A 129,118-nucleotide genomic window follows, 5' to 3' on the forward strand; every position below is an offset into this window, starting at 1 on the left:
GATTTGAATTTGGTTTTTAGAACGGAAGTTTAAGATTTCTTTGTAAAAAAAATAATGGTAATTTAAACTCCTTGGCATTCTATAAAGGCGCAATAGAAATTAAGGCAATAGAAGCATTTTTGGACTATATCAAGATAGGAAATGCTTCTCCTTCAGACAGGAGAAACTATATAACAGCATATAAGAGTATAACGTATGCATCTATAGGCATATATAATGGAAAAATTACTGTAACTATATTTCCAATACATTTCAAAATAGAGGGAAACCTGCAAGACTGTGTTTCTTAGTGGATGGCATCCAGAATGCTCCCAAAAAAATTGGCAACCTGGAATATCACAAAATAACTGACATACATGATGTTCTTGTAATTTAATACATGATGTTCTTGTAATGTGTAATTTTCACACAATAAATTTTAAAGTGCCTTATTAATCCTTCCAGCCATTAAAAATAGCTTTATTATATTCCTCCAATGTACACATGCCCCCCCTCCATTCTAGGTTAGGCTGAGAGACAGTGATTGCCCTAAGATCACAGAATTAACTTTGTGGTTGAGCTGGGAAATGGAAGACTTAAAGCCTTACCAGCATACTGGTTAATCTGACCCTGGTCGCAAAGCATGTGCAAGTGTACAGAATGCAAACATTTCTGGCCATAGTAAGTGATCTGAGATGCTCATTACTTTCCAAATAGCCAAGAACACTAATAATATATTGCCTGCAAATATATCTTTCCTAGTATATACGTAGATTACTTGAGATACAATACATTCCCAAAGGAATAGGACTATTAATTTGTTGTTCACAGAGTGGCAGATACAAGACTCTTCTTTCCCTTTGTGAATGAAAACAACAGCATTTGCTTTATGTTGGTTTTTCTGAAGGTAATTTCACAGGGGCAAGGCCAACCATCTTGAAGTAGGACACCAGCTGCTTAGGAACTTCAGCCAAGACTGTCTGGGAAAGAGCCTCACGAGGAGCCTGCAGAGAACAAAGAGCAAGTATAAAGAAATCACATGCTCAGAAACTCCTGTATCTTATGTCCCACAAATACAAGGAAAAATGGAAGACAAGTAAGCCCTTCTGAAAACAAAAATTAGACTCACTGTGGAACATTCTTCGTTTTCATTTAAAAAGTGATACAATAATAATTTTAAAAGAAGAAAGCAGAAGATGCTGCTTTAAGGAAGTTTCAGTACCAAGCAATAAGTGTTAGTAATGCAAAATGAAAGAGCTAAGCTATCCATATATTGTAGTCCTGCCCAATGATTTCACCCTTTTGGAAAGCATAATATTCAGGTCTTTCATCATAGGCATTAGAGGGTCAAGAAAAACCAACAGGTACAGAGGAATGGCTTTAACCAGAAAATAGCTGGTTTTGATGTCATGAAAGGACTGGACTCCATTCATATTCCTTACTGAACGATGCAGCTAGTGACATCAATAAGCATAAAATGTTTCAGAAACGATCTGGACACTTTCCCAAAAGTTCTTTGATTTGAACCTGGAGAATGCTGTACTGAGCAGCTATACTGATAAAATGTGACAATACACTGGGAGGAACCACTGTTTTCCAAAGCTGTGTTTGGAAGTTATTTTTATCAACTGTTCACAATGTTATTTAAAACATTTATCTCCTAAACTCTTAAGCATTGCTCCCAAGACAAATCTCAATCAGATCTCAAACAATCAAAATATAAAAGCATATAAGAAAGTATAAAGAAACCTGAGACCAGCAGTAATCCCAATAGTTAAAAGTACTTTTAGTAATTTAAAATGCAAGCAGCAGCAGCATTCCTTTTCAAGCCTACCATAATTACACCCAAAAACAAAATAAAATTACCAGACTCAGCAAACATGTTTAGAGAACAAGAAGTGTTTTTGCCTTATGCCCAAAGTTCAACAAGCTTGGCGCCAGGTGAACTGCTGTGGAGAGGGAGTAACCTGATCAACAGGCTCTGATTCTCACTCAACTGTCTTCCACACAGAGAAAAAGGCTTCAAAGGCAGATCTCAGTGGATAGGAAGGCTAAAGTGGTAGTGGGTGGTTCTGCAAGTGCCCTATTCACAAGCTGGTGAGGACTTTGAAGTTTACAACCAGCACTTTGTATTCTGCCCAGAAACAAATTGGCAGTGAGTATAAATCGCTTGAAATTGACAAGGGGCATTTCCTATTAAGTAAGGTATTTAAAATATAAGACTTCCTGTATACAGCAAAATACTAGAACCTGAAGTAGATTTACCACCCCTAGGGATGCCAGCCTCCAGGTGGGGCCTGGGGATCCCCTGGAATTACAGCTCATCTCCAGACTGCAGAGATCAACTCTCCTGGAGAAAATGGATGCTTTGGAGGGTGGACTCTATGGCATCGTATCCCACTGAGGTCTTTGTCCTCCCCATTTCCAAAGCTCCAGGTGTTTTCCAGCCTGGATCTGGCAACCCTGCCTCCCTGTCCCTTGTTGGTGGCTAGGGGGGACCTGGCAACCGTAATCACCCCCCAATTTTTAAAGCATGGTTAAGAGAACCGGAGGGGGGGATAAGCTGCAAGCTGCTTCCCCTTCTTCTTGTGTCATCCATGGTGTAATGTTACACCTACACTGACACTAATCATGGATAGCCATAGCAATCTTTTCATCTAGACTTTGCAATCAAGGTTCAAACTCTGGTCAAAAATTAATCCTAATTAGCATTAGCCACACCTAATGTCTGTGCTGAGGCAGTGTTTCCACTACCTGTGCACCAATACTAACGCCAATTAATTATGCTTAATGTGAGCAAGAGAATTCCCACAGGACAGCGTTTACCCCCTCCCCCCCATCAGGTAACCATGGTCAGACTGGCCACATTTTGTCTGCTACTGTCAGAAGCCAGATGCAATAACTGACTGAGTTTCAAGAGCCTTCTGGTTATTATCTTGAGATACAGCCACTGTCTCACCAAGTGCAACCAGAGCTTTCCAGCAACCTGGTGTTTTTAAAATCTTGACTACCAATTACAATATACCCTAATCTATTACAACTCTGGAACCAAATTTATGAAGCCCTGCAAACACAAAGGTTTCATTTACAGTAGATACAGTAAATCTATGCCCTCTGATTACTACTGAATCAACAAGTATTTCACTAACATCTAGCTAAAGGACAGAAAGAATATTAAGTGAAGCACTAGAGAGGATCTGCAGAGTCCTGTACACAAACATTTCTTACATCAATTTCTTTCTAAACACAAAATCGAATCTTAAGAGCTCCTTACCCCCAACTCTTTCTTGTTCTCTTAATACATTTTTCTTCTCCCATCCTTCATCCAAATAGTTCATCTAAACATAAAAGGTTCTCCCATTCTCCATCCAATCCTCAGAACAAACTTGTCTGGTACACTGGACTGAGAGCCTGCAACTAACCCAAAGCCACCCAGGTACCTTCATAGCTCAGTGGGGATTTGAACCTAGATTTCTTCAGCTCTAGTCCAACACTCACATGAAGCTGCCTTATACTGCATCAGAACCTTGGTCCATCAAAGTCAGTATTGTCTACTCAGACCAGCAGCAGCTCTCCAGGGTCTCATGCTGAGGTCTTTCACATGACCTCCTTGCCTAGTCCCTTTGAGATGCCGGGGATTGAACCTGGGATCTTCTGCATGCCAAGCAGATGCTCTACCACTGAGCCACACCCCCTCAACTGGCCAACTCTTGACCCTATATAACAACTATAAAATTATATATTTTAAACGATTAAGGAAATTCTCTGCTACTAAAGCATCATCATTTGGCAGTAGGATTAGGAAGTCCCCAACTTACATTCTGGAATTTTCTGAAAGGCACAAACTGAACAATATCACGTGCAGCCGGTTCCCCTGTCAAGGACTTTAGGACACCGTCATCTCCATCCAGGAATTCCATGGCCTTAAACTCAGCACTGCCAACTCCAATTATAATAATAGACATGGGCAGCTTGGAGGCATTCACAATGGCTTGCCGGGTTTGGTCCAGATCGGTGATCTCTCCATCTGTGATTATCAGCAAGACGTAGTATTGCTGCAAGGAATCAGATCTGTCAGTGAAAGCTCAACTTCAAAACATAGGCAAAAACAATTGTAATAAAAGCTCAAAAAGGAGGAGGAGGAGAAGAAGAGTTGGTTTTTATATGCTGACTTTCTCTACCACTTAAGGGAGAATCAAACCAGCTTACAATCACCTTCCCCTCCCCACAACAGACACCTTGTGAGGTAGGTGGGGCTGAGCGTATGACTAGCCCAAGGTCACCCAGCTAGCTTCATGTGTAGGAGTGGGGAAACCAACCCAGTTCACCAGATTAGCATCTGCCGCTCATGTGGAGGAGTGGGGAATCAAACCTGGTTCTCCAGATTAAAGTCCACCCCTCCAAACCACCACTCTTTACCACTACACCCTGCTGTGTTGGAAGAGTCTGGAGGATGAAACAGAGTCCCTGTTTTTTATTTTTCTATTTGCTCACAGACAGCTTTCTTACAAAATCTTTCCCATCAGTCTTCACTACATAAAAGTAAAATCCTCCATTATATAAAAGTAAAAGCATCAAAAAGGATTCAAGTGAAAAGACTCACAGAAGCAGTAGTTTGCTGAGCGGAATGAGCAGCAAAACTAGCAACATGGTTTATGATAGGAGAAAAGTTTGTTGGCCCATAGAGACGAACTTGTGGCAGTGCCTGGCGATAGGCATCTACAATTCCTTGGATTCCTGAAATGTGAAACAGCAAGAATTACTGCATAAGTCTGGATATTTGTGCACATAAATACTGCTTACAAATGGCATTGCTGCAGAAGAATCAAGATGTTTGCCATCAAGTCACAGCTGACTTATGGAGACCCAGTAGGGCTCTCAAGATAAGAGACATTCAGAGGTGGTTTCCCATTACCTGTCGCTGCCTCACATAGGGCCAGATCTTAGGGGGGTCTGGTGGGGGCACTTGCCTTGGGAGCAAGGAGAGAGAGGGCACCAGCGGCCTGGATGGTGCGCACACCACCCGCAACTCAGGTCGGCTGCTGCTCTCCCTAGCTTTTTTTCTGTGGGCACCACGCACTCCATCCAGCACATTTCTCTTCGCCCTGGGGCCACCAGCACCTTCCCCCAGCTCTGTGTCTGGCTTCACAACCCTGGAGTTCCTTGGTGGTCTCCCATCCAAATACTAACCAGGACCAACCCTGTTTGTCCTCCGATATCTGATGAGATCAGGCTAGCCTGGACTATCCAGGTCAGAACTCAAGATGTTTATCCATCAAGAAAGGTGTTTGTACCTGAATCTTGTATAATGTTTTAAAGAGTTGCTAGAATTAAAACAGGAGCATTTATACTAAATACAGTGTGTATTTATATTAAATATAGATTGTCAAGCAATTACTCATCTCCATCCAGATTCCAACGTATTGGGAAATAATGCAGATCTACTAAAAGGCAAGACCCATTTCAGTGGTGCTTACTCCCAGAAAAGTGTACTTAGGACTGCACAGCCTTTGTGTCTCAAAAACCACTACTCATGAATGCTAATAGCAATGCCACTATAAACAGCAATACTGCTCAAAGCCCCATCTACTTTATTTAAAAAGGTAAGACCACAAAGCTTTCCCCCAAATTTCATCATTAACAATTTTAACCCATGTGTTTTGTATAATTAGCGCATGCTTTACATGCACTACACATCAGGCACAGACTGATTAATCCTGAAAATTTTAAAGCTTCATTTTTAAGAAAGCGAAGGTTTTTGGGGAGAGGGAAGATAGGACAGGTCCCTTGGTGCAGAAGCAGAAGGATGCCTGGAAGTCTATTATGTCTTGGCTATGTCAGGAAGTCCATGTTAGTGCCTTTCTTCGTGTCAGCTAATCTTTTTTCCTCCACCTTCTCTCATGCTCTATCTCTTTTTGGTACCTGTAAGGCAGTTGTGCCTAATAACAGTGCAACAGTTTTGATTTTTAGTGTACTCTGTTTTAAAATATCTAACCAGGTTTTCGGCTGATGAAAAATGGAGAAGGGGGATCTCCCTTTGACCCCTGTAAAGGCTGTGCTGGGAATTATGGGACCTGTATGGATAAATGCCATAAGGAGAAGAGAAATGGGCAAGACTGGCCAAAAAAGATGGCTGGATCCAACCCTTAGACTTTGTTCCACCCCCTACCCGCCCCCCGGCAATCTTGACAGAATCTCTAAAAAGAACCATGGCTCCATTTGTATATTAAGATGATACCACAAGCCTCACTATTTACCAAACTGTTACTGGAGAAATCATTACTGAACTGACCTTGACAGTAGGGATTTGCAGAATTAAAGTTCAGTGCAAATTCATGTGACACCTGAGGAAATCAACAAATCAGTTGCAGTCAAATATAACCAGAGTGCTTAAAAACAAATAGCATAAAAAGAAGCAACAGGTGTCTTGTAAACACCTTCAGCTCTCAGTGGGAGGTAAACCATTTACAGCATACAAATAACCCCTTAACTTAGAGACTGAGATAACAGTGTAATCGCATCAAGACACGAGCTCAGGCATCAAAACAAGGTGCCAATTAGGCCCACTGATCAACAACAGCTACACTGTCCAGATGACCCAGTGTCGGTTTTCACTGCACGTGGAGCATTCACACATGTGACAGCATTGTTTAATCTTACAGGCAATGTCCACAAGCAGTCTGTGTTCCTCAGACAGGGTTGGTTTCAGAGAAAAAGTAAATGGCTGTAAGTTGGACAAAGCTCAAAGAAGCCTGTTGAAGGTGAAAGTTTTAGCCACCCTCATTGTTCTATCAGAAGCCTCAGAGTAGCCATCTTCAAACAGATGTATTCAGATAGTCATATGAAATAAGTGGCAGAGGAACAGGAATTTACCCAGAAATCTGATTCCATTAATTAAGAGCTATCAGGGATTGTAGTTTTTTCTTACACTATTAGAGCTGATAGTAACTTTGTTTTTGTGTCCTTGACACATCATCTTTATTGATCAATGTTCCTTTCAAAGTTTGTTCTTGTGTAAATGTTCCATCAGCTGATTTTCCTAGCTTGCAGCTAACAGCCCCACTAGTCTCTGATGAGGTATCATGCTCTTTAATTTTAAAAAATTAGACCAGTCTTAAAGCTGCAATGGGAGTCTTACTATTGCTCTCTATAAAGGCTAAGATGGCCACTCCTGAATAACAATAAAATATGTGAATTAAGAAACTCACCTTCCAGTCTGGAGGAACCTGAGCGCCAAACCCAAAGGCAGGGAACAATTTATCTCTGAAAGGAAAAAAAGGAGAGGGGGGAGTAGATCAGATATGTTATCTTCATTTGTCTTCAGTACAGATTCAGTAAAATGAACACAATTTAAATTCTGTTCCCGTATTTTTGGCTCTTCCTGCAGGAAGAAGCTGCATTCCTGAGCCACAACCAATCCACAGGAAAGGTTAGCAACTATTAAAATAGGAATTCCTGCAGCTTCTGCACAGTGATTCAGAATGAGAAACAGTCCTTTACTCTCACAAGAATTACAGTCTATTGCATGTACCACTCAATCACAGTCCAAAAATTAAATAGTCAGCTATAAGATGTTTAGGTCAATAGGATGAAGAAATATGTAACACAACTCATAGCCTACAACTCTGTTAGAAGTTTGCAGCTAGATCAACTAAATGTGGCTTAACATACGTATCATAATCCTGGACCACGTTCCCCACAGCCCAGATGGCGGTAAGATATTCATTTATCCCATTTGGACTGATGTAGTGAAGAGAATCAGGAGACTTTGGATCACCGTTGGAACCAGTGAAATCTATACCCACCTGAACAAATAAAAAGAATAAAATACAGAATACAAGTAAGTAAACGACTGTTTTTTTCCAGAAAAGGATGACCAAAGGCAGCCCATTATTAAAGCAATTTGCATTCAAGCATGATGAGCACCAATGCAAAATGCAACCAAGATTATGTGAGGTTTTGAGTTCTTAAGTCAAGCATCAGCAGCCTCAAAGTTGAAGAAGGTACCAGGACGGGATCCAAAATTCTCTTTTTCTAATGATGGAGTGTTTCTCTGATTCTGGGAGCCTTCTGCCAGTTGAAGGAATTCTGTTCCAGTGGAAGGCTCCACCATTAGTGGAACAGAACCTTTGGATCCAGTCCACATGCCTCCTTTGGCTGCAATCCTAAAGAGGGGAACCAAAGCTCCTTAGAAGCCGGTGTGACCTAGCGGCGGTGTAAGTGCCAATTTAACCCGGGATAAGAGGCACTTAACGGCATCACAGGTGGCATCCACATTGGCACTGGGACACAATGCAGCGGTGCAGGGCTCAGGCGCCAGTGCTGCCTCCTGTCAGTGTTCCAGCAGTGCAAGTCCCTGCACCGGCGCCTTGGAAGGCATTCCCAGGGCGTTCCTGGGGGCAGATCTGCTCTTAGCAGCTGCTTCCTAACCCCTTCCACTCTGGGAACGTCTCTTCACGCAGTGGCGTGGCTACACCATCTTTTTTGATGGCATAGCTCAGTTGATTTCAATGGGCTGATTATGGGTTGTGTGTGTGTGTTTTTTAGTTTATTTTCCTTTTTTTGAGGCTGGGAAGACTGAGGAGGTAGATCTAACCCCCCACCCAGGATTGGACTGTTTGTATAAAATGTGTGACTACACAGAAATAATTAGCAACATTCAATGACAGCTATGAACATCTTGGCCAAGCATCAGGTTGCCATTCTAACAAACCAGCTTTGGTCCATTACAAATAACTGTGGCCTTATCACTGGGTCAGATAAATGCTTCAACTGTGGTCTTAAATTAGAAACGAAAGTCATTTAAATAGATGACCAACTCACAGTGAAATTAATCTGGCAGCCTCCCATGATGTAATCCAAGAAAGAGTATTCTGTTTCGATCTAAAAAAGAAAGAAAGAAAAGAAACAAATACCCAAACAGTAACTATTACAACTTCTTCCCCACAGTGATAGAGTAGCCAGTCCCTTTGCAAGAAATGTTCTTACCTTGCAGGATTTCACTCTAACAATGCCAGAATTCTTATAGCTCTTTTTCTTTCTCTTCTTTTCAGGGTGAATACACTCAAATTCTACCTGTAGGGCAGCAAAACATGTAACAGAAAAATTGCTGAGGAAATCAAAGAATTTATACTGTCAACAGAAGCCAAAGTATTACTTTTGCAAAGCATCAACATTTTGGGCCAAGGGGGGGGGGTAACCTTTTTTCAGGGACAAAAGTGGAGCGATTTTAACATCTTTACCACTTCCTCCTTACTAAATGTATATGCAAACAGACTGTGATTTGTCACAGAAAACAGATCTATGAATATTTGTCTAGTCTTTTAGGATATAAATCTCAATAAAAAAAACACACTCATTAATTAGATCTAACACTAATGGCTGTCAAATAAATTGCAGCAGTTTTCAGGTGTCTGTCAGACCTGTACAAAACCTAGTTATGTCTTTTTAATTATGAGATTAGCACTGCTCTGAGGCTCAATTAAACGTGAAGTACTCACCTACAGAGTGCTAGCCTCTCAAACTGATAAATGAGTCTCTGATGAAGAGCAGAGCTTGATAAGGGATAACACAAGTAAAGAACAGAGACTCTCTATTTATGCTGTTTTCCACATGGGGACAGGCTTGTTTGGTTTCCCTGGTACAGTGTAGTAACAACAGTGTTCTGAAATACTGTTCTATTAAATTTTATTAGGTTCTCTATGCTCCTAGCTTTCATTAAAAAGGTAAGTCTCTAGCTCAGGGGTGTTGAACTGAATTGTTACGAGGGCTGGATATTACAGAAACATTACTTGGTCAGGCCGGGCCATGCCTCACCAGCCCAGATCGAGACTGGGAGGGGTGGCTGCCTCGGCTGCCCAGATAAGAGCTCTTAAGGGGCCGGATCCATCCCACAGACCTTATGTTTGACACCCCTGCTCTAGCTCATTTCTTTGTGGGGATATGCTTTTTCCCCATTTATCTCTGCAAGGAAAGGGGCTAGAGATTTTTTTTTCCAATGAAAATTGGGAACTTGGAGAACCCGGTGCATATTTTGGTATAATGGTTTATCGATATAACACTATTAAATCACCGATTAAAAAAGAAAAATTCTCTGCAGTATGGAGAAAAAATGGATACAGTGGGGGAAAATAGTTGCTATGTGGGCAGAACCAGGAAAACCCGAACTTTTCCACCCTACATGATTTTGCTGTGATCTTTCCCAAAACTTTGGAGCAAATCAGGTTTGCAAAAGATACAGAGAAAATCTGGGGAAACTCCAGGAGGTGATCGAATACAGCACAATGCTGTGGGGAAGCAGAAAAAAACCATTTCCCAACAGCATTAAAATTGGGGCAAAAACCTTGTGAGGAATCACACTAGGTCAAAAGAGTGACAGGATAAAAATCAAGAGTCTTGCTCTGTGGACACAGCAGAATCTGTCTTAAAGTCTACTGGACAGCCAGGCCACCCACCACCACACATACAGAAAATCTACACCAATGCACAGAAATTGGATCTACAATAGTGAGCACTAAATCTGCCATACAACTCAAACACCTGCTAATTCTTTTTGCATATTACGCTCTTATTCCATTTTAGCCCTTCTATGATTGCTGGTACATAGAATAGGAATTAAGACATGTTAAATGTTTTTAGAAGGAACAACTAAACTCAAATCCTGTGGGGAACTATACCATATTGAATGCTATTTACTGACTTGTGTGCCTCAATAGACAAATGAACGTGAATGGAATTCACTACCAAATCTCTACAATAAGCACTGGGTACCTCTAATGCAGAGGTCTCCAAGTTTTTTTAGTTTGAGGGTGTCTTTGTAACTCTGACACAGGGTGGTGGGCACAACTACACAATGGCTGCCCCAGAAGGTGGAGTCAACTACTAAATGGCTGCCACAGGAGGCGGAGCCAACCATACACCCAGGGGAAGTCTACATGCAGGGAATATGAGGGGTAACTTAAAAAAATACACTGGGAAAGAGGAGTGAGAGAAAACCACTGCTGTGGTTTCAGCTGCCACTAAAGCAATTTATTCTGCACTACCTATCAAGAGCTCTGTTAGGCAAGAGCCCCACCTGAACCCACCCACTTTCTAAAAAACACTTGGTTGGCACCAAGAAAGGTGTCAGCAGGCAGTATGGCACCCACAGGCACCACATTGGGACCCACCCACCCACACTAATGAGTAAAAGAAGGTAAAAGTAAAAGCTCACCGGAGAGCTGCCACCTGCCTTCTGTAGTTGGGACAGGCTAGTTTCAAAACTGCCTATCAAATCATGTGACCCATCGCTATCATAATCTGCACAATTCACCTGCAAGGAAAGAAACAGTAGGAAATGGACAAAGAGAATTTTACAATAAGAAATACTGCTGCTCACCACGTGGTCTCTTGCTTCCAACAGCTTTGCAGTGACGCATGTGAATTCCCCTATCAAATCTGAACTGCTGCTGTCATCCATATCACTAACTGATACCTGATAGCAAGAGAGATAACCCAAATGTGAGTCCTTGAGGAAAGATTGAGGTACGCACCTGTTTAGTTTGCAATGAAACAGCAGTTCATATGCAAAGCAAGATAAAAAACAGAGAGAGGGCTACTCCAAGGCTAAAGTGAGAGATAATTCAGTTATAGAAAATAAAGCACCCAACTGAAACAGGGAAGCAAAAACTAAGCCTTGAGCGTGCCCTTTGTAAGAAGAACTTTTAAGAAAAAGTTGTAGGAACTATAAGATAGCACACACACACACGAAAACCCAAAAGGCAAAAAGGAGCCTTAACATGTAAATATGTTAAGACTGAACTATATAAGCCAAAGTTCTTATTTGTTTTAAGAACTTTGCATGAATAGGCTTTCCTGAAAATATCATGCATAAACCTGCAAAGCTCATTCTCAAAAGTCAAATGAAATGTGACCAGAGTGTCCATATTAAGTCACTGAATTAGTATGCAGTGTTAGGAATAGAAGGAATATAAGACCCAACACTGCTATGCATCTGGGACTCTAGACATCTGAATGAAGGTTGTACTTTTAAGTAAAGGTGTTTTTCACTATTCTCTTGTACTTGCTCATCTGCAACACAATGAAAATACAACACACTGGATTTAACCCCCTCCATGAACAGAGTGACTGAGAAGAAGAGATCTGCCAGCTGCTTCTGCCCAGTGCAGAGCAAGCCATTTCTCAGGGTCAGGAGACTCTCAAGAACACACAGGATGCCAATTGGGCACTCCAGCAGCAAGAAAAAATTGGCAGGTATTACCGCACACAAGCAAGCTTTTGCTTCTTTCATGCAAGAGGGGTTGACTTCCTTCTTCTAAATACATTTTCTTGAATGCTGTGCAAGTCCTATTGCTATCTATGCAGCCAACATTCAATGAAGCATGCTTAAGACTGCAATCCTCTGGGAAAAAACAGCATGAGGCAATAGTGTACATCTGACATAGTCTCCATTAATTACTACTAAAAAAAGCCACCCTTTCAGCACAACTAAGAAAAAAACCTACTGCTTCCTCACCAAATGTAAGTAAAATGCAATTCTGGCCATCCTTCGAGAATCACTGAACTGGTGACAAGAGTATCTCCAAGTTGCAGATCTGATTAACCCAGGCAGGGGGACCAGCCCATCAGTTAACAGGTAGGCCTTTCAGTTCCCGCGATCACATAACTAACCAACCAGCATCACTTATTTTGTCCTGCGCAGATTTAATTTCAGTATTCTGAGAGCCAGTGCATCCCGAAGCGAAAACAATTCCACTAGGGCTGTCGATTCGGTTCGTTCCAAACTGAAAAACAGCTGAATTTCCCCTGATTCGGTGGTTTCCGGTTCGGATAGAGCCGAATTTAAAAAAAGGCGGGAAAACGAGGAGCCGAATTTGGCGAGTTCAGGCGAACGTCGAATAAATTCAGCAAATTCGGGGGCTCCGAATCAGCAGCATAACCGTCAGTTTGTAAGCAACTAGCAGCATTCTCCCGCGGCCAATGGTGGCCAAGCTGGGTCTTCTTCTGGCCAGTTGCAGTTGAGTGCGTGAGCCCAGCTGCTGCATGGCCTGGGGAGAGAGAGTGTCTGTTTGTGTGAGAGAGAGATCCCTGTGGGGGGGTTGCATGTGCACATTTGCGGCTTTCTGCGGCTCTGGGGGGGCATGTTTGGAGGTAGAGGTCCCACACTTTCAGTGTAGCTTGAGGGGACCCTTCTTGCAAGAACCCCCAAGTTTTGTGAAGATTGGGTCAGGGGGTCCCGAGTTATGGGGCCTGGAAGGCCCCCCCCATCTGCCCATTGGAATACAGCCTTTGAAAACACATTCGCGTTGGGCCGTACCATTACCCCGGCTCGGGGGTCTGGTTGCCTCGGCAGTTGGGCAGTACCATTACCTCGGCCCGGGGGTCTGGTTGCCTCAGCAGTTGGCCCGCACCATTACCCCGACCCGGGGGTCTGACTAAAAGGCAATTAATCCTGAGTTATGGGGTCCCCCCCTCCATCCACCCATTGGAATGAATGGCAGCAGGCAATCCTTAATGTGCATCTAGAGAGCGGCAAATCCAAGGCAAAGCCTCCCTTGCATAAATGGCCAGAGAGTATGTGTGTGTGAGTCTGCTAGAATCGTATTGGATTACTCCTGAGTCCTGACTCCCAGTCCCTGCTCCTGATGGAAGAGAAGAAGACATCCACAGTAAGACCCATTTGGGGGCTTTTCTCTATAATTTTTTTCCTGTGCGTGTGTATGTGAGGGGGATTCTGTGTGTGTGTGTGTGTGTGTGGGAAGCCAAAGGGGGGTGGGTTTTCCTGTTCTGCTGGGGGTGGGCTTGATTGCCTCTGTGTGGCACTGTGCTTTCTACTGTTTTCACCGGATGCCAACTTCGTGTGGAGTTAACTGTGGGTCAGTGAGTCTCTCTCTGGCTGGTTTCTATTGTTTCCAATGGGCTGTGGAGTCGCTCCTGTTGTTTATAATGGGCTAGCCTGTCATTCGTTTTAGTACATCGCCTGTAATGTATTTCAGTGGAGTCAATGCAAGTCAACCGACATTCCCCTATCCCATTATCTTCAATGGGCTGGGCAGCCTCTCCCATTGCTTCCAATGGGCTGACTTGTCATTCGTTTTAGTACATCCCTTTTAATGGCTTTATTCCAATGGGCAGATGGGGGGACCCCTTCCGGGGCCCATAACTCGAGGACCCCTGACCCAATCTTCACAAAACTTGGGGGTTCTTGCAAGAAGGGTCCCCTCAAGCTACACTGAAAGTGTGGGACCTCTACCTCCAAAAATGCCCCCCCCTGGAGCTGCGGAAAGCCGCGAATGTGTTTGTAATGGCTTTATTGAAATGGGCAGATTGGGGGGACCCCTTAAGGCCCCATATCTCGGGGGGCCCTGACCCAATCTTTACAAAAATTGGGGGTTCTTGAAGAAGGGTCCCCTCAAGCTACACTGAAAGTGTGGGACCTCTACCTCCAAAAATGCCCCCCCTGGAGCAGCGGAAAGCCGCGAATGTGTTTGTAATGGCTTTATTGCAATGGGCAGATTGGGGGGACCCCTTCCGGGCCCCATAACTCAGGGGGCCCTGACCCAATCTTCACAAAAATTGGGGGTTCTTGCAAGAAGGATCCCCTCAAGCTACACTGGGACCTCTACCTCCATACATGCCCCCCCCCGGAGCTGTGGAAAGGCGCAAATGTGCTTTAAATGGCTTTATTCGGCCGAATTTTTTCCTGAATTCCCTGGATCCGAATCAGGGGAGTTCGGACTTCGGCATTTCCCGAATCAAAACGGGCCAAATTTTGCCGAATCCAAATTTTACCGAATTTGTTTTCCCAACAGCCCTAAATTCCACTCAAAAGACTATCGTGCCTGTTATCTCCCAAAACAAGAAACAAAAGCTGGTAGTTTTCTGTTCACTAATTGATGACTGTGTTGAAACTTCAGTATCTCAACCAGCCCAGAGTTTGTGTATGAAGGAAGACAGAAAAAAAACCCGAATAACCTTCTAGGCATCTCCCAGAAAGTCATAGAATCTACCACCGTTCCTTATAGGAAGCTGCATTTTCACCTGACAGAGTTGTGCAGCAGCACCTCACAATCCCATCAAGATTACTAGGTTCATATGTCTTTTGTCAGCCCAATGCAATCATTTCCACCACATCCTAGGCACAATCTGGCCGAAGCTGGTTATCGCCTAGAGTCACATACAAAAGGGAAGGTTTGAAACTGACAAACCGCTGAAAGGATCCTCGATATTCAATTTTTTAACTGATCATGGCAAGCAATTTGCCTTAGAGGAAGCTGGGCATCTTCGATTTCCTCAAGGGAACACAACACTCTATTTCAAACATATGACCCAGATTTTCCTAAGCAACCTTAACTAATCAGGTTGTGAAGCCCATGAAGCAACTGCCACCTCTCCAAGTGCCTTTCAAAATTAAGGGAATTGATCTTCTGTTGACTAGGAGCCCAAAGCAGTGAGGGGGGCAGCTGAATTTTACATACAGGGCCAAATGACACCAACGCTACCACTTCTTTCCTTATTTTCACTGCAAGACTTTACTGAATAAAGTATCAACAGAACAGTGCACAATATGCTAGAAGACAATAGTTGTGAGCATCAACAAATTAAACTTATTAGGCAACTAAACAAGTTACTCTGGGGTACAATAAGGAAAAAGGAAGTGGAAGCAAATCACTCTACTTTGGAATTCTTTGGTACGAAAACTCTGTTTCTGTGAATTGTGTTTGTGTGTTAAGTGTCGTCAAGTTGCTTCCGACTCATGGCGACCCTATGAATGAAAGTCCTCCAAAATGTCCTCTCTTTGACAGCCTTGCTCAGATCTTGCAAATTGAAGGCTGTGGCTTCCTTTATTGAGTCAATCCATCTGTGAATTAGGCCACAAAAATCTTAACTTTTCAAAACCAAATTAGGGGCCTCCAGTTGACATTCTGGTACACTCAGGTCAGATTTTCAAGCTGCCTCTCAGAACCAATAATGCTACAAGACTTACTTTGGAAAACGCAAGTTGATATTTGGGTCTTCACGATCTTGGTCTTCAAGAAAAACACATTTCTTAAGAGTGTATGATTGCATTTTAAAAGCTAGTAAATAGTATTATTTTCAGACATGGGTGCTGCCAACAATGAATATACAGAAAAACCATGATCTAGACTAAAATCCACTATCTCTGAATTAATTCCCAGGAGCTCAAGCAACAAGAAAAAGGTTCCTGCTCGGCTTACAGAGCATTCCTGACCTTTAAGGCCGAAAGCCCTTAGGAGTCCAGGAAGGTGCTGAGCCAGCGCTGAGGCCCTCCACGCCAGTGTCCGGGCTACTTACGCCAGCGCTGGAGTGGAGGCCTGGACGCTTGTCTCTGGATGCCGCCGAGGCAGTGCCAGCAAGGCGTCCCGCCGGTGTCCCACTGGTGTAAAGGCCCACGCCAGCGTTCCAGAGGGTGTCCTGGCATCCCAGGAGGCGTTCCCAAGGCGTTTCGGAGGGCAGGGCTGCTGTTAGGCAGCCTCCTGTCCTCTTTCAGCCCCAAACGCCAGCGCCAAGAATGGCATTGCTGTGCCTGCTTTTTAGCAGGCGCAAGCCTTGCTATTCTCTATGGGGCGAAAAGCCTCATCTAAAATTTAAAAAGCCACAAAAAGGCTTTTTAAATGTTTTCGGCATGCGGGAAACTGCTTAGAAGGTGCAGCGATGGTGCCTCATCCCCGCAGTCCCTGCACACCACCAGCTCAGGAATGCGCTGTAAAAGAAGGATTTAGAGAATGCTTCATAATACTACTATTCCCAGCATTATCAGTCTACTGCAACATAAGCAACATATTTCTGGGAAACGAAGAGGTAATGGAAAAAGGGGAAACTCACACTCCTATTAGATAGCTGAGTGCAAAAATAATATCAAACCAATTTGTGCTTTAGACATTCAGCTTGGCATTATTTATTATTTGATTTAGAATCAGATCAAATTGCAGCTAAAAGGTTTTGAATTTCAATTGCCTAAACTTGTCTTAAAAGCATTTCAAAATTTAAATAATCACTGTCACCTTGATTGGTGCATTGAAGTCACCACTACAAAATGTCTGCAGAGGGACACTGAACTTTCGCCAGCAAGGATTTAAATTGTTCTTGATCACCTACAAAATAAATTAAAATTCCAACATTAGTAAAGCTTGACACAACGTAAGTCCTACAACACAGATTGCAAAAGGCATAATAGTCCTTCATTCTCCTCCTCAGTAGAGAACCTCTGTTGTTAAATCACAATTTCCATGAGTACTTTATGACAAAGGAACACTCTCAGCTTGCAACTTTCTCCCCTTCCTGCTGCAGCTAACTGGACTCCCTTAAATTCCCTGGGGACATGGAACCAAGAGAACAGAATCATAGAATCATAGAGTTGGAAGGGACCACCAGGGTCATCTAGTCCAACCCCCTCCAAAGTATGGGAGGCAAAGCAGGGGTCTGTAGGAAGAGCAGCGAAACTTGGCAAAAGTTACTCCCTTTCTGCTGGTGGGAGGGAAGTGCCTTTCACTGGCAAGAAAACCAGGTTTAGATCCAACCATGCACCATCAGTCTGTTTCAACTGATGACTGAGCCTAAGAGAAATATTGGTTGCTAGATCAACTTAACAGCTGCAGCAGTGTCAGATTTGTGAGTTCCTTCCGGATATCCCTAGTGGTTTGCTCTACTATGAGGAACTGACACATTCTTTCACCTTCTATATAACTGTAAGCCATACAGGTGTTCCCAGGTTTATTGTATTTGCTCTCTGAAGCACTGAACTGATGAGCAAACCTTGCAAGAGAAGACATTTTAAGGCCAAAAGTAAGAATGATGCTGGGATCAGACCAAGGGTTCACCTAGTCCAACATCCAGTTTCCCATAATGGTCAGCCGGATGCCTCCAAAGAGGCATACATTCAGGCCACGATGTATGCCCACAGACTCTGCTATTCAATGGAATACTTCTCAAGCAGGTTCCATTTAGTCCTCAGACCTATTACCTGTTGCTTAAATCTATCATCCATGAATTTGCCTAACCCTTTTTAAAGCCATTTTAGCTAGTAGACCACCACCTCCTATGGCAGTGAATTGCACAAGTGAGGTATTATGTGAAGTAAAAGTCTTTTACCCCTTCTGAACTTACTGCTGTATTTTCATTGAGTGACCTCCTCAAATTGTAATATGAGAGGCCACCTGCTCTTTCTATACCATTCATAATTTTATCACCCTCCATCATGTTTCTCCTCAGCTGTATATTTTTAAACTAAGCAGCCCCAAATTTGTAAGCCTTTACTCATGAATCTACTCATAATTTAGTTACTTCTTATCCCTGCCTTTTGCAGTGTGATATTTTTTTGAGATGAAGCAATCCAAACTGCAGACAGCAATCCAAATGCAGCCATATCATAATGCTGTATAGAAGTATAAATTCGAGAGATGGAGAAGTAGGAACACAGCATTGAAAAGGCAATTTCAGAAATAATGAGTGTTGTGGTTTGAAGAATAGGTGAATTTTATCCCTGTTACACAGCTGGGAAGGTTTTGCAACTGAGAAAACATGGGAAAAGAGAAAGAGGAATGAAATTTAATACTCAGTTTACGTGTTATGGGATGGAGGGGAAACTGAATTATCAACTAAAAGAGAATGACTAAGGAAGGCTGGAGAAGAAGCAGAAACTCAGATTTTAGCAGTTCAAAAATACATATTATACATCTCCCTCCCTATTTAGATATAACAGCTCCTCATAAACAGAAGGTTAAATCGCTGTAGAAATCATACCTCTGAGCGGTAGACAAGCTGCCATTTTCCACTATCACTCTGTTTATAAACCTCCAAAAATGGATCAGATTTGCCCAGAAAATCCTGTACAGAAAAAAGTGCCTCATTCTTTATTCAAACAATAGGTCAGAAGACAGACAGTTAGTGTATAATTGATATATATAATGATTTCTTGAATGCATAATTTTAATTATTCCTATAGGCAAAATCCAAACACATTTCAAGTGCTCAGTGAACAGCTCATTTCTGTCCTACACTGGTCATTTTAAATTGCAATTCTATTCAGAACGTCTTGTAGGGTTGCCAGTTCTGGGTTGGGAAATATCAGAGGATTTTGGGGGTGGAGCCTGAGGAGGGCAAATTTGGGGAGGGGAGGGACTTCAGCGGGGTATAATGCCATATAGTCCACCTTCTAAAGCGACCATTTACTCCAAGTGAACTGATCTCTGTCAGCTGGAGATCAACTGTACTCCCAGGAGCTCTTCAGCCACCACCTGGAGGTTGGCAACCCTAACTTCTTGTGTGTGGAGTAGGGACCAGCCCACGGGGGGGAAGAGGGGGAAGGACAACACAGACACTCTGTGCTGGGAGGAATCAGGCCACAACTTTATTGATTACAGGGTCCTTAGGTCTCGGCGCAGCACAGGCTGGGGACAATGGGGGTTACCGCACTTGTATTCCCAGCGATGTATTAAGAGTTTGAAAATGTTATAAAAAATACTGTTCGCACTTTCTATGTATTTCCACCGATGTATTAAGAGTTTGAAAACGTTATAAAAAATACTGTTCGCACTTTGTTTGGCCCCTTTAGCTGTGAAGACGTCTTCCAACCACTTATAAGCCGTGGTATCCAAAAACCCTTTTAAAGCAATGTTTTTTATAACATTTTCAAACTCTTAATACGTCGCTGGGAATACAAAGTGCGGTAACCCCCAATGGGTGCAGTTGACAATCCGACTGCTGTCAGCTCCTTCCCCAACCCACCTGTTGGGGTAACCAAGGACAGAGGGCTGGTATTAGGGCAGGAAGTGGTATAAACTGCTATCCATAGCCATCACCATCCTCCTGAAGGCATGGCCAATATGCCAGCCCTGAGGTTGGCTTTAACTTCTAGCACTCCTGTTTTAAGAATTCACAATAGAAGCTGTCTTGTCCTTGAACCTTTTTTTAAAATAAAAAATAAAAATAAAAACTTTCAGGTTTATTTCAGAGATGCTTTTTCTTCTGGTGGGGTATGAGATCCAGTGTAGTGTAGTGGTTAGAGTGTCAGACTAGGATCCGGGAGACCCGGGTTCAAATCCTCCTCTGCCATGGAAGCTTGCTGGGTGACCTCGGGCCAGTCACACTCACTGAGATTAACCAACCTCACAGGGTTTTTGTGAGTATAAATGAGAGGAGATGAGAAAGATGTAAGCTGCTTTGGCTCCCTCCCCATTGGGAAGAAAGGTGGTGTATAAATCAAGTAAATAAAAAAATACTTATTATGAGTTTTCTCCAAGAAGAAATCTAAGAAGTGAGAACCACACTAGTTTTCAAAATGTACCGGTTAGCCATTTTTGGACTTAACTGTACTTGGAAATTCAGAAATTTCTTTATCCTTGCTAAGACATGGATCCTAAGCACCATGAACATAGTAATACTCCCAGAGTAGGACTCTCCTCCCTGGCTTCAGCTAGCTGTGCTTCTAATTGGGGAGGGGCTGTGGCTCAGTGGTAGAGCATCTGCTTGGCATGCAGAAGGTCCCAGGTACAATCCCTGGCATCTCCAGTTAAAGGGACTAGGTAAGGAGGTGATGTGAAAGCCCTCTACTTGAGACCCTGGAGAGCTGCTGCCGGTCTGAAGAAAATACTGGCTTTGATGGACCAAGGGTCTGATTCAGTATAAGGCAGCTTCATGCGTGATGCGGTCCCAAGGATCTGTGGACCCTCAAGGATGCACGGGGTCTACAGTGGGAGGGGAGAAATCGATAGAAATCATTTTCGCCTAACATGAGCAGGATGAGACCTGCATGGATAAGAAATGTTATTTTCCCTTTCTGCTAGAAGACGGGAGAAGATTCTTCCTCTTCACTGTCCTTGCACCACAGAATTGTCAAAATTCTGCATTTACAAGAAGATGCTGTAAGAGAATTTCTGCTGGGGGGCACTGTGGTCCATGGGAACAAGGAGTCCTGTCAATTAAAAAGCTATTATGATAAAGGAATGGAAATTATCAGTCTCCCACACCTTTAAGGCTTGGATTCCTTTTCTTGATTCAACTTACAGCAATTTAAATAAGAACATACAATTGTGTTCCTTTTCAGTTAAATACTGACTGCAGGTGTAAAAAGTTACATTCTGGACATCAGTTACCTTTTTGTCCAAACTCCGAGCTTCAACTTCCAGAGACACAACCCTGGTGTCCTTAATCTCGTCTGCAGAAATCTGCAAATAAAATGTTTTCTTAGTGCTTTTCCAGAAAATATTTTAAAAAGAATGCATAATTTGCAACACAAACTATTTCTTCAAACAAACCATTTGAAAATACAATTTATCACCGAAACATATTAATGTACTTCACAATAAATTTAACCAAGGGAAGCATTTCTAAACTGGATGTGAGGAAATTAAAACAACGGTGGAAAGGGGACTGGGAACACCATTTGAGGTATTTCCTTGACAGCATTTCTGGAAGGTTGGGGCTTCCATATGTACAATGACAGAAAAGGATTTTTAAAATAAGGTTCTATCCAAATGGCTAGACCCCATAGACATTCAAGAATATGACAAGCAAATTCTGGAAAGTATGTGATGCTAAAGAAATCTACATACATGTGTAGCAGTAACAGATATTACTGGGTGCAGAGTCTACATATAATACACACTGACCTGCATCCAACCATGTTTGCACAGAATACTTAATATCCTGGGTTGCTTTCTGTTCCTGTAGCCCCTTCAGACAACAACAAAAAATCACTGTGGGACCTATGCAGTACAATAGCTGAGGTGCTGAGGGAGGAGAGGGAAGAGGGTGAAATCTCTCTATCTTCTGCAAGCGCAGTTTTGCTAACAGAAGAAAAAGTAGGATGACTGGAAAAGGATACAGAAACGGAGAGTAACACAAGAAAACTCTGCATGCCCTTATTACATGCATGATTGGATACTGGCCATTTGGTTGGATCCAAAGGCACTCTTCTGTCCGACTAATGATACTTGTGCCAGCAAAATGAAGTAGCAACAAATTTACTTCATAAATTATAAACATTAGGGTTTTTACCGAAATGGTGCCTTTTCCTGCAGGCTTTCCTTTCTTCAATTCTAAAGGTCGAATGATTGTTTTACTTGACACAATCTAAAGCCCAATGAAAAACTTGAACAAGTTAGGAAAGTCACAAAATGTTATTATAAAAAGTTATATCCTTAAGACATCTATCTTTAGTAGAATCTATTGATAGATCGATCGATCGATCGTAAAAACTCAAAGGCAGAAATTTAACCACAAAGCAGCCATCTAATATCATATACACAACATAGCAGATTAAGATCATACACTAATGTAGCATGACATCACACTGTGAACCTGATTAAGCTCCAGTTTGCACTGATGTGTGAATGCAGGTGGCTGGAGAATTGGAGCTTACTCATTTCTCACAAACTGGGATCCCAAACTTCAATTTAATCCAGTTTAGAAACCTGGTTTGCAGAGAGTAAACAATTACCACTTGGCCCAGGAGACGTCAATTGTCATGGCAAGCTGCAGGTTGATCAAACTGGAAAGTTGTTAATCAGGTTCTGCCCACATCAGAGAAGGAGGAACGGGAACAAACGAGCACAGAAAACAAGTTGCACTGATGCCTGATGCCAACAAATCTCTGTTAAATCTCTGTTTGTCATGCTACCTGAAGTTCCATTTGCATCTTGGGGCTGAGAGAATAATACCATCAGGGAAGCAGTTACATATGAGCAATCATATTGACACAGATAAGTGGTTTAAAGCTGCTAACCACTTCTGCCTGTCACTGTCCTGCATGCAAGCTAACATCCTTGCAAACAGCAAGGCCCAGGGAGTCTGCACCAAAAAAGATAAAAGTCCCAGCCCTTCTGCTCTTAACTTTCTAAAAGCTCCTGGTACTTCAGTTCTTCTTTTTCACATATAGGCCTAAAATACATATAAAATGTATACAAGCTAACTCATCGTATGAAGTGGTTTTTTCCAATACCTGTCCTAACGTGCACTCAATCCCTCCAAGATAGTCATCATCATTTAAGTCATAGGATTTGTTATCAATGTCATACACTCCAAGTTTCAGATTCTGCACTTTTTCAAAATAATAATCAATCAGCAGCTTCTTTGAAAACTGAGGGTTCTGGCAGTTCTTTATTTTCTCAGTTCGATCCAACTGTGGCAACAAGAAAGATGAGGAGAAAGCTTGGTTAATAACCACATTCTCTCATAGAATACGTCCAATCAAGTTTAAACACTTTTAAACCAAACTGATTTCAATGGAACAAATTCAAGCACATGCTTAATTCTCCAATTGAAACAATGGAACTTAGAAATATTTAGCTTTTGCTGAATTATATGCTGTCTTTTTTACTCTATGGGCTTTCATATCACATACAAATAACCTACAGGAATAATGATTTATGAGTAATTGCAAGCCAAATTAAATCTCATTAAAAATCAACGGGCATTTGAACGTGCTTGACTTTGATTCAACTGTGCTCCAGTTTACTAAATTCAATTCATGTTTTTACATGTGCTAATAATTGAGGTTACAGGCTTCATTTAACAATATGCAATAATCCACATGAAAAGAAGTATTGAGATACCAATAATGTAAAAAACAAATGTCTAATATACCCAAAAACATACATCTGCATTCTCTTCATCCCATTAATGCTTTGCACAAGTCTATAAAGAATCTTATATATAAATGAGGTTTTTAAATAAATGCATTAATTAATGGTGCACATAACGTTATTATGTTTTTCAGCGGAGATGGCAGTTCCCTCAATGCATGTCATTAGGAGTTTGCTGTTGACAACTCAGATTTAGTCTGGTCATTTCAGTGCTATCTTCTGAGCATCACTGGCATTGAAGCTGGCTCTTCATTGGAGCTGGGCCTCCAGCTTCTAACGTAATAGTTTTCAAAACACTACATCCTTTACCCTTTGTTAGGGAGACTGCATATGGCAGGGGAAGAGAAGCAATAGTGGTAAGTTTATTTTGTTTAGAGCTTTTATACCCTGCCTTTCTACCAACACTGGTATCCAAGGCAACTTATAAAGTCTATAGAGCAGCATTAAACAAGCTGTCTTTCAGGGAAGCTTGTCTGCCATTACTGATTATTCCATTCAGGAAGAAAGAAGCAAAAAAAACCCCCAAATTGTCTGGCTTTAACCAACCAAATTGACAAAGAATTCAGTGGTCAAAATGGGATTAATGCAGCAGCTGTCATTTTTCATAGACTGTATTTTGTGCAACGAGGTTGCCTTAAGATGTTTCAAGTGCTGGGTTGCCAGGTCCCTCTTTGCCACCGGTGGGAGGTTTTTGGGGCAGAGCCTGTGGACGGTGGGGTTTGGGGAGGGACTTCAATGCCATAGAGTCCAATGGCCAAAGTGGCCATTTTCTTCAGGGGAACTGATCTCTATCACCTGGAGATCAACTGTGATAGCGGGAGATCTCCAGCCACCCCCTGGAAGTTGGCAACCCTATTCAAGTGTCAGTTTAATAAAACTGTGTTTTATTTCTGTTCAACACCATTAAAATTACAGGAGTTTCATTAAATTGTAGCAATTGTTGGAAGAATAATTTTCAGGCTATAATTCATCATGCTAAAAGCAGATTTTAAAAGTAAGCATTTACACTGTAAAATTATAATTTCAGCATTTCAAATCCATACATGTGTTAAAGAACACGCTGAAAGTGCAGATGTTACAAAATTCCTGTAACTGGACAGGACCCACAGGGTTGTTTGAGAAGATTCCTCTCTGCTGCTCCCGCCCCCCAACCATTTAAGAAATTATTTAGCACAAAATACCAAATCAAATGCTTCAAGATTTAAGAAGTTACGCTGAATAAAACATTTCTGTATTAAAAAGTTAGGAAGTACAAGCAAACTCACAAGGAATTTTAATTCAGACAATTTATTAATTAAATATGTTTAAAAGTCCTGGTAATTGTCTCATGCTTGCATATTGTATAATCATTTTGTTACCAAGTATTATTCCTCTACACTGCTCTGAAAGCCACCATGCCTCCACCTAGTTCCTCAAAAGAAAACAAGGACAACTGGCACACTTTAAAAAGAATATGCTAATAATGTTACAGGAAGATATTGCACTGCCAGCCATTAAATGCCGGCAACATTTCTACATCTTCCTAATAAAACATGAAAGCAATCTTTAAACAAAAGGAGAAACACCCCCAAATCACATTCAAAAGCTCTATGCAGTAAAAGCACACATCATTCTATGCTGTAATTATAAAGCAGAACTAGATTGTGTACTGTTATGATAAAGCAGAACAAATAATTCCTTACTTCAGACCATTGGTCTCCACCAACATTTTGAAGCAAGACACAGAGAGGATCAGATTTTGAGCCAACATCTTTATCAATGAGATTATCACAGCATATGGACAGTTCCACCTTGGTCACGCAGTGAGCCATCTGTAAAACACATTGAAAGATGAAAAGGGGAATGATGAGCTCTCATTAGAACGTATTTTGCATGTTAAAGAAAATCACAACAAAAGCAAATTAAGTAGATGGAACCAGGAAGCCACCTCTGCATGAGCAGAGCCTAGCTGTTTCACTCCCCGAGTGCTTGAACCGGAGTCCCTGCCAGGGCCGCATACTTATGGGCACCAATCACCAATCTGCTCACACAATTCTTCATTCTCTAGACACTAAAAATACTATCACTGTAAGAGTTCTAGGATGAATCATTGTCTTGCACACACCCATAGAAAAAGCATCTAAGAAAATAAAGTCTTTTCCATATTTTATGGGTCAACACACAAATACAATCCAACAGAGGCTTGGAATTGTCCAAAATGAAAGCAGAAAGGCTCCGGATAGAGACCACATGGCATGGAAGCAATGAAAAACCTTCTCCACAATGATGGAAGCAACTTTACAGCTTCTATATAGAACTACCAGTTCACTGGGTTTACAATAATACTCTTGTTATTGAATAAATAGTTATTCAATGTAATACTGTGAAGATTAACAATGCTAAAGCTGTTTTTAAAACACACAATCTGCAAAAGCAAGCTGTACAAGGAAAAACATGTTGATCTTTCAAAGTTAAGAAATATATACAGTAAACTTAGTCTGAATGTACCAAAATTTTCAAAAGTAAGTATTCCTCACCATCTTTTTGAAGAAACCTAGTATGACAAATAATACTTAAATTATAGGATCACACAGGATTCTCTACTTCACTACTCAATTCAATATGAGACAACAGCACAAAATAGCTGTACAATGGCTCAAAGATCTCATTAGCAGTCCTCCAAACCAAGATCACATCTACTCCAACAATGTAACACCCAACTGAGTCAAACTTGTATCCACACAATGAAATATAGTCATGTGATCCTAACGCGAACTGTCAGATTGAACTTTAGCCAGCTTACATAAAGGAGGCTGTGCTAACATGCTGACAACATTTTGTACTATTACAATACCAGGAGGCTGCATTATAAAATGCAGAATTACTGGAAGTTCCACTATAATTTATTATATTTATTTATTTTACAAAATGTACACCCAGCCTTTTCCACCCTCACAACAGCCACCACGGCGGCTAACAAATTAAAACATATATAGTAAAACCACATCTTAAAAACCATTAAAACCAACAAAAACACAACATTGCAACAATTTTAAAAATACAAAATCATAAAAACAATTAGAGCACTGAAAAGGAAGGAGGGATAATGCAGCGACAGTAGAAGCCACAACCAGCAAAAGACCCCTATCAGAGGTCAGATTTAACCACCCAATGTTCGAGACTCCCTGGTCTACATTCTAAACATTCTAAATCTTCTCAGCTCGTGCCTTCTCGCCAATAGAGTGTAGCCCCTTCTTTCCCTAAGCCAGGGTTCGGCAAACTCATTAGTCAAAAGAGCCAAATATCAACAGTACAACGATTGAGATTTCTTTTGAGAGCCAAATTTCTTAAACTTAAACTATATAGGTAGGTACACTGTTTATTAACTTAATAAACTTTAATTAAAGTTTTAAGTCTTAATTAAACTATCAGTACACTGAATAAAACTTGATATCATACTTGTGATCTTATTTATTGATAAAAATTAAATTGTAAGTCCCTGCCATTTCCCCCTCCCCGTCCGGAGTCCTCGTCTGGAGGCCTGGTCTACCGCCATAAAAGCATGGTAGACCTGGCCTCCGGCTGAGTCCCATTGGGAGGCCAGGTCTACCCATTGGCTTTCTTGGCAGTAGACCTGGCCTCCGGAGGCCCATAGAAGCCAATTGGTAGACGTGGCCTCTGAAGGGGGACTTTTTCCTCTCCTTGGAGTCCAGGTCTACCGCCAAGAAAGCCAGTGGGTAGACATGGCCTCCCAATGGGACTCAGCCGGAGGCCAGGTCTACCAAAGGAAGCCCGCCCCGCCCAACAGCTGATAGGCAGGGAGGGCCAGGAACCACTGAGCCGCCCGCCCAGCAATCGCGTGGCTAGAGGGGAGGGGAGGCTTTAGCCTCCCAACCATTGAGGGGAAGGGAAAGGGGGACCCGGCCATTCTCCATGGTGGGGGGGGGAGAGACAGCGCACCCGCACACCCGCTCTCTCTCAGGCGCGCCGGCTCCGCAGCCCGGCTGCCTGAGCGAGCAGGCACAAGAGCAGGGGCTCCGAACCAAGTTCAGAGAGCCGCATTCAACGGGCCAAAGAGCCACATGCGGCTCAGGAGCCGCAGTTTGCAGACCCATGCCCTAAGCTGAATGAAAATTTCTTCCTAATTATGCTTATCCTTGGATCCTCCTTTCTTCAACTCCATCTCTCTGCCAACAGTTAGTTCCATCAATCGCTGATTATCAGACCATTGCCTATTTTGTCCCATCAGTCTTGACTACCCTTGGTTTGTTGAGCAGCCTCCCTAGTATTTTTATTGAACTGCCCACCTATAGCACTTTCTTTAAGAGTTATGGCATGTGCATTTTATAAAGCTACTTCTTTGATGATCCCTTCTCCAATTCCTTTTGGGTGACCTTGGGCCAGTCATAGTTCTCGCAGAACTCTATCAGTCCCACCTACCTCACAAGGTGTCTGTTGTGGGGAGGGGAAGGCAATTGTAAGCCACTTTGAGACTCCTTAAAGGTAGAGAAAAACGGGTATAAAAACAAACTCTTCTTCTTTTCTCCCCTGTCCATTTCATTAAACCTCCTTCACCCACCCTTCCCCTCAACTGCCCATTTCCCTGTCCATTCCTTATTGGGCATCCTTCATTTCATCATTCCCCGCTCGCCTCTGGGCTCCTGGCCCTTTAGCTTTACTACCTCCTGGTACCTCTACTGAGTCCTCAAGAGGACCCATGGTGGTTCTTTTACCCCTAGGGACTGAAAGGTTTAAATCTCAATCAAAACAGCATTCCTATCTCTTGCTGAAGCAGCAACGTTTTGTTGCTGACAGCTTTGTTCTTGGAGCAGCTAGAACGTTCATAAGCATTTTATGCTCTCACGCAAGCTCATCCAACAATGCCAGAGGCTTCGCCGCCACAAGCACAATGCAACATTGATTTGGCCAGAGCTAATTCATGACATAAAATCATCACCAATGTCCTCTAACAAGACTCCCAGGAATTAACGATGCATACTTGATCCACTGAGTAAACTCGAGGGTAGTCCCGTTTGTTCCTGTTCTACTATCATAACACAAATGTACCCACATTTTTGAACTGACATAGGATGACAATACCCTAAAGAAAAGGGTCTCTTTAGAAGTGTCAGCCAACAGGTGTCACGCTACAATAGTGTTGTGTGAAAGTGCATCCCGCCCCTGATCCTGTCTGGAAATGCTGACTATACCACTCAGGGGAAAGGAGGAGTTTTGAACGGTTGGAAACAGAAGAGGGCTGGTTGTAAGGGAGGGAACAGCACAAATGTGCAGTGGCCGGGCAGGAGGGTACAATTGAGGGAGACACCTAACTGCAATGAGTAGACCATGGAAGAAAGAGAGTGAAGGTAACAAAGGTTTTGGAGAAGATGGGACAATGAGGCACTTCCTTCTCACTCCCAGCTCCCTGTAACCAGAACACCTACTGCAACCCACAGAAGTTTTATTTCCTTGAAAAAGGGATCTTTGTGGCCAACCCCCCTAAGGGTGCAATCACATTCATCCCCCACTCCCACTGAGCCTTGTGTTTTTCACCATCAAAACTTTGGGTAGAAAATGTGGCTCATCCCCTAACCCCTTTCCCTTAATAGGGGGTGTCTAGTTTCTTTACAGGTATGGCAGAGCAGGACCAATGGAAGCTGATTTCAGACCCTGCTGAAACAACAACAGGCCCACGCATCCCTTTCAGAAAGCCTTTCATTTGTGCTAGCAACTGGTCACCCCGTTTCTTTGGGTGGTGCAAGGAAGGCTGGAACATTAGCTATCCAGGACCGTGGTCAATTTCCAAGCTCACTGCAGAGAATAATGGGGAAGTGTACATCATAATAGGGTAGCAGGACAAACTAAACAGCCCCAGGAAAAAGCAACATCTAATCTGGCTCCATTTTTACTAGCCTCCTCCATTTGCCTACAGATCTACCTGACCGGCAGGTCCTTTGACTATAATGCTGTGAAATCAGCCACTTTATAGACTATTTGAATGTAAGCTAGGAAAACCTCCACTGAGGAGTTTATTCTCTGTTCTAGAGAGGCAAAAAGCCTGAGACATTAGTTTGCCAATTACATGAACTATCTGGAAAACAGTTGCACAGCAAAGTTGGTTTACCATGGAGCAGTTTCTGGGGCAACTGTTACTGAATGGTATTAAGTGTGATCCTGGGTCTCAAACGACTGCCTTGCTTGCCTGATCTAGGCAATTTGCTCCCAAAAGAAAACCCAAGATGTCTCTGGACAGAAAATACAGTAGTAATAACCTGAGGGAGACGAACCACAGGCTTGACACAGGAATATACTTTCCTGTTGACTGTATTGACTCACTCTATGGAATCTGCCTTGAGTCCCAGGGAGAAAGACGAATTTCTTCTTGTATGAAGAAATACTTCCTTTTATCTGTTTTGAATCTCTCACCCTCCAGCTTCAGCAGATGACCCCGCATTCCAGTATTATGAGACAGGGAGAAAAGCTTCTCCCCGTCCACTCTCTCCATACCATACATAATTCAATAGACCTCTATCATATCTCCCCTTAACCGCCTTCTTTCCAAGCTAAACAGCCCTAAGTGTTTTAAACGCTTCTCATAGGGCAGTTGCTGAAAGAACATAAGAAAAGCCATGCTGGATCAGACCAAGGTCCATCGAGTCCAGCAGTCTGTTCACACAGAGGCCAACCAGGTGCCTCTAGGAAGCCCACAAACAAGATGACTGCAGCAGCACTATCCTGCCTGTGTTTCACAGCACCTAATATAGTCGGCATGCTCCTCGGATCATGGAGATAAAAGGTATGCATCATGACTAGTATCCATTTTAACTAGTAGCCATGAATACCCCTCTCCTCCATGAACATGTCCACTCCCCTTCCAAGTTGGCAGCCATCACCACATCCTGGGGCAGGGAGTTCCACAATTTAACTATGCGTTGTGTGAAGAAATACTTCCTATAAGAACATAATAGTACCCTGATAATTTTGGTTGCCCTTTTCTGCACCTTCTCAAGCTCTGCAATATCCTTTTTTAGGTGTGATCAGAACTGTACACAGTATTCCAAGTGTGGTCTCACCATAGATTTGTACAAGGGCAGTATGAGAGCAGCAGTTTTATTCTCTATTCCTTGTCTAATTATGGCCAGCATGGCATTTACCTTTTTTACAGCAGCCGCACACTGGGTTGACATCTTCCTCAAGCTATTCCACTACCACCCCAAGATCCCTTTCTTGGTGTGTCGCTGGCAGTACAGATCCCATCAGAGTATATGTGAAGTCGGGATTTTTGGCCCCAATATGCATCACTTTACACTTGCTCACATTGAATCTGATTTGTCATATTAATGCCCATTCCTCCAGTTTGAAGAGATCCTTTTGGAGCTCTTCACAGTCTGATTTTGATTTAACCACTCTAACTCATTTCGTGTTATCTGTGAACTTGGCCACCTCGCTGTTCACCCCCAACTCCAGGTCATTGATGAACAGGTTGAAAAGCACTGGTCTCAACCCAGATCCCTGAGGGACCCCACTGCTCACATCCCTCCATTGTGAGAACTGACCATTGATTCCTACTCTCTGCTTCCTATTTTTCAGCCAGCTTTCAATCCATAAGAGGACTTGGAATCATAGAGTTGGAAGGGACCACCAGGGTCATCTAGTCCAACCCCCTGAACAATGCAGGAAATTAACAACTACCTCCCCCCCACATCCCCAGTGACCCCAACCCTTCCCCCACCATGCAGGATCCCACAATCAAAGCACTCCCAACAGATGGCCATCCAGCCTCTGCTTAAAGACCTCCAAAGACGGGGACTCCACCACCCTCCGAGGCAGTGCATTCCACCATCGAACAGCCCTCACCGTCAGAAAGTTCTTCCTAAAGTTTAGGTGGAATAGCTTTTCTATTAGTTTAAATCCATTACTCCGTGTCCTAGTCTCTGGAGCAACAAAGAACAAGCTAGTTCCCTCATCGTGACATCCCTTCAAATATTTAAACATGGCTATCACGTCTCCCCTCAACCTTCTCTTCTCCAAACTAAACAAACCCAACTCCCTAAGTCTCTCCTCATAGGGCATGGATTCCAGACCTCTGACCATTCTGGTCACCCTCCTCTGGACACGCTCCAACTTGTCAACATCCTTCTTAAAGTGTGGAGCCCAAAACTGGGCACAGTATTCCAAGTGAGGTCTGACCAATGCAGAATACAGGGGTAGTATTACTTCCCTTGATCTAGACACAATACTCCTATTGATGCAGCCCAGAATTGCATTGGCCTTCTTAGCCACCATATCACACCATTGACTCATGTTCAGTTTGTGGTCCACTAATACTCCCAGATCTCTTTCACATGTACTGTTGTCAAGCCGACTTGTCCTCTTATCCCATGACTATGAAGTTTACTTAGCAGTCTTTGGCAGGGGACTTTGTCAAAAGCCTTTTGGAAACCCAAATACACAATGTTCACAGGCTCATTCCTGCCCATTTCTTTCATCACTGATAACTTTCCTGGGATGACGGTGGTGAGAGGGTTACTAATCCACAGAATGCAAGAACCAGTATGTGTGGTGTTAGATTGGGGTATCATGAACTCAGGATTTCATGCAGTGTGATGCAGCCCTATTATATTGGATTCCAAACGTTCTAGGTAAGCAAAGTACACAAAATAGTTCCTTAGAAGGACTTCAACTTAATCATCAATATACACAGAATCTATTCATGATACTCTACAAGGTTAGCTAGAAAGTACCATTAAAAGGTCATGAAAGGTTTTGTTAAATGAATGCAGACATATTCATTATGGCTAAATGTTGTCATCAGGTTAACTTTAGAGTTGCTACACGGGGCTTATGAGAGCCAGCATGGTGTAGTGGTTAAAAGCGGTGGACTTTAATCTGGAAAACTGTGTTCGATTCCTCACTCCTCCACATGAAGCCTGCTGGGTGACCTTGGGCCAGTCAGTTTTCTCTGAACTCTCTCAAACCACATGGAGGCAGGCAATGGCAAACCACCTCCAAATGTCTCTTGCCTTGAAAACCCTATGGGGCCGCCATAAATCAGTTGTGACTTGACAGCACTTTCCACCCACACACACAGTACTTAAATATATGCTACAAAAAAGCAATAACTTTGCATTAACCTGGGCATCATCCAGGTTCGCTCAATGACTGTCTTCTGTGCATACTTTTTTTGACAGCACAAAGCTCTAAAGGCAGAAATTATCCCGCCTACAGAAATGCTCTGATGGATCCAAACCAACATGTAGGTTGGTACTCAACCTTAAGCAGCAATCCTAAACAAACTTTGAAATAATGCTTAGGAGTAAATATGATTAGGATTGGACTATAATCTTCGTGGAGGGCCACAAGGTTTACAACCTGATGCTAATCATTCTAGTCGGACTAACACTATCTTTAAAAAAACCTTGTTACAACTTAAATCATGAGCAGTTTTACAAAACCAAATTCTCCATTCATTTTCAAGCAAGTTGCTTACAACTGCAACCTAAGAAGGTGCAAAGACTTTAAAAGATTACAGTGGGGGAGAGAATAAAGCCTAATAGCACTTACTGGCTATAAGCTATTGTCAAAAGTGCTATCTACAGGGCCATTAAAATTATTCAAAGCAAATTTTGGGAAAGCTACACTTGCAGAATGCATAGCAGAAATTTTCCTACTACATAAAATTTAGAAAAAATGCAGACTCCCTTCCTTGCTTGTATACTAAACCAAGATATACGATCAGTAGCTTCACATAAGGCATTTTTAGTACAATTTCATGAAGATTGTGGGGAGAGCTCTCAATTAGTGCCTATTTTAAAAAGCCTACTGTCTACACCGATAAAACCAGCAGGGTAGAATAAAATCTTCTCTCTGACATGCTAAGTTTCATAATTGTAGTGAGGGGAGACTGAAAGTTAAGCCGTTCATATCTGTCTTATTCTGTGCATCCTTAACTATGACTAATGCTTGAAAGTGCATGAATTATACTGTTATTTTTCATTCAAAATTTTAAATCGCTGCCTTTGGTGATTGCTACATCATTTCCTGGACCGGAGGAAATCACTCTTTGCAGTCCTCATAAATGTTTCTGATGTCATATTAAAAGGAAAACTCTGGAAGGGCAAATCTATGGTGATTTGTACAAAAAAGAAATACATCCTAGTGAACTGCACCATTGACACACTGATCAGACACCATGTAGAAGTTTCAAAGGAAGTTACTCCAATTTAAGTATGTTCTAGTTTGCAGGGCAAATCCTCTACATGAGTTTTAATATTTATAACAATAACCTGGATATAGTTAATGTTTAATCTAACACTGTGATTAATGGCCTTTTTAGAGCACATTTAATTGATTTTACCTGAAGCACAGTAAGCAAAGCTAGAAATGTAACATCTTATTCCCATGCAATTAGTTGGGTATCTGACCAAGGGAGCTTTGATTCTTGTACCTGGGAAATCTTGTTGGCCTCTAAGGTGCTACTGGACTCAAATCATGCAAAGTTGTAGTTCTTCCTCTTATTTACTCTTTTTCTTTTATTACAGATGAATGTTTCAGCATTAGGGAGCCCAGAACTAATTTTTTTTAATGGTTGACAAAATAGCAGGTGTTTGCTGGGGACAGGGAGAATAAAGTAGACAATTTTAATAAGTGTAAATCAGATTTTTATTTTTTTAAATTATTCCTTTAAAAATCTAGGTTAAAATCAAACATACGGATGACTTTGTAGTGTTTTGTGATCTGTACCCACCCAAGCTCTACAACAGATCTAATCTTAGAATTGTCATTATTTATGCCTTTACCAACCACCAAGCACAGACATTTACTTTCCACTTCGTTGAGAAATACTCTTTTTACCAGCAACGATCAACTACTGTTTAATGGGACATTTTGGATCCTTACTACCCACCTCTACTCAGAATTCCTACTTTTTTCAAGTGTTCTTAATTTCAAGCAACTATGTACAGGATTGCAGCCTTCAAATAAGTGTTTCGGCCTAGTCTTCTTGCATATCCACAGAGCAAGCAAGATATTCATCTCTTCTCTGCAACCACACATAATTCTACAATTCAAATGGGCTGCATGACCAGAGGTTTTGGATTATGTTCCTTGACTGCATGCAAAGGTTCCATTAAGGTGACAACCAGTATCTTTCCATAGTTATAGCAAATCAATCAGTATCCATGTTAATTCAGGAAATATGTTAATTTCACCAGGGGAGATCAATGGTTTCAAATTGGTATTATAACTATAAACAAGGGATATAAACAATTTAAATCAAAACCATGTACACTGGTTTAGGGGAGCGGCTTTGCTGGCAAGTGTTCACGTAGTGGAATGCGAGCACAAGGCCCCCGTTAGTTGTAAGTGAAGTGAAAACATCTCTGCTCAGAGAGATGCATTCATGGAAAGAGGGAGGGAAGTACGTCATTCATCACCAGTGATGTACAGAGATACTAAGAACATAAGAAAAGCCATGCGGGATCAGACCAAGGTCCATCAAGTCCAGCAGCCTGTTCACACAGTGGCCAACCAGGTGCCTCTAGGAAGCCCACAAACAACACAACTGCAGCAGCATCCTGCCTGAGTTCCAAAGCACTGAATATAATAGGCATGTTCCTCTGATCCTGGAGCTAAGAGATACCTGTAACACACACAACTGCATTCCTAAATACACAAATTATTCCAACAGATGCATTAGAGAGATTTTAAAGTAATGTTAGTTTTCTTTAGTGGTGGAGAAATTACATAATTTTCTTCCAAAGAATGCATGTCTGGAGAAAAGCTATTGGAATCATTCACAAAGTTTGAATAAATGTTGGAAATTTATGGAGGAATAAAACACTCATACCATAGTATTTCCCATTGCCAGGGAATGAAGAGAGCTGAAAGGAAGAAAGTCGATTCATTTGAAATGTGGTGTTGGAGGAGAGTTTTACAGATACTGTGGACCACCAAGAAGACAAATAAGTAGGTTCTAGATCAAATCAATCTTAAATACTGCTTAGAATAGGGGTCCCCACTGGGGTGCCAATGCAGCCATGGCGCCCACCAAAACCTTTTCTAGTGCCTACCAAGTATTTTTAGAAAGTAGGTGGGGCCTGGTTGGGCTTCTGCCCAGCAAAGCTTCTGAATGACCTTTGGAGATTTGACTGGCTGTGCAGATTTTTAAAAACACTGCTTTGGCAGCAGCTGCCCTCACAATACAAGGATCTTCACTGTGTGACTAAAGATAAGCTGTGGCAGCTCTTTTGTGGCATGCTTCACCACTTGTGGCAGCCATTCTGTGACTGTGCCTACCACAGTATGTCAGAATTCCAAAGGTGCCCACAGGCATACAAAAATTCTTCTTCCCTAAAAATTAACTTCTTTGTAGATACAACCTTGGTGGTGATAGACAGCAACCTCCTTTACAGCAACCTCTGTCTAGAGAAGTGGTCCCCAACGTTTTTCAGCCTGCAGCCATCTTTGGAATTCTGACACAAAATGGCTGCCACAGGAGGTAGAGCCAACCACAAAATATCAGGGACTTGAGGTTATCTATCGCTCTGATAGCCGGTCTTCAACATTTCGGGCAGAAGCTCTGTTTAACAGAATGCCTTTTAAAATTAACATATTGTTTAAAAATACACTCTTGCATCCACACAAAATAAGTATACTTAGTCCTGCGGTGAGGAGAAAAACTACAAACCTACTCAAAGTATTTTTAGCTCCTCCCAAGACGCAAGATGTAAAGATTTTTAAGGGAAAGGGAGACAATTTAAAAGATTTTATAAACCAAGAGTAGCAAACCTGCAGCTTAAGCATCACATGGGACAGAGGTACTTGCATACCTGAATAGGAGCCACCCTGAATGTGGCCTTTGGGCTGGGGAGTGCGGGGTAAAAATGTAATAAAATAAAAAGGAGCTGTCTTCAGCACAGCCACAACTAGTTGTGCTTGCTACTTCAATGCTAAGTTGGCATCTGCTCCTCTCACTGGGCAGACATAAAACCATCTCAAGGTACACACACTCTAGTGCTTACTTGAGTAGCACACTCATTCTTTAAGCTCTGCTTTACAGCATTTACCACGAATCTACATGTCTTTGATGAACTCTACTTGCACCTATATTATTCATCACCAATTTCCACACACATATAATGCATACATTCCACCCCTATTAAAATGTGCTTTGGGTATCCTCACCATCAGCATGGAAACCTCTGCCCAACATTCATCCTAGTTAGTTGTTCAGGTGTTCACTTCTGCATCTTGCTATTAAAGTACAATTTACTTTCAAAATATTAAATTCACACTTTTTTGATCTTTGTACCACTAAACATCACACACACCATTTCAAGCAATATTATTTATCCTCAGGCTGACTGGCAATTAAACTCATTCCAAAACAGTGATAATAACTTGGTGCCAATGCACTGTGAAGAGAGTGGGCTTTTAAAGTTACTTGTGCTGGTACACTAAATTTAGCAGAGTGGGAAGAAGGGCTCACAAAACTGATCTAGAGGCTGAAAATTCTTTGTGTTAAAGTGCATAACTCAGATATATGAATTCTTAGGTGGAAGAACCTGGGTGCTTTCAAGGGATATTGGATTTTTCATAGAGCTTATTTATCTTTTTACAAGTTATATTCATTATACAAAGGAAGACTGCCAGTCCTAGTATTTATACCAGGTATGACCAATCCAGACGATTCATGGTACCTATCAGTCACGGGGGCCAATGTGGCACACCCACTGAAATATATTTCTACACCCATAGAGAACATATGGGCCCAAATACACATTGCCCAGGTTCAAACCCTGGATTCACTTTCAGGATTTTTTTCCAAATGCAACATCATTTACCATATTTTACATGGTCAGTTTCAGAATCCATATATAAGCTGCAAAGTAACCTAGATGTTGATGACTCCATGTAGGAGTGCTAGGTAGATCAGATAAGGGTGCCAAGATACTTCAGATCCTTTCTTAACAAGAATGAAAAATATAAATTCCGTTGATTTGCCTACCTCTTCCAAACACAGGCCTCTGCAGTGTCATTTATGGAAAGAGTGTAGTTTTATCTTTTTTATGCTCCATATTTCATTTTTAAAGAATGGCACAAAATCTTCATAACTGAATGTTTCTCCACAATTTACACTTTAAAACTCACTGAATAGTTTTTTTTAGAGGTGTACTTCTTGTTTTCTTTCAATACTAAATTCTGGCTTGATTTTTTTATATTTTTAATATATGTTGAGAAAGCATAGCCTGAACTTTTAAAAATATATGGCTAGCCGGGAATTCATTTTGTGCTGGTATTTATTCTAGCTATTTTTGACTACAGTGAGAAGACATTAGTTGCAAATTGCTTCTTGAGCTATTCAGCAGCAAAAACTACACACACACACAAAACACACACTCAGAAATAAATATGACGTACTTTGCATTTCTTTATCTTAAGTTTCACTTGGTATTTATGTTTTTTGGTTAGGGTATCTTCATTTTGCTCCCTATTTATTTTTAACTAATCTCTTTATTATTGTGGGTTTTTTCTCTTTTTATTAACCTTTGCATTCTGTGTTTTCTTAATTTTAGACTGTAATGGACTTTGGCCATATGAAATTAAACTTTATTACATTACTTGCTATTTTGATGGCCCTTTCACATTTTGGCTTACATTTTATTCTGCTTCCATTTTGTGTTTCATATCTATTTTCCAAAAGTGAAAAGTCAGAAAAGACTATCAAAACTCTGACATATATTCAGTGTTCAGAATTGCGATGATGTGCAATCTAAACAGTGAGTGAACTTACTGAAAGACTAGCACAATGTAACAGCTCAAAGATCAATCTATGTAGATCACAGAATCTTCACTCTAGATGCACAGAACATAAATGTTTGGTGAACCCACACAAATTTGTGAGTTCATCAAGATATTGAATAGTTCTTCCTTCTATAAAATGTGGAAGAAAAATTTGGTTAAATTAAGCAAACATGCAGTTTTTGGATTCAGATGCAAAATACCAGTCTTTAGAGCAGGAAGTTAACTAGCCCCCTTCAAAATGCGACCGGAAATCCTACTCAAATTGCATTCTACCATCTTTTCACATTCAGATACCTTGGAGTCTCTTAATGTTTAAAATTCTAACCTGTCTGTTTAGTAACCTGCATTAGCCTTTGGAAGTAGAGTCCTAAATGATGTACCTTCAATCTGTTTCCATTTCACACAAGACTAGACTGATGATACACCTACTTCATGTAGCATTCCAGAAGATACCAAGTACCAACATTATTTTCACTTTTCAAGTGTAAAAGCTCTTAACAAAACTCTGGTACACAGCACTCACAGCAAGTATTGTGTATTAATATGAAAAAAATGTACTGGGGCATATCGTCTCTTTACTTCTGTCAGCTTGTTCCAGATGCTCTGACATCTGTTAAATATGCTGGTCAGTGCCACTACTATAGTTTCTGATTTTGTGCAGTCCAAAAACACCTCTTAACAGTTCCCTCTGATTTTTCCATATATTTTTTATTTAGTTAAAACTTCAAGCTACTACGTAGACTAGTTGCAAAACTGTATACTGTGAAGCATCTCCTTTTGTTGTAAGCTTGAATGTTAAGATGGATCTAGCCTGTGTAAAGCAGAACTCTATTGCTTACCATGGTTTTATACATATAGCTCATTTCTCTTTACATGGAAGGGTTTTAGGCCATGATAGATTCCTTTCCCTTCTTTGCTTCTCATACATTTGAGGAGAGTTGGCTGGAATGCAAGGTAAGACTGATGGTAATATCTATTTATTGTGTGTTAAAACATTAACACCTTTCAACAGGAATAGTCCACAAGGCTGCTAACAGAATACTAAATATTTAACATCCAACAAATACTAAAACCAAACATCAAAAGCACACAGACAACAGCAGTACTCAGCCAAATGAACTAGAAGTAGCATAAATAACCAATAAAAACCAGCCAGGACCACTGAAACTTCTCTTAAAAAGAGAATTTTTGACCTGGCACTGGAATGTCAATGAAGCAGCAAGACAAACCTCTCTGGAAAGGGATTTTGTCACTGAGAAGGCCTGCTCATTCACTTCCTCCTACCTAATATCCAAGGGTACCATTATACATGAAAGGCCCTCTGAAGATGATCTCAATGTGCATGTCAGTTCATACGGGGAATAAATAGTCCCTTCTGGGTTCAGACCTAGAAACACTATTTTAATATGAAAGCTTACATTTGCTTTCCTTCCATTGATTCCATTGTTTCCTACTTTGATTGCTGTGATTATGTACATTTTCCCCAGATCCTATCTGCAATATTCCATATTTGTAAAATAGTAGCAACTAATTTTAAGTATATTATGCAAGTAAATAGAGCACTACTAATCAACTCTATACTTCCGTTGCATTTCACTCTACACTCTTCGGTAGATTTAAATTCTTCTTCTCTGAAATTTTACAGGGTACCTATACTCATTTTGTTCAGTTTTGGCTGTTTTCTGGTATAGTTTCTTTCAATATATTTCGTCTGTCCTTCAAATATTAAATTATCCTAATATTCCATGAGAAGAGAGTGCCCCTGAATATCAGCAGCATTGGATTCCATTAAGCAACCAGGTAAATTTCCAAAAAAGAGGAAGAATGAAAACTAACTCTTTGTACTTGGACCTAATTCCAAAATATCATAACCTGAAATTATCAGAAAGAGAAGAGGAAATAGCAAAACAACCTTCCATTGTTGAATGCAAGTTGAATGCAAGTTGAGCTTGGGGCTGTTACAGTTTCCTGCTTCCAACTGCATTGTTGAGTTAATAAGATGGAAGAAAGGAACCTGCCAGGATGCAGAGGAAGAAGCCAAACCCTACCCCAAAGGCTGAGAATAATGCTTACTGGCCAGTTTTTTAAAAATCGGGTTTTGTACCAGACTTTTCTCAATATTATGGGGGGACAGTTACACTAGCAATTAGTACACAACTAAGATCAGTAGTTCAGCAAGATAGTAACTTCCTTTATAGCTTTGTTATGAACACAACCAAGTCCTGATGGATTACTGGTATAGAAACAATTGGCTCCAAGACCCCCCACAAACCACCTTTCTTCCAAATAATTTCTGGCTAAGGCAGAAGTACATATTTAGATTCCTGGCAATTCAGTTTCACCTTCTGTGCCCTTTTAGTATGGATTCCTAAAAACTGTTGCTTTAAAGCTACCTATTTGATGACAAAGTTATGTCCTTAAAATTAAATTGGCAAGATTTTTTTTTTCATTCCCCCATTTAAAAAAGTTTAGTAACATGATAGCTTCTAATACTGCTGACATTTTGGGCTTGCTCTCTCCTAATATTAAACATTAGGAAAGTGCAATGTAAAGTGTAAATGCATATTTTGGAACTTTCTCGCAATTCAGCAAGAAACACACATATTTAAGCAGACTCACTGTGCTTGTAACAAGATGCACATATGCACTGAAGTGCACATCAAGATCTATCTAGGTAAGTTCCCATTTATGTTGCAATAGAGATTGGTATCTTGAGCTACCAGCCACACAGAATCTTGTAGTATCTTTGGTTGGGAACCACTCTTTTTCCATTTCCTATTACTTGTGTTTTTGCATTGTTACTTCAGTATTTGACACAATATACTGTTTCATGCTTTACATATTAAGTATGAGGATTACAGTAACCTCTTATTCAATAGGCTGAGGAAGTGTGTAGCTGCCAAGGGAATTTTACCCAGTTGCCAGGCTTTCCAGAAGTGAATCTCTCTTGCAGAGAAATATCCATACACAACGCAGCATGTCAGCAGACCTAGCTCAAATTCCAGCTTTATTATTAAGATGCAGTAGCTTTCCACATGGGAAAATAGGTAGAGACTGCTCCAAGTATGAAATCAAATATCAGTTACAACTTTTTAAAATCCATGAATTTACAGAGGCACATTAGTTGACAATCCATGCATATTCACAACATACCTCAGAACTGACTTTATTACAATTCAAGGTCCAATTAAAACAAACTATCCTCCTTTGAAATGGGGAATGACTATTGCCTGTTATGTTTAACAGTGATAGTCCTGCAACTGTTCAAGCTTCAGTCGTACTTTGAAAAAACCCATAACTATTTCAACTGTCTTCCCACTTGCTTTAGAATTCACAGAGTATTATTTCGTAGCTAATCTTCTTAACTCTAAACAGACTTATTTATTTGCTTGGTCACCATTTCAAATTTCATCATCCCTGGTCTATGATACTGCAGCCTTCTAGCCAAGACTTTCCATGAAGTGCGGGACAGTGACATTCTTTTACTCCACCACTGTAGTATGAAGTCACTGAAGCCTGCAAAATTTAATATTGCAATATTGCCAGCAATGGCATCAGGCCATCAGCAATTATCGTAAGGATATTTTTGCTCTACAGTTATGATCACCGAACGCTTGAGTCTGAAGTGCCTTTGTGCTATGAAAATAGGCTAAACATATATGACAGAGCAGTTCCAGTGTCATTACATCAAGACTGAAGGGAAAATGTGTCATCTGCACAACTCCACTACCATACCACCACTTTCACATTTATTCTGTTGCAACCATGCAGCTCTAAATGTTTAGGTGATGCTGGAGTACACAGCACTATTTATTCCTGATCCATAAACAAAGCCAGCACAACTGGTTGCAGTAATTCCTAGTGATAAGAACAGGAGACTAGACTGCCCTTTTAATTCACTATTATACTCTTAAGTACCAATTACAAGGTAAATCACACAGAAGGAAGATTCAAGTGGATGGGTGGTTTTTGTGTAACTACTTAAACTGAGAGGACTACTGGTGCAATTCATCAATTCAAACACCTCTACCTACCTTGATCCCATTTATATGCAACAGCCTTCGTGTGAGATTATGTTAAGGCTATAGCCATATAGCTACTACACCAATGGAGAAAATCCAACCAGAAGCACTTTACATGGGCAGATGAAACTGGCACTAGAAATTGAGCTACATACTCAAACATGCATTTTCCTGCATGAAATTTTATGGGGGCTTCTTTTTCTCATTTTACCCACCACATTCTCTCACAATAGTGTAATACTTTAAAATAATTACCTTCCTCCTTTCTTGCAAGTTGATCATTGAAATAATTAGTGCTGGCTTGTAAACTGACACTTTCTAAGTAACTGCAATTTCATTTTCCCCTAGATAAAATGTCAGGTAGGAAATCACGAAGAGTCAGGCTGAATGTTACATTATGGTGTATGCCAGCATTTTACATGCAATTATAAAAGTGTACAGTATTTTTGAATTCACATATGGGTCAATGCAGTGAAAAAATATGTTTGCCAACATATGTGAAGCAGCTCTGACAATTGCCCATGTCACCTGTTCTATATCCCTGCAACACTATCGCCAAAGCTAATACTAACCATGCAGTTTGTGCGTGCAAATATCCCGCAGAAACCAACAAGCTGTTATACCGTGTCAGTATTCATGAAATCTTCAGTTTCCATTTGTGAAGAGAAGACTTATCTGCATATCCTCTTCCCTTAGTTGTGAAGAAAATAACTGTAAAGTCCAGAGATCTTGCCATCCTCCTCCAGCAGAAAAAGAAGCCAAGAACCAGTTTGTATGATTGTTTATTTTCCACAATTTCCCCTGCATGTGTACCATTCTTTAGCAGTATTTTCTTACCAGCAACATCTCTACACTGAAAATACCAGGTCATTTTGTAGTAAAGAAAACACTTCTAATGGTCCTCAGATGTCTTAACAGTACCAAAAGAAAATCTAGTATCTTCACTCACCTGTAAGTGGACATTTGACTGATGAAAATCAGCAGCTAACATTTTAATTGCTGTTCTTCTAAACAGTCAGAAACGTCATCGACTTAGATCCAAAGAAGCACAGAGTTTCCAGTCATGTTTGGGAGAAGTAACCCACTCTGACATCCAGTGGAAGCCCCTCCCTCCCTTCAGGAGGGCTTGGGAGAAGGGGGGAAAGCACTGAAAATCCTTACCAATGTGAGCAGAAATTTCTCTAGATCCAAACCATAAACAATTGCCCAGCTTGTTGTCAACTCTTTGTTCCCACAATTTCTTTGTAAGTGTTGCTTACTAATAACTCACTGAAGAGTGCATTAAAAAAACAGAAATGCATAATTTACATCAGAGCTATTAGTATAGTTCTTTCGGTAAGCCTCTCGGGAGCATCAATACTTCAACACCATGGCAATCAGATCAATTCTGTTTGTCTTGACTTCAATCTAGCAATGTATATAGAAGCTACCATTATTGATAACAAATGTTTTTTGCTTTCCACGTCATTTTCAAGGGCAACATTCTTCTGGCTCTCGTATGCTATTACAGAGACTGTATGAGCACATAATTCTCTAGATGTGGTAGCTGTGTACAACTAACCAATATAGATTCCCAGAAAGGATAAGAAAGAAGTGAATTTTCCAGGGTATCCAACACTATCACATTTAAGTAAAGCAGGCATGATTCCGGCAGTTCAGAGTAGCCTATGTAGTTATCTAGGGGGAAGATACAGAATTAAAAAAAAAATTAGGTGCCAACTCTGTACAAAACTAGGATTAAAACATTACAAAGTCCAAGGCACTAGTTCTAAAATCTTAGCACCCACAGACAAATTCAGGCCTAGGGTTTTTCTAATCTTGTATTAATGTGATGACACTGAGCATGGGATTTCTTTGCATAAAAGAATGTTTTCTATATATTCCCTACTGCTTTGGAAGGAAAATTGAATGATTTCTTGTATTACATGCTCATTGGAATTAAAAAGAATTATTTTTCTTTACTTTTTGTCTAATATGCTTTTTCCACAGATTGTATTAATTTGCTCCAGGATTAACATTATAGAAAGCAAAAAGAGGGATCCAATAGTGGTTAAGAAATATTTAATAAAAACAAATAGAGTTGTGCAAGAAAACCCTGTACTTCTCATTCCTGATTTATTTAGAAATTTTCTCTTTTCCTAAGGTTATGAATTTTTACAACTGAGTTAAGTCAACTTGCTCTGGTCTCTGAAAATCACCTTTTATTAGTATACACAAGGCAGCTAAAATTTGCTCTAGTTCCTGTGTTAGTCATAATCCTGAAGGTGGTTTCAGCGGGTTTTAATTGCCTTAATACTTCTAGTCATTATTACTGAGACTGATTTTAAGATTCTAATTTCAAAATGAGTCAGGAATAAAGAATACTCTTTCTACCTAGTTCTCTTTTTTGTGTGAGGGAAATGCTTATCCTACAGATATTATCAAAATGCTTGTTAGAAACTAGACAGCTATTCATCTAAGCAACTGGAAGATGCAAACTGCAAATCGGCATTCAGCCAAACATGCAGCTGAAATATTGTCGAAGGCTTTCACGGTCAGAGTTCATCAGTTCTTGTAGGTTACCTGGGCTGTGTAACCGTGGTCTTGGTATTTTCTTTCCTGATGTTTTGCCAGCAGCTGTGGCAGGCATCTTCAGAGGAGTAACATTGAGAGACACTGTCCTTCAGTGTTACTCCTCTGAAGATGCCTGCCACAGCTGCTGGTGAAACATCAGGAAAGAAAATACCAAGACCACGGTTACACAGCCCAGGTAACCTACAAGAACTCATGCAGCTGCAAGTTTCAACTACCTTACAAGAGTTAATAGATAAAGGGGTAGCAACAACTATTTGGGGACAAGACGAAGAATTATAAGTAAGGCTGCTCTGATAAAGGACATTGTCTGCATTCTTTAAAGTTTCCACAGTATATTTCCCTCATTTTTTGTGCTAAAGTGAAGTTTTAATATGTCCATGTTAATGAATAGGTAGGAGTCTCAGAGTCAACTAAATAGCCAAATATCTATAGTTCTGCTATAAATAAGAATCATGACAGAATGAATACAACACCCAAAACAGGTTTACCTAGTGTAACTCATAGTCAGGCTCCAAGGAATGTTCCATTAGTTACATATACATTTTCTTTATTCTGGGAAGCCTTACTGGGTACTATAGTTTACCTTTGATTACTGGGCAAACTTCTGCTTAACTACCATTGAATATGAACACATGTACATGTCAAGTTTGCACCTGCAAACTAAGGGAATGGTTATATTGTTCCTTTGTCTGAAGAGGTAGAGAAGTAAGCTATAAAATTTCCTGACATGCTGCATCCTACTCATGAGTTTTTAGCAATAAATAAGTTTTAAATTTTTCACACTTAGGAAATCCAGTGTTGGTTAAAAACCTATACTGTGAGTGAAATGTCAAAACAGAATGTGTTGTATCCAGCAGTGCCTTTCTGCTGGCAAGGACCATCATCAGCAGAACAATGTTACTAGATTCAACCCATTAAGCTTGCTCTGACTGATCTAGGGATGAATTACAAATCAGAATCCAATGTTAATTCCATTACCAGACAATTCATTTTCTAGACTCAATACTGGAAAAGTCCACTTACTTAATAATGATCAAATTCTCATGAAACCTCTAATACACTAATCAAAATACAAAGCAAACTCTTATTTGAAGAAATGTTACTCTCAGAATAACATATTTACATCTCATTCTTTTTTCCCTCCACTTTCTAGATTTTCTTGTGAGCGTAAGTGCATCTTGCTCTACTCAGTTCAAACTGGCAACAATAAGAGTTTATGTTGGTGACAAATACAATATAATTAATGTATGCTGGCCGACGGCTGTAAATAAAAGTGTCTATCTATCTGTCTGTCTATCTATCTATCTATCATAATTAACATACTACAAGTTGAGTATCCCTTATTCAAAATGCTCGGGACCAGAAATGTTCTGGATTTTAGATTTTTTCGGATAAGGGATACTCAGCAGTAGGAGAGCTGGAAGGGGGCTTGAGACAGGGGGCTGCCTCTAGGGAAAAGTTTCCCCCCTCCAACCACTCACCCCGAGTTGCTGACGCTACGGCTGGAATGCACCCAGTAAGCTCCCATCGTCACCATTTTGAAAATCCGTGTGACCTTGCTTTTCAAAGATGACGGAAGTACCTTAAAGGGACTGTGGCAATGCACAATGCTTCTAGCCTGTGAGTAATGCCTGCAAAAACGTTCAGTTTTTGGAATATTTTGGTTTTAGATTTCCAGTTAAGGGATACTCAGCCTGTACTTTGTTTGCATACAGGGAACTTTTGCACAAACACACACACACAATGTGGCAGAGCACTGAATCTGGACCAGAGGGGTACAAGTTCAGATCTCCACTCAGCCATTACATTCATCCTTGGACAGTCTCTCTCTCTCAGCCTAACCTACCAGTCACATCGTTATCATTAAGATAAATGACATAGGCATATGCACTCCCCAAGCTTGGATACAAATGCAATGAATGAAATGACAGGTGCGTATATGCAGAAAGCCGAGAATGTGTTAACTGGACTTATGTATCTGTTAGGTCTCATGATTACAGAGATATGTTTATGTGGACAATGCCAAATTAAGGCAGACAGAAATCTTATTTTACCTTACCACTGACTAGGATGGGATTATAGTATCCTGCATAGCTCCTGTTCTCTCCCTACCCCAACCATGGGCATAAGCTTAACTGTTCAAAATATACAGGTCACAACAGACAACTTTTCTGTGCACATAATACATTATCATTTCCCCACACAGGAAACTTCTCTTAAGTGGTATAGAAAAACTACACTTTGTCCTCTATTTGTCATCTAAGACATTTGATCACCATTTCAGAACTAGGAGGCTTGTTTTCATTTTTCCTTTAGGATTACTCTCTTCGCTTCTATAGGAGCTAGAACTATTGCTCTATGCTACTAGCCAGCAGCTAGTTTTCCTGGAGGACCATCCTGACTTTTAAGTCAGGGCTATAATATGCTTCTCCCAGAAGGGTCCTAACAAGTTGTTGCCACAGACTTTACTTGGGTAAAACTCTTCTCTTTCTAGGCTACCAACTGAGAGATTAGGAGGCACCTCTTAGAATAGGCTCCATTTGTCCCATGGGGTTCTAGTTGTTGGCTTTTGGTATATATGCTACAACCACTTAACTGTAAACTGCTAAAGCATTTAATTTTTTGTAAAAAATAAAGCTATCCAATAATAGACTGCAGCCAACTTATCGGCATTCTAATGCGCATCTGAATGAGCATCAGGTTAACACGTGAAGTGCTGAATGCAGTAATGCATACATAACACTAAAGACTACTTATGTGCCAGAGACTTCCTTGGCTAGATCAGGGCAACTGAATGGTAGTATTCTTTTAAAAGCAAGAAATCCTGGGTTTTAGGAGGTTTAGTAATTTAAAGGGTTTAATGAAATTATTTATCAATGGACACCAACTTGAAAGCCAGTAAGAAATCTTTTAAATTTCCCTATAAAGACAAAGGGTTACCAAGGTAACCTATAAAGAATGAACATACTGTAAAAAATCTCAGTGCAGTCACCCAAAAGCCACTAACTTGCTTTAATAATTTCAACTTTTCTTCACTTGTTGATTTTTATGCCTAAACTCCTTCCAAGACCTCCCACAAAATTCCAGCTGTCATATTTCCAATCCCCCTCAAAGCCAGATTTTCATGTGAAGATTTAATAGTTTAATCATCTCCAAATGAAACAAAGTGTAAGTATTTGTGGCTACATCTGTAACATACCCATCCTTTTGCTTGGCTCCAAAATATTGAAATGTAGACTTTGAACTTCTCAAGGTGGTTGTATGTGTGCTATTTAGTAAAGTACCTCATACATTGAGCAAAGTATCGTGGCAAACAGCAGCAGGGTTATTATTGTACACTGCCTTGGGTGTTTTATAGTACCATAGTGGCTCATACAGTTTATAAGAAATTAATACTGATATCTGTAACTCAGTGTGGATTCAATTCCAGTTATTAAAGGAATGTCATTTGTTTTACCTGTTTGAGTTATGCTTAGATCATTCACTTGTCATTTTGCAACAATTCTGTTTAAACACAGAAAGTTAATAATGAAATTATTTGGATGACTAGTCTCTCTCAATGTTGCTTCTTGCTGTAAACTATTTCCAGGAGCAAGGTTTTCAAAACCCCATGCTTAGAAGGAGCTAACACATTTTGGAGCAATTCAAGATAGTAATTTTTGTGGACTAGATAAGGAAGCTGCAAATAGTTTTTCAAGGTCAGTTAAGTCACCATTTAAAAATATTTTGTTGTAAATCTTTAGGATACTGATTTGCAGTCAGCTAAGGCTGCCATGGGACTTACTTCTGGGCAAACCTGCTTAGGATTGCTCCCTAGAGCTTTGTATATTATTTCCCTCCCTTATTTAGGCTGAAGGAATAGGAAAGATGTACTGTTTCTGGTTAACCTCCACCATCCCCTACCATTCCATTCTTTGTGTTGCTCATGCATAAGAAAATACATATAATTGTATGCTAGAAGTCATTTCCTAACCCCCTAACCAAAAATAAAATAAAATGCAAAACTGGTTAAATTATTGCCAACTTGCAGAATTGGGGTGGGGGGTAGAATTTTCATCTTATCAATACTTCGACACATGATAGCTCCCACGTTCATTTAGGCTGCACACTTGCCTGGAAGATGTTGACTTTTTCACATTTGCTAGAAAATACAATTAAAGTTGTGTACATGTATAAAATCCTTTAATATTTCATGGACTTACTACAATTTTACTCTTTACCCAAGAACACACATATTCTGCCAATATTTAGATCCTGGTCTATAAGATCATTACTGAACAGCAAACTGCTCAGTTAAAATCTTTAATAATGGCCTCTAACACTAAATGCATGCATTTAAAAAAAGAAAGCACTAAAAATTTGTTACTTTTAAAAGGATTAAACATACATGATAAAAACCTGATGAGATTTTCACCACAATCCACAGACCAATCTAGATCATGAATGCATGTTTTCCAGTACCTGCAGTACCAAGAATATTTGCAGAAATATGCAAATAATCCCACCTCAAATACTAAAAGAAACAAGGTATAAGCCATTGAAAGAGGAACAGAACCTAGAAACCAGCAGTTTAATTGCATTTCTTACCAAGAAAAGCAACACTGAAATTCAAGGATGAAATAGTTACTAAATTCCATCCTCCGCAGACAAGTTTCTTAATTCAACTAATTCTTTAAATAAAACCATGACTTTAAGTTTCTGTATTTTTATTCTTGCAGGAAAGGAATAACACCCAAACGATTGACAATTAAGAGTTCACAACTTGAAAAATAAAGGAAAAAGCTTCATTTCCTATTAATTCCCCCAAAACACATTTTATTGGCCTTTCAACAAACAAAAAGAAGAGCCTGCTGTTGAAACACACCAGACAATTAAAATAGATAGCATAAATCTTCAGAAAGACAGTTTTATTAACAGAAGGCTTAGTAATTTTAACAATGAAATACAATTATGTCACTTTCCAGGAGTGCACCATCTCGATACCTGTCAAAACAATTTCCAATCCATGAATCTGGTAATGCAGCCACCTCTTCATTTTAACACCTTCACTCAGTCCTTCAAATTACCGTACTGCAAAATACTGAGGATGTAGTATTCAGCAGGTTTTTACATCTGTCTTACATACTGGATGAACAGAACTGTTAACCGCTTGTATTTCTACATTATGCTAGGCTGTGCACTTCAAATGTTCCATCATACAAAACTCAAGTAGACACGCTTTTTCTTCAACTGGGAAACAGAACAGCTTATAAATTGCTTTAAATACAATGATTTGCAGAAGATTTTGCAGACAACTAGTATAATCTTTGCATTTATGATTTTCTAATAATGGACAGTCAAAAATTCTACTTTGATTTTCTATATCACTGCACCTTCTCTTCCCTAAGAAAAAGCTCTACTGAAGAAAGTGACAATTCTACACAGAATTGGAATTAAACAATGTTCTCTACTGGAACAACTATAAGGAACTCAAGGTGTATAGGGAATTTTCAAAATTTTAATTTTATAAATGATCCACAGCAGTAATTCACAAGATTTTATGGAGTCTTAGTAACACAAATGATTGCTAACATTAACACTCCGAATGAACCCAAGCTAGTCCCTTAGATTTCATTATTAAACCAAGAGGTTCCATATGAGCGTGGTTCAAAAAGTTACACAACATACACAATGTACAAAAACCAAGTGATGAGCATCCTATCCAAATGTAACATACAGTCCTAAAAAATCCATCCATTTAAACAGTAATATGTTCAAGCTGAGGCTTTGTATGGCAGCTCTATGTATTCCATTTTAACCATACAAGTAAAGATGCAGAACAATGAACAAAGATTCCTGCACTTGTGGCAAAAAACTTATTCTATACAGTCAGTTGCAATAAGAACTAAAAGTTATTCCATAAAAAGCTGGAATTTTACATGGTTTGATTCATATACTGGAAAACTGCCTGAACGTTTCTCAATGAACATAATTTCACTGTCCATATACCAAGAATCTCTAAAAAATAAGGTACATAAACAATCTGTGTAACTGAGACTTTATTCAGTTGCAAAGGTAGGACTATAAACAAAACTTTGACCTGTATACACAAAGCAGATTCAGCCAACTTTTAACCAACTCTAGAAATTTCTATTTTGTAATGGCTTACAATAGCACCCACCTATGACATCACTAACTTCATCATGACAGTTTTCCTCATCCAGAATTTCATAAAACCAATCTAGACTCCTTGATAAGCATTACATGGCCAATTTAGCATTAGAAAACTTTCAGTTGATGGGAATCCCTCTTCTCTACACATCTGTACTGGCAGAACTACTGCAAATTTACCCTTGCATAAGTTCTTCTGTAAACAGTTAAACCAGTGTTCCAAGTCTTATCAAAACAAATGTGAAGTTTAAACAATTTATAGGTTCTAATCTAGAACTACTATAAAACAATCTGACTGCATTAATCACAGCACTAATATCTATTCTACAAACATGTTAATGACCAGCTACCCTAGAACAAGTTTGACTTTTCTCGATCCTATTGGCCTCTCATTCAGATCAACAACAGCTGCCATTGCTTCATCACGCGACTCAAATGCAACCATTGCTTCACCTGTGGGCATTCCTTTCTCATTGTATTTTAAGCATACTGAGCCTGGAATTACTTGGTAACCATAGAAGAAATCTAAAATTTCATCGACTGATACAGTAAAGGGCATATTCTGAACTTTAATGACAGTTGGCCCTGGCTTTCCAGAACCAGCTCCAAACCCTGGTGGACCAGTGATATGCAAATTCCCAGGTCCCGGTCCAAACGCTGGAGGTCCACTTAAATGTCCAAGTCCGCCACCAAGACCAGGAGGTCCACTGCCAAAACTAGGAGGCCCAGCTAAATTACCAGGCCCATTTCCAAAATTCTGAGGGCCCCCTCCAAACCCTGATGGGCCACTTAGATTACTAGGACCACCTCCAAAGCCTGGGACATCAATTCCTGGACCAGGCAAACCTGGCAAACCACTACTTCCAATAGATGGCATTCCGGGTCTGGAATCACCAAAACCACCACCTCCTATTCCTGGAGGTGGAAGAGGAGGACCAAATGCATTAGAGCCACCGAAGTTACTGGGAAAATGAAAAGGAGGACCACTGCTTGTATCTTTTGATCCACCACTTATGAAAGAATGATCATCCCCACCAGCATTTTGCACTCCTGGCAAGGTTGTACTTCCTTGCAATTTCAACATTTTTTTCCCTTGGGAGGGAGGATTTCTCTTAATGTCTCTCATTTCTTCAAGGGATATCACCCTAAGGAAAACTTCTCTCCCATTCAATTTCTTGCGATGTAGGCGCTCTGACTTACGAGCATCTTCTTCACTTTTGAACTGGACCAGTGCTTGTCCTAAACCTCGACCATTAGTATCAACAAGAATATGTACAGAGTTCTCTTCCACTGCTAGTCCCTCTAAAAATTGGATGATATCCATTTTGGTAATGTTATAGGGGACATTGGATATATGTACACACAGTTTGGAAGGGCCAGTCTCCCCTTCTGTGCTTATCATAATCTCTCGCTGATCATAGTTGAAGTTCTGAAGTCTTTTCCGGATCATATCTATCTTTTCTAACATAGCTTTTTTAGTGATGGGATGAACTTGAATAAAACGATTTCCTATGTACTGCTTATGATGACATAAAGCTGATTTGTAGTCAGTTTCATTTCTGAACTCAACAAAACCTTCACCAAGCGCTTTCCCATTGGGTCCATACGCTATGTAAATACTATCTTCCACAATATCTAGCTTTTTAAAGAAATCTGTGATATGTTTGTTCTCTGATTCAAAGGGAAGACCTTTTAAATAAACACAGAACCCCTGATCATGTGGAGACCTAGATCTTGACCTTTTCTGACCATTAGGAGATTTGGACATAGATAGAGTCTGAGGAGAAGGATGGTTTTGCCCAGAAGGACCCATGGTTTGCTTGAATGTTATATGGCCTCCAGCAGACACCCACTGTCTCTCTGTTGCAGGACTAACTTCAACATAGCGCTGAATCATCAGCATCCTGTTTCGCTTCAAGGCTTCAAATGTATCTTGAGGAGAGCAAAATTTAACTAATCCATTTCCATTATTGCGCCCAACATGATCTTTTAGTATATGCACTGCATCCACGCGGAGTCCATGGAAAAAGTCTTTGACATCAGATTCTGTTGCTGAAAAAGGCATCCCATGGACACTAACATACAAATCATCTGGATTGATAGGAAGTGATTTCACATTGCTTTGTGAACTGATCTGAATAGGATTCATGGGACTCATAAACATTGGGTTCAAACTACTGCTCAAATTCATTGCTGTTCCTGACCCATTCATTCCAGCAGCCAAAGGTGCTACAGGTGGAGGATTCAGAGGAGGCATTCCTGATAAAGGAGGCATCGATGTCATAGGTGGCACAGGAGGCACAGGAGGTATTGGGGGCACAGGAGGAACAGGAGGCAGTGTAGGCACAGGAGGTGGAACAGGTATGGGAGGAATAGAAGGCATTGGGGGCAATGATGGCAGAGCTGGGATAGGAGGTATTGGTGGAGGTGGTACTGTGTTCATTGGGGATGCTGTACTAGGTATTGTAGAGCTGAACGTGGGACTTCCAAATGTAGCACTAAGATTGGGAGGAGCAGTTACCATACTGGCAGTGGAGAATGTCGGTATGTTTTTGTTGCTTTCATGGACCGAAGTAGCTGCAGTTACTACACTAGGAGAAGGACTGTTAAAATTAGGTACTGTAGTTGGAAGAGTCACCCTACTACTTAATCCAGAACTAGGTGGTGGCCCAGATCTGCTAGCATTTGCTGGCGGCATATCTAAATTTGCAGTTTCAAAACGTCTGCGACTGAGTTCTATCATATTTTGCATTTCAGTTTTACTGCTCAGCAACAGTGTTACTTTGGACCCTTTAATAGAACCACCTGTGCGCATCATACCAAGCCTTGCATCTTCATCAGTGGCAAAAACGATGAAAGCCTCACCCAGCTCACCCCCTACAATATGCACGCCCCCATCAGGAATGGTCAATCCAGAGAAGAAGTGGCGAATGTCCATAGTCCCCGCCACAATTGGGAGACCTTGTAAGCGGATGACCACAGCCATGCTGCGCTGAAACACACACACCTGCAGATGAGAAAAGGTAACGGCTAGGTCAGACTATTTATGACACCATATTATAACCTAGACACTTAAGTCTTTAAATGCTCAAGGATCTTGAGCAGATTTACAGTTTAGGTCCCTATTCCTATGGCATTTTCTACAGAGTATTTCAGAACCAAGATTGTACCAAAGCCTTCCTCTCAATTTCAGCATGAAGTGTTAAAGGCTGTTAGTTTGAATCCAGTCAAAAACTGGTACAAAAACTAAAAATGGCCAAAAAGAAGCCCTGGGAGAAAACTGAGCTTCAGATCTGCGAAGCGTAATCCAATTCACTGGTTGCACAAGCAAATATTTTGTATCCATTTCAAATTCTGGTGCACAAGAAATATTTAGAAGCCAAAATCAAAAATTTAGGGTCCCACTTCCACACAGAAAAACTTATATCAAAATTTTCATCAGCATCACACTTCTAAGGCACTTAAGCATCTAAGCAACTGGAAACTTTTAAACCAAGTTTCAAACAAAAGATTGTCCCCCATTTTTGAAAACAAGGAATTCTGTTCCTTGGCTTTGCAGTTCATTTCCAATCATTCATATACAGTAATCAGAGCAGGCAGCTTAGTGTTTGGATGGAAAATTCTAGAATTCCTAGACACTGCAGAAAATCTCACACCTTAGAAATGTTCTGAAACTCAACCAGGAGCCAGTGATGGATGTCTTCTCTAGCTCCCTAAAAGCAGCCTTATCTATATTATCTTTAAAAACTTGATAGTAGTGAGTTTCAGTCAGCTCTGCAAAAATTCAACTGCTCTGAGTGTATTCATCCAACTACACCAGGACTTTGTTACAAACTTGCCTGGATTAATGGGAGTGAAATCACTGGGCGAGGAGATGGGGCCATACTGAAGAACGCAAGATATTACAATATTTTTTCTCCTCTAATACACATTTTCCCCCAGAAAGTGCTTAGAGCTACTATTCTGTTCTGACATGCAATGATATTATACTGAACAAATGCATTTATCTAACAAACAAAACCCTAAACCTAGCTTAACACTTTTTAAGAAAAAGTGATTTTTTTGTAATATGGGGTTTTTAAACTTAGGCAATTCAACTTATGAGGAGAATTTCCCTTTTTCACTTATGGTTGCAGATAAAAACAATAAATACTTAAGCTGAAATAATGAAGCAACCAAGAACTAAAACTATGAATTACAACTGCTCAATTGGTGTGCTGGAGCATCAGACTTATATAGCCAGCCTTTCAAATCCAATGGTTTCCAAAATGGCTAAGTTAAAATTGGTTAAAACTTTAACTTAAAAATAATATATCCAAAATGTGTAAGATTAACAAGCAAAGAGAAAATATCTCATAAAAACCACTATACCTCAGGCTGTTCACCAAAAATCTGGACAGTAAATGTGATTTACATCTCATTTTAAACATGTTCATCACAAAATCATACAAACAGTATTGAAAATAAGCTTCAGATTGCACTTCAATTCTAATTAAAATACCCCACACTCCTTCAAATAGTTAATGAAGGGCTGCATTGCAATGGGTATTCCCTGCCATCTATGACAGGCATGCAATTTCACTGGCTCTTTCTGGAAAAAGGTATTACATGAAATTTACAAAATACAATCCACAGCAGTGCTGCAGTGCCTAGCTTTAAACTTTATGAGAAAGGCCCTGCAGCTCATTTCGCATAATTTCACTGGTTGTAATGTCAAGGCAACAGATAGTTGTATGGTAAAAAGGTGGACAGAGTATGGGACATTTATGGATAAAAATACTACATATATTAAAGTCAGCCACACGATTAGCTATTTCTATGCTAAACATGTTAGCATTATTTGTGGAAGGTTGTTCTCCACAAGCATGGCCACAACTGAAAAATGGTACTAGATGGTTCTCTTGATTTTCAACCTTTTTTTGTGTGTGGATATAACGCATGTTGGATATAATACAAGCTTGGAATGCTGATTTTTCTCCTTTTATTGAGTGTCCCATATGTTTTTACCAAATTGCTCATATTAATTTTTATAATAAAAGTTTTAAAACAGTAAAACAGATCTGAAACTTGCAATGGCACATTTCTGCTGTCACAAAAGACATACCAAGTGGCAAACAGCATACTGACATGTGAATAACTTCAAGTATGGGAGTTCTTAAAGGTTTGTAAAACAACTCTAGATCCTTAAAAAAATTAACAGGCGTGGTGGTGCATTACTCAAATGGAGTTACAATTAAATGAATTAAAAAATCAGTCCTATGGAAAGTTATCAAATGATCTGTAATGTATGGTCATATTTCCCAAATAATATAAACATTAAATATGTATTGTGCATCAGTATTTGGAAATAGTCCAAGTACTTCTATAATATGGTTTTTAAAATTCAGTAACAAAGATCAGCTGCACCAGTGCTGAACTAGAACACCAGCTACTGACGTTTTCCAATCATAACATTAACAAAAGCATTCAAGATCAGCTCTAACAGCTTAGAGCCTTTTGGGATTTTTTAAAAGACAGTAATAAGCGTGCCATGGTGGCTAGAGCACTGGTCTAGGACCAGGGAGACCCAACTTCAAGTCTCCATTGGGATATTTTGGGCTAGTCACTATTTTTGAGACTAACTTACCACACAAGGCTGTTATGAGAATAAAATGGGGTAAAGGATCCATATATGCCAGCTTAAGCTCCTTGAAGGAAGGGCAAAATAAATATCTAATAAATAAATTAACAGCCTGGCAATTTTAAATTCTGTTAGGATCTTATTTCATATAACTGCAATCTGAGTCGCAGACTGTAAATTTCAACAGTCAATTAAAAACAGTTGTGAATGTCTGTACTGATTACAGGAACTGGAGATATACACCGGGTAACATACATGTTTTATGGAGGATCAGAGTCTTAAAAGGCAGAAGTTTTTAGATCGCATACAGCTTCCATCCAGTTTGTGAAGAACCATGGTCAATGTTGCTCAGTGTTTAATAATATGCAGATTTATACAATACTGTGTATTTTTGTCTTGCTGTTGGGCCTAAGGTTACTCTATGTACAGGCTGACCTTGCTGCTCACTCTACACATTTCAATGTTTCTATGCATCTATTTCAATAATGCGGAAACCCCTATAAATTGTTGCGCAGTACTACTGCCTGGGACACAATTTCAACACAAGAATTTATTATTACATTTACCAACATGCTCGGACCCCAAGTTTCCCTCAAATGGGGACTCAAAGTGGCTTGTAGCAATACCTAGTGTTTATATCCAGAGCTTTCGCTGCAACTGTGAGCAGTTCTGAGGTCAACAAAATTATCTGAACTTGTTTATAGGATAAATACTTCTTTAGGAAGGAATATAATGTTTTGGACCTGTTTTCCTGTATCCAAACATGAATGTTTGGGGTGCTGATTTTCCCACATTATTTTTGTACTTGCAGCCCCATCCCATTCCAGGAAAAATCATTCCTGGGATTGCAGGACACATATGGAGTAATAGCCACATAGTCCAAGCTGCCGCCTGGCAGGAGAATAAAGCACACTGATCACTGCTTGCAGAAAACACAGGAGGAACAAGTTCAAAAGGAATGGAGAGGAAAATTACATGCATATTTCACGAACATATGGCTGGATATCGTCCAAAACTTCCATACGTCACAAAACTGCCTAGACTCATCGAATTATCTACCTAAAATGTAAGGTCATCTACTGTTACTCTTTTAGACAAAAGAAGTGAAATGCTGTTCACATGTAGCCATGAACTTGTTTTTGAAATAGTTAGAATTAACAGTTCACACAGCTGTCCAGTAAAAAAAATTAACAGCTTCCGGGGTGGGGGGATCAACCGCTTCCAGATATAAGTATATCCTACTTCAACACTATTGAGAAGGTAAGATAAAATTACCTGATCAGTGAACTAAGTACATCTAGTTCCAGGTATCACCACTAAGACTGCTTTTAATCAACATAAATGTGTTTGGCAATTCTTTCAGACTAAACGCCAAAAAAGCACATTATAGCATGAAATAAAATATCAAATAAAAGACCTAAGGGAAGACTACTTCATCCAGCATAATTCCAGAATCCCGTTTTATTTTTTTGACAAGCAGCTAAAATGGCTTCCAAAGTATGTCTGGGGAAAAAAAAAAGTTCTCTCCATCTACATGGCTCAAGACACAGTTTTGACAGCTATGTGACTTGCTATACACTAGGAGTTGTAAAAATATTAAACACCTACATACTGCTAAAAATATCAAAAGAAATATTTACAAGAATATGTACAACTGGACCATGAAAGAAAACTACACTCTTTGGTGTTTTAAACTTTTAAAGCTAATCCATATGTTGGAAATAATATTCCAGAGTACATTGGAATTATCCAAGTGTATTCAAAACCATTAATATTTCTTCAAAGTCTCTTACCTGCAAACAGAGGTGTTTTTTTCCTTAATAAGTAGCAGAAGTCAAGTCAATCCTGTGGGCAACCAACTAAAACCAACTTTTAGACTGCAATAAAGAATAAATGGAGGCAAAAATCAATGTAGGCAACACACAACTAAGGTTAGCAGTCCAGAATGAACTGTATATTATGAAAAGTTTGAATGTGAAATACCGTAAGGCATTCCCATTACATGGCAACCAGAAGTTTCATATGGCACAAAGTACAGACGCTTATTCATCACTTACACTGGTCCACAATTAATTGCAATTAATTTTTATTTTGATCAAAATATACCCAACATGAGGCCACTACAGCCAGAATACATACATAACATCATACAACTTCAATCTCTCTCTTGCATTTCCACTTCAGAAATCTAAGCCTGTCTGTATAGATTTTTTAAAGAGGTGCATTTAACTATTTTCCACTGAGAAAAAGGAATCACTAATAACTCTGGTGAACAGGACAACATTTCTAAGAATATGCCTTCTGACCCATTAATAAGTACTTAGAGAAACCAAAGACTTAACATGCTTTCCAAGCCCTGCAACATCTAATAAAAGGAAATCAGGCTCAAAACACTTTACAACACATTTCTTTCCATTTATTTTAACTTCAGAACACCATCACATCTTTCCATCTGAGAACTACAAAAGCTCTCATTTCGTACCACATGATTCTCAACACACTACACAACTGAAATACAGCATTTCATAATTCATAAGTATCCAACATTCAGGAGGTATAAACACACTGGTGCTTGCAACATGCACAACGCACAAGTTCTCTGGCAACCCACCTACTACTACAGAAGCTACATCCCACTTAGAAAGGAAACAATAACACAAAACTGAGAACAACTCCATTGCTTTTTTCTTATGGATAACAACTTTGCAAACAGTGATACAAGTAGTTCCATATCTGTAATTGTGCCCAAATAGATATTAAATAAGCTTTTTGCTTACCACAATGAGTTAGCTATCATTTTTTTCCAAACAAAAGCTTTCAAATCAGATGCCAACATCACCATAAATATTAAAGATACAAATTTCCACACAATTGTAATTAGAATATCACTCTTTCTGTAAAGATCAGAATTGTCCAGAGGACCCAAAACATATGGTGGAATACTTGCTTTCCAAATCAGGCAGTTTCAAAAACTAATTCCAACGAAAGGACAAAATGTGTATACATTTAAGAAGAGATATGGCATAAGTGCATCAAACCTAAAAAATTCAAAATATTTTCAATTAAATAAAGCTATCCAAGTGATTATTTTTGTATAATTCTGATTTTTCTCCCCTTTTTAATTTCTTGGTAGCATTGAGAAGTTTGCCAAGTGGCCATTACTCCACACAAAGTACACACAGCAATACAAAAAAGGCACCCAAAACTCATCTTTCCCTTGAGGTTCCTACTGAACTCCAGAAGCCACAAACCAACATGCTGAATTTTCCCCAGCAGTTCTAGTTTCTATGGTTCTATGCTGCATATGTACTTCCAAGAAAGCATGTCTAAACTACAAGTCAGATCACATGAAATGTCACAACAACAGACATGCCAAGACATTTTACTGCATTAATTTATGCTTCAACTTAATTCTCTATTACCCAATATATGGCCTTTACAAGACAACTCACTTCCAACATGCTGTGTTTATTTTCCAAAATACACACCCATGTCTTGAACAATCTAGATAAATCCCTGCTTATTCTTAAAGTAAACAGAACGCTCTCTGGTACGATATAACATTTTAACACTCAACATTTTCTTGGAGATCCCATACTTAATTGTAGGCAACTAAATAAGAGATTTGTTCCTGTGCTTGCCCAGTAGTTAATTAAGGAGATGGGAAGAAGCGCAGGAATAAAGAAATTCACAAGGAAAGCCAAAACTTAAACACAACTGAAACTGACATTATCTGAAGTTCAAAATAACCTGAATACTAAAAATTCTATCAAAAGCATTTCATCCATTCGTACCTCGTAAAATTATGTAAATCCATAGCCTAGTAGATTCACTCAGGCCTCTCGTTGTATTTTCTACACAAATATGAGATACTTACACAAGCAGTTATGTTACTCAAAAATATAATTTCTTTGTATTACTTTCTAAAACTGGACATAAAGTGGCCAATAAAATACAGCACAATACAGCTCTATTTTATATAATCAGCTTTCAGATCGACACACTACAGTCCGCCCAGTTAATCAGTTTCTCATCTCCTTAATGATTTGTCCCCATCTCTGATCTTAGTCAAAGATCGGTATGAAATAAAAACACCCTACGAGTCTCAAGAAACCAGCACAAACGCCAAACGAGTACAGCAACACCTACAATTCAAGCAGCGATTTATGATCTCACCAAATAAACTCTCCAAACCAAACAACCGGGTTCGGACGTCGCTATCCCTTCCCAGCGCCGGTTTGATTTTTGTGCAGAGAAAAGCTCAAAAAAGGTCACGCCTCGTACTTTCGTCGTGAGAAAATGGCACCCACTGCGTACTTTTGCGACCATCCATGATTAAAAAAAAAAAAAAAGCTTAAAGAAAGATGACAAAAAAATTAGCAAAGTGTTGAAAATTCAGTAGCATTGTTCACACTATTCTTAGGTAGCATCCCTTCGAAATCTAAGCGAGGAAGGAGCTGCATTCGCGTCGGCTACTACAGAGAACGAGACAGACTGCAGGAGCCTCTCTGGTCGGTGCCCCAAACCCCCGCAGCCACGAGCCGGGCCATTTTGTTTCACGCGACAGAGGCGGGTTCCTCGAGTAGGAAGGGCCCCTTGGAGCACCTTCCTCCTCGGCGGGACGGAATGACGCCGCCAAGCCTCGGCCCGAAGACATCATTCAGGACGCCCCCTTTCAGAAGGGCCGCCTGCGGAGGAAGCCGCGGATAACTCACCTACCCTCAAAGGGCTCACAAAACCCACGGGCCTAACCAGACAGCTCTTCCACTGACCCCGAAACAACACCGTCGCCCAGGCGAGGCTCAAAGAGCCCGAGGCGCCGGGCTCAAACGCCTGGCGACGCTAAACGTATCTTCCGGACTTTAAGGACCTACCCGGACCGAAGCTGAAGGAGCCGCCCGAGCTCCGCAGCCGCCGCCGCCGCCCCCCCCCCCCACGGGCCTAATCCCCACCCTCCCGCCTTTTGTGTCTGTCACTACGGGGAGAAAAACACCCGCCGGGCTCGCTGCCGAACAGAGACGTCCGGCCTCCCTCCCCAGTCCCAGCGAGCCAGGGGCCCGGCGTGGGGGACGCCAGATCCTTACCGAGGGGCCTGTGTGGGGAAAAAATAGGGGGGGGTTGGTTAGAAGCAAAACTAACTCGTCACTCGGGCCCCCGCTCCCCGCGCTGAGGCCAGCGCCAGCGACCGAGCAGCACCAGAAAATGGCCGCCCCGCTGCACCGCCTCCAGGCCCTCCTGCGACGCGGAGTGGAGGTGTGGCTCCGCGGCGGGCGGGGTGGGAGAAGCTTGGCCGGCGAGGGATGGCGAGGGGGGGAACCTTGCTTTGGGACCGCCTCGTCCAAGGCGTTGCTTTTGTGTTGTCGCACTTCTGGCAAAACCCGGCATGATCAGTCTGAGGGGAAGGGCAAGAGTCCAGGAGCACCTTAAACACTTAACAAAAATATTTTCTGGTAGGGTATGATGGTATCTGAAGAAGTGAGCTGCGGCTCACGAAAGCGCATACCCTGCCAGAAAATATTTGTGTTAGTCTTTAAGGTGCTCCTGGACTCTTGCCCTTTTCTACTACTGCAGACAGACTAACACGGCGACCCACTGTGAATAGTCTGAGGGAAATCCGTTAGAAGCCCCATAAACGGAAACAGAACTTCTTGTACGGGGGGGGGGGGGTAGCTCGTCCACAGCGGGTCCAGTCAGATTTAAAACAGAGACACCTAGGGTTGCCAACCTCCAGGCACTAGCTGGAGAGCTCCTGCTATTACAACTGATCTCCGGCCAATAGAGATCAGTTCCCCTGGAGAAAATGGCCGCTTTGGCAATTGGACTCTATGGCATCGAAGCCCCTCCCCAAACCCCGCCCTCCTCAGGCTCCGCCCAAAAAAACTCCCACCGTTGGCAAAGAGGGACCCGGCGACCCTAGAGGGACCTGTCACGCTTTTATGTAGGATCCTAGTGCTTTCAAGTCAGCTGCGAATACTGACCTATTCATATAGAGCTGGGATGATTTTGATAGCAGTGAATTATTGGGCTCCTTGCCTAGTTCTTTTAATTGTTTTTAACTTGTAGGCTGTGTGGTTGCCTCTAAGCAATTTCAAGGCCATAGTGGATTATAGCATCTGAAGCGAGCTTTTACAAATAGATACTCATGCTGGAATTAATGTTGTTAGTCTTTTAAGGTTCCACTGGACATCTGTTGTATTTTGGGTCAAACAGTGCTTCAGGACTGTCCAGTTGTCTTTTATGCGCTCCAGGTAAATCATTGTCCATGTGCCTTTGGAAAGAGTTTAGACTGCCTTTTACAAAGTTGATTAACACCACAGATGCTTTTAGGAGGGCTCCTATTTTTCACATTGCAGCACCTGATTGTCCAGAAGCTAAATACTTCAGCAGGGCAAAGCTACATCTTGAAAGTAGTACACACAGAAATACTGATGCATCAAGTAAAGCTAGGCTTACCCTTTCACACAATGCAGGTGTGGAGGCTTATTTTAAGCCATTCAATATGAGTCTGTGGAGACAGGAACATTATAAAGTGTACGATACTACTTTCCCCCCAGCTAAATCAGTGTGCCTATATTTCGCTACAATAAATATGGGATACATACTCAGATCGCTTCAAGAGCCACATCTACATATTTATTAACACAGCAACATAGTCCATGAGTTAACGACGGAAAAAAAACTTTTCTGCTTTATTTTTAAACATGTTTCCATTACCATTCTTCTTCAGTCTTATTCTGTAGCACACATTCTCTTTCTACCCCATTACAGGATGCTGAGGCTACCAGCTCTACTAATCTTCTCTTTTTCTCTTCTAAGTGCTAAAGTACTCTTTACTATTCTCTGCACCACTGCTGCATCTTTTTCTGTTTCCTCTCCCACAGGTATCTTACACTCCCCTCCCCCAGAGTATACCCTTTCCATCACCACAGGCCACTTTTATATTTACTAAATTTTTATATTTTTATATATTTACTCAATTTCTTTTTACTGTTTGACTTGTATATTTTATGCCCTTAAAGGTTTTGGTATTGGTACTCAAGAGGGCTGCTTTACTATAGAAAAAGTTTTGTTGCTTCAATTTTAACTGATTTTAACCCATTATCTGTTAATATGTCTCTTTGTGCTCTATAGTGTATTCTCTCCACACCCCATTAGTCTCCACTCACCCACAGATCTCTGCACCCCATGTTATCCTTTTTCTTTGTACTCCACAGTGCTCTACATTTTCTCTACACCACTTAGTTCCATTACTCCATCTTTCTTTCCCAACCCATCATGCTGCATCCATAGATGGGTTTTGTTTGTTTTCCTCCCCCATTTTCTTTATTCAATTTGGTAACACATAAGGTTTTCAGTCTCCCAGCAATTCATACAGTAAAGTTGTCTCAAACAGAGGTGGGCCATGTAGCTTGGCTAGATAGCAGTAATAGACAGAAAAGCTGACAGCAACACCCAAATACCCCTCTAAAAACAGAGAGATGAGAAACATAGGCATATTGATAGAGGCATTTTCTCACCCAATGTTTATAGGTTTGGACCAGGCCTTAAAAGCCTGCTTCTTATGTGCTGGCAGCATGGAAGCCAGTGCAATGCTTCTCTCTCTCTCCCAAATGTATGGAGTAGCCCTGGTTCACTTAGGAGGACCCCAAGAGGTGTCTGCTAACTACACCAGCCTTTGTGGATTATGAGGCAATGGTGGTGCTTTTAGAACCACAGGATGAGTTCCTCACATTATTCTGGAAACATGGGAAGGACCTATAATATTTCTACAAAGCAGAAGGAAAGCACTGCAAACAATGTGTATTTGTAATTTCCCTGTGGGGTTGCAAATAGAGCAGGAAGCCACAATTGAACCCCAGGGATCTTCTCAAACACTGACAATTGTTTCAGAAGTATATATAAAATGAAAATAGCCCTCCAAAAGTGTTTCAAAGACATTATCTGGCTACTCCAGAAAACACATACTATCTTGGTAGTAGATGTTGCAATTCTTTGAAAACCAGCTTTACAATGTTAAAGGTAATATAAGTTACTATCACAGTAGTATCAATACCCATACTACTGCAATCCAAGAGTGTACGGAGAACTTCAGTTAGCTTACTTGATACAGAACTCCTTCCTCCTACATAAAGTACAGTTCTACCTCACCAGACCTTTTTTGTGATGCATCGGACTTGCCCTCAAGGCAAACAGAGAGTTACATTGGCATGATGGTGATCTGGGTCTTACGCCAACAGATACCAGCACACCACTGCTGAGAAATGGCATGTACACAAAGCTTGGTAAAACAAAGGATAGCTTGCAGAACTTAGCTAAGCTTCTTTCCTGAATGCTTTGAAGAAGCAAACACTGGCAGGCTATTCCTTTTCTCAATATCCTTAAAGAAATACTTTCTCCTGTAACAGAAGAAATACCAACCAAAAATTCCCAACAAATGAACATATACTAGAAGTAACAAGGGTGAGTGATAGCCTCATCAGTTTCTTAATCTAGCACTGACAGATCCTCTGAAAGGCCATGGCTACTAGTTAATTTGCTTCCAAACAGAAATGCTTGCATTTTCAACATAAATGCCTCTTCCACTAAAAACAAATGCTGTCCTATAGGAAATGTATTACACTGAACTTTTCCATCTTCACTTGAAAGTACAGGAATGGGGGGGGGAAATTAATAGTATCAGCACATTATGCCACACCTTCTGAATTCTGAGAACCAGGAAGAAATACTAACAAAACAAAAATAAAATGGGGGGGGGGGGACCAGGAAGAGAACAAATTGTTAAAACAAGCTGTATTTCAGAAGGAAGATCTGGATGGATTCATACTCGCTTTCCAGAACTAGTTAGCCTAAACTGACTAGTATTCATTATTACATAGCAAACATCGCTGCCAAAAATAAGATGTGGGATTTCTCTGAAGACTGACTGCGATGGAAGGATTATTTCTGCACATACAACATATTAAAATACAAGTTTCTATCATAATAGGACAGATGACATAGGGAAAGAAAAACTGAAAATGCAGAGTAGAAGCAAACCTTTTTATAAACCAGCCGCTGAATACTCTTCATATTAAGCTTTATCAGCATCACTATCAAAATAAAAGTACTATATACATGTATATTTGCTTGCGTCCAAGTATAATGTATACCTCACAAAACTTAGCTTTAGTTTCCAAACTCTGTGTTTAGATTGTATATTTTAAACCATGGGAAAGTGCCACTTGATTTTACTCAGGAATGTACATAAAATATCTGTTTAATATACATTGATGCAGTCCAAGATTACAAGTGGTCTGCTTGCTTAATGTTGTGTCCATTTAATGCTCTTCAAGTCAATTCCATCCTGTACCATTTCCCACAGTGGGCTGTAAAATAAGAAATGAAATCTATTGTCAAAACCTCAAAAATACAAATAATATTTAACAAAACATTTTCAGGAAATATACAGCAAAAAGAAAATGCTTTCTACAAAATTATTCTACAAGGGTGCTTTTATTTACTTACTGCATTTATACCGTGCCTTTCTCTGCAATGGGGACCCAAAGAGGCTTATAGTGTCCCATTCTCCTCCATGTTATCCATACAACAACGCTGTGAGATAGGCTAGGCTGATAGTGTTTTACTAGCCCGAGGTCCCCCAGCAAGCTTACATAGCAGAGTTGGGATTCGAACCTGGGTCTCCCAGATCCTAGTTCAACACCTTTACCACTACATCAAGCTGGCTCTTTTCCAATCTGTGCAGTACGCATTGGCCCCTAACCTAGTGCCCCAACTAGGTGATTTATTGTTACAAATTCTGGTCTCCCAACTAAATCAAAGAGAAGTCCAGTGGCATTTTAAAGACAAAAATAAAATTATTCTGGAATAAGCTTTCATGAGTCACCTCAGCTCTGGCTATGCTTATTTATGCGAATAAATTTTGTTAGTCTGTTCCACTAAAATCAAACAGGAGCCAAGTGGCACCTTAAAGATAAACTAACCATGAAAAGAACTGGATTTATTTAACAAGTCTTCCCTTCTAAACACCTTATTTAAGATGAACCTTTTCTTTTTAAAAAAAAGTCTTATTATGATTAATATACCAGTCTAAATCTAATGGGCATTGCACATATATGGCACTTTCTAAGGACTGAGTAATAAATATTATTTGGTTATTTGCTACTATTGACCAGGGCTCCCCCCGCCCCCATCTTCATTACGCTAACCACTGGACTTCAGTGACTTCTGGCAGTTATTTCCCTGAAAAAATTCTTAAATGTCAAATACTAAAAAAAAAAAATGTTTTACCTCATCTCTCTTAATCTCTTGACCTGGTGTATGCATTTCTTTACTGTATAATCTAGTTCTTCTTCAGTAGTAAAACGACCAATACCAAACCTGAAACAAAGTGAAGATGTTCATCAAACCCAACAGAGTATACAAAAGCATAATCTACTCCCAGTATCGCTGAAAGAACCAAGTATAAATGTCCACAAGAATTATGCATCTTGCCTTATGGATGAATGAGCCAAGTCTTCGTCAGTTCCAATTGCACGCAATACATACGATGGTTCCAAAGATGCAGATGTGCAAGCGCTAATGAGAAAGGGGGGGAGGAGAAAGAATTAGACACTATTCGTTCTTATATCAGCCATGGACAAAAAAGCTGATTGCACTACATTAGTAAGCTATCAATATATTTCTTCCACACCTCTATCCTCATTTAATTCCTTGCTTTTCTACTGCTTCCTTTGAAAGCCTTCCATTAATTTTGCAAAAACTTGTTATCTTGCAAAATCTCTCCTATTTTGTTGGTATGTAGTTCTGAGCTTATGTAGTCAGTAAAGCAGCAGACAGAACCAATGTTAGGAAAAGAGAGGTGCAAGAGGGAAAAAGAGTAATACAATACAAAGATGGGTACAAATATCATGTGACTAGAGAAAAGCAAGCAAGACAAAAGATGGGAGATAAAAAGCCTGATGTTTATATTATGGTTTGTTACATACCGATAGAGGAATTAAGAAAGTTGGAAATGTTAATGAAAAACTTATTTGAAACTGAAGTAAGTAAGTTCAGGTTAGAATCCAAAGAGACAACTCTTGATTAGATGTATCATAGACTCAGAGCCAGTGATCTTTTAATTTTGCATAATCTGCATTTATTCTGTTCTTTCTTCAAGAAACTCAGAGGGGCCTATATAAGGTTTTTCTGTCCATCCCTCCCCCTGCCCCACACAAAATGAAAAAAGTTACCTTCCAGACGAGAGAGCCACCTCTTTAAGAGCCATCAATAGGCTTTCTCCTTCCACGTAAGCAAAGGATAAATTGATGCAACCTGCAGAGTTAATGAGTCATCTTAGTCAAAGATACAATTGGACAGCGGTATAACAAAATCTTTGTAGGAAAACTAGCACTTGGTAAAATTGTCTTAAGTCACTTTTCAATAACCAGAATGTTTTTTTCTGCAGCACTTACAGAAACTTTACTTTTCATTTCTTCTAAAACCCTGACCTTGATAGCCCAATATAATCAGATTCCAGAAGCTAAGCACGGTCAGCCCTGGTTACTATTTGCATGGAAGACCACCAAGGAAGTTCAGGGTTGCGATGCAAAGACAAGCAATGGCCAACTACCACTGAAAGTCTCTTGCCTTGAAAACCCCATGGGGTCACCATAAGTCAGCTGTGACAGAGGGGAAAACTGTCAGCACAGCTATTATTATTTTAATAATATACCTAAAATGTTCTAGCCATTAATATGAAAAAGCTTTGGCAAAGTAGAGTGTGCTACTCTTTGAACCTTTCTCTTCCCCAGTACCTTTACACAGTGGTTTGCCTACAGCCCTGATTCAGAACAAAAATAATGGGCTGTGCATCATCTGCTACTCATTAGGCTTAATATTCTGCAGCATCTTGAAGATGAGGACATTACTAAATTATAATCAAAAGCCAGTGCCCAGTCATTACAAACACTGCTTTGGAATTATTCATTCTGGCTTCATATTGGAATTCTAGTTTAAACACAGACTTTCAATGCTATTGTTGAAAACCCATCTAAGATTCAGCTCTGACATTTTCCCCCTTGATTTTTGCCATCAAGTCACAGCTGACTTATGGTGACCCTGTAGTTATTACAATTCTATTTTAACTCCCAGTTTTAGCTTTCCTATCCCAAAGATATTCTGATATCACAGTGAATTTTCCTACATGCAATTTATTGTTGAGTTTTTGAGTTAGCACCCAACACACACAAGATTATGCATTACCCAACAGATTGCAGAGAGGGCCTTCAATTCTAAGACAACTCTGTTGTACTAATTTATTTTTAGGCCAATTTAGGAAGTTTGAGGCTATGAAAGATTATGTTTAAAAAGGACGAATACTATAGAGCTCAAATTAAGACAACATTACTGGACAAAAGAGAAACTCAACATTCTACCAGCAATACCTGGATAACGATCCACTGGATCTCCATTCATTACCACATCAGGAATTTCTGCCATTATTTTTGTAACTAGTCTGTCAGCTAACAAGCTAATTCGCTTATGGTCATACTGGGAAAGGAATAAGAAAATAATTAAGATGATTTACTAGTAAACAGATGAACCTTGACTGATTTATTATTCAAAATACCACATGTATCCAGTTACTTTCCCAAGAAGGCCAAGCAGCAATACCACATTTAAGATTTGCAAACACCATTATTTGCTGAAAACTTTATCCATAAGAATTACTAGGTAAACTTTCATAGTAAGTCAATCTCAAATTAAAACAAGTGTAATTACTGTAAAGCTGATCTGAGAAAAACATTTTAACACCATCTTTTGTTACACTTTTATTTACTTTATTTATAGTCTACCTTTCTCACTTGGACTCAATATGGATTACACAGAGTGAAGCAATATAATTGACAGGTTAGGAGATTCAATAAACAATACAACAGGATTAGGGTTGTAGAGCCAATCAGAAATATAAAAACAACTGAAGCAAAGCATAAGTATTAACATGACACATTAAATAATGCAAAAATTACATAGTAGGATCCTAGTTTCAGCAAACTAAACACAGTAATATAGACCAAAATCCTGAATACTTTATGAATAATTATAATTAAGAACACTATGATTAAGAAGTTTATAAGAGCAATCCTATAATAGGCTACCTCCAGATCCACTAGAGATTCCTATACTCAAGCAGAAACAGGGAGCCCCACCGAACAGAAGCAAAATTCCACACAATAGTAAGTTAGTACCAACACTAGTGGTTTGGAGATGGCTGGCATATTAGCAGGACAGAGTTGTAGCGGTGAGCCACAGGAAACAGAAAAAGGGTTCTAATTCCCAGATGTCTATAAATGATGCAGGCTAGAGGCCAGAGAGGACTCCTAAACACATGATATAGCATTACTAATTAAATGTTACTTCAAACTTCTCTTAAAATGGTTCTGCCAAGAAAACCCACGTTTTCTCTGTTGAAGCAAATTTTGTATATTATTTTAAAATTAAGAAAGGGAACAGTCTGCTAACACCACCTGGATAACAAACCAACTGTCCAGTGCCAACGATATCATATTACATTCTAATCCATACAGTCAAGAGTGCTGTCTTGCAGACTTGCTGCTATAGGATCTCATTAACAGTGCATTCCTGAGCGGAATGCCCGCACCGGGCTTAGGAGGCAACGCAGCGGCGCTGCCTCCTAAGGAGGTTTTGGCCCCGCTGAAACCTCCGCTCGGCGCAAAAAATCCATGCAACCCTCACCTGAAAAAAGGAGCGTTCCCAGGCCATAACAGCTTAGGAGGCCGCCTAATGGCAGCCCCACCCCCAGGCCAGCGCCAGGATGCCCCGGGTACGCCTCCCACAGTGCTGCCGCAGCCTTTGCCAACATTCGGACACAAGCAGAAGGCTCTGTTGGCATCCCAGCCCAGTGCTGCCCTGGCAGCGGCCAGCAACTGGGCCTTCCAGCCGGCGTTGGGACCACAAACGCCGGCATAAGTTGCCCGGACGCTGGCGCGGGGGGCCCTTATGTGTCCATGGGGCCCTTACGCCGGTGCAGACCCTGGCTGGCCTCCTAAACGCCTTTTGTCACTTTTCAGGAATGCGCTGTAAAAGCATTAACATATGGTGACTAAAGAATATGATAAAATAAAAGACTACTATCAAATCTGGAGAAGTTACACAGATAGATCAAGGTGCTCTTTATACCTCCATCTCTTGTTGCGCCAATTCACAAGCTGCTCCAAAGCCAACTACAAGCGGAGTTGGCACAGTCCCAGAACGCAATCCTCGCTCCTGGCCTCCTCCACTCTGTAGGGGTTCCACTCTTACCCTTGGCCGGCGCCGAATATAAATTGCACCAACCCCTTTTGGGGGGGAAACATAGAGTTCTTGCTCAGTTCAAACATGGAAGGCTTTGTACACAGTAATTTTCAATAAAAAAATCTCCTTCCAGATTTTTTTAAAACCAAGATCCGTAGTTATAAGAAGAAGCACAAGTGCCATTTTAAACTTTAAAACTTCCAATTTACAAGTATAATACCAGCAATAGTCTCCCAAAGACTGATTTCCCCCCTCGTCTCTTCTTTAAAATTGGCAACTAGGGTCACAGTGCCAGACAACTTTTCTTTATTTGCTGGAATGAAATGGTATATTGAAATAGTACTTGCTCCAGAAGAGGAAGGTTCTGGTGCACATATTCTCTTCAACATTATTTCACTTAAGAAAATCAAAAATAACTGCCTGACACTCTGGCCCTAAACAAAATGGCACCAGTAAATAAAGCCATGCACGTGGGTATATCCATAGATGTAAGTGGGTAATCAGTGGCTTAAACATGCCTCACTCTGTGCTGGACTATGACTTTGGTGCCCTGTTCAGTAGATGTGCAAAAGCTACTGTGAAGTGTAAGGTATGTGGTTAGGCATATGTTATGAATATATCTAATTCTCAACACAGCTCTATCTGTAAATACTTAAAAATCCAGAGATTGAAGCCATGAACAGACTAGACAATTCTAAAACTCCAGGTTTACAGAAAAATCTGAGATGCAAGAACAAAAAAAAGGTGGTTAACACACCTCCCCAGTAATAGAAACAATGCCCATACCTTAGAAAAGAGATCAGTGGTCATTGTGAGGGTTGCTAGGCAACCACAACTGTATTGCCAGCCTTCAAACTTGGTTTCTATCAGTAAAGGGCAAGGGGGCCTTTCTATGGCTATTTTAGCTCCCATCCACCTCTGCTCCCCTCCCTCCTGCTCTGGAAGGGGAATTAATTGAGACCAGGCCTAACAGCAATCACTGGGGAACTTCCTACCATGCAATCTGTGTGAATCATCCAGGTGTTGCAGTGGCTACTGGAAGAAAGGTGGCTAACAAATGTTTTAAATAAATAAATAGACCACACTGGCTTTCATGAAGTGGCTTCTGTTGCACAGTAGAGAGCAACTGGGCCTGGGTGAATCATGCAAGTCATGTGGTAGCAAGTCACTTGGGGTAGCTGTTGGGACTAGCCCTGATATATCTTATATCAGTGGCCCAAACACCCCTGGAAAGAACTCTGGCCCCTCCCCTGCCTTTTACTGACAGATACCAGGGCCTGAAGGCTGGCAATACTGTTGTAGTTGCCTAGCAATGGCCACTGATAATATTAGTTATTTAGAGGTACAGCTGCTGCTTCTATTATTTTGCAGGGGGTTAACCCCCTCTTTTTTAGATATCGTATTTTTCTGCAAATCAAGGACATATTCCAGGTTTGTAGAAAGATTTGACTTGTCTGCTTATGGCGCCAATCTCTGGATTTAAGTATCCATGGCTTTGGCCATGTTGGGAATTAGATATATTGATGATGATGAGCCATGAGAAACATCATGATCTAAATCTTCCTTCAAAAATGTTTTGGGATATTAATATTCAAGAAGAAATGAAGACTTACCAGAGCAAAATACTTATTGATCTGGTTATCTAAAAGTAATCCAATAAGTCCAGTACCTTTGGGACCATAGATTTTATGACCACTGATGCTCATTAAGTCAATTTTCATATCACTGACATTCAGAGGAATTTTTCCAACTGCCTGAGCCGCATCTGTATGAAAGAAAATTTTACGGGAACTGCAGATATGACCTGTAATACAAATACAGGAAGGGTAACAAAAGGACATTATTTATATCATGTTAAATTTATAAAGATTTTTAACAGACAATACAATCCTAAAGATAAACAGACAAAAGAAATTCCATTGGTTGGTTAAATTCTTAATAATTTGAAAAGTCACAGGACCTGGTAGTTGTTGGAGGACAAGTTTATAAATGAAAGAATTAAGAGTCTACTGCATGTTGAATGGCAAGTTGGTTCCATGTTGTTCTGGGATTTAGGACTATAAGAAGTGCTACATAATTGCTACAGTCTAAATGACTGGAGTATCATTCAGTCCGTAGCAATTATGCAGCAGTTTTATTATACAGAAATTATGCAGCAGCTGATACAGCTGCAGGTATTGTTTTAGAGTTGCTCAAGCCAGTACAAGCTGGGCAATTTTTAAAAAAAGCACATAAGAAAAGGCCTTCTGGATCAGGGTGATAGGGAGTGGATTTATTGTAGAAAGTATTATTTAGTGACAATTGCAATGATTGCAAGAGAGATTTAAATGCCAAAGTTGCAACTAAAATAAATGTTGAGTGAATACATTGTTTTAGGTAGGCTGGCCAACTAGAGATTACAGTGTAGCAGAACATTCTACAGAACAGGCTCGTTCAAGATTCAAATGCTTCCACATGAAAACTGTACACAGGAGAGGAGCACTATGCCCCAATGTATACTCTGAGGCCCTGGTGATACATAGGCTTAAGGCAGGGATGTCAAACTAATTTGTTACGAGGGCCAGATATGACATAAAAGTCACTTGGTTGGGCTAGGCCATGCCTTGCCAACCCAGACTGGGAACGGGGAGGGGGAGAGTGCCTCAACTGGCGAGCCTACAGCGGGCTCACCAGCCCAGATCGGGATTGAGGGGGTGGCTGCCTCGGCTGACCGGATAAGAGCTCTCAAGGGGCCGGATCCGGCCCGTGAGCTGTATGATTGACACCCCTGGCTTAAGGTCAAATTGTACTCTATTTTGTCATAATGCAGTTTTTAAAAGATGACAGTATTATAACTGCATATCACTGGCGTATGGTCTGCTCTCCATGGCCCAGAAAAAATCATTTGCAGAACTACTTAGCACCTCTATATATTCAGACTTCAGCAGATTTGTGGGGTAGGATGCAAAATTTTTGTCCAGAGAGCAAGTCGGAGGGAAACAGGAGGGGATGTAAACTGAGATTTTTTACTCCTCATATGTAAAAATGGTATAATTAGTTGTAAAGGCACTCGTGGAGAAATGTCCTCCACCCTAGAATTCACCCCAATGATCCAACCCTTGGGTTATACTGTATCCATGTTACAGGAGCACCTCTGCAACTCTGTAGCAAGCAGAGAGGACAAGCACCTAATGTGGTATCCATCCCACAAGTACAGAATAGGCAAGCTCTTAGTTATGCAAACAGAAAGCCAAATGAACAAAAAAGGGTTTGCCATTTCACATTTTGCTAAAATGTCACATCTCAAGGGACAGAGCCCTGGACAGCCAAATGGCTAGAAAGTTTCACTTCCTCCAGAGGCATGCAGTTCAGAACAACCCCAGGGAAGGACAGACTATTCAAGGGGAGATTACAAATTCCCAGAACAAAGGGAAACAAGCTCTCTTCCATCTTGCTTTTTTCCCTGGATGGGAACAAGCTGCGAAGGTCTATATCTTTACTTAGGGCTCCATCTAGCCCATGTGGCAAGGGACAACAGGGAGAAGTCCCAATTTTGAGAAATAAGGTAATGCTGGACTTTTTAACTATTGCAACTTCAAGAAATAGTAGCATGTCTTCATTAAACATCACTTAGGATAAGTATTTATGCTATTTATAGTTCGCCTTTCTTGTGGAGAGTCAAGGTGGATTACACAGTATAAATCAATACAATCAACAGGATAGGACATCCAGTAAGCAATGTAATAGGAGTAGGATTGCAGAAATCTGAAATTATAAGTATTAGTATTTCAGAAATCTGAAATTATACATGTTAAATGACACAGAAATTACATGGCAGGATAATATATACAGTAACAGACAGTATGTACTATACATAGTAGTATAGTCCACAATCCCTTTCCCTCCATTAAAGCCTTTTTCTGAACCATTCTTTTATAATATGGTCCTAGAACCATATAAGGTTAGAGGATTGCATGTTGTCACCTTTTCTTTGTATTATTGCTCACCCTGATGCTTGAATAGACCACACTCTTTTCATTTTTGTTTACTATACTTCCTTATATTTTGAATACTCTAAGCCTGATCTCTGTAAATATAACAACCTATCCGATTTTGCTATCTAAAGTGCAGTAATGGGAAAGGGCATCAGATAAGCTTGCCATCCCTTGAGTGCAATAGCTCAAAATTGCTGAAATGCAATTGATCATCCCCAAGCTAGCTAGTAGGAATGAAATGGGAGATATGACAACTTGGCAGAACATCTAAACGGCAATGCAGGAGTAAGGTGCTGGATAGGCAAATCCATCCAAGGGGAGATACTCATTGAATTGCTGGTGGTGGCAGTTACTATCCAGAGTTTTTTGGGTACCTCTTGGGAGTAAGGAAAAGGGGCAGTGGCACCAAGCAGACACCTGGGACAGCCACATGGTTTTCCAACCTCCCAGGTACCTGAAGATATGGGGGCTTGCAAGTCCATTCCGTCTCAGCATTCATATATATTATATCTTTCCCCCATCCTTCCATCTGCCTGTGACGATTATTAGGGGGCAAAGGTAAGCAGAAAAGACAGGTAAACAGCTGAGGAGCTGCTCTACTCATAATGATCAAGTACTTTTTCTAGGCATAGCAAATAAGCCAACGACTAACTTTCAAACCAGTACAATCTTATAGACCTCTTATGTCCCAATATAATGTAACTTCGTCATCATGCTCTATGAATGATCGATCTTTTTGATGAAGAGGCTAATATGGTCTACTTACCAATATCACTAACTGGTTGCTTCACTCCTATTTCGTTATTCACAGTCATTACTGAAACCAAGCTTGTGTCTGGTTGTATTGCATTTTCTAGGTCCTAGTAGAAACCATACAAGAAAGAGAAGCAAATCCTGTTGCATCAGAACTCCCAGGGAAAGCCTTTTTTTGGTAAACTATATTGAGTTTTAAAACCAAATTCTTACAATTCATATATAAACAATGAATGCTGAACTAAGGTTTTTTTAAAAATTGTACACATTGTAAAATGCATTTTTTTTATAAAACCAAGCTGGCACAGCTAATTACGTTACACATCCAAAAATGCTGGCCCTTTCCAAATCATAATTTTCCTCCTGCCTTCCAAATAAATTGCAGTTATCTTGTTTGTTGTAAACTGACCCCCCGCACACACACACACACACACACAAGGTTTGGGATTTTTCTGCAAATCTGGGTGTCCCTCCAGGTTTGTAAAAAGACCTATCTTCTGTGTGTATGGCCCCAATCTGTGAATATAATGATCTGCATTTGGGGCCATGTTGAGAATTAGATGCAATGATGATGTGCAATAAAAAAAAAACATGGTCCAAATCCTCCTTCAAAATGTTTTGGGATATTAATATTCAAGAAGAGAAAACTTAAGAGAACTTCAGAACTACATGGATCAAGTAGTTAGAAGTAGTTAGAATTTATGTATTTAACTGAACTACACAACTGTGGATTAAGTCTAAAATATTCCATCAGGAATTAAGATAGTTTAACTATGACCTGCAGTGGCTGAAGAGATTAAATTCTGTCCAGTATAAAAGATGAACACTTAAAACCAGTCAGCCATTGTCACTTCCACATGTCACAAACATTCTAGCATTTTTACCTATCGTAAGTAAGCATATTATAAGTAAATGACCTTGTACTTCTCAACCATTCCACAGCTGAAGAACTAAAAAAAGAAAGTAAAGCTGCATCCTGCTCTTCCCACAGACACATATTCATCACCAAGCGATTTACCTTTAAATCGATAATCCCATTTTTCTTTACAGGCAAGTATGTAACATTAAAGCCCTCAGCTTCTAAGGCACGACAAGAATCTAGCACACATTTGTGCTCAGTTTGTGAGGTAATTATGTGTTTCTTTCTGGATTTATAGAATCTTGCAACACCCTTTAAAAAGAGAAACGGAGAAAAGGTTATATCAAACACACTGGAAAAGCAATCTATTTTACAAATATAAAGTCAGGCGTACAAATCCTTAGCTATCTGGCTGCCCTGGGCAACCAAAAGTGCCATTCAAATAATCTTAAAACCTTAAATGTGAATTGGTTCTTGTAGGTTATCCGGGCTGTGTAACCGTGGTCTTGGAATTTTCTTTCCTGACATTTCGCCAGCAACTGTGGCAGGCATCTTCAGAGTAGTAACACTGAAGGACAGTGTCAGAGACACTGTCCTTCAGTGTTACTACTCTGAAGATGCCTGCCACAGTTGCTGGCGAAACGTCAGGAAAGAAAATTCCAAGACCACGGTTACACAGCCCGGATAACCTACAAGAACCAATGAACTCTGACCGTGAAAGCCTTCGACAATATCTTAAATGTGAAATTTCTAGCTTTTGTGGACACAGAAAATGTCTCAAACCAGCCTTCCAAACTGCAACTACTGTACTGGCAAATAGCAACCAAGGGAAACTCCTGCAATCTGTAAATCATAAAAAAGGAAATAGGGACCTGTGCTGTCCAAATTGTCTGTGGGAAGCATTTGAGACATAAGGGAAAAGAGAGGGCTGATAGTGACTAAAAAGACTCTGAAAGGTGACATGACCAGTTCAGTGTTGGGGAATGAGGGACATAGTCTCTGATGGGATTCAAATCAAGTCAGTTTAATGATTTTCTGAATGGGCTGCCACCATTTTTCAGTCACACAAGTACAATGAACTAAAAGTGGGACTGAAAAAGGAAAGCTCATTTTGCCACCACTCAGAATGACAGCTCTAAATGGCTTGAAAGGGTAAAGAAACAGGTTTAATTGAATGAGGAGAAAAATAAAGATCCACTGATAATGCAACTCCTGCTTTGAATAACCGATTTACATAAACACACAGCCAAATCTAAAATGCAATTTTACAACAAATTAGATTGCTCTAAGGCAGGCAACAGTTTAAGAACTGCAATAACAGCTAAACCTGTTTAGACCTTAACACAGTTTGACATAAACGGGCAGCCTGTTCCTGAAGGGGGGGGTGGATCTGTGGTGGCCGAGAGCGGCGTAGCAGCTCCACCTCCTCCAAGGCTTCCCGAGGAAAAAAATAAAAAAGGGGGGGGAATGCCCCATTGCACAAAGCGAGGCTGAACCACCCAAAAAGGTGGCACAGCCACGCCGCAGCTCAAGGGGGCGTTCCCGGGGCGAACAGGGTTAGGAAGCTGCCCAAAGGCAACTCCACCCCAGGAACGTCTTCATGCCGGCGCAGGCTTTCCCTTCCAGGAAATCCCTGCCGGCATGCTTGTGCTGGCGGCGGGGGCTGGCATGTTCGCCCCCATGCCGGCGTAGGTGCCAAGGTGGCACCCACGCCAGCACATGGTCATGCCAGTTCCTAAGGAGCTTTGCCCCCCTTCAGGAATGGGCTCTTAATCTCAATATAAATAAATGATAAACCCTCACAAAGTTATCATTAAAATGCACTGACAATGTTAAAAGACAATAAAACCTTGAAATCAAGATATTTAAATCTCAAGAGTGCACTGCAGTTCTATCTTGCTTTTCCACCAGGCCTATAATTGAGGGCAGCCACGGGTGTCATCTGCTAGCCTCCCTACCCCCCCTCCTTTAGCTCTAACTGATCATGCATTATGGAGGGGCTGTGTCTGACTGCCATGAACTCAGCAGCTACCATGTTCTTGACTGTAGGTGAGACTGCTTGATCTTATTTTAATGATATTTGATGTTATTTTTAATGTATATCTATTATGTTTACATTTATAATTTTATTATTGTTACTCACCCTGAGTCAGGCTTTGGCTGGGGAGGGTGGGATAGAAATTAAAATAATAAAAATAAAAAATATTCAAATTTGGAGTGTTTTTTTATAAAAATGTTTGTGGTTATAAATATTCCATTGATTTAAAGCAGATTGCATTTGTGTCTATTTTTAACACATAATAACAGATACAGAGAAAACAGAGAAAAAATACAAAAAAAATATAAAATACAAAATATGTAAAAACATACGTAAAATTACGAAAAAACTATTGTCCATATGGTTTGTTCCTAAATAATTGAAAATACATCCCAATATATCAAACTGTGTGTCTATTTTGAAATCTTAGCAGAACGTCTATTTATACACATTCCAACCAGACACACCGAAACATCAACAGTGTTCTACAGTATTCTACAGCCAAAAGTAGGAGCAGAAAATATTAATCTCTGAATACAATAGTATTTTATGTCATCATCATTAGGCGTTACAAGATACTCTTTTACCTTGATTGCTATATTGTTTGATTCTGTTGCTCCACTGGTAAAAATTATTTCTCTAGGATCTGCTCCAATTATTGATGCAACTTGCTATTAAACAGGGAGAAGAAGAATATGTTACAACACATGAAGCAAAAAAAGAAATTCACCAGATAATTTCTGCAATGCTTCCCAAAACAAAACTGCTTAGTTGCTCAGCAGAGACAGATTCATAATTAAAGGAAAAGAACCATCTGGAAGTCTTACTTGTCTGGCTTTTTCCATGGCTGATTCACTCTCCCAACCATATGCATGAGTTCTGGAGTGTGGATTGCCATAATAATGCACAAGATATGGCAGCATGCTGTCCAGAACTCTGGGGTCCTAAAACACAAAACCCAGCTTTACTTTATTAGAAACTCTAATCTCTTAACACATATAAATTCGTTTCTCCATAAATAAACTCAGATTAAAAAACAACACAGCACAATCTTGCAACTGGAGTGGAAATCACATACATCTATACTTGAAAATAAGTCAAACTGAGTAAATATGAACAACATCAGGGTTTAAATAGTCACTAGTTTCCCTTGTCATCAGTTAAACTTGGGTTTTTCCTCCAATCAAATCTATCAGGAGATGTTGACAGCAATCCTAAACAGGGTTACTCAGAAATAAGTCTCATTCTATTCAAATGGGGTTTATTCCTAGGAAAGTATTTTTAGGATTGTTTTGTTTTTAGAAGCTTCCCTTCTTCAAAAGCATGCTTAATTCACACACCAGAGGGGTAGTTGCTTGGACATCCAAGTACAGTGGCCGGAGTGCAGATTCATCAACATTTCCTTTACCTGGAAAAAGATATATGAGTTACAGATACAAATTCACAGAAAACACTAGTCTTTACTTGCCAGGCTCTGCCATCTGTAAAATAAATTAAGCAAACCGTATCCTATAAGCCACAGACCTAAAGATGACATAAAGATGACAAGGTATTAATCAGAAGTACCCTTGGGGGAAAACTACTACCTCTAATACATGGTAGAATCCAAGCACTGTTTCATTGAGTTCACAAAATATTAGAAATTGAGGCTATCCTGTTTTCATTTTTCTGAGTTTTCTCATTTTCAATTGCTGTAACTGATTTCTACATCATATGTCCTATCCTTTTGGTCGTTTTGACATACACCATGTAATCCACCTTGAGTCAGTGAGAAAAGGTGGACAGTAAATAACATAAATAAAAAATGTAACTCTAGACTAATAATTCAGGTATGACAATTTTATTTCAAACAAAAAGTGGGACTACTAAATTTGACAAAAAATTGAACAATTGACATCACAGAATGAATGCTACTTGCACCACAAATTAATAAGCAGAAAAGCTTTCAAGGAGAATATCTTCATTGACATTCATTGACAATTGACATCACAGAATGAATGCTACTTGCACCACAAATTAATAAGCAGAAAAGCTTTCAAGGAGAATATCTTCATTTTTCTTCATAGTTCATCAGACAGGATCTGAAAATAGTTTCAAATTAAGAATATTCATTTCCTATCGAGGCTTCTAACACAAAGCTTGTGCCTATAATTTTAACAAGCCCCAGATGTCACACAGCAGCTGTAACTCCCGCACTGGTATCCCAAATGTTCCTTTGCCCACTGCTGTGGAACACAGCTACAGCCTGTGGGAGAAAGCTGGGTGGATGGACAGTGGCAACTCTAGGATGTGGCATATCTTGTTTTGCTACATTTCCGCTTCTTATCCTATAATAATTATAAGCCTTCTTACAAGGCTGAACCAATAACTCTTAATCCATCCATTTTTATGGATCAACAAAACAATTTGGTTCTACCTCCTTGAGCTTTTCCTTCTTGTTTTTGTCACTGCCCAACATTTCTGGAAAAACACAACACACCATGAAAAAAAACCCTCACGTAAACAATGTTTACAAAGATTGGTACTAGAAAAATAAAATGAGGCCAAATAGTGAAAATGTCTACAAAATATAACAATGTTTACAGTAGCAGGGAAAAACATATCCAAGAGCATTTCCAGCCAGCACAATCAGTGTTAGCTCTAGTTAATTTTGTGCTCCTGCCTGTTATTAAATCTTCAGAAGCAATAAGACTGGCAGAGCTTCCTTTTCACGGTTTAAGATATTTCTTCGATGTATCAGTAATTAGGCTCCAGCTGATGGAAGATTCAAGAAACAGGAGCATATCTGGATTCCTATACATTACCACTATAAATATTTTGTTATCTTATACATTTTTTCCTACTACTGTAAACATTGCATTATATTTTTGTATAGATTTTCACTATTTGGCCACATTTTGTTTTTCTTGTGCCAGTTTCTGATGATGTAAATATTTTTATGTGAGTTTTCCCCCCCCCACAGGGTATTGTGTTTTTGCTTGGGTTTGTACACTCGGATCCCTTGTTTTTTTGCTGCGGCATTCCTGGCATGCAGCAAAACCGCTTCAGACCAGAAACCTGTAACAGAAAGGCTCCACCGGAGGTAACTGCGTAATTCAGCTTCAGCAAACACAACAGACCGTTTTGTGGCACTTTAAAGATAAAAGCGCTTAGTGTGGCATGCAAGGTGATGCGACAATAAATCTATTATCCTTTAACGTGTCACAAGGGTCCTTGCTGGCACAAGAAGATAAACCTTGGGACAAGGACCGGCCTGTCTGCTGTTACTTTGTAACGTGCCATGCTTGTTAGATTGATCTTATACTGAGCACAACACTCCGGTGCCTTTTAATCCTGAAAAATAAAAAAATAAAAATATTGCCTAGGTGCCTTTTAATCCTGAAAAAATAAAAATATTGCCTATGCTCGAACTGAAAAGGGACCTGCCAACCCGCGCGACTAAAAGGCATGGTCTACTTGAGAGTCCAGCCACGCCTGCCCTTCTGACAGGATCCAAGGACACGGATGGTCACTGGAGCCATTACCATGTGGCTGAGCAGCAGTTCCCGACAGCCGCCTCCCTTGGAAGACGGTCAGCCCCCTCGGAGCCCGCAACGCCGCCGGCCGCAGAACCCACATCGTCACTCCCTCCCAAGCTTCCTTTTCCCTCACAAACAACGCTCGACCCTTCACCCTGGCGACAAGAGGTTCGTTTCCTGAAACGTCATCAGAACGCGGCGGAAGAGTAGGCCGGACCGAGGGAAACTTGGGGCGCAGGAGAGCTCGAAGCGAAAGGTGAGCGGGGGGGGGGGGTAAAGGAAAGAGCTGGGGAGAGGCAGCGCAGGGTCTGTTTCCCGGTATTTCAGTGAGCGGATTGGCTGAAGCTTGGCTTTTTTTAAAACTCAAAAACAGGGTGTCTGTGCTCGACTCTTGGGGTGGGGGCTGGTTTCCACGGTGATGGGGGGAGGTAGATGCGACTCTGTGCTTTTATCTCTCTCTCTCCCCCCCCCCCTTTTGTTGCCTCATGGCGATTGAGAGAAGCTCAGAAACCTCGCGGGGAAGCACAGTATAAACGCCCGCGCTCACTCCCCCACGCCCCTGAATGTAAGATATTCAAAGTCGCTGAGGAAATATGGGTCCGGCCCCTGAGGGAGACGGGATCCGCGATTTTTGAAGCCATCGACCTTATCCTACAGCCAGCCTAACTTTTCTCATCAGCATTCGTTTACGGACCCATGGCAAGCTAGGGCGTGGTTGGCCGCCTTTAAACTACACCTTAAACTGTGCTTTAGCACTGAGGGGTTCCTAGCTTCTCTGAAGCATGACCCTTTTAAATCCTCATGGCAAAAAAACCTTAGATGAGAAACTGTCGTTGTTGGGCTTCTCGCAGGACATGTTATTAGATCTTGGGAAAACTGAAGCTTTTGCCAAAATTAAAAAGCGCATTAAAGAGCTCGATTATAACAGCACTATTTTCTGTGCTCGTCGCGTCTGTTCATCCCAGTTCTTCGGAATACCCCCTCCGCGTGGTCTGCCTGCCTATACATATTATCTGACAACTCCTCGTCTCTGTAGAGCTTTTTGCTTGGCTAGATTGACTGCTAACCCTTCTATGGTAATGCAGGGCAGAATTCTGAGTGTACCATACTCAGACAGGACCTGCCCTTGCTCTTCTGGCTCTATTGACTCATTAGCCAATGCCCTTTTGGAATGCCGCTTTTACGAGGAACTTCGATCGCACTATATTTCCCCCCTTTTAATATACAAATCCAATGCTTCTGTGACTGACATAATGCCTTTTTTACTAAGCGATAGGGACCCCAAGGGTACATTGTCAGTGGCAAGATTTGTTTCAATCCTTATATCCCTCCAACACTAGATATATGCTGCTCAAGATCAATTGATCAAGGAGCTTCTAAGAGTTGAAAGGAAAGGAAGGAACCATGCCGTTTTCTTGTATGAGAAAAGGTCCTAAATGTAGATCTGTGAAAGAATCTAGATATAGTGTTATTAAACCAGAGTCTTTGCTGTTGTCTTCTTGGCAGTGGGGAAAGTGTCCACAGGTTCCAAGTCTGGGTTACTTTCATCCAGTAAAAGCTCTATGGTACATTCATCTTGAGCAGTAAATAGTTTCTGTTATTAGTCAATTACCCAGTAAACAAAAGGAGTAAAAAAAAATTGCAGCTGTTAGAGTTCTTTTTGGATTCCAGTCAACGAATAGATATGTAACTAGATTATAAGGTTATAGATCAGAATAAACTTGCAAACAAGGTAAAATGTAACATCTCCTGAGGTAAGTTTGCCAGGTGCGTCTGGCAGAGGATGAGGGGGTAGGGTTGCCAGACCCAGGTTGGGAAACTCCTGGAGTTTTGGAAAGGACAGAGACCTCAGTGGGGCACAATGTCAGAGTCCACCCTCCAAAGCATCCATTTTATTCAGCTGAATTGATCTCTGTAGTCTGGAGATGAGCTGTAATCCAGAGGATCCCCAGCTCCCACCTGGAGGCTGGCATCCCTATCCTGAGGCTACCATACACTCTAGAAAGATATGTGCAATTGTGTGGATCTTTCCTAACAAACCAATTCATTCTGAATAAGGGGTAGATTTGTTCTGAATAAGGTAAACATATGAACCTACCCCCTCATGACTGCTGAGGAGTGGGTGTTTCACCTGGCCAGAATGAACTCTCTTAAAAGGCTTTTGAAGTCAACAGATAGGTATAGGAAGAAAGAGATTTCAGAGTGGGAGTACAAAAGAATTGGGATGAACAGGTGCAACGTGGCAGAGCTTCAGTGATCATTTAATTTTATGTGATTTCTCACCAAAGCAAATGCATGAAGGCCCAAGTCCTGGATAGTATCCAGGTTAACACTGAGAGCCGGGAGTTTCTCAAAGACAATCTTAAACCAAAGGGAGATGATTACTGTCTAAAAAGGATGAAACTCTTAGAAAGCTCACCAATGAGCTGAGATCAGGAGAAACAATAAAATAATAACGCTAGCTCCCTTGAAACCCAAGAAGGTATCTCTAGAATTTATTACATTTTTTGCTGATCGACAAGACCACTAGTGACAGCCTTTAATTAATATCATTAAGAGGCTATCAAAAGTAGTGTGGAAAAATTCCGGTGTGTCATCAGGAGTTTGTGGACTAAAACTAACAAGCCCACAGGAGTTATTCTCTTCAGTAATTGTATCCTATATACTGAAGTCTGACAACATCATTTCATTACTTATTATATTTCACAGTAAAGTGGATGGCTCATGCCAGTCATGCCATGCCAACCACAGGTATGGACTCCCAACTATGCAGAAAAGATTACTTTGGAAATTAACTGAAGGGGGGAAAGTGAATAAGTAACCTGATGGAGATTGAGCATGGTTCAAGATGCATAGAGTGTTGTAAGCAATTGAAAATTTGCTAAATAGAAGGAAGGGAAATTGTGAGAAGAGGGGAAATTAAATGGTCCACTGAAACCCCTGAGAGCTAGTAGTATCCTGGAAGAGAAGGTTTGGGGATTGCAGTAATTTGTTCCTCTTCCCCTCCCTCTGCAATTCCTATAGTCCCCAGTTTGTGTCTACTCCTTATCTTTCCCGAACTATAAAAATCTAGATTGTAAACTTGTTGGAACAGATATTTATCACACATACTTATGCTATTCTGTAAAAGAAACTGTACATGGTTGACACTTCATAAATAAAACTGTGAACAGAGAAGACAGAATTAGGCCAAGCCTCTTTAAAAAGCTTCTGTAGGTGTTAGGTAGTTGTATTTTATCCACTATGACCTCACCTGCATATATTTAGAGGAACTGATACTGATGTGCATATACAGACCTGAAAGTAGGAGGCTTAAGTAACAAGGCCTGTTGTAGCAGAGAGTTGCTTTTAGGTAATGTTCTTATTCATGTAAAAATAATAATGGTGACATCCTAAAAAGAATCACACCCTTATAAGTTCATTGAATTCAGTGTACTAAAAAGGGTATAATTCTGGTTAGGGTGGCATTATTAAATGGTCACTTGTGGAAAAAAATAATCTTAAAAGGCTCAAAAGGCCTTTTTCTAGCAGTTATTGTCTGTGGAGCACTCCATATTGATTGAAAATAGAAACTTTTGCATGTATAGAATCAATAGTTGTCACATTTGTGCTCAGTTATATATTTTTTCTAGATGCCTGTGACAGTCGGCCCATATGGGCAATCTCAACCCAGTTGCTTCGACAGAGTGAAAATGGGCTTCATGATGGGCTTTGCTGTTGGTATGGCAGCAGGTGCACTATTTGGCACATTTTCTTGCCTCAGGTATGTTGGAGTCAGACTGCTGTAGTTTAACATAATGTACATCTTAAGAAGAATCTTCACTATAACCCCTAATTCCATTTAATGAGGTGGAGTTTGGGAGGGGACACCATAAGCACCGCTGACAGATCTTTGCTTCATCTTCACATTGAAGTTCCCTGTCCCCATCCAAAAGCCACTTGGAGGGTTGGCACATCCTGCGAAACAGTGGCAGAGGTGGCTGCAGTGGGAAGGAGAGATCTCATTCCCTGCTGGCATACATGGAAGTTCTCTTGCTAGTATGTACAAATGCTCTGAATCCTAAGTGATGTCATCTCAGTATGAGAAGTATTTGAATTAGAATTTAGCTTGCACTGTCTGTTTGTTAGAGTTATTGCACTGATAATCTTAGAGAACCTGTGTGAGCCGCCCTGAGCCTGGCTTCTTTGATGGGGAGGGCGGGATATAAGTTTAATAAAATAAAAACAATAATAAATCACCAGTGTATTTAATCAGAGATGATTAAAACAGTGTGGAACATCAGACAATTTTCATACTTTCGTACTGTCTAGCTTTTTCGCATTCATCCCCTGAACTAATCTGTGTTCTTCAAGGAGACCATGTAAGCATATAGAGCATAATAAATTAACAGGAAAATCCAGCCATTTCTCATCTAAATCTGGGGGGGAAAGTGAGTAAAGTCCAAATTTCACTCTTCTAAAAGCAAGGTTTTTCAGTTATCCAAAGTACGTTTCAGTTTTACTACCAGGTATTTCATGCAAATACTATAGCAGTTAAGATTCAACTTCAATATGTAATGAAATTGTTACCATAAGCATCAATAAAGATATTAATTAATTTAGAAAATAATTTAGATTTAAAGAACTGCTTGAAAATGCCCAAATAGATTTTAAAGAATCTTTCCTTGAGTAGCAAATTCCCATATCACACAATCTATTCTGAAAGCCCCCTGTAGCCTCAAAAGTAAATTGCCACGTGGTATGCAGTGTTGCTGTTTGAGAAGGAAAAGTACAAGGCCCTTCTTGACTCATGGAACTAGTCACATGGGAGAGGATTCAGGGGATGGGCTTTGTTAACTTTTTAAAATTGTGGTCATTACACATTGACATTAATTGGCCAGCACCTCTTCTAAGTCAGGTGTTTTGATTGTGTGATAAATTAAGACCAGAAAATAACACTGTGACCCCTTCTTATGGCATACTGTGTTTCTTCTCTTTTAGGATTGGCATGAGAGGGCGAGAACTGATGGGTGGCGTTGGCAAAACAATGATGCAGAGTGGTGGCACTTTTGGGACATTTATGGCCATTGGCATGGGCATCCGCTGTTGATGTGGTTTTTTTTTACTCTGAAGATCCAAAGCCCCTGCTGATGGAGTTCTCGCAATGTAATATAATAAAAGTATTTGCACCAGGACTGAGTAATCAGTCAAAATGTATAGGTCTCTGGCTTTATTTCAGTATCAGCAGCTTGTGTTTTTGTCTTCACTACAAAACTGGAAGAGGCCAAAAGTAACAGAAGTTCATGCAGCTGTTCCATAAACCTTCTCAAATGCTGAAATAAGGATAGTTACTGTAGCCTAAAGGAGGAGGTACATGTCTTAGTAATTTTCACTCTAATTAGATAAGTCTATTCAGAACAAGTATACTTAGACCAGACATTTTTCACTCATTCAACAAATAATTGAATTGTGGAGTGCACTGCCAGCGGAAGTAATGATGGTTATGAGACCAAATGGCTTCAAAAGTGGGTAGACAGATTCACAAAGGATAGGTCCATTAATAGCTGGTAGGCATTGTGAGTTAAGGGAACCTCCATATACATAGGCAGCTAGCTTCTGAATACCAGTGCCAGGAGGCAGTATCAGGAGGTCTTGGCATCTTATGCTGTTAGTTGGCTGATGTGTGTATGCTGGACTAGGTAGACAGCTGGTCAGATCCAGCAGGTCTCTTATGTTTTTCTGAATCCTGCAGGATCTTACATAGGTACTGATGATTTGCTCACCAGACAAAACCGTTCTGCTAAAATAAATCTCTGCATGTGGAAAATCTGTGTATACATCCATTAGTATATGTAGAACAATTAATCCTCAGGATGTAATAATACTACTACTGACATTCTGCCTTTTATGCTTGTACCTGGCATGAAACAATATTTTGTATGGAAAATCCAGTATCTGTGGCATCCACTGTTCTTATTACTTGCTGAAGCCTTTATACTGCAAGTTTTGGCATCCTATTGCAGCATTAGAACTTTAGCGAATTCAGAGTTTTATGTACACAATTTCATTCCTTAGAACCTTGTAAGGTAACATTGGAATGGTAAGCTTACTGTAAATGTTTTTTTATAATTGGTGGATTGAGGGCATACCGACAGGTTATTCTGGCAAAGACCATTCCAATTGTCCTCTAGAGCGGGAAGAGCCCTCCCTTTTAGGTCTGGGTTGTTACCAGGGTTAGAACCAATTACATCTGAGACCTTAAGAGCAATCCACACTTTCTCTGTAGCAGCAAGGCAGGCCTAACAGGGCAGCATTGCCCTCCCCCCCTCCACTAATGAGAAAAAAAGTCATAATATTCCTTTCTCCATCAAAGTATATCCTCTAGTGGCAGGATTAAATAGCACTGTTGATATTTGAGGCTAGCAATCTCAGTGCTAGATTTATTTAGGGAGGACTTGCTAAAGAAAATGTATCTACCTTTTAATGCCTAAGATAGCAGAGGTGGTCACCCTTAAGATCTGTTCCAGTGAGGCATTAGTGCCTTGTGCTACAAAAGCTGAAAGGCCCACTGGTGGAAAGGGCTGAATCATAGGCTAATGTTGGGACTCACTGATCAAGAACATTTATACTTCCCTACCCTTAAAAAGAAATAAAATGCATCTGATCTGCAAGATCTTGTACTCTGCAATTAAATAAAGCTCTGCATAGCCATTCCCTTTCTTTTGGATGCTCTTAGGAAAGCAAGGCAGCACTACCTCCTGAGATGAGCACCATCCACTGTCACCTTGCTGGTCCTTCAGGTAATTGAGGTCCATCTTGGTCATTGTGTCCTCACAGAACTAGGTTAGGCTGAGATGGTAACTGACCCAAAGTTACACAGTGAATTTCATGGTAGTGTTATTTTGAAGCATGATCTGAGAACCACTGTGATATAGTGGTCTGTGTAACAGCTAAATTCATGTCCAGTAGCACCTGAGAGACCAACCAGAGTTTTAAGAGTATGAGCTTCTGGAAATCAAGGTTTTCTTTGTCAAATAGGGAGTTTTGACTCTCAACAGCACATACTCTTGTTGGTCTATAAAATGCTACTGGATGGGCATCTAGCTATTCTACTGCAGACCAACACAGCTGCCCTCTGGAAGTGGTCAGTGTACAATATCTGGGATACTAAGTTAAGTCTTCAGGACAATGAAAATGATTCTGCCTTGCTCCAGGGATGGGATGAATAGGACAAGGCTGATCTATTTGGGTCTTCGGCATTTAGCTGAATAAGTTATTTTATGTGCAGCTGTTTGTCACATGAGTATCAGGCACTAGGGCTGTCAATTCGGTTCGGTCCGAACTGAAAATCAACCGAATTTCCCGATTCGTTGCTTTTCTGTTCGGACGGATCCAAACTCAAAACTGGCGGGCAACCGGGGGGGCCGAATTCAGCGAGTTCGGGAGTTCGCGAATAAATTCGGCCAATTCGGCCATCAGTAAGCAGCATAACCGTCAGTAAGCAGCATACTCCTCCCCCGGCCAATCGGTGGGCAAGCTGGGTCTTCTTCTGGCTAATCAGTCAGGATTGAGTACTGGAGGAATCAGCTGATGTGCGGCCTGGCCAGGGAGAGAGAGAGAGAGAGCGAAATCCTGGTGTGTGTGTGGGGGGTGCTTGTGCACATTCGCTCCTTTCTGTGGCTGCAGGGGGCGCATTTTTTGGGGTGCACACAAAACTTTCACAGGAACTTCAGATGAAGCTTCTTAAGGTACCCCCCAAGTTTTGTAAACATTGGGTCAGGGGGTCCCGAGATATGGGCTCCCCCTTTTTCTTTCCATGGCTGCAGGGGGCGCATTTTTGGGGGTACAAATCCCAAACTTTGAGCGGAGTTTCAGACCAGTGTTCTTAAGATACCCCCCAAGTTTTGTAAACATTGGGTCAGGGGGTCTCGAGATATGGGCTCTCCCCCTTTTCCCTCCCCCCTTTTCCATTTATGTGGCTGCAGGGGGCGCTTTTTTGGGGATATAGCCCCCAAACTTTTAGCATAGCTTCAGTGAATTATTCTTAAGATACTACCCAAGTTTTGTAAAGATGGGTTCAGTGGGGGCAGAAATATCGCCTCCCCCCTTTTCTCTTTCCATGGCTGCAGGGAGCGCATTTTTGGGGGTGCAGACACAAAACTTTCACTGGAACTTTAGATTAAGCTTCTTAAGGAACCCCCCAAGTTTTGTGAACATTGGGTCAGGGGGTCCCGAGATATGGGCTTTCCCCTTTCCCCTATTGGGATGAATGGAGCAGCCGATCCGATCCTGTGTGTATCTCTCCAGAGCAAAACGTTCCGTGCCTAATTGGAATCATCTTGGATTACAGCCCGTCCTGATGGAACAGAAGACAGCCACAGTAAGACCCCTTTGGGGGCTTTAATCTATTTTTCTCCTGTGTATGTGTGTGTGTGGGGGGGGGAAAGCAGAGTCTGTGTGTTGTGGGGAGGGAGCAGTTTCTGTGGGTGGGGGGGAAGCCAAAGGGGGCTTTCGTCGGTTCTGCCTGGGGTGTGCGTTCCCCCTCAAGTCTCTCGCTCCCTGGTTTGAGGGGGGAGGTTTCAGTTGTGTGTTGCAAAGGTGTTGTTTAACAAGGTTGTGTTTGCAGTTGTTTTGCTAATTTCTCCGCTGTTGTCGGGCTGGGAGCTTTGTGCGTGGGCGGCAAGCTCTGCTGAGAGATGCACAACATTAAGGGTGGGGGGGACCCCTTTCAGGGCCCATATCTCAGCCCCCCCTGACCCAATCTTTACAAAACTTGGGGAGTCTTTCAATAAACGTCCTTTGAAGCTCTGCCAAAAGTTTGGGACCTCTAAGCCCAAAAATGCCCCCCCCCAGAGCCGCGGAAAGGCGCGGTTGTGTTTTTAATGGCTTTATTCGGCCGAATTTGTTTCCGAACTTTGAATTCCCGCCGAATTGAACGGATCCGAAGTGGGGGAGTTCGGACTTCGGCACGTACCGAACCCACAAGGGCCAAATTCGGCCGAATCCGAACTGTAGCGATTTTTTTTTTTTTGACAGCCCTATCAGGCACCATTTCATATAGATTGGCTCTCCTAAACTGCTGCTAGATGAACTTATTTTGCTTTTTTTCTTGCTGGTTTCCAAATAAGAAAGCCAGCAAGATCTATTCCATATGCAAAGGGGGTAAGAAACACTATGGGATCCAAAATACACATCATTATTGCACTGTTGAGCTTTCACAAGGTGTCCTTTATAAGTAGACGGGATTATATGATCTGAAAATCGTCTTAAAGGAAGTCTGAACAGCACAACTAACAGCAAGAGGAACTGAGGAAGGGCTCGCTAAGGCAGAATCCAGCCCATCTTTGTGCAGGATTATCTCTACATCTTGGAAGACTACAACATTAAAATGAAAGGCATTCTGTTGGTTTTAGATGAACACTGTAGGAGGGCACAGCCCTAAGACGTTGTGGGGGTAGGGATGCTGCACAAAAAGACTCCTATGTGAGAACAAAACAGCAACAATTGCTCTTGAACAAAGGATATGCTTCAAAGGAATTGGGCTCATTTCAATGTTGTCCTACCTTCTACTTGAAGAACTACTGTGTCTTCCTATGATTGTGCAAGGAACCAGAAAGTAAGGGAAGGAGCACTTGGTTCAAGTTCTTTAAGAAAAAGTCAGCCTCAGTCTAGTCTAATGTACTCTTGTTTTATATTTTTCTGTTTGTGGTAAATCTGAGATATTAAAAAGAATACTTCTAGAGGCCTTTAAGAGAATTTTATTTGAGTGGTTCTTACAAAGATTGTTGCAATATGAAAGTCATTTGTTGATAGAAATATCAAGCTGTTTTGTCAAACACACTGAAGTAACCCAAAAATATATTTCAGAGCTCACAGAGCTTAAAAAAGAGCAGAGATTATATGCAACCAGACAAAATATATTCCTGCATTTCCTACTTCAACTTTCAAACTAGGTACATTCCCTGCAATCAACAGACCTTTAATTTGGAAATGCAGAGATAGCTTTGTTTGGAATTCTAAACACACCTTACACCTTATTTACAAGAAACTTTTACAGAAACAATCAAAAGTTACCATCTAGAAATAAAATGCTTCAATCTTCCCAATGCTGTCAACTGGTCAACATTAAGTGATCAGCTGACCAAAAGAGTCACTCAGTAGCCTCTTGAATTTTCAGTCCATACAAAAAACCCACACTAAGTATGTCCAGTTAAATTCTGATATTAACCTTTAGCAGAGCATCTACACTTAAGTGAATGTAAAATGTAATACCTGCAATAAAAGAAAAGGCTGGTGAAAACATTAAAAAATCATGTCCTGACCACCTTTTACAGAAAATCTTTTCTATGAGCTATATCTGTTCCTACAGATCACCTTAGCCAAATGTTCTAAATGTACAAGAATTACAAGGCAGAACAAGTAGTCAGCTTTGTATACAGTGGGAATGCTAATCAAGAGAGAATGAACACACAGCATTCCTGCTTACTCTTTATTTTTTTTTGTTTAAAGGTAACAGGAAGTGTACACAAAAGGACATTACACTCTTTCCTTTTGTTTTATCTAAATAAAAGTTTAACTCGGTCTTCCTCCAAAAATAGCTATGTACAAAACTGACTAAATCCATCTTCATCGCCGAGAAGGAACCAAAAGCTGAGTTGCAGACACAGAATCAGGAAAAAGATTGTGGTATGTTGGCAGAGGTACATATGCTGCTGTAATCATTTTACCTAGAGAGAGGGGAGAAGTGGTTTTTAAATTCTTGCTTGTTCATTTTTTAAAATGAGAGCAGACAGTATGACACAAAGAGTGCAGTGCTTACAAAGTACATTCAAAAACTTCCAGGGAGGAAAAATGGACAATTCCCCTCATCCCAGTAATATTTTTCTGCATTAAAACTTTTGTAAGGCACAAATGCCTATTTTATGTTTGGAAAAAGACCATCCATTCATTCAAGGTTTCTTTTAACATTATGTTGCTCTACTCGTTAACACTGTTATGGCTGGCATATCATAAAGGTCCGAAATGTTAAACTCATAAGGGTGGCAGGGCAAAGTTTTTCACCCAGAAGGTATCTATGAATCATAATATTTTTTCCACCTGAACAAGCCATCGATCCAAGCTCAAGACATTAAATTGAAGAACCAGAAATTGTCCCTGTGGCTAAGGCAACGTGTCAGTTCTTAAATGCTTATAACAAATTCAGTGCCAGAGCTAAATCATCCTTTCTGCTCTAACTAAGGGTTTTTAGCTTTGAAAATGCATCTGTTTGGGTAAAACATGGAAGGGATGCATTAGATTCACTGTGAATCTCTGATAAACCCTCCCAAAACTTTGACATATCTGGTTCTAGGTATTCCAGGAATGTCTACTTATTTCTCAAAGTTACAGAACTTCGTATGCCATCTACAGCTATTTTTGTTTATAACCAACTGCAAAAGAATAGGAAGAGCTTACTTACCTGCAAACCATCTTCCATGTAATGCATTAACAGCGGCAATTGCTGCAGCTATTGAAAGGCATTTGACATACACATTGCCCTGAAATACAAAAAAAGCAGTGGTTACTGCTTTCATCAAGTACATTTATTTTCTTTGCACAACTTCTCCTTTTCTGTGCCCTAATGCAGAAGACAGTGTATAAATACTGTATTTTTTTTTTTACAAAATTAACAGAATATCTTACTTGGAGAATTACAGAAGTTTCTACAACTATCAAAATCTATTTCTTTTCAGAAACTCCAATAGTAAGCTGACAATTTACACTGATTTTCCCATTTCAATGCAGACCCTCCCTGAAGATAAGTATTCTGCAGTGGGATGGGGGAGCCAGGGAAGTGCCATTCCTCGGATGGAAAAATTAGTCTGGATCCAACCTGGCATTTGCTATTAAAGCACAGCCCTGAATTGTAGAAACTGCAACACATAGCTCTATCATTTAAAGCAACAGATTCAGAATTAATGAAATACTGTTTCCTTGAGTTTTTGTTTTGACAAAAATGTGAATATTAACTGAATATTTATTTGCTCTCTTAAAATTAGGAAAACAGTACAGCTGCATTAAGGCACAAATATTAGAATATTTTCACCTTGCTCTTTTGTGCAATGAAACATTCTCCCAATACTTGTTTGTACTAATGATGTGATCACTTCTTAGAGAATAATAAGTACAGACAACTTTTGGATTATATTTCAGTAACATACCTGAGCTGAATTTTTGTCTACATATATATGCACAACTCCTCCAAGTTTGTTACACTCCTCAATCACATCGTCTTTTATTTCTGTATCCCAGCCAGCTTCTTCTTCACTGTAAAGGCAAACACAAGTTTAAAATTCACTGAGTTTCATGTTTATATGAGACTTCCGCTAGGGACGCTGAGCTGAGCACCACGTCTCTTGGGGGCTCCCAAGGGAACCAAGATTCGTTCGAATCTGGGGTGTAATCCTGCACCCCTACCTGATCCTAAATAGTGGATTGGGAAACAGGATCTCTCCTGCTGCCCACGAAGTGCGGTTTGACCCCCAGTTTTGCTGAGAGAGTCATCGGACAACTCTTGGAATCCTGGATGAGGTCCCGCCTGGCCTGAGGGGAAACCATTGCCGCGAACATCTCTCTAGATTTAGGCTCAGCTCTCCCCTACCTATTACCATCTAAGCAACGATACATAAGCAAGAATACCTACTCTTCTAAAATCTGAGTAAGTAACAAGAACTCTTTTGTTTTACCTGGAATTGGAAGTCCCGAAGGAGTGGAAAAAATATCTACAGAATCCTTATCTCCCCATTTGAGGTTTGGATGACTCTTTGACATTTAAAAATACTGGATAAGCCGGCAGGATCTTAATCAAATTGATCGGTGGATAGACATAACAATTGGGACCTTTTGAATGACGTTACAGCCACCAATCAGAAATTTAGAAGTGAAAAGGGGAGGGACGAGCAGATTCCCCCCCACTTCCAGGAGGAGGCTTTTCTGAGTAAACAAATTTTCAAGCCACGTCTTATCCAGAAGAATCAGCTATCGTCTGCTATCGTGAGAATACTACGGGATTTGAGACCGGATGTGTGGCGCCACTGTGTAACTGGCAAATACTTCCCAAGTTCCTAGGCAAAAGGAAGGAACGGCAGGTGTGCGACCTTATATCTTGCCCCCCGTAACACCACTTTACAACTCACAACGTATACCTGTCCAGATTTTACAAATTAAATCTCAACAAACTACCAGAAGTAGCAACCATGGAAAGTGAGACTAAATTTATGGATCGACTAGTCTCTCTGACAAACAATATCTACGATCTTGTCAATCGGAAACTGGATGTAATTACGGGAGATCAAGGATATAAAAGACCGAATTATGACAATGAGATCAGAGATGAGACAAACCATTAAAAGACGAATTAAATTCTGCAAAGGAGATGGAGAGCTATGAAGGACCACCAAAGGATATACATCTACAAGAAGAAATTGAACCAACCCAATTGACAAACATGGATATGAATGTAAGAGACTTTGACTTTTGTTCGTATGATTTACCTGATGAACATTTCAAAGTCAACTGGGAGAATTTAAAAGGGCAAAAAGCTGGAAATACCGGGATTTTTCTTCTCACCTTAGGGATGGAAGAAAACATGCTGCAGATTTACTATCCCCCCATCAATTTTCACAGAGGGAATTGCACTAACAACCTCCATGGAGGCCCTTCGACGTTTAAAGCTACTGGGAAAAAGAGGAAGATGCTGGAAATTTAAGATAAAGAGACTGGGTCAAAGGGTTTAGTCTTTCTCGGGATTTAATTAAAAAGGACTGATTAAATGGCTTGGCTTTGACAAAAACAGAATTAATGGCACTAACATAACTGATACTTATTAGATATGTGGGAGAAATGGAGGAATCATATCGATATTCATTCTCAAAGGAAGTTAAAAATGATACTTATTATCTAATCCATTTTTTATTATAAAAATCATGCTTTTTATTTCTGTTCTTTCTTTTTTATTTTTATTTTCTTTCTCTTTATTTGAATATAGACACATGAAATAACAAATACTTAGATTATGAGTAATGTTAATTAAACAAAATAGAAAAAAAAATCTTATAAATGTTTGTAATAATATTAGGATTAGAACCTTAAACAAAGGAGATTACAAATAAATGACAAGATTGAGGGAGATGTAGGGGAAGTATTTATATTTTATATTTTATCTATATATGTATGTACTTTCAACAATTGTTTATTAGAATTTATACTTTGATGTTTACTTATATTGATTGTTGAATACTTTGTCTAATTAATATAGAAAAATAATTAAAAAAACATTTAAAAAGTTTCATGTTTATATGGGGTGAAAAAAAGATGATCAACTTACGTTTGAGGGTTAAACATGTTGGAGAGCTGGAAGCACTGCGTTGCAAGTGGTTGTACAGACGCAGCTGCAGACAGTGCTAACAAAATATATATAAATACAGCATAAGTTTTCTATTTTTGCAAAAAATTCTGTACACAGTCAAGACAGTCAATACATTCAGTTTTATTGAAAATGGAAAAAATTCTTACAAAACTATATTCTACTGGAAAACACAAAAAGCAATTTCACTTCTCAGTCCATAAAGCTATAATTAAGAAAGCATTCCCCTCCTGTCCCTGCATCCTTTTTTTAAGCCAAAAAAGGCACCAACCCCATCCCCATGTAACTCCCAAAGCTTTTAAAACTTTTCCCCTCCTCCAGTAAAGTCCATCTTAAATTATTTTGTAAAGTCAAGGTATAAGAGACAGTTATCCAGCTTGCTTTTATCATGTGCCATTAAATGGCTTGGTTGCAGCAATGTGCAAGAGGAAACATAAATGGACTAAGAGCAGTTCCAATTGTGTAAAATCTCACACGACACCTCCCTATATATTGTATTGCCCAATCTTGCAGAAATGCCACTGGGCATACAATAAGTTTAACTCGGTGCATGTGGCTACTGCCAAACACCACCACCACCGGCCATTGTTCCAAAGGATTCCCTGACCATCTGGAGTAGGTTTTCAGGAGAGTGGGTTCAAGTAAAAGGTAAAGGTAATCCCCTGTGCAAGCACTGGGTCATTACTGACCAATGAGGTGAAGTCACATCCCAACGTTTACTAGGCAGACTATGTTTTAGGGGGTGGTTTGCCATTGCCTTCCCCAGTTGGCTACACTTTACCCCCAGCAAGCTGGGTACTCATTTTACTGACCTTGGAAGGATGGAAGGCTGAGTCAACCTTGAGCCGGCTACCTGAAACCGACTTCCATCGGGATCGAACTCAGGTTGTGAGCAGAGCTTTGACTGCAGTACTGCAGCTTACCACTCTGCGCCACGGGGTTCAGGGGGAGATAATAAAATCCCATTCCACAACAGGAACTCCAGTTGTAACTCTCTGGACCCTGCTCACTGTACCCTCAATGGGACTATGGGCTGTAATTACATAACATTCGACTCCTATAACCAGGGAAATAGTCAAATGTCAATGTCTTTCTTCCTTTGTATTTGCAGCAGACAGTGTAATTGAAAAGTAGTATATTTTGTCTAATGCTCAAATTCATATTCAATTCTCACCAGGCTATTGTTTTGCATTCCTCTCCTCCTTTATCTTAGGAAGTCATGTAACTTATATAGAATTTTGTACAGTCTGAGGTATACAGACATATTTGGTAATACATAAAAATATTTCTGCATGCTTGGAGGCCTCCTTATCAGGGAGAAGACATGTTCTTGATCTTTTGTGATCAGCATGAGCTACTCACTTGATCATTAAAGATCATTTACACTGTTTGCATCTGTACACTGTTTCCATTTTCCTTACATACTTTTACTTTAACTCAATGAACATCTCAGACATAATTAAACCATGTATAACAGAAATAACAAAATTCAAATTCAGCCTCACCTTCACTCTGCTGTGAAAGTCTTGTCTGCAAATCTAAATGGTTGTAGAGAAAGTTTAATATCCTTAGACAAATTCTGTTACTTTACTATGAATTATCACACTAGCATAGCAGTTCTCTAACTTTAGATATCTAAAGATCCTCATTTTGTTTTACATTTTTTGTGGACTAACAAACACTAACCCTTGCTGGCAAATACCACAAATTGGGCAACCTTTTATAAAAACTCTTGTAGCAAGTCACATATGCCCTGTGGAGACTTCTGACCTCTTGTAACCACAAAACAATGAGGACCCTGACTGGCTACCTTTCATTTTAAGAAAAATATTCTTATTGTCTGTACATGGCCTACAAGGTCAGTATCAGAAGGCAGCTGATACTATAGTACCACAACACAAAAGGCCCTGAGTCAAGTTCTAACCAATCTTGCCCCATGACTGGAAGAGAATCAGCACCAGAGGCAGCAAGGAATTTCTTCACTGGTTAATAATTTCTACACAAAACGTCAGCTGATCAGCAATGGGAATGGGCCTCCAACATTTTCAGAGATGCTCACAGAAGCAGGAAAAAAACAGCATCGCACAAAACCTGAACTTTAGTATTAAAACTGTGATTGGCTATTATTGTCTGTGGATGCTGAGGGGCATCTCTCTCTCTCTCTGCCAAAATCTCTGCACTGGAAATAAGTACGGAAGTTAGTTTTGATTTTATAACAAAAGAAATTATGACAACTGCATTAGAACTGTCCTTCCTTTGTGCCACTCAGCAATTAAGAATTCCTTGGACTGAGCTACTGGTTCCCAGCAACCAAATGACACATTTTTCAGCCAGTGCTTTGAGGTGATTTGGAAACTGTGTGTGAGTGATGGCAGCTCCAGGAGCTCCCATCCTTCATGGGAGACAGATACCAATAAAGGAGAATTTATCTGACTATCACACATGCAATTCAACATTGGTAATGTGTATATGTGTTTGTCAACATTTCAATAATGCATCATTCAATAGGCCAGGAGTCCCCAACATGGTGCCCAGTGGCACCATGGTGCCTACCAACACCTTCCCTGGTGGCTCCCAAGTGTTTTTACAAAGCAGGCAGGGCTAGGTGCAGCTTGTTTCCAGCAGGTCTTCCAATTGCCTGTGCAGATTAAAACACATTCTGCTAAACAGAGCTTCTGCCTGAAATGTTGTAATTAGTATTAGACTAGTATATAACCTCGATCCCTGACATTGTGTGGTTGGCTCTGCCTCCTGTGGCAGCCATTTTTGTGATTGTGCCCACCACAGTTGTCAGAATTCCAAAGGTGCCTGCAGGCTCAAAATGTTTAGGAACCCCTGCCTTTTTATAATGATCAAAAGCTGAATAATGGAAAGTAGGCATGGGGGTGGGGGGAGGAAGAATTTTAATCTGCCTCACAGCACAAATGGGTCCAAAAAAATAAAGGCAGATGCTACACATGCAACTACCAGAGGATATTTACATTGTTTGTAAAAGAAGATGAAGCTATGCCAACTATACGTGAAAACCTGTTTATGCTCCTAGCCTGTTTTATCAATACCATTTAATACTTCTCTAGTTTATATACTTTTCTAGCCTGGCTTGTTTTTATTGATGTCTTGTTTTACTGTTTGAGAGGCAGCATACAAGTTTTCTAAATAAACAGATTTGCTCCACAACATAGTCATCATCCATTGCTGACTTTACATCTGCAGACAACTAGTGAAATAAATAGTTCCTTGAATGTGATCAAGTTCTGTTTGATATTGATTTAGTAGAGGTGCAAAAAATAAAAAAAATGACAAGCTCTTCTCAAGCAGTTAAGCAACTAGCAGATCAATACAATAAGTAGCTTTTTCTCTGTAGTTTAGAGAACAGATTTTACCTGCCACAGCTCCAAATGCTAATGATCCACTCATCTGCAGAGCTTGCTGTGCAGCTGGAGGAATTTGCAAACCAGTACCTAAAATAAACAAATAATGAATGTATAATGAGAATAAATTCAACTGAACTAGAAAGGCGAAAATACATGCCCTAGTTAATGACGGTTCTTTTAGACTAAAAAACTTAGTTGGATTGTGGTGCAGAAGCAAAAAGATACTGAAAGAAAATCCAGGCTGCTTATTTCTTTTTATCATGACACTCACCTTCAGCAAGTCTTGCCATCAACTGGAGACGACCAGTTGTACCCAAGTCAATGCCAGTCCTTTCCAATTCATCACTGTCCAAAAATGAGCTAGCACTGGATGCATCCGTCCGCTCAGTTACATGACCAACTTTCATTGGCCTACCAGCTAGCTCAAAACCATTTAGTTGCTCTAAGGCCTTTTTAGCACACTCTGAATCTGAAAACTGGAAAAAAAGACATCATTGAATTAGACAACTATTTGCAGAGGGCTCTGTTTCAAGCACTTTTTTAGTAATAAACTAAAATTAACAGATGGTCCTGAAAAAAATTGGAACAGGGCCAATTTTACAAAGACAGATTTTTGTCTTTAAAAAATACGAAGTGAAATACAAAGTTATTGTATATTGACAAAAATGAAACGTGAAATGCAGTTATTGTCAGCAGCACACTGTATTATTATACATTACATTTTATGCACGTGAAAACCATTTTTCTTAAAAAATTGAGTTATAATTGGGATTTTCCATACTCTTCAGCTGCATTCAGATCTTGTTAATTATCATGATTTCCTGGCTTTTGAGATTTTAAAATTTTTGGCCCCTTCTAATTTGTTCTCACTAGGAATTTGGTTGCTTTTAGTAAGAATACTGTGAGATCCTTTCTGATTGTCTAAAACTACCAACAAAGTTCTCAGGGAATGGAGTGATCTGTTATTTTATTGATATAGTGTCTAATTAGCATCCAAAAGGATGGTATCTGCACATACGCCCACAACGTATGAAAGTAAGAGTCAATTTTGCCACACTATTTTCATCAAGTTGATGGATACTGACTAGTAGTTTGATAGTCAGTCATCATTGGTTAAGGTATCCTACATGAGTATATGCTTCAACCAAGAGCGCCGTTAAATTAATAGGAGTTGAAAGAAAGCTTTCCTGGCACCTACCTTCCTCTCCTTTAAGTGCCAGGCAAAAATGTTTCTTTCTTTCCAGTTTTCATGTGAGAAGTTCCAATTTTTTAGCTGCCTTATGATTGTTTCCAGCCTGAGGTCTGTTCTATGATTATAATATTTAGGCTATGTATGTGTTTTTGTGTCTTGGCTTTTATTTTAATTGCTTTTTATTATCTATTTATTAGATATGCTGATTTTGTTGTACTGTCTTCTGTTGTAGGCTGCCTTGAGCAGCTCTCTGGAGAAGAGGAATAATTTTTTTCTAAAATAATTAAAACTACATCCTCAGGTCTACTGCTCAGCCAAAATCTGTTCCCCATTTAGCTATGTATCTTGGATCTTCTGCCCATGCATTTTTTCTTAAAACTGTGTAACGGCTATTCGCAGACATACAGTTCTGTTTTGTAAAATAGTCTCAAAGTTTGTTAGAAAACAGCTTTAAAATGCATCTGGAGACAATACCAAGGAATTGGTTTGTTTCCTATCTTTAACTGCAAGAGTTCTTTTGGTAACATTCAATTTTTAGTGATCTCACATATTATATATATTTTGTTTTCTAAATTTGTTTTCCTTTTTAAAAAGTGGGAAAGACATCTTGGCTCAAAAGAATCTGAACTAGCAATAAGCCATTTGAATGGACTGGTTATTTCTCTGGAAGTTGCAGCTTTCAAATCCTTGCCTTGTCTCTGGAAATTTTGAGGCGGTCACTTTTTGCCCCATCAGGAAGCTGCCAGTTCAAGTGTTCAATGCATGTGCAGCATCCCAGCACAGCAAGAAACCCCCCAATGGCCTCTCAGTTGTTTCAGCTGCCAAAACAGTGCGGAGAAGAAGAAGCCAGGAGTTCCCCCCATTGCCATTTTCCTAATCAGAATTATACTTGTTTGTGCTTTTACATAGGAGTTGCCACCAGGACTGACTTACATCTTCCTGATCACATTCAAAGTTTATAAACTTACAGTAATAAATCCATATCCTTTGGAACGTCCTGTTTCGCTATCCATCATCAACTGAATGCTTTCAATCTGAAAGGGATCATGAGTACACATTAGAATAGAGAAGCCATGATCATTCAAGATGTATTTAATAAAATGTTTCATTAAATATAATTAATAAATAAATAATCAGAGTAGGTTGGGATGAACTAGCCCAACAGAATAAATATGTATTCAAGTCTATTCAATAGACCACAGTGAAGTGTCATTTTAAACTGAAATACGCTCAAGGAAAATAGAGATTACACACTTGTTCAACAGAAGTTAAAACCTATAAAAGGGTAACGAGTCACATTAATTCACAGCACTGTTATGAGACTATAGTAATTCATTATATTCAAGGCCCAAGCAGTTCAGAATACTTGTAAATTAAACACAATCTCAGTTCTTCAGCTTTGGGATCATTTTTACCAACTGGCGGAAAATGTGACTTCAACTGGTTTTAAGTAAATTCACTCTAGATTTATTTGGCATCCAGCTAATCAGAAACTTACCCTGCCAAATGGCTCAAAAATTCCACGAAGCATATCTTCGGTTATGTTGAAGTGTAATGATCCTACATAGAGTCTCATGGGCCCAGCACTACCTTTTTGTAGATTATTTGCCATTGCTGCTGCTCTGTTTTTCTCTGCCTAGAAAAATGATTTAAATGGTAAAGAGTGGATTAATCTATAGGATGTAACAGTAAATTACTTTACATTAATTGTTTCAGCCTGTGCACTGGTTGAAGGGCTCTCATTCCCATGTATGTTGTGATGAATTAGAAGTAGGAACAGCTGTACAGCAAGGGAATTAACTGCTTCCTTTCAGCAAGAACAAGCATATTACGCAACACCATCCAACTCACTGTATTTTTATACTATGGTCCTATTCATCCATTCAAAAATCTGCCTCATGAAGGGCCTTCCGTGATTCAGGAACAGGATCTTGGAATTTAAAACACTGTTGTCACTGATCATTTTCAAATTAAAAAGAAACAGCCTGGAAATTAATTTGTCAAATAACTTCAGTTTCCAGCATTAGCACTTCCCTGCCTTCCAGTTTACCACCAAATGCTGTATAATTAGCACGAACAGTTCAAATCAAATAGTAGGTGCATTCATTACATTTGCTTTTATTTACTATTAGTCCCTGACATATTGCTTAGCTTTTCTGAAACTAAAACAGCAGCCGTGGTCTATCACCTGTTCAATTTATTTATTTATTTATTTGTATAAAATATATGTTGCTTGCCTATAATTGCCTATAATAAAATATATGTTGCTTGCCAAAGGCACTGAACTAACATCAAATGGTCACCTGTGTCAAATATATGGGGCCTGTGTTGTAGCCACTTCTGACATGTTATCAGAGAATTTAGCACTGAAATCCCAAAAGTGTCTTTTGACTTTATGCATGTTCTGTAAGGAAGGAGAAGTGCCTTTGTATTTACTTCATTCAGACGAGCACTTGTAGCCAAGTTCAAGTGACAGTGTCAGCTGCAATAGGGAAGGGGGCAAATTGTGTAACTGCACAGATGACCATTCAAAGATCATCATATAAGCAGTGTCTCTCTTCCTCATGGTATCTGTGCAGCTCCCTAATTTAAAGACAGGTGAACAATAGCAGAAGCTATGTGAAAGATAAAAGTTTAACTGTGGTAAAAGATGGGGCGAGAGAACCACCCCTGTCCGAATGACAACTGAGGAATGGACAACCCAAATTTACACCTGCACAATGAGAAAATGAGAAAATTCATCAGAACTAGAATTTTAAAGAAAGCAAATGCAAGTCACAAGATACCATGTGTTTAAGAAGTTTACCCATTAACTTTAAAGCACTAGATACAAGCTCCAATTTGGAACTGGAACATGATTAGATGGGTGCAGGTAAGTACTGCCTTTTAAAAATGTTTACTCAAGTCACTGGGAAATGACAGAAAACTGACAAGTATTGAAGAGAAATTGGTACCACGCGTACTTTCATGGAAGAGCCACACCTAATTGATATAATGTGGAAGTAACACAAGAGAGTAATGACAATTTCACTGGGTCCAAAGACAGCGGAGATTATTTTTTTCCATTTTGCCCCCCAAGAATTTCCATATAGATGGCTCCCAGGAGTCCAATAGCATCTTATAGTTTCATCACTGTGTCAGGAAAATTGAACAGGAAGGTGCTCAATTCCTTGCTCAGCAGCAATGTTTCCCCCCACTGGGGTCTGACTACTAGTTCTTTCGTAAAGCTCTGGAATGCTCTGAAGCTGCTTCTGCACAGATCGTCAAACTACATGGACATTAAACACAGACCATAAAATTGTCAAAATCTCCCTGGGTGGATTTCTGGATTCCTTCTGATAATAAGCACCAATGAAGTTAACAGGTCTCAAAATATTAATTAAAACCTCTTGAAGACATTGCACATAAAGAACTATCAGAGCTAGAGTACAACTTTGTGCCAACTTACTTGGGATGCCTGTACTATTATTGGTACTCCCAACACTCGCTGTCCTGTTAATCCAATTGCCAAAGGCACTGAACTAACATCAACAAATTCTACATAAGCAATTCCCTTGGAGCGCCTGGAGTTTCTATCGGAAATCATGCGTACATCACGGACCTAGGAAGAGAAAAAGTTAAAGCAACAAATTAATCAGAATACATTTAGTTGGCCTTAGACTTGACCTATAGTCAAGGTACTATGTGACATTATACAAGTCATCATGGCATTTCATTCCTCCAAATTATGCATGTCATTTTGGGCCATTTCAATCATTTTACTTATTCATTTATTACATAGAAAGCACTTTCATGGAGGAAACAATGTACAGACAGTGCATATGCCACTAAATGCCTTAACATGCAAACATCAATTTTGTAACATGTACACATGGTGAGAAGTCTCAAGAAACATGTCGTGCAAGATTACCTATGCATAATTTTTGGCTAGAAAATTTAACGTTTGAAGCCACCTTTAAAAAAATTAATTATTTAAAAATAATAGAGTCAGCAACCCTCCCCCCAATAACTCCACATTACGCCCAGCATTATTCCTAGGCATCCCCTGAACCACAGGAGTGATATTTCAGGAAGAACAATTGCAGTGGGAGGTACGAAACTTCCATGAGGCAAGCAGAGCTTGTGTGGCAATATTTTGGATCCAACACATTATTTTTTGTAATGCTTGTGGAGATACATATAAAAACATGCAACCAGTGTAACACTGTCAAGTGTTCAATGAATAATGCTCCAATGCCCTACATAGCTACACTAAAGTCCCTCATGAACCACTCATATTCTACCTCTAATTATTGAATAATCAAAGTATTCAGCTGTATTGTTACTATGTTAATTTGAAATCAAGATAACAGATCTTTTTCTGAATCATATGGAGATGTAAGACTGCAGTGTTCAAGTTCTGGGCTTAGAGAATCTTATTAATTAATTCATTTATACCCCGCCCAATGGGGACTCAAAGAGGCTTACATCATTCTCCTGTCCTCCATTTTGTCCGCACAACAACCCTATGAGGTAGGTTAAGTTGAGTGACCCAAGTTTACCCAGTGAGCTTCCATGGCACAAGTAGGAATTCGAACCTGGGTCTTCCACATACTAGTCCAACACTATTAACCACTACACCACACTGGCTTACATAATCCAGCATCTTGCACCAGGAACGTATAAACTTTGCAAATGAAAATATATAAACTGAACAGCCTCTTTATGCAAGACGAGTTTAAGTTACTTCCACAATCACATTAAACATCAAATGCAGATTTCCATAATGGAAAATGTGCTTTGGGGTTATATACGTAACCACAGTATGGAGTTTTGAGTTGTTTTGCAGTATTACAAAGTTCATATCTTTAACAGTTTGTGCCAAAGTTAAATGCATAAGGAAAAATATTTCCCATCTCTTCATCTTTCTAAATCCTTGGCAATCAGAAAGGCATACCATTAAAAATTCTACTTCTAACCTGGTTTTGCCTCTGCTATATAATCCTGACCATGTATTATGTTGTAGGCAGAGGCCTGCCCAAACATTTCAGTGGCAGAATCCTGCAAGTCACTTCAGATGCAAACAAGTTACTTATGTAGTAGTGTGATACATAAAAGGCCTTGGCAAGATCCACTTAATGCTGCAATACAGGAGCAGGAGAAATAGCCGGAAAAAAATTAATTCCTTAATCACTCACTTTTCCTACAGTAGAGAAAAATTCTTCCAGGTCTCTTGGCCTAATTCTTGCAGCAAGCTGCATACAGAAAACTGTTCGAGCATCTCTCTCTTCTGGAGTAAGATTATCAATAGGTTCTCTGAAAAACGAAGTACAAGTTATTATCAATAATTTGGAGCCCTAATTTTAAAAGGCCATATGGGCATATTTTGCTAGTAATTTAGACAATTTACTCAGATGGATCAACAAAGGTTTCTAAAACAGACATCAAATGTAAGCCGTCTCACAAATGTACAATGTTATAGCTTTAAAAAAGAAGTCATCCACACAGGAACAGGATTTTGTGGCTTCCCCACTGCTGATGTGCCTACAGATAAAGTACAGCAGCAACAGGGCTTCAAAACAGTTTCCCTAATTCAATCCCCAGGAAAAGTTAGTCCCCCTCCCCTCAGCTACTGTCAGTTTTGCATTTAACATTTTGTACCTGTTGTACTGGAAGGTGTAGCAAGTTCTCTGAATTCCCAGTTTTCCTTATGAAGATATGCCTTTTTTCCTTGTATCGTCGCAAGGGAAGGGGGTAAAAACTTACTTAAAACAAAAATGAAAGCTGGCAAATCAGAGAAGCTGCCCAAGGTCTCCAAAATGGTGCACATGGGTGCCAAAGTGCCCACTGACACCTTTTCTGGTGCCCGCCAAGTGTTTTTAGGAAGCGGACAGGGTCAGGTAGGGCTTTTGCCCAGCAAGACTTCTGATTGCAGATATTTAAAAATGCTTCTTTGGCAGCAACTGCCACCACAGCACAAGGATCTTCACTGTGTGACTGAAAGTAAGCTGCAGCAGCCACTTTCTGGCTAGCTGTGCTTCCTGCAGCAGCCATATTGGGGCTGCGGCCGTCCTACTGTGTCAAACTTCCAATGGTGCCCACAGACTCAAAAAAATTGGGGACTCCTGTACTACACCTATCGGTATAACAATATTCTAGTGGCCAGGGTGAGTGGGTGGAGGAAATGGTTGCCATATGGGCCAGAAAATCCAAATTTATCCACCCACACAACAGCCATCCCAAAACTTCGGAACAAGGTAAGTTTGTAAAAATCAGAGGAAAGCTGAGGAATCCCCTGGAGGTGCATAAATGCACCAAAATGCTGTGGGGAAGCAAGGAAAAAAAACACCACTTCCCAAAAGCACTGAACTTGGGGCAGATAACCCCGCGTGGAAGACCCCAAGAGCTTTGAATATTTATACCACAAGAGAACCCACAGCCCTCAGAAACTGGGTCCATAGCTCTTTTCTGTAAAAACCGCAATATATTGTGCAAAACAAATGAGAATGGGTAAGAAAGGTAACGGATGGGTAAGAAAGGACGTGTAACAGGCCTTGCATCCTTAATCTAAGCCATTTTATTTTATTTCTTAATTTAGCCTCACCCAAAATTTGTAACAGTAGAAATGCATTTTAATAGTATTTAATAGGAATAATAGTATGTATTTTTCTTATCTAGGAAGAGAATCTCAGTGAAGAACAACTGATTTTGGCATTATACAAACACTAACCGGAACTGTCCAAGATTTAGGAGTGACATGTCAACACATCCGTCTCCGAGTTTGGTATCTTTATGCCTTTTTGCTATGTTTTCCCCAGAATTCAATCTAGCCAAATGGGAACCAAATAAACCTAGTTTATTATTCCATTTGGGCTATAAACCACACCAAAGAAAACATGACATCCCCGATTTCACCCTCAGGAAATATCTTCCCAGGTAACTGTTATCCCACCAATCCCCCAATGAGAATCTAAACTACTGACTCCAATCTAATCTGTTTTCATAAATATCTCCCCCCCCCCCCCCGCGCGCCCTTATCATAACACTTCTAGGATATAAAGATCACCCTGAGAACTTCAGCACTTTGTGACTCTTCATCTACCCTGCTGCTTAATACAAATGCCCTTAAGACAGCCGCTCCTCCATCCCGCTCTCACCTAGGCTGCTTTCTCCATTCTCTGATAACCTTACTGGACTTCACTTACCGGGACAAGCTCGTTCTTATTTTTGCTCCCCACTCCACCCCATTTCTTCTTACAATAACATTTGCTTAGCTTAAGATTTAGTGGGTTAGGATTTGTAGAACATTTATATAGTGAGTGTCTGTTTCCAACTCTGTATTCAATTTGCTAATTCCCTTCGCTATTACTCTGTTTCTTAATAAATTCTTAACTTTGAACCAATCCTTCTTTATTTCTAACAATCTGCAAATCCTTATGAGGCATTAAGATCAAACCTTGGACCCAGCACAGAATGATTACAATAATAACCCTGAGTACACACGTGTTTAGGCTTCTAATGCATTAAAGGGGGGACAATCCTATAGTCAGGGTTGGTCATTCAGGTAAAATTCAGAAGACTTCCCCCTGCCCTTCTCTCAAAAGAACCAGTTTCTCCATCTTCAAAACTTCCATTCATCTGTGGGGTATTTTTCATGGTGGATTTTGCTTCGGTTTCGAATAGGAGCAAACAATAAACCGATTTAAATAGCTTTTTTATGGCAGCGCAGATTCCCCCCCCCATCCCAAGGCATTTTCAATTTTTCATGGGAGAAACAGCGCACTTCTCTGCGCTGCTTACGTCTGCTGACGCTCATGACTCACCGCTCCAAATCCGCCTAATCCCGCCCACTCTTCCCATGATCCTGTGTGTGTGTGTGTGTGTGTGTGTTGGGGGAGCATCCTTAGAGCGGCAAATCCAAGCCAAGACTCCCGTCACCCTTCTGAAGAGGGGCAGCCAGTCTGCTCTGGGTCTCCCTCCAGCTGGTGCGATCCTATGTGTGTGTGTGTGTTTGGGGGGGGCATACTGAAAGCGGCAAATCCAAGCCAAAACTCCCATCACCCTTCTGAAGAGGGGCAGCCAGTCTGCTTTGGGTCTCCCTCCTGCCGGTACAATCCTATGTGTGTGTGTGTTTGGGGGGGGGGGCATCCTGAAAGCGGCAAATCCAAGCCAAAATTCCAGTCACCCTTCTGAAGAGGGGCAGCCAGTCTGCTCTGGGTCTCCCTCCAGCTGGTGCGATCCTATGTGTGTGTGTGTGTGTTTGGGGGGGGGGGCATCCTGAAAGCGGCAAATCCAAGCCAAAACTCCCGTCACCCTTCTGAAGAAGGGCAGCCAGTCTGCTCTGGGTCTCCCTCCAGCTGGTGCGATCCTGTTGTGTGTGTGTGTGTGTTTGGGGGGGGCATCCTGAAAGCAGCAAATCCAAGCCAAAACTCCCATCTCCCTCCTGAAGAGGGGCAGCCAGTCTGCTCTGGGTCTCCCTCCAGCCGGTGCGATCCTATGTGTGTGTGTGTGTTGAGGGGGAGGCATCCTGAAAGCGGCAAATCCAAGCCAAAACCCCCATCACCCTTCTGAAGAGGGGCAGCCAGTCTGCTCTGGGTCTCCCTCCAGCTGGTGCGATCCTGTGTGTGTGTGTTTGGGGGGGCATCCTGAAAGCGGCAAATCCAAGCCAAAACTCCCGTCACCCTTCTGAAGAGGGGCAGCCAGTCTGCTCTGGGTCTCCCTCCAGCTGGTGCGATCCTGTGTGTGTGTGTGTGTGTGTGTGTTGGGGGGGGCATCCTGAAAGCGGCAAATCCAAGCCAAAACTCCCGTCACCCTTCTGAAGAGGGGCAGCCAGTCTGCTCTGGGTCTCCCTCCAGCTGGTGCGATCCTATGTGTGTGTGTGCGTTTGGGGGGGGGGCATCCTGAAAGCGGCAAATCCAAGCCAAAACTCCCGTCACCCTTCTGAAGAGGGGCAGCCAGTCTGCTCTGGGTCTCCCTCCAGCTTGTGCGATCCTGTGTGTGTTTGGGGGGGGGGGCATCCTGAAAGCGGCAAATCCAAGCCAAAACTCCCATCACCCTTCTGAAGAGCGGCAGCCAGTCTGCTTTGGGTCTCCCTCCTGCCAGTGCGATGCTGTTAGAGTGGCAACTCCCCCAGCCAATCACCGTTCTTGGGGGAGGAGAAAGGAGACGTCCCGGGGAGTGAAGCAAACATTTTTTCATGGGCATCCGAGCAACAAAACGCTCTTCTACTGGAAAGTACGGCTCAGAAGTGATTTGGATTGCCTCTCTTTTAACTCGGCTTATTTTGCTCAGTGGGGGAAAACACGGATCTGCAGTGAATAACCAAAATTTGCCTCCGACGCAAATCAGCATCGAAACAGCAGCAAATCTCCGTGAAGAATACCCCTGCGACACTGTAGCAAGTATGGAAGCAAAGCCCAAGCTTCATTCACAGAGAGGTTATACAACATTTGCCTGAGTTACAGCTTTGTTTCCACTCTTCTCATCACAATTACTCCCGTTTTTCAATTATTCTGTACAGAAACACTACAAAGGAGAAGCCAAGAGTGAGCTTCTACATATTGATGGAATTTTAATTTATGCAGGAAAATCCCACACAAAAAACCCGCACAGGGGAAGCACAATGGTGCTGCTTTCACACCGGCACTGGATTTAGCAGCAGGGAGATGTGCCATCAATACATGGCTGGCAATACCTGGCAGTTAGGATGACAGCAAGTGGCCAAAAAGACTATACTCTGGCAAAGGCCCATACAGCTGCCCTGTTGTGTCCCTGTTGCCCACTGCCTCCACCACTCAAGAAGAATCACTACCATGTGGGAGTGATGTCCCAAACTCCTGAGACACAGGCACCACCTGCAACTTCTTGTACGTTGGCTGCCTGGGGCCAAGTCTGAATGGGTCAGCTTCATCCCCTCTACCTGAGATAGCAGTTTCTTGCTTTGAGAGCGCCATCTCCGTGGAGATGGGAAGCAGATAAAAGAGGACCAAAGTCCTCTTGCCTTGCCCTTCTTCTCCCTCCCTGCACAAAAATGTTTTGTGAGTCAACACTTTAGTGTATAACTACCAAACCAATAATATGCCGTAACACTTCAGAGGTGTAATGCGATTGTCTTTCACATGACATGGCAACTAAAGACAAGCAGAAACAAAGGTACCACTAAGAAGAATATGCATTCAGTGTTTGGGACATGGTGTCACAACTATGTGTACAGCAGGGGTGGGGAACGTCAGGCCCGGGGCCGTTTAAAGACCGCGAAATCATTTGGTCTGGCTCTTCGTGGGTCCTGGCAGATCTCTAGCTCAGAAGGATCTAAGACTGGTGATCCACCCCCTCCCATGGACAGGAATAGCCTATATTCAAGGCGGATGTGAGTTTGTTTTGCTGAGAAAAGGAACTTTTCCCCCCACTTGCAGAAGAGTCACTAGCTATGGAGCTGCTAGGACTGCCCAAGCAACTGTGTTAACCCTTTCCCACCTGGGCCATGGAGAAACATATTCCATCTGTACTACAAGAGGGCTGGGGGCGGAAGTGGCGACAATGGAGGGGCTAAAGGGGGCAGGGCCAGAATGCGCAGGAGAAACGACGAGTTCTTAGCCAGTGTGTCCTCATTTCATCCCTGCCTGGATGCCTGCCTGCTTGCCCGTGCCGGGGGGGGGGGGGTCATCTGGGGCAGCTGCCTGCTTGGGGCTTGGTCGGCTAATTTTTAAGTTGATAATTTTTTATGGCTCACGAATGATGTTATAAATATTTGAATGGCCCTTGGCGGAAAAAAGGTTTCCCCACCCCTGGTGTAAAGCCACAACTGCACGAGAGTACTCTCCTCACTCTTCCTGAACCATGCTGGATTTGCCCACTATCCAATACAATCCACAGGTAGTACTGAAAGCAGGTTTTAGAAGCTGCAATTGTGAATAGGATTTGCACACAAAGCATCTGGAATGCCTTATAACACTCAACACTGCATAGGTAATTAAAATTAAATAGTGGAATTCAAGTGTACCTCACAGGGCTCTTGTCTTTTCTGAATGGACTTTTGCTCCTAGAGCGCCGTCTGCTGTAGGAGGGAAAATATGAAGAATTATGAAGTTATAAATATCAATATAGCCAGTTAACCTCCCAAAATAAAAAGAAAAAAAGGAAACCTTATTTTGATGCTGTGAGGCAAGCCAATCTTTCCTCTCATGGCACTGTTGAATTTTGGACCAGAACTAGATGTAAAAAAAAAAAAGTATTAAAAATCACACACATAACAAGCATTTGGGCACGAGACACATTATCACTATCTACCTTATTCACCAATATCTCAATTATTAAAATCACCACCAATACCCCAACTATTAATCACCACCAATGGAGACACTATGGTAGTATTATTTCAGGTGCTATATTGCTTCCCTGAATAGTACGTATTTGACCTGTGCTTCTCCTGAAGTTCTCAATTTCAAATGCTTAAAAAAAAAAATCAGCCAAGATAAAATACCCACAGAATTTAAGGTACAAGTACATTACTATAAAACAGTAATTTCAAATTTTACTTTTTCTTCAAAAACAACAACTTACTAAGGGCTTCTGTAATGGCCTCTGAAACGGCGTTCTCTGCTTCTAGAGCGGCTACGTCTGCGTTCTTTGCTTTTGCTGCGTTTCCTTTCTCGGCTTTTGCTCTTTTTCCTCTCACGCTCACGACTTCGTTTGCGTTCCTTACTTCTGCTTCTTTTCCTGTCATGACTACGACTTCTGCTTTTGCTCTTTTTTCTCCTGAGCAAGTAAACACAAAATGTTCAGGTATCATGTTTTCAAATGCAGCAAGCATAAAGAGCCAGTTAACACATCTTAGTAACGTCCAAATGAACTGTGTCAACGGTGCTTCTATTCAGCTACCAAGCAGTTTTTGACCTCAAAAGTCCCAGACTCAAGCTGTTCAGAGTGCTTGAAGAACCTCCTCCCCTAACAATCCTGCCTTGGTTATCTGCTCTATCTGAAAAATATGTCTCAGAGATCCATGGGACAATCTTTTCAGCTGCTGCCCCAAGCTGCAGTTTCCACAAAATGAGACTGATACTACAGATGTAGGCCTTCTAGAGGAGTCTCACATTTTCTTTTTTAAATTCGGGAAGGCTATTAATTTAGTCACTTGATAATGCATCCTATTTTTTTTTAATATTTAGAATGTTTTATCTTGATAGGTATATTTTAGGTTTTCTTTAGCTACCTTTGAGTAGAAAGGTGACGTAGAAGCTAAAATAAAAGAACACTTGCCCATCTTCAAGGGGGGGGGAGGGCCAACAAACTCATTTAACAAATTTGCATAGGTTCTTTAGGTGATGCTGCATTCACATCCTCTATCAACATATTGCTGTCGTAGGCTTTAAATGTCTATTTCCTTCCAAGATTAAGCAGGAAGTTGCATTAACCATGTAACCAAGAAACAACATATACAGCAGGTAACTAAGATATACCAAGCTATTTTTGCAGAACATTTCAATTTACTCTGAATTGAGTATTTAATGAGACCTTCTTTCCATTCTTGCCCGAGTACAGTGGACATGCTCCATGAGAACATTATGCACCAAATCAGGGGGAGAGTTATTCCCATTAGAGCCAATGGTTTAACCTGCTTCAGTTAGCTATCTGCTTGTTAAGGGAACTTTAAATAGCAAAAGAAATGCCAAGTATACTTTTAAAAGTAAATTAAAAGTCCTATGGAATTTGGGCGTCCAAGCAAAAATGAGGATGTTCTGAAATTTTACTGTTTACAAGCTGGTAACCTTATGATGTGACAGAAGGCTATGGATGCAATTACATTAAAATGTTACTTTGTTCATATTATATTATTTATATTCTCTATATTGTTTTTGAAGAATTAGAAAACTGTTCACACAATACTACACTAGTTTCAATTTTTTTCAGACTGATTTCTAAATTTCAGTACCATGATCATCTTTTAACTATAATGCTTTAACAGTGTGCGCTCAAGTTGCCCTGGTTGCCAATATCTAACCATAATTCATCACACAATACTTAATAACTAGGATCCAGTGGCACATGAGCAATAATTACTTGGTGCTATTCTGCTTACACAAGCACAAGAACTGCAGCTAGACACAGCACTTTAATACAATTTTTAACTAAAAACATACATATACATCAGTGTACAATAGTTTGCATGATTTGTTTTTGCAACTATCAGAAAAATACCTTGCACTATGTTTTGACACAAACAGAAAAGATAGTAGGGATAAGACGGCTTTCACGAAACTGGCAACATTATTACTTTGAAGTTCTCTTCTGTCTTGAAGTTTTATTCATCACATGTTCTTTTCCTTTGCACATAAAATTCTAGGTAATAGGGGAATAATTTCTGGGAGTTTGTACTATATACCATTAAGAAAAGGTAGTCTCCTGTGCAAGCACCAGGTCATTACTGACCCATGGGGTGACGTCAAATCACAACATTTACTAGGCAGACTATGTTTACGGGGTGGTTTGCCATTGCCTTGGTGCTATTCAATGTCTACACTTTACCCTCAGCAACCTTTCCCAGATGTCTACACTTTACCCCAAGCAAGCTTGAGCCGGCTACCTGAAACCGCCTTCCATGGAGAATGAACTCAGGTTGTGAGCAGAGTTTTGACTGCAGTACTACAGCTTACCACTCTGCGTCATGAGGCTCCTACGTACCATTACCTTAAAGAAAACATTTGCTTAAGGAATCATTGGGTAGCCAGCCGTAGAAATTTATCATATTTATGGTTTCTCTGGTACAGCTAGAACCTAAGAACCCAGCCTTTTGGGTTCGCTATTTTTTAATTCTGTAAGATGCTGCAAAAGTCTATGCTCTAACATACACATTAAGGTCAAGGAAAATCTAAAAAATCACAATTAATCTTTTGTCATCATCACCTGTGGTAAAGCTGCCTCAAGGATGACGTGCGCAATTTAACGTGCGCAATTTAATAAACCAACATTAAATCTGAGATTTTAACTAACTATAACTTGAGGGAAACACTGACAAGACAAATGTCTCTTCAAAAAAGAGTTCATTCCCATTCCTGTGCCACTTTAGCTTATAAATGCTTTAAATAACACAATATTGATTGCTTTTTGGTCTGCTGGACATTTGACCAGGGTTAAAAGGAAATTATAATTCCAGCTATAGCAATGACAGTGAAATTTGCCATGTTTACATTTTATTAATACCTTTTTCCCTTCACAGAAAATAATGGTTTTAGTCTCATGATGTATTTACTTCATAATCCAATTATGCTTGCAAACTTAAGTAACGGCAGTATTCTTATACCAAATATTCCAGTACAGTACGGTGCTCTTTAGCACTATCAATCCCTAGAAAAATAGTTATTATTTAGTTTTGTTCTTTGGAAGTGCAAAGGCACCTGGACTGCTGTATCTTCCCAACCAACAGAGAGGATAGCGAGGATCAGTCAGTATACCCACCATTGCAAGCTTTGTCCAAAAGGCCAAAGATTACCTATTATTGTGTTTCATATCACTCTCTGAGAACTACTTTGTGTTCAGTAGATTTGATTATCCAATGAACTCAATGTTATAACTGATCAGGATGCATTTAAAAGCACAGCACTAAAACAGGTTTTTCACCATGCTCCTCCTTTTTTTTGCATAATATGGGGGCATGGGTTCAAGATGACTAGGATATAATGCATTGAAATAACAGAACTATGTAAATAGATAGAACAGAACATGTGAAACTCATGTTTTTCAGACTTCAATAATGGATAAAATTATTTATGGACTTCTGAGTTTTGGCCACTTGCTAGATATTATACAGCAATATTTCCCCGAGTATCAGGCATTACTTGTTTACTTTGTTATATCATGCCTTTCTTCTCAGTGGAGACCCAGAGCAGCTTACATTAGTGTCTTGTCCTGCATTTGATCCTCACCACACCCATGTGAGATAGGAAGCTTGCTGGGTAACCTTGGGCCAGTCACACATACTCAGCCTAACATACCGCTCAGGGTTGTTAATAAGGATAAAATGGAGACGTGACCCCTTTGGGAAGAAAAGTGGGGAATAAATGAAGTAATAAAAATTAAGAATTTCCTCATAGAGGAAGAAATTGGGAATACTTAGGCTGAATAAAACCTGGGCTGAACATTAGTCTCTCCCTTTCTAATGGTATTCGACAGCTTAGGCTGGAGGTGCAAGCCTTTAGTACAAGGTGTAGGGCAAGAGCCAAAGAGGCTCTTAGCATGTGGCCCTGAGTGCACTGTACCAGCAGAACCATCACCAGCTTAGGATGTCCTTACAACTCACTACCCTGCCTGAAGCTTGTATTGGGGGGTGGGGGTGGGGGTTTAAATGTTTTTGTATTATTTCTTTCCCTTTCTTTTTTGTACCCTTTAAAAATAAATATTATATTTTGCTGCTCTGAATCCCTAGTGTAAGAGAAAAACATTCTAAAATATGTACCCCATCTTAAGCCCCCCACAAGCAACGTAGACAGAAAAATGAGTACTCACAACAATTTACTTTTCAATTACTGACAGCATGTATTCTCCTGGAAAAGTGGTTACTTCCCCCAGGTTAATGACATTGGAAAAACAGCACACACAAGGCCAGTATATACAAAAATAGCACAATGGACTTACAAGACAATGGAAATTTAATTTCCTAAATAAAAACCAGCAATCACATTATGGAAAAATTTCTTGCTCCTCTCTAGTGAGTGAGAAACCACAAATGGAGTTCTACTACTCTAAGAAACATTTGATATTGTGTACCTGCTTTAACTTGAACCAATATTCTCGGTCACTGACCAAACAATACATGTTACACTCAAGGCCATTCAAAAGGAAAGAGCTCTGTGCTACAGTGTATCTTTGCAAATTCTACACATGTGTGTCACTCTAAAATGCCCTTAAAGGTTTGAGAAGCTGGGTTTTGCGATACACTGACAGGGTCAGAAATTCTTGGTGAAGATCAGACATTAGGAAGAATTTTCTAACAGTTAGAGTGGTTCCTCAGTGGAACAGGCTTCCTCAGGTGGTGGTAAGCTCTCCTTCCCTGGAGGTTTTTAAGCAGAGGTTTAGATGGCCATCTGTCAGCAATGCTGATTTTATTAACTTAGGCAGATCATGAGAGGGAAGGCATCTTGGCCATCTTCTGGGCATGGAGTAGGGGTCACGAGGGTCTGGAGGGGAGGTAGTTGTGAATTTCCTGCATTGGGCAGGAGGTTGGACTAGATGACCCTGGTGGTCCCTTCCTACTCTATGATTCTATAAAAGCAAATGTACTCTGAAATGCCAATAGACAAACCAGGTGAGTATCTTAGGACCATTTAAAAATAAATCCATACACATTTCTATTATACTCATCTGTGATCAAGAATGTGATCACAGAATGCAAAGAACCCATCAAGAGGGAATAAAATGACTGAAATCCTTCTCCATTTTGTCAGAGCAAACCAAATAGTTTGTATCTTTTAATTACTTATTTCAGAATGCCGCAAATAGCAAACCCAGAATACTATCAAACTCAGTAATTCAATTCAAAGCAGGCATAATATCTCTTCAATCATTTGGATCAAGCTATTGATCCAACCGGCAACTAAAGATTAAAAACCAAAATGTAGCTCAGAACAACCATTTTACAGCTCATCAGCAGATCCTGTCACCGAGGCAACACCCATTATGAGATAGTATGAAGAGGGTTGAGCTAGAAAGATCTTGAGAGCAAATGAATTCAGAAAGCGGCTTTCCCAAAAGCTCTCAAAAGGTTTAACCAAGAAACATCCGATCAAATAAAACCAAAGCAATGGGGTTTTGTTTTGTTCTTCACATACTATTTGTGCTGCATCCAGAAACTTTGAAAAAACATCCAATAAATCACACAAGAAAACTATAAGAAAAATCTTGTTCTATGGTTGGAAGCAGTTTTATATCCTGTGGTACTCTGAAAAACTGCAACAGAAGAATTAACTTATTGCAAAGTCAATATTGCTCTGCTAATGTTTTGAGTAGTATAAATCTTCAGTACTTTTATCAAAGAACTGCATGATGCTTCTTCAACTTTGATAAGCATGCAGACAATTTATTGAACTTGGCCAAGTTTACCACAGTATATAAATATCTGGGTGGATTATATTGATAAATATTCAGGGTATTTGGTACAGATCAGTATCAATAAGCAAGTAGTTAGGCCAAGTGGACTGTCATTCCCAAGGTATTAAAATATTTGGAGTAAAGACCTTAATTCAGTAGAAAATCTTTCATAGTGAGAATAAGAATTTTAGAGAGCTCTCTTGCACACTATGTGGAAACACAGTTGGAAAACTGTAGGCAACGTTATCACTCTCTGCATGACACACATAAGATCATTTTTATGCATGAGGGTTCAGTGACTGAACCAAGATGTAATCCTGAATCACATTCGCTGGGCACTTTATGTACAGCCTACTGTCAAAATTGAATATATGAAAAAACTTAACCAATGTCAGTCATGCCTAATACACGGCCTTCATGCGTACTGTCTTCATTACCCGAGAAGACCACATTACAAACTCATGGTAGTCCAAATACAAAAGGGGAAGTTAACAAGCTGCTATAATGAAGAACTCTCTGGATGGCAGGATGAGAATTCCATCCCATGTTGGTCATAACTGACATTTAGAAAGAATATGTACTTGCCACATGGATGACTAGATGCCTTCTGCATGCTTTTAGATGATGGACAAGTTACTATAGCAGCTCAAAAATATGGTTAGTTTATTGCCATGGTGGAGCTACCCTGGACAGACCTGTGAGGATGGAGGAAATATGAGACCACTCTCTCTCTCTCTCTCTCTGTGTGTGTGTGTGTGTGTGCCGTCAAGTCACATCTAACTTATGGCAATCCCATAGTTTTCAAGGCAGGAAACATTCGGAGGTGATTTGCCATTGCCTGCCTCTGCATGGGCTGTGAGAGTTCCGAGAGAACTGTGATTGGCCCAAGGTCACCCAGAAGGCTTCATGTGAAGGGGTGTGGAAACTGAACCCGGTTGTCCAGATTAGAGTCTGCTGCTCTTAACCACTACACCACGCTGGTTCCTATGAGACCACAGAAAGGCAGCTAATCCCATTATTCAAAATAAGGTGCGCCAAATAAGACTGAGTAGAGCGGTTTGAGTGCTTTGCAGGGAAATTAATGTAATCTTGAGCCCAGCAAATGATCTGAGAGAACTAGATATTGCTACTATGCTGAAGGTAACTATATATGGACCACCTCAATCACCAGGATAGGAGGTCACTGGAAGCTCCACGTAAGAGCATTTATAATTATTGTTAATGTTACTAGTTAGCAATTATACACTGATAGCATGCCACAGCAATCACCCTGCACAATTTTCTTGTTCCTGCCTATTCACGTTATGAAAATTAAAACAAATTTCCATGGAGATATTTAAAATTACCTGTAATAGTTTGTGCTACTTTAATGTCTACTAGCTTTGTGTATAATGTTTTCCTATAATGTTATCACTAAGCTAAATTCTCCCAAGAGAACACACATTAGGGTCAATTGAAAAATAGATTGGCTGTATTCATGCAACCATATGCCTTGCCTGGAATTAAAATGAGGTATGCATCTGATAGGCAAGAGAGGGAAATGTTTCAACCTAGATATATTACCTCACTAGAGAGATGGCCAACTATTGCAAAGTACTTGATGATAGACTAAATGGGGACAACTTTGATGTATAATATGCAGCTGGTGGGCCAAAACTCTGGGCTCCATATGCAATTTTATCCATAAGCTAAGTCTGAAAAACAAGAATGTCACATATTACATATGTTTTGCACCATCTATTCAGCATTTTTACAAAATTATTCCTACTAATTTATTGCAGGTCTTTCTTTCAGTTGTTTTGAGGTCAAATTAGGCAAAAGGTTTCCAAGTTATTACTCTAAAGAAATCTTAGTCTGAGGTTACTGGGGCTGTTGGCTAGCTAAAGACACCAGTTAAGAGAAATTTTTTTTCTTTTTTTCTTGTAACCCAATTGACTCACACTGTGAGAGAAGTTCTGCTTGTGGAATGCAACTTTTTTGTTTCCCCCTATCACTGCAACCCACACAACTTTCCAAAATACTGCCCCTGGTGTTCAGGCGATACCCCCACAGGAGCATTGTGAGGCCCCATGTAGAAGGAAGGAAACCACAAAAAGTACCCTCACAATAGAAAATAGAAAGCATGGGCTAGATACTACTCATAGCCTCCTGCCTGTGGCAAACAGAAGGCAGAGCCTTGCATCATCAAAGATAAGCATCAAAGAGGCAGTTAAGTAAATACTGCTCCAACTGATCATGCTTGGTTGAAAGGAAGAGATTACTTGGCTAGATCTTTGGCAGCTGATTGCAAGACTATTGATGCTTTGCAACTCCAAACAGCTTTCATACAAGATTATTTTAGGTGAAATGTCTGTGCAATCTACCACTGCCACTATTCCCACTTTGAGAGAATTTAAAATGCTCCAGGCAAACATCAGAGTAGGGAGTTTTACCAAAGTATCCAAAGTAAGGGCGCTTCCCATAATACCAGTTGGTATGAACCCATATGGGGCACACTCTCGTAATGCAGACCTGTTACTCTATTATATAGAATAGCATTGTTCTAATTTTCAGAATATCAGCAACTTTTAAAATGGTTTTGAGCCTTAAGCTGTGAACAAACCCAAACACGTTTCAATAAAAATATTTCACTGATAACCCAATGCAATTGTAATGCAACATTAAACTGCATCCAAAATGATTATGCTAATTTCAATATGCAACAGATTTAGACACAGAAAATATCCACTAATGAAAGAGGTGCAGAAAGTTGTTCTCTCACCATTAGAACTGGACAACAAAGTTTTTTCCCCAAATAAAAAAAGACCCTGTTTCACTTTCTAAAAGTGAACCTAACAGAAGGTAATTAGAGGTTTTAAATTGTTATATCAAATACTGCACAGTGAGCTTACTCAAATTTCCTTCACCTGCACATTAGGAACTTACAAGTGTAATTCAATAAGTTGTGCTACATTTCTGAATTTTGCCCACATCCTTTATGATCTTTTACGAGGGAAAACATATCTGTACGGTGGACACAAATGCCTAGGAAAATATATTAAATGCTACTCTAGAAGCATTTGCAAAGACAAATGTGCCTGTGTCTTCCAACTTCTCTAAGGGTCAAACTAGTCAAAATGCTAAGTGTTCCACAGTCGTAGCTCTCAAGCATTTTTTCTTTATGAACAGCAGCAATGTGACAGCCTAGTTCATGTCAAGATTGTACCACAGGGAAAGGGGGGGGCTCACTTTATATGATAAGGACACTTGCCTACAAAAGTTTATACAAGAAATCTGTTTCTTTTAGCATTTAAGGTATAATAACACTATCTTTAAACACTATACAGAAAATAAGGATTTATGCTGGTATAGATTTTGCAGGTATTATTAGATTTATTGATACTTGTGAATAAAGTGTAAGGCAAGGATTCTGTCCATTTCCCCTGTGCAGTACTTTTTTTACCCTGGGTGTAACTCAAAATATTTTAGCTGAAAAGCTAAAAACATGAGGAAAGGGCAGGCTGACACAGTAACTGATTCTAAAATTCTGAGGCATACACTGAAGAAAAACAGTAAAGACTTACTTCTTGCTGCGCTCTTCATGGCCATTGGCACTGCTCAATTTGTTCTCATCCTAAGCAGGGTTGATAGAAGAACATCGTGAGGACGAAGTGGAAACATTTCAAGTGGTCAAAAGGGTAATGGGAATAGGGATAAGAAAATACAAAACAAAAATTTTAATACTAAATTATTTTACAGTTAAAATGGAGGGCTATTAAATTACATAGTCTTGTTTAACCACTTTGCTGCTATATTTAAAGTAATAAATTATAAAAAAAATTACTGATTACAAAAAAATTAAATTGTATCTATTTCCTTACATGACTTAAGTTATCCTGCAGTTTTCAGCACTGAAGTGGTTAAATAAATAAAATATAAAAAGGAAGTTTCATGTTTAAAAGCAATTTTCATGGACTATGATCCCTTTTGACCAGTACCAAGGCTATATCTCTGCCTAAGCCCCAAGTGGCCAAGCTAGCAGCCAGCCACTATCGATTTCCTGTGACCGATGCCATTCCTGAGATCTTCGCCCATTTTCGTTGGAGGGTTGGGACTGTAAGAGCTTGATGCCACCTCTGTCACACATCTCGCCCTGAAGCAAACAGGGATTCACACTGCTTTAGTAACGTCGACTCCCAAGTCAGTCATCAATAATCCAACCAGTCCAGCCTAAATATTCCCTATTTCCATACCTGTTTACATGGAAAATATCCATGTTAAACTAGCACACATGATTCTTAACATTACAAATTATGATTCACTTCAAAATGTTACGTAGCTACTAAAAACTACATAAAACTAAACACAAATTTTAAAAGGTTACAAAGACTTGTTCAAAACTGACATCGCATACCTGCACTAAGCAAATTCCAGAATAAACTACTAATTGTTATTTTTACTGTAGTTATCACACCAGATACACCATGAGTTCAACTGCTACATAACTTAAGTTTATATAAATTTGTGAAGCCAGTGCTACTGCATGCAAAATTCAAGTTTCACCAACATCTGGTGTAAAAAAAACACACTAAAGAATCATGTCACTTTAGTGTCTGTTTAGATCTGAAGCTATGTACTAAACATTCAGAAATTTAGAGAAATAACAAAATTAGCAGTTTCTAAATTGAATAACTAAACAGAAGTGTACTTCCACAATGAATAGTAGACTGTGATACTTTGACATACTTTTAATAAAATGTGAACTATTCAGGGATCCAAGAATTTTGGAAAGGTCTTTCGCACAACAGCTGATTGCCACCTGTCCTGTTAAAGACTAATCACTAGGCTATCTTTAAAAGAAGAAGAAGCAGTTACTCTTTTTGCATTAAGCAGGCTAAGATTTGCTTGTCATGAACTTGGGGGAAGTGGTTATTCTTGGAACCCTGCTATTTGCCCAAACCATTGCATTCACCTTGTTGCTATACCAAATGGAGTTGGTAGTTTTTAGGAGAGTGTTTTTGTTTGTTGGTCGGTTGATTTTTACCTAGGGGGACCACGGTACAGCGATACGTCACTCAATTACTACCTTATGATTGACAGTTCACACTGGAATCAAAGGTGAATTCATGGGAGTAGAGGTGAGATATCGTTAGGCAAGTCTACAAAGAGAGATAGATGGGCATTTATTCATCACGCTGAAGTGAAACTACTGCACAATATAATTACATTAACAGCATATAGTTACTCGTAAGTTACATGTAACGCACGTCCAATAAGATAAATCTTGAGGGCTCCGGGGATGTTAGCTTACAGTTCAGCAGTAGTTTCATGAATAATGCTAAATGAATATTGCTAAAAACCTTACGACACATTTTCTCACCTTCTTATAAGGAGCCTCAAGCATTGCTTCAATATCAATATCATCAGCCATTTTTCAGGACACCTAGAAAAAAGAACAAAATTATTTAGTCCAGAAAGCTACTTAACCATTGTTTTGAAACAAACATCAAGACATTTAATGCTGAGGTGACAAAAATGTAGTTCATGCAAGCAACTAGCGAATTCAGCCAAATAAGTGGTATGAACAGTGTTCAATTTGCCTATCACCATAAGCAAACGTGGATGCACTTCATATTTTTAATAAGCACCCTACAAACAAGCATGTTTGCTATTCAGGTCTATTAAAATATCACTTCTTTTGAGATTTACAAGTTTTAGAAGACATTCAGAAGAGCTTGTTTAGTTGAGACAATCAGTTGCGGACTATACTTCCCCCCATGAAGTTGACTGTTATAACGCTATTACAATCCTCTGGAGCCTTCCTGGCTAAAAAGAACAAGATTTCACACACAAATTACTGCATTCAGCTCATATTGCAGTTGCTCTACAGCAGGGTTTCTCAACTTCTTTGTACCATGACGAGCCCAGGCTTCGTCAATGGGCAAGCAACATACAGGCCGCAAGCCTCAAGCAACCCCTAAAAGCAAAACAAGGAAGAACATTTTAAGGTATCCATGTTAAATTTGATTTGTAAGCTATAATCAAGCTTTTTGAACCAAAGGTAAATAATGACCCTCACAGCTGAACAGGCTGCTGGTCCACTTAACTTTCAGTGTACGGAATGAAACGGAGTTCCTTCAAGATACCCTCCCACAAAGCTCTAGAGTGCTCATTTAATACACTCATTCGGTGGAACGTCACTTTTAATGCCTCTTACTCAACTTCAGAGTTTATTCATACAAAAAAATTCACAGAAGTTAAGTAGAGAATACAGCTATCCTAGAACTGTGAAACCACAATTCATTTTGTGTTGTTGCCTTACCTCCACCAGGGTGTGGGAGAAACATCCCTTTGATGAAAAAAGCTCGTTAGAGCTTCAGATTAGAAGTGCCTCCTGAATTTTTATTTCTCATCACCTGAGATCCGCCATGAATCATTGACTCCTTGGGTCAAACATTTAAAATAGATTAGACAAAAAACCCAGAACCTCTTGCACATCTAATAGACTGCTGACAGCTTGCTACTGGGAAACTTCTAAACTGATCACAAATGAGTAAGTCCTTAATTGAAATGGGAAAAGGGATTACCAAATTCTACTATATCTAGTGTTGCAACCAATAATAACTGAAATATTACCCTCATGCCTATGAAGAGATTGACTAAATTATGCCATGGCATACAAACTTCAGTGACTCAGAACACCAAACGAAACAGATCAGTTAAGGCTCAAGTGTTAGAGTCACTACTTACAATTCTTAAATTGTGACTTTAAGAATTTTTACAAGAGGCAAACCATTACATGATGCAGAATATAGTAATACCATATGGTAATACCACTGTAGCATTCAGAAGAAGCACAACAGTAGCCTGGCCTTAATCCATAGCTCTGACAATCAAAATCTTTCCCAGATTTGATTACAGAGCACAATTCCTAATTCAGCAAGCATAATTCACTTTTGATACCTGATTGGAACAAATCAGAAAAGATATCCAAGGGTCAACAGTTGTCCTGATTGAAAAGTGTAGCACATCAATACGTATAAATTCCTAGTAAAGGATCTGTTGCCAAGACCAAGTTGGAACAACAACAAAAAAGGAGTTACTGAAAACAAGGACTGTGAAAAAATCAAAGACAGGAAACAAGAAAAAAATATTGCAACTGAAGACAATTACCTGATCAAACAGCAGCATGTTATTCAAATTGCAGAAAGACTGAGAACATACACTTCCCCAAGAAAGGAATGCCTATCTGAAAATGTAACTGTGGCATGGGGAAAAAACCTGTATTGTAAACTGTTTAGACCAAGCTGCTTTGCTTTTTTTTTTTAATTAAGATTTTACACTTTCCCAGCTTGACCCAGTAACTGTGTGTAGCTTTATGGCAAAAGGAAGTAGTTATGTACCAAAACATTTCTAATTATGAAATAGCATGCTAAAGCCATTATTCAAGATTATGTCCAGCAATGGATAATTCCAGAATTGGCCATATATTTTAAGATGCCTTGACAGGCAAAGTCAAGTATGTCTAGACAAAGTTAAAAGAATACTAATAACAATGTCCAAACATGGATCATAAAAAGTACAGGAAACCTTGTAATAAATGGCTATTAGTTTTTTTAAAAAAGAGCTAAAATATACTGCCTCTTGAACATATTGCTCAAGCTTATAATACCTATCTGTATAATTGGCTAATTGTGACCTCAAGTACTAAAAGTTTGTTCTATCAAGTACAAAATATGCTTTCAAACTATAAAATATATTTCAAAAATGTTATTAAATATATTGATATATACTGATATTTGTATGTATATGCCAATAATTGAAAACACCGGGGGGGGGGGAGTCTGATATAGAAGAAATACCCATTATGTATTAAAGATCAATTTCTTATATGAAAAGCCTACTTATATGTGGCAGCATATCCATAGGATATTGGCACACCTGTCTCCTTGCATATTCAAAATAATAACAGCTGCCATTTTGGAGGAGCAAAAAGTTTGCCCCACAGATTTAATTCTAAGATATAACATGAAGTCCACAAACTACTACCGTAATTAAAAATGCATTCCAATGACAAAACATCTGAAAATTAAATTCTTAGCCTAAACTGGAATGACAAAGCATAGAGGAATAATAAGCATATGAGCTGGAAGTCACCATTCCAATCTCAAATAAGCCAAACCTGCCAAGTTGACTGAGATGGAACGAGATATCATGATTGGATGCTACATGAACAAGGCTTATGATAGCACATTTCCTCCATTGCTCACATAGCTGCAAATCAGGGAATTGCTTCCACTTTGCAGATTCACAATCCTAGTTTAGAGGAGAAATAATAATTTGGTAGTTCAAATAACAAGCTATGGTTTGCACAAAAACTTCATGTAGCACCAAGCCATGCTTTCACACAGCATCTTAATTAAATATCTGTGATATTTGGGCAAACTATTCCTTCACAACTGTAGCACAGGGCTAATATTAGCCAACATCACAGTTGTACACTGTTGTTAAGGGTTACTGTAACAATGAAGCACTCATTTTTAAAAAAGTATTGTTAACAGAAGGTTGGAGGAAGCATTTCAGATACAATGACACAATCTGTTGAAGACAGATCTTCCCAAATCACAAAAGGTGGTACAGTATTTTTAAGTTCAGTGTTCAGTTAACATGTCCACAAATACGCAACTATTCACCAGTGACTTACAAACAAAATAAAGCAACAAAAACAAAATTCAAAACGTTACAGGTATTGGACAGAAATGTTTTACTGTGTATTATTAAGAGTAATTTAGCACAATTATACCCAAACCCAAACAAACCAAACTGTGTCATTAAAGACTATATGTGAATTAAGATATTTAAAAACATGGTGAACTTTTAAAAATGTTTAAAATCAAATTTATAACATCTCAGTTGCATTATGCCTATTTTTAAAAATTCAATTAAAACAGAAAGTGTACTTGTTACAAACATGTCAGAAGCCTAGCTTTCAGTCCCTTTAAAATTTATTATCCTATGACTAATATTTAAGAGCTGCCTTTTCTATAAAAAAGACTAAGCTTTGTTGTAAAATATTAAATACGCTAAACTAGTTTAGATACAGTATTTTGTGGCAAATTATGAATAACTTCATGTAGGAAAACCAGTTCTGCACAGAAACTACTCCACTCTTACTTTTGTGCGTGTGTGTAAAGTGCCATCAAGTCACAGCCGACTTATGGCGACCCCTTTTGGGGGGTTTTCATGGCAAGAGACTAACAGAGGTGGTTTGCCAGTGCCTTCCTCTGCATAGCAACCCTGGACTTCCTTGGTGGTCTCCCATCCAAATACTAACCAGGGCTGACCCTGCTTACCTTCTGAGATCTGCCGAGATCAGGCTAGCCTGGGCCATCTAGGTCAGGGCCTCACTTTTGTAGAGGCTAGATATTTTAGACTAAGAACTGAACAGCAGGGATTCTCACCTTTTCCGCTTAATACACCACCATGTCAACATTTACTACAACCCATTTGGAAATGCCTCTCAACTGCCAAAGTAAAGTGGCATATAATGTGGGCAGAAGGGCTGTCTCAGACACATAAGCCCAAAATCACCCTCGAACTCAAAGAATTTTCCTCAGTTACCTCACACTGTCGACCAAACTTAAATTTTATAGAATAAAAGGCAGCATAGCCTAAACCTTTGAATTAAGACTCTTACATAGCACATAAGCATGGTTAAATACAAGTTAATGGTTTTATTCTAACAGCCAAATATATGAATTCAAAAATGAAAAACACGTGATTTAAGAGCGGTTAATAAGTCAGACTATGGTTAAAATCTACGTGCCTTGACAAATGCTCTTTAAGAATATAAATACCTGATGCAGGCATTTAAAGTGTGCCACAAAACTACCGCAACACACATCCTGCCATTATGCGGGTTTAACCTTTTCAGACACGGGGTACGGTTCGTTTCGCCTCCCCCCGCTCAACTGACTTCAGTTAAATATACTCAAAAATATTATAGTAAACAGATGTTCTACTCCCCCACCCCGAGCTGCTATGACTTTACCATTACTAATCGCCATTCTGCTCGCGGCTCATCAACGCTTTGCTAAGCGAATGTTGAAAAAAAAAAGTTTTAAACCCTTTCCCATAGGAATATTTAATGCAGTGAATAAGTTGTGGAATTTATCGCAGGAGATGCCACTACTATCTAAAGACCCGCTGCGGCCCGTAAAACCTCACTGGGAAGGATCCGGGGAGCTCTCCTCCCAAACCGCCATTACCACTCCGCTTCCTCATTTCCCTCCCCCGCTTGCATAACAGATGCGCCCTATACCTGCACAGGACTAAGGGGGACCGGACACCCAAGCGGCAGAGAGGGCCGCGCTCGGGCACGCGTCAGGGAGAACGACAGGCCCGCCATGAAGAAGGCCTCACACAATGGAGCGTGGGCTCGCGCTCGCCTCAAGCCAAGCCCGGCCGCGTCCCCCGCCCCCGCCGAGCCGCGGAGAAAGGGGCGCCCGAAGGCGAAAGGCCCACAGTTACCTGCGCTGCCGGAGGTCGCGCTTCTAGCTCAGGTGTCTGTGAGGAGGGGCGGCCGCGGCCGTTGTTTGCTCGCTCTGGCTCCGGACGTGCTGTGGAGGGAGGATTGAGGGCCCCCACCCCCACCACGACAGGATTCTTCCGCAAAGGAAAGCGACTAAGGAACAAAACAAACGACTGGGGGGCCTTTATAAAATAGACGGGAAAGGCCAAAGCCAAGGAAGCTTCCCAACAAGGCGATTCACGCTCGGCTTCAGCAGTGGCGACTGCTCCCCGAAATGGCGCCCGCCGCGTCCTGCCGCTCGGAGGAGGGTCCGCGCAGTCGGCACGGGGCTGACCAAAGCTCTCCGCACGGGCTCTCGCGAGATTTCGACAGCAAAAAAAAAAAACCCTGACGCGATCGCGAACCTCCGCGGCCTGTGCCAACCAGCAG

General features: G+C 40.3%; 4 protein-coding genes across 10 annotated transcripts; 1 reads left to right on the forward strand and 3 right to left on the reverse strand.

The window, feature by feature from the left end:
- Positions 1–810: 810 nt before the first annotated feature.
- On the reverse strand, positions 811–61,461 carry LOC130473926 (RNA-binding protein 12-like). Of its 4 annotated transcripts, XM_056845573.1 has the most exons (17): positions 58,526–58,753; positions 51,471–54,119; positions 25,265–25,393; positions 22,940–23,119; positions 21,997–22,071; positions 21,093–21,164; positions 18,742–18,825; positions 17,004–17,093; positions 11,192–11,290; positions 8,968–9,054; positions 8,803–8,862; positions 7,651–7,784; positions 7,188–7,242; positions 6,272–6,323; positions 4,583–4,716; positions 3,798–4,034; positions 811–983 (listed from the first exon to the last, which is right to left on the reverse strand). In XM_056845573.1, exons 2-17 carry the CDS (start codon positions 54,096–54,098, stop codon positions 867–869), a joined length of 4,233 nt encoding a protein of 1,410 aa, XP_056701551.1. In that variant the 5' UTR covers positions 54,099–54,119; positions 58,526–58,753; the 3' UTR covers positions 811–866. The 4 variants fall into 4 exon arrangements, with proteins under 4 accessions (XP_056701551.1, XP_056701550.1, XP_056701547.1 ...); XM_056845572.1 differs by lacking the exons at positions 51,471–54,119; positions 58,526–58,753 and adding an exon at positions 61,448–61,461; XM_056845569.1 differs by lacking the exon at positions 51,471–54,119 and having other exon boundaries at positions 58,526–58,751.
- A 4,441-nt stretch (positions 61,462–65,902) lies between these two features.
- NFS1 (NFS1 cysteine desulfurase) lies at positions 65,903–82,269 on the reverse strand. Its single transcript, XM_056844860.1, has 13 exons — positions 82,176–82,269; positions 79,992–80,059; positions 79,479–79,595; positions 79,239–79,322; positions 76,773–76,925; positions 75,768–75,861; positions 72,697–72,831; positions 70,914–71,071; positions 69,158–69,263; positions 67,964–68,045; positions 67,224–67,307; positions 67,020–67,109; positions 65,903–66,097 (listed from the first exon to the last, which is right to left on the reverse strand). The coding sequence occupies exons 1-13, from the start codon at positions 82,267–82,269 to the stop codon at positions 66,034–66,036; spliced, it is 1,329 nt and encodes a 442-aa protein (XP_056700838.1). The 3' UTR covers positions 65,903–66,033.
- A 65-nt stretch (positions 82,270–82,334) lies between these two features.
- On the forward strand, positions 82,335–87,365 carry ROMO1 (reactive oxygen species modulator 1). The gene is made up of 3 exons (XM_056845339.1): positions 82,335–82,425; positions 85,802–85,932; positions 87,150–87,365. Exons 2-3 carry the CDS (start codon positions 85,802–85,804, stop codon positions 87,256–87,258), a joined length of 240 nt encoding a protein of 79 aa, XP_056701317.1. The 5' UTR covers positions 82,335–82,425; the 3' UTR covers positions 87,259–87,365.
- Positions 87,366–91,883: 4,518 nt separating this feature from the next.
- On the reverse strand, positions 91,884–128,789 carry RBM39 (RNA binding motif protein 39). 4 transcript variants are annotated; one of them, XM_056845337.1, is made up of 17 exons: positions 128,689–128,789; positions 123,539–123,601; positions 121,743–121,792; positions 112,660–112,854; positions 112,242–112,307; positions 112,100–112,150; positions 106,296–106,413; positions 104,567–104,719; positions 102,617–102,754; positions 102,087–102,152; positions 100,198–100,402; positions 99,936–100,013; positions 98,058–98,090; positions 96,514–96,589; positions 94,349–94,454; positions 93,607–93,685; positions 91,884–92,875 (listed from the first exon to the last, which is right to left on the reverse strand). In XM_056845337.1, exons 2-17 carry the CDS (start codon positions 123,587–123,589, stop codon positions 92,775–92,777), a joined length of 1,566 nt encoding a protein of 521 aa, XP_056701315.1. In that variant the 5' UTR covers positions 123,590–123,601; positions 128,689–128,789; the 3' UTR covers positions 91,884–92,774. The 4 variants fall into 4 exon arrangements, with proteins under 4 accessions (XP_056701315.1, XP_056701312.1, XP_056701313.1 ...); XM_056845334.1 differs by having other exon boundaries at positions 112,100–112,153; XM_056845335.1 differs by lacking the exon at positions 128,689–128,789 and adding an exon at positions 124,481–124,598 and having other exon boundaries at positions 112,100–112,153.
- Positions 128,790–129,118: the final 329 nt, after the last annotated feature.

The sequence above is a fragment of the Euleptes europaea genome, chromosome 2, assembly GCF_029931775.1.
Source record: "Euleptes europaea isolate rEulEur1 chromosome 2, rEulEur1.hap1, whole genome shotgun sequence".
NCBI lineage: Eukaryota > Metazoa > Chordata > Lepidosauria > Squamata > Sphaerodactylidae > Euleptes > Euleptes europaea.

Excerpts from the sequence above, each read along its gene's own strand:
- LOC130473926 (XM_056845573.1), bottom strand. The coding sequence starts at position 54,098 with ATGGCTGTGGTCATCCGCTTACAAGGTCTCCCAATTGTGGCGGGGACT. Across the intron at positions 23,120-25,264 it reads GTGGAGACCAATGGTCTGAA|TTGGATCGAACTGAGAAAAT; the intron begins GTAAGGAATTAT and ends TTGTTGCCACAG. Across the intron at positions 17,094-18,741 it reads AGCTTGTCTACCGCTCAGAG|GTGATCAAGAACAATTTAAA; the intron begins GTATGATTTCTA and ends TTTATTTTGTAG.
- NFS1 (XM_056844860.1), bottom strand. The coding sequence starts at position 82,269 with ATGTGGGTTCTGCGGCCGGCGGCGTTGCGGGCTCCGAGGGGGCTGACC. Across the intron at positions 80,060-82,175 it reads AACTGCTGCTCAGCCACATG|GTAAAGGAAATGTTGATGAA; the intron begins GTAATGGCTCCA and ends ATCTTTTTCCAG. Across the intron at positions 66,098-67,019 it reads AAGAGATTAAGAGAGATGAG|CCCACTGTGGGAAATGGTAC; the intron begins GTAAAACATTTT and ends CTTATTTTACAG.
- ROMO1 (XM_056845339.1), top strand. The coding sequence starts at position 85,802 with ATGCCTGTGACAGTCGGCCCATATGGGCAATCTCAACCCAGTTGCTTC. Across the intron at positions 85,933-87,149 it reads GGCACATTTTCTTGCCTCAG|GATTGGCATGAGAGGGCGAG; the intron begins GTATGTTGGAGT and ends CTTCTCTTTTAG.
- RBM39 (XM_056845334.1), bottom strand. The coding sequence starts at position 123,589 with ATGGCTGATGATATTGATATTGAAGCAATGCTTGAGGCTCCTTATAAG. Across the intron at positions 102,153-102,616 it reads TTTTTGAGCCATTTGGCAGG|ATTGAAAGCATTCAGTTGAT; the intron begins GTAAGTTTCTGA and ends GATCCCTTTCAG. Across the intron at positions 94,455-96,513 it reads AACATGTTTAACCCTCAAAC|TGAAGAAGAAGCTGGCTGGG; the intron begins GTAAGTTGATCA and ends TTGCCTTTACAG.